We start from the raw sequence: 144,179 nt of genomic DNA, 5'->3' as shown, positions 1-144,179 counted from the left end.
AAAACTCTCTCAAGTTTTCTCTTGAGCAATATGAAATCTTATGGAAAATGATTTCTAATCTCACAGAAAACAGAGCACATTCAGCACAACTGGGAACACACTGACTTCACACAAATGAAAGAAATAATCCCACTCCTTATAATTGGAGAATATTTTCTGGGGCACTGATTTTGTCAGCTGTAAAAATGATTAATACCATAATTCAGCAGGATACTTAAGCACATGTTCAGTCAATTCCCATTCAGCAAAGCATTTAAGTACTTTACGCACATGCTCTGGAATTTCAGCATGTGCTCGTGGGCCAGCTATGGGTGCACTAAATGCACAGCCAGCAGGTCCAGGGAGGTTCTCCTCTCCCTCTTCTCTGTTCCAGTGGGACCACATCTGGAGTATTGAGTCCAGTTCTGTGTTCCCCAGGTCAAGAGAGACAGTAAAATTCTGGAGACAGTCAAGTTGAGGGCTACAAGGGTGATTAAGGGACTGGAGCATGCGTCTGATGAGAAACGGCTGAAAGACCTGGGGCTATTTAGTCAGGAGAAGAAAAGACTGAGAGAGGATCTTATAAATGTTTACAAATATCTGAAGGGTGGGTGTCAAAAAGAAGGGGTCAGTCTCCTTTCAGTGGCACCCCATGATAAGACAAAGGGCAACAGGAACAAACTGGAACACAGGGAGCCCCACCTCAACAGCAGGAAACACTTCCTTGCTTTGAGGGTGCTGGAGAACTAGAGCAGGCTGCTCTGAGAGGTTGTGGAGTCTCCTTCTCTAGAGACATTCAAAACCTGACTCGATGCATTCCCATGTGTCCTGCCCTAGGTGATCTTCCTTTGAAGGCGGGTGGGCGACTCAAAGATCTCTAGAGGTCCCTTCCAGCCCCTACCAACCAATGATTTTATGGACACATGTAGCATCAATGATACAGAATGGTACTAAGCAGGATTCCAATTGTTGTCCAGAAGTCATGGGATGTGATACACTTACCACAGCAAGACTTTGGCATCTCTCTCCATCTCACCATGGGATGATCTATGTGTACTATGAAATAAGATTTGACCATAAAATGGAGCCTAAGGCAGTATTTTTTTCAAACCCAGTGACCACAGAGATGGCCCAGTCTCTTTCCTGAGAGGTTATTGTCACATCAAGATGTGTTCTGCTTAAAAGCAGCATCAACATGGAGGCAGAGGCAAGTCTGCCACTGTGCACCTCTCAGCCTCCCTTCTTGTAGAATCATAGATAATTTTGGTTGGAAGAGACCTTTAAGATCATCAAGTCCAACCATTAACACAGTACTGCCAAGTCCACCACTAAACCATATCCCTCATCTGTATTTGTTTTAAATACCTCCAGGGATCGTGACTCCACCACTTCCCTGGCCAGCTTGTTCTAAGCCTTTGCAACCCTTCCTATGAAGAATTTTTAACTAACACCCAATCTAAACTTCTCCTGGAGCAACTTGAGGCCATTTTCTCTTGTCCTATTGCTTGTTACTTGGGAAAAGAGACCAACCCCCACCTCACTACAGCCTCCTTTCAGGTAGTTGTAAAGAGTGAGAAGGTTGCCTCTTGCCTCCCTCTTGCACAATTCCATTTCCTCTCCATGCCAGCTGCCAAGATGTAGGCAGCTTTAGATTCAGTCCTGCAGCCAGCATAGCTCCAGCAGGCAGGATGAAAGTGTCTGAGAGAGGCTGGGGCAGGAGAATGGATGACACATTGCAAGCACAGGCAGGAGGAAATGCATTGCTTTCTTGCTAGGGGCCATGTGCAGGCACAAGCCTATGGCTGCAATGACAACATGATGTAAAACAACAGGATTTACACATCCCCTATGGAAAGATGCTATTTGAGGAAAGCACAGTGAGCAGTGAGGAGCTGCTGTTGCTGAAAGAGGGGAAAATCCCTACTGATAGTGGTGAAAAGTAGGAGCAGAAAGCCAGAGCTGGAGAAGGATGGCCAAGCACATCATTAGGTGAACAAAAACTCTCGAAAGAGCTAGAGTAGGAGAAATCTACTATATGCCAAACTGATTGATGGTGGTTACCATCTTGTCCAGATGTCCAGATGATCATAAAGTTCCCACATCCAACCAGATGGATCCAAATGTTTCACTGTGGTTTTTTTCCCCCAGTTTCCTTAAACAGAACAGGGTCCCATAACAGGTGTCCTCAGTGCAAAAAAAAAAGACCATCTCCAACCCTCAGCTGAAAACCAGCCCATACAGAGGGGGCAGCAGCAAACTGCAGAGGAGACAAAGAAGTCTTTTCAGAAATATCAGTAATTTTTAGAAAAGCATGAAATAAAGATACATACATGTTATCACTGACCACCATAAAAACCTTTAGCCTGGGAAGTCTGGAAGCAGACTGATATTTTGCTACAGAGTGGGCTTTTTTTTTCCCCCTCAATTCTTCAGACATCTGTTGAAATCAGAGCTGGATAAATACCTTCTATTAAACAGCCTAAGCATTGCACCACATCTTTATGAATTTTTGAGGAACAATAATTCCAGACAGTGCTCAGTGTTCTCTTAAATGGTGCATATCCACATGGATATGATTGGAAGCCATCTAATTTCCTTGAACATGTGTGAAAACAGGTCACTGATGATGTCTCTAAACCTTACTGTGAGCAGAACTGTAGAAAGCTGTAAGCACAGGGGGAAAAAAAAGTGTCTGGTTATCAATCAATAACCTGCTACAAGCTCTGTGAGCACATTTCTTACAACTGAAGCCTGAAACCGCTCTTCTTGTCTGACATGATGGTCTTATTCCAGAGTGGCCAACAGGTCCTAAAAGCAGCTTTTGATTAGAAATACAATTCAGCTTTAGCTTTCTAATAAAAACAACCCAAAAGTAGCACCTATAAGTAATGCAGGGAAAATGCAGCATGAAATTTAGCTCAGGAGGCTTTTGGCTTGAAAAGCTGAGCTACGTATTCAGGATGGGAGGCCCAAATATGGAGGCACATAGAAATATTTGCTTTTGACATGCCTGATGGAACACCAGGAATGAATAACTTTCCAGTACCTGAGGAAAATAAATAAATAGATAGATAGATAGATAGATAGATAGATAGATAGATAGATAGATAGATAGATAGATAGATCGATCGATCGATCGATCAAGCTGTGATCTGCCTGGGTTTAAGGGAGCAGCTACAGATGAATGAAGATAAGTGTGTGATTCCAAGAGAAACTTTATGAAGTACCCAAACTCCATCTTAGAAATGATGTCTAATCTCAACCATGGAACAACTCCATTTGTCTCTTCCTTCACAGGGGACAAAAGGGGCAGACTCATGTTTTTCAGTAGTTCTGCTAAAACTTTGCAAGCAACTTCAAGAAATATTCTTTTTATTTTGATTTCTAAAGAAAACTTTTCAATATCTTCTTTAGATTTCCTGTGTTACCCAGCAGTGTATCTAAAGCTCCTTCAGGGTGATAATCATAAATCAAGCAGCATTGTAAATATATAAAATTCATCTTCTATAGGGCGATTTTCCATTCTTTGACCAAAAATTAAGCTATTTGCCACCACACCTCTAATTATTTATTAAAGTCAATCATTAAACAGCACGGGGGGGAAGGGGGGAGGGGGGAATGGGATACTTTTATTAAACAGAATGGGACTAAATGCAATGGGGAAAATACACCAAGGCGTCTGGAAAGGGATGGGAGGGAAGCCACACAGTACAAAGATCATTGGTACAAGAGGAGAAAGCAGGAAAGCAGGGTGCAGGAGATGAGAAAAGGGGTGGGAGGAAGGTCTGTGGGACAAAAGTGGAGGAGAGAGAGCATGATTTCCTAGAGGGAATTAAAACAAACCAAAAAAAAAAAAAAATTTAAAAAAAAAAAAAAAAGAGAGAGAGGAAGAAAAAAAATAGAAAGGAAAAAGCCACAACAGAACTTCTTTGTTTCAATTTGATTTTAAAACCACCATCAGGCCTGGGTCACAAGCGAGCACACCCTTACAACTCAAACTGGCTCTGCAAGTTTTTCACTCCTGTAGACTGTGTTACTGTGTTGCACTTTAAAACCAGTTTTTCCTGTGGTCAACACAAAGTCAATGGAAAAGAACAATACCGCTCCAGTTGCGTTTTTGGGTTGCAGTTGATAACGTAGCTGCTTGAACGCGTTTGCACCAGGATCATTTCTGGTCTACTTCATACGTGCATTCAAGTTAATGGTAAGAACCTGCATCATTGTGGATCTGCTAGGTAGAGCCCAGGCCTTCGTGATTACTGTTACTTTATTATTGTTCCTAATTTGAATTCAGAACTAATTTGGTTTCTTGCAGAAATCAAGTCAGGGCAATTTCAAGTATATCCAAACCCCAGTTAACTGGAGATGCCCGTTTGCAGTCACACAAATAAAAAGCTTGCCAAAAAGAGATTGCTACAGGAGAGCAACTTGTGTCAGAGATTCATTGTACTGAATCTGTTGTCACGATGCTAATTGCACTTGCAGTTAACTAGTTTCTTAAGAAGACCAATAAGTCTTTTTACCCACTTCTTTCCTGCAAGTTGACCCAGGTGAACCAGCTTGAGGAGTTTGCACAGACTGTTTGCAGAAGTGTTTGTATAATAGACTGATTAATATAGACAGGCACTTTCCAGAGCCCACAAAACCACAGAAGTCCGTGCAGTAAGTTCCATTAAAACTTAGGAAACTTTTCTTCTCCCCTTACACTGGTTATCCCTGTATGTCTACTGATAGTCACTTCTTTATTGCCCATTGCTGGGAATGCCTTCCACTCCCTCTCTCACTCTGCACCTCATGACTGTATGCCAAAGTCACAAGGGCTCATACAACACTTCTATTTTTAGCACTTCTTTGCTAGTTCTCGTTGCATTTTCTGAGCAAGATAAGGTCTTTCTCTGGAGTTTGGATATGGGCTTGTTATTATTTTCAAGCAGATGAATGTGGCTGGGATTGGTGGAATCACCTGCAAATAACACAGACTGTAATTTTTTGGCATTTGCTGTAACCCAGCAGTTATTTGTAGATATTTTTTTCCATTATGAGCTAGCTGTGAGTACACCTGCCACATGAGCAGATAGATGGTTTACTTGCTCAGCCAGTTACAGGAGGCAGCAGTTAAGCAGTGAAACGCAGCAGATTTAGCTTGTTGGTACCTATTTTCCCACTGATTCCCCACTGGTCCCAAGCAGTTTAGTAGCTCTCACCTACTTAATATTCTTACAATTATTTCCATTTCAATCAAGGGATCCTAACACAGTCACTGTCAAGGATCATTATCCCAGTTGTCCCTATCTATATATAAATAGAGTCACCATATCTATACGCAAACGGAGAATCAAATAGAAAGCTCAGGTTCTTTGCCTGAAATTCCAGCACAATTTAAGGTCCCTTTGAACTACCAGGCTGGTAGTGTCAGACTCTGTAGTTACCCCATGGGGTTAGGGGTGCAGGGAGTCCTCTGAGGGTTCCACCATGGCGGGGTGCCTCTACAATCAGCAGGTCCTGCACCTCAGTGGTGAAAGAGCTCTTCTACACACATGGAGATGTAGGGCGATTCTCAGTAAGACAACCATGAAAACACCTAGTTGTCTGATGCAGGAATCCAGTCCTGTTCCTGGAGTTAGGACCAGAACACTGAGCCCTGTAGGATTCTTCCCTCTAAGAGAACTGTTTTGCTCAAAACTATTAGAATTTATCCCTTTCCCACTCCAAAATCCTAAAAGAAAAACAAAAGAAGAAAAGCCATATTAGCCACTCCGGGAGCTATTCCTCCTAGAACCCCACTCTCCTTCCTGCCCTCTCAACTACCCTGTCCAAAACAATCCTCCAGGAGGAGGATAAATTCTTCAAGAATAATAGGCTTTAAAAAGGCCATGAAGATAAAACTTTGTAAAGAAGGAAGGAAAGCCAACAATGGGAAACTGCCCTATCTAGGTTAAATACATATTTTGGTATACGTACTATTTACGCAATAGAGCCCTAATGGCTTCTTCAAAAGCCATTAAGGTGTATTAAGTAAATACATAATTTGGTACGTGAGCTAATTTTGAAAGCACATTATTCTGTTTACAATGCATTCTTTCAGCTCTGAAATCTACTCTTCTGAAGTGCCTGAAGAGTGACTCACAAATGGATCCTTAATCCACAGCGAGGAAATCACCTCCCAAAAACCAGACCAGCTTCTTTAAGTTTACATAGATGGCTGGAAAGAAAAGAGAAAAGAATCCAAATGAAATATTAACCAGCTGAGTGCTCTGCAGTGTGCTGAGTCTATAGGATAAATCATACCACCAGTGATACTCCATCCACCTAACACTGAACATGCCAGCTGAAATACCACTGCATGTGAGAGCCACATGTGAGGGCATGCACTCAAACAGGGCAGGAGGAGCGTTAAAGGAACACTGCCTTCCACTGTGAAGGAAAATAAATGAAAGGAAAAGTGATGCTCCAGGAAAGATCTATTTTGTATTGGTTAGCATGTTAGGCAGCATAATAAATGACAACAGCAACTCCTTTTCAGGAATCCATCTGAAATAAGACTTCAGATCCTAATACTCAGGCGAAGTTTTGGATCTACAAGCCCTATGAGGAAAGACTGAGGGAGCTGGGGTTGCTCAGCCTGGAGAAGAGGAGACTCAGGGGTGACCTTATCACTCTCTACAACTACCTGAAGGGAGGTTGTAGACAGGCGGATGATGGTCTCTTCTCCCAGGCAGCCAGTACCAGAACAAGAGGACAGAGTCTCAGGCTGCGCCAGGGGAGGTTCAGGTTGGATGTTAGGAAGAAGTTCTATACAGAAAGAGTGATTGCGCTATGGAATGGGTTGCCCGGGGAGGTGGTGGAGTCGCCGTCACTGAAAGTGTTCAGGAGGAGACTTGATGGGGTGCTTGGTGCCATGGGTTAGCTGTTTGGGTGGGCTGGATTGGTTGATGGGTTGGACACGATGATCTTGAAGGTCTCTTCCAACCTGGTTTGGTTTATTCTAATTATTCTAATTCTATCTAGTTCTGAATTTCCCAGCTTATGTCATCTGTAGTAATAGCAAACGTGCTGCTTGTCTCTTACACTAGGATTTTGTACCAACACTGAGTTCCTCCATGAACCTCCTTGCTTGTTATTGAAGGTGAGACACAAATATCTTTTCTGCTTTTGGTGTGCACTTTGCATCAGGAATTCTCCTCCTATGATGAGTGTGCACATCCTTACAAACGTACAACTTGACCCAATCCCCAGCTGTGCCCAGTGGTTGAAATGTCAGATAGAAATCAGCACAATGCACGTGCATTTCTGGGCAAGGCTACGGAATTCCTTCCACTGATGGCAGCACACATTGCAGTGTATTGGGGACTAATTAATCTGCATTTTATGACAGAGGGGAGCAATATTTATTTTTTTAAGTCATGACTCAGGCTAAGAGATAAAATTTTAACCTCCTGAGCTGCCTGAGCTCCAGTTTGGGAAGCAGGAAGTTCTGTGCTCAAATCCAATTATCCAGAAATATTGACCTGTCCCTTTATACAGATGACTACAGCTATTTATCCTAAAGCTTATCACAGTAATGTCTGATGTACAGAAGTACTTTTTCCCTTTCTTTTCTTCTTTTTTTTTTCCCCCATCCTACAAATAGGAAACTGAAATGGAAAGAGATTAAAAAGCTTGCATCAAGTCACATAGGAAGTTGTTAGAGGATCTGGGGACCAGATTACCCCAGTTTTGCCTCCACGCCTTGATTCCAGGGCATTCCTCAGGAAGGCCATGCAGGTAACACAATAGTATATTAAACCACATGTGATTAAACTCCATATAAATAATACATACTAATAAAACATCTTTCTTTGTCCGAGAAAGGGGAGAAATTTAAGCCAAGGAATGGGGTGGGAGGCCTAGATCGAAGGAATAATATTCAACGTTAAGAAAATGAAGTCATAAAATCTTTGTCAAGCATTGCTCAACTCTTCAAACCATATGGAGCATGACTGCTGGGCTTCATATAATGCCCCAAATGTTTTTCATTTTCTATTCCACCGTTCACAGCAAAGGCATAGTGCAGTAATCCTCCCCTTCCGTTAACTACCAATTGTTTCTTTTGCCAACCTTTTTGCTTTAAAATATCATTTTTTATGAAGGATAATGTTATATAGTGGAAAACTGTAAAAATTTTATGGATAGCCTTGGTGCTGAGAAAATGCATTCTTTCAACAATTTTATTATATATTATTTTTTTTTTGTCCATTACACATTTACAGGGGTTCCTCTGTTGTATATACGTGTGTTTTATAGTTCATTCTAGACAAAAGGCATTATGTTAACAGTCCTATCATTTAGAACTTTAATTCACTATTATGTTTTTACTTTTTTGTGGAATTACATTATTTATTATTTTTTTTCCCCTTCTTGGTGGTGCTCACTGTCCTTAATAAGAATAATGGGTGATCCTGAAAAAAGGGTTAGCTGTGAATAACCACTCAGCGGTTCAAAAGTGTCTCTGCGCCACATGAACAAGCGTGGAGACAGCACCCAGCACATCAGATGGGATGATTTGACTCCAATATAAGGGGAGGCTTGTGTGCTGTGCGCTCTCAGTCAGATGTTAGCTAGTCTCCCAGCCTCTGTGCTTCCCCCATGTCATTTCTGCTAACCAGCTCCAGCTCTCGTGACGTCCCTTCACAGGTAAATCGAGAAGAAATGTGCTCATATCAAAGGAATGAAATGCGTTTACTTTAACTTTAAGAGATGTCTATAAACTCTCTTTTGACATTCCTTCCTACTAACCAGCCCAGTCCGCTCTTTTAAAGATTGACATTTCTTTGCTCTGCATCAGGCCTCAAGCTTTTAAATGTCAGTCTGGACTCCAAAGGTCTACTTATAATCTCTGCTGGTTCACAGCCACCCCACTGCAACGCTTGCCTTTCTTTGAAGCTGTACTCTAAGGCACAGCTGAGCCACTGCTGCCGCTGCTTTTTCCTGCCATGCTCTGTTGAACAGTCCAGTCCAATGCAACGTGAGCCTGTGAAAGATATCACAGTGCCAAGAGAGCAACCTAGCCCAGAGACAGTTAGGTTGCTACAGCTAGAGTGGAGCCAGAAGATGAGAAACTGAGACAACAGAGGGTCAAGAACACCAATCAAGAAGAGTGACCTCCTGAAAGCCTCCTGCTATCCCAGTTCTTCAGCCAAATGATTTTGAAACTTTTACAGTGATTAATGGGGTTCAATTTGAGACGAAAATTAAGAGCAAGTTTCTTTTTATGCTGTGGGATTTTGATATGATATGGTCCTTAAGTTTTCAAGAAGTTAATCACATTCACAAGTAATTAAATATAACAACTTGCCTTCTTTCTTTTCACCACAAATTGATATTTGCAGCAATAGAGAACAACTGCTATATTTATATGGTTGGGAGTTATTTTTAGATCTGTTTTATCATTGTCTTTCACACATGCTAGTTAATGGGCATTCCCTGAGCACTTTCTTTCCCCCTCAGGAGCGAAGGAGTCCATGCAAAGTAGTAGTGGCAGATAAATTCCTTTTCTTCTTCCTCTTTTTTTTTTTTTCCATTAACATCTCAGAGAAGCAAAGAACATTTTGTGCATTAAAAAAAAACATAGAATCAAAACATGATGGAAGCCAAACACTTCACTAACATAAGAAGCACACATTCATAGTAACTTGGATATACTTTATTTGAGACTAGTCAGCTTGAGTCATTTACAGAGTGCTCTGAAGAAAAAACAACTTCATCAGTGCATGAAATCATGCATGTACCCTTAAAAAGCACAGAAACCCGTGAAATCACTTTTTACTGTCTCACAGCTCAAAACATCTTGCTATTTACCAGCAGCAACTCTTCTGCTACCAGACATTGAGGCAGGAAGGAAAGGCTTGTCTGGCCTCATGGACAGTCTTAGTGACTAGTTGCTATATTACCTTTAATCACTTCAGCTATCTGTGTCCTCCAGTAGTTACTCCTGCTTGCTGTCTCTGCAGCTCTGCTCTTGTATGCTGAGTCAATCCAGCTTTCTGGAGTGTTTCTGTTATTTCAGGATGGATGAAGGATGTCCTGAATCCAGACAGGATCTTTATCACCAAAGTATCCTCTTCCATCTTTCTCTTTCACCTTAGTGCTGAAGGCTTTATTAGGATGAGTGCCTCAATAGTGACACACTGGGGCTCTTCACAAGAAGACAAATGTCTTCTCCACCTTTATAACTTAGCAGTTTGGAAAAGAAGGGTGAAAAGGTATTACAAAAGGCATGTAAACAAAACTCTGGGCATTCCACTCCAACCCTCTGGTTTTCCAAGAGAAAGTAGTGTTTCTGCACCTATGGGCCATGGAGCTATACCTTACAGTGATACATGAGGACCATAGTTCCTGATAAGAGTTTTAGAAAGCTTCTAGAATAAGTTAACTATACAAGACTCAAACACAGAGTGGGGGGTGTTAGTCAGATTTCCTACCTAGAGGTGGCTGAGTACTGAAGAAAAACTTCACATAGTCATTAAAGTAAATGTAGGAGGATAATGGCAAAGGAAAAACCTGTGTTTTCATTTGCAAAAGAAAAGCCTTGACCCGCTGGAGTCAGACTCTAGTTGTGTGTTCACATCACCGAAGCAACACGAGTTATAGTTTGTGAAAACTCACAGCAAACTCTTCTCACATAGCCCACAAGAGCAGAAATTATTTAACTAATAATTTGAAATGGAGAAAAAGGGGGAAAATAAAATCAGCAGAGTACTTTCAGACCATTCATAAACAGAAGAGATTCAATGTCAGATAAATGATTCATTATGGGTAATTCATTCAGCCTATGTGTGAACATGTGACTAGAGGAAACCAGTTGTAGCCATTCCCTATTTTTTATTGTTTTTTTCTTGCTTTAAATGGGTATGCTCAGCATAGACTATTGTTTTGCTGGGTTACAGAAGCATTTCATAAGGGCTTTCCCATTTATCACTCAAAAGCAAAAAAAATAGAATTGAAAAAAAAAAAAAAAAAGAAGTGAGGACAACGACCCTTCTGGAGTCTGAGTGCATATGTTCAAAGCAACTCTGCTGCATAAGCCAACAGAAAATTGGCCCCCAAAATGACTTATAAAGGGATTTTGTAAGACATGAACAGAACAGCATGGGCTCTGGCTAGGCAAAGAATTCAGAGTTGTAATAGAAAACATTTATTTGGCTACAGCTAAACATCCCAACACATGTTAGCATTTGCTGCCAATATGCTTCCTAATTAAGAACAACATAAAATCATAGGAAATCCTGTATCCCTGTCTTCATGCACTTTCCTTGTATCTTCAGTGTCCTGGCTCTGTTTCTCAAGTATAGGCTGCACATGAGAAAGGTTAATTCAAAAGTAATGTTTTGCCAGCCATTAACTGTGTTGTCATTAACAAGATTAATGTACATTCCACTATGCATCACCAAGTGCATTCCCCCTCCTGCCCCCACCCACCCTTTAAACAACTGCTCCTATTAAAACCTAATGAGCATAGCACAATTTAAAGAATAGCACCATTTCTGCTGGGCAAAGTGTCGTCTGTAAACCATATAAAGCTGCAGGATTATTAAGGATCTAATTGAAGGGCAGCTGAAAAAAAAAAAATATCTGTTTTCTCTTGGTCTGCGAAGTCTTGGCCATGTTTATAAATTTTATCACAATGAACAGATTTCAAGACGAAGGACAGACTAGTATCTGCTTTTCTTCTGAGTCCCCTCTTCCTTCAAGCTCGACTCTCTTTTCATCTGAAACCATTCAGAGACTCCTGCTATGCGCAGTCCCCCACCCAGATTACCTCCAACTCATCATCCAGTGATTACTGCACAGATAAACAGTTGACTGGACCCTTCTAAACAATCATGAGATACATTTTTTTATAAGCTGCTCTCAGAAGACCTTAATTCATCAGCATGGGTGGACCCTGGACTCTTCTGCCCAGCCAAAGCTGCTCTGTTTTTTCAAGAGGAAGCAGCAGACAAATTGCTGGGAGATTGTATGTGGTGTTCCTCCTTCATTTTCATGTTGAAGCAGCCACCCGTTTGGAGATCAAGCAATCAGCCGTAAGAAGGTTCCAGATCTTCATTAGGTTCTTCAGAAATGTCACTTTTTTTTTTTGGTTTGGGTTTTGGGGTTTTTCAATTATTTCTCAGACAAACCAATCCTCCCTGCCCTGCTCTTTTCCTGCTTCCTCACTTCACTTTTCTGTTCCCCCCCCTCCCCCCAGCTTGTTGGTTTGTTGGGTTTTTTTCTATTTATTACCTGTTTTTCTTGGCTCCTTCTCACTTTCCATTTTTCATTATTAGTTCTTTATGATCTTCTGTTTCCTTTTTTTTTTTTTGTTCTCTGTCATGGCTGCTCTCCCAGTTGTTCTCCTCTGGGGCCCTGAGTTTCCCTTAGCTAATGAAACAAGAGCTGCCTACCTCCCTTGCTTTTGCAATCCAGCTGTTTCCTTTTTAAAATATAAACTCATCTTTATTCAGTGAAGTTCCTGTGCGGGGTCTGATCCTTTAAGAGGAGATTGCATTTTTGTGACAGAGAGAGGGAGTGAAAAAAATAAACTTTGCTGGAGGAAAAGCCCTTTGGGTAGAAATTCAACCGGCTCGCTCTTTAGAGGCAAAGTGAACTGGGTCGTTATTTTACTTAGCACCTCTTGGCACCTTGACATTGCAGAAGTCTCCTTGACAGTCTCCCCTCCCTTTTCCTCCTTCAGCTCCTAAAACCTCCCACCTCGACAGCTTAACGTTTCCTGGCCTCTGTGAAAGTGTAGTCTAACTAACACCACAAACCTGGATTTTATATGATTAGTTAGTGAAAACTTGCCAACTTTAGGTGCAGCCTGCCAAGTCAAGTCAATTTGCTGTGATGCTTTGACTGTGCAAGTAGGTCTTAATCCCCCTTTAATCTCCAGTGTACCCTTGACATCATGGAAATTACTTACAAAGCTAATGTCATCAGATGATCCATGTTAGCTATTTCAGTGAATGTTCTTCTGCACAATAGAGCAAGTTTACCTTGTAAGACACAGGCCTCAAAATATTTTTGCTTAATGAGCCCAGCAGATATCATCTTACAAATGGGGAATGAAAACTCCTTCTTCTGCACTGTAACTCCCCAGGCCTCATGTGACTTGGAATTTACATGCTAGCCAAGCATCAGGTCAGCGTATTTTATTTCATGTCTGATTGATTGGATAAAGAGATTTACATAGTAGCCACAACAGCTACAAGTTATTGGGAAGGCAAGTTTCCCTTCAAAATTCTGCAAGGCCCTTCCTGTGCTGAAAATATTTGGCCAACAGAAAACTTTCTACCAGCATCATTTCTTATTGTGGGTGAAGTCATCAAGAACATAAAGGAAACAGAAGAACAACGCCATGTGGTAACCAAGGTGAAAACTAGCAGGTCTGAGAGCAAGGAGTTAACTGTCACTATTTATTAATTTCATAATAAGGACTTCCATTTACACAATGCCCTTCATCTCAAAAATACCCAATGTGCTTCTGAAACCTCCAAAAATGCTGTGCAACCTACACTAAAGTATTGTTTCACCCATTACAAGAGCATTGCCAGTGCTGAAAGAGGGGCAGGATGCACATCTGCTGGGAAGCCTGCACTGCTGCTGCTCTGGTCTTAGGGCTGAGTCCAGGGTTTAAGACGGGAAGTGTGAAAGGAATACTATAACCTCCTGCATCTATAGGATGAGTTCATGGTTTGAAGAGGAGCAAGGTCACTGGGGTCAGCAGTCTCCTGTAAAAGAAAGCAAGCATAGAGGACTTATTTTAAAGGTCTGCAGAGGTGAAGCTTGCTCTTGTGTCAGGAGGGTAGTGGTCTGCACAGTTTGTGGTTAAGAAGTGACTCATGAGTGTCTTAGAGGAAAGAGGAGCACTTATGAATGTTCCTTCCTGGATCACTTAAGAGGATTTTAGGAGCTGTCTCACCCTAGCATCATTCTACCTGTTCCTCACTTCAGTTTGACATTGACCTCTGGAAGCCAAGAAGATGTCTACATTCATTTGCATGGGTACAAGACCACAGATTTCATTTGTGAGCAAGGATGGAAAACTTAACACATGGCAGAACATATATGAGGAGCCAGACCCCAAGAAAAAAAACTGCACACATCTATCAAAATGAAGGTACAAAATATTGTACATGTACTGTATCTGTCTTCAAAGCTTCTGCCTCACTTGCAAGGTATAAGGTTGGAAGTTCAATACCAGTATTTGCATCCAGTATTTGCATTTGCTTTTTGACTGGTTTGAGAAAAAAATGCCAACTTTTCTTCACCATAAGTCTCCAGTCAACTCAAACTTTGCTCATTGATGAAAGGAGATCTGTTTTTTTCTCCAAATCCATTGCCCTTGGGACAGAGAGTGGTGGATCCGTGTTGAAGGACTTTAAGAAGAGAGCAAGATATGACCCCAGATTCAAAGTTTGCATGGTGAATAGGTGTCTCCATCCACAGTACTAATCCACTTCATCTTGTGAGAGAGAAAAGGGAAGTAAAATTATCAAGAGAAACAAAAGCTAGGAGGGAGTTCAACAAAGAAGCAGCCACCCTATCTGAGACCTAGCTAAAACACTGAGCTAGCAGCCTCCCAAGTTCTCACAGCAATTTTTAACTAACAGATGCAGTCAAGCTTTCAGTTTTATATTGCTGTCATAACTCATGATACACAATCTTGGGCTGTTTTCAGAAGGTCCATAGAACGAGGCCAGCTTGCGATTTCATACTGCAGGGCTGCACTGCTGCTCCACTGCCAGCACCTGTGCCCGACATCTGATCTTAGGGCTGGAGCACATCCTCTCCCCCCTCTTCCCTCTGCAAGACTGGCTACTCCAAGCCAGCGAAGAAGCATTCCAACAGATTATGAAGTGCAACTATCTTGGCCCTCGCAGCTCAGAAGAAACTGGACCTAACAGGAATTTCACACGCCATTCTCCTGGATCTAAAGCGAGCTATCTGGGTAGGACTGCAAGGCAGTTTCTGCCCATGTGCTCATCTGTGACCATGAGACACGCAGCTCCCTAAATGCTATGATTAGGTGAAGGATAATGACAGGAGCAACTGCTGCGGTGAAACATGGGATCAACAAAATGAACACATTCTTAGAAAAGGTGGCAAAGACGTAAATGGGAGTCACCAATGCTTCCAGAGAATGGCTTGGATTACTGAATTCATACAGGGAAGAGTATACCTCTTCCTGTGAGGGAGAGAGGCAATGTGAAAGCACATCATCTCCAGTACAGCCTTAGGAATATTAAGGCCTCCAAAACAAAGAGGGTTATCTCTGAGTCGAGCACTTGGGTAGGGCGAAGCATGAGACTAACTATAAAGCTTCCGCAACTCTAATCCTCCTGGGACAGTGACAGGAACGAAACAGTCTGCTCAGAAATCCCTCGACTCTGTGGCTCTTTTTATAGATCCCAAAGCAATGGAATGAAGAATGGAAAAGCACTTCGGTGTCACAAAGTGTACAGGAGGGGTCACAACAGATCAGATGACTAAAAATATTAAATTCATCTTCTCCTGAACTATAAAAAGGGGGGGTCAAGGCAGGAAGGGGAGCTCACTGCCCTCTCCCAACTGGAGGATCCAAAAAGGGTTCCCTTTAGACAGTATTTCTTCCTAGAACACTTCTTCTGCACAAAACTGCAGCAGCTTTTCAAAGGGAATCAGTGGGCATTGCCCGTTAGTTTTGGAGGTCAGTGCCGTGACTCCTGGCTCTTGGGCAGGTGTGTTAAAAGCAGTTAGGGCCAGTTCCATGAAAGCTATTCAGGCATCTCACTCCTGTTGAAGTGCCTAAATATCTTTGTGGATATGGCCTTTAATCTTTGCATGAGCTGTGATCCCAGCAGAGAAATCTGAGTCCTCCAGATGAGATCCTCACTTCTGCCTGATCCAGGGTAATTCCAAGGATTACCTCTCAGAATATGGTGAGAATGGGCTGTTGTGCTGTTTCCAGGAAGACAGAACTTTTAAAATACCCAGCTAACTCTGAACACACATCAGGCTCCAGTGCCAAGCTAAAGGACAGGAACTGCAGTGAAATCCTATTAACTGAGGGTATTACAGTCATTAAGTGAACCACCGAATGCAATTTTGTGTTGAAGAGCAAGGGGAAGGAGCTAAAAAAGGAAACTACATCTTATGAGGGAAGGGAATTCCCTGTCCTCTCAGAGGTAAACTTTGGGTTTCAGTGACGTCTAGCAGGGGTTTCAGAAGCTAGGTGTACAAGAAATGACACATGCTTCTTTTTTTAGTCCCTTTATCTTTTATTGGAAGACTTCATGCTTGGTCCTGTGCACAGCCCTGATACATTATGCTTCCTTGTACCCTTTAAAGCTAAAGGGTACTGATAGGCTTTATAGGAATGCAAACAGAGAGCATTCCACCTGCATCCACCAAAGCATTTAAAGATTCTATTAATCTGATGTCTTAATTGGTTTTGAGATTAGGAAACAGCAGAGCTTTTGTTCTCACAGGCTGGGTGCTCTTCTAGAGAAGTGGTGGAGGTTGTTTGGTTTTGTATGTTGAGGTCACTGATATGGCAGGGAAAGGAGCAGTGTAGGTGATTCATAAGGGTCAGCAACTAGAAGCAAAGTTCTTTGGAAACTCATGACATTTTACAGATCAGGAATAAAAGTGATCAGCTGTGTTGTACCCGCACAGTAGCTCTGTGGCCACAGAGCTCCTGTTCCACCTATTTTCCACTGCTGTCAACCAAAAGCAGAGATTATGTTTGCCCACAGTCCAGGGCTATTACAACTCAGGGCAGGGGAAAGCCCTTACAAGTTAACTAAGACATTCAGACTGGTTATGGCTCTTTCCTAATGTCAAGACAGGATTGGAGTGGGATGAGAAAAAGTTTACCAGAGGGAATAGGAACAGGGAGGGATCAAAAAGAAAGAAAGATTGTTGGAAGGAAATCAAAGTGGGAGGAAGTAGGCTACCAAATTTTCTCTACTGGGCTGCTCAGGCAGGAAGGGTAGAAATTAGTGGACAAGATAGTCCATAGCTACTGGGTAGGCAGTGGCCCTGTTATTTACCATAAGCGTACTAAAGCAAGAGTAACAAGAAAGGGACATGGTAAAAGCATCACCTAACTTGGGCAATGCCCTTCTTAAACCAGAAGAAAATGTGGTGGAGACAAGGAAGTCAAAGGGAAGCAATCATAAGATCTAAGCATCTGTAAGCTATTTCATGGAGAGGTATCTAGCAGCATCACTTGGATGAACCAGCAATTGTTTGGCCTTAGGTATGAGGTGACAGAGGTGAGTCCTGAGTCAGAGTGAAGAAGTAGACTTTCCAAAGATCAAACTGTCAAAGTAAGATCAGATCTGGCTGGTGTATGGACACCATCTGATTTTCAAACGTGCCTGTGTGCTCTAGGATGCTTCCTCCTTTTTCCATGCTTTGTTTTTCTACAAAATTCAAGGTTAATTATTTCATATACAAGGCAATCCAAGTTAACAACATTTTGAGTGTCACTTCCCACACATGCATGAGTGCCTCTGGGATTTGTTGCTAGTAAGGCCTCTCAACCATTATGCAGCCACAAGGAGTTTGACAGAGGAGCAGACACTTTATGGAGTGACATTGCTAAATCACCCTGTAGACTTCCTAGGAGCAATAGACTTTTCTTTCCTTCACTGGAGACTCCTATGAGCTTATTTACAGAGTCAATTAACAAAAGATAACCTCCCATTGTGCAATCATCAATAAATCGATTCTGCTAATACTATCTTGGAATGTCCTCCACTATTTACTTTCATATTGTTGACTTTCAGCACTTAAGGAAGCCAGCACCTTCAAGTTTCACTTGATTATGGGTAAATGGATTTTGCAGTAGCCATTAATAAATATAAATTGTTTTGGAAAATATTTAAGTTTGTCGAATTTAACCACCTGCTGAGCATTAAAAACTGCCCTTAATGAGCACGTCTGGCCAGCACCTCAGGAGAGGCTGCCCCACGCTATAAGACTGCACCACTGCACCTGTGTATTTTGCTGGCTTGCCATTCTTATAGCTCTTCCAACTGTGAAGTGTGATTATTGACATAAATGTGTAAGTTAAGTCTTAATTAAACCATCCAGCTCAGTGCTTTTCTATTATTTGATAGATTCCTATCCCAAACAGCTTACTTATCCATAGAGGACATGTTGCTGCATTGACTCACAAGGAGTAGCACTTTACTACATGAGCAGTCCCACTGATTCCAGCTCTGTGAGCATGTGTGATGCCACATCCATTAATGTTCATCAGCACAGAAGGGTCCGTTAGTCACACTGAATTGTGCCTGCTTCCACAGCAGAATGATTTATATCTACAGGGCTGCTAAGCATGAGCAAGGACAGCGGAATGTTTCCCTAAATAGACAATATATAGGCATAGGAATGGGGCAGGGTCATGTTAAGGAAATCCAATGCCCTCAGCTCATTCTGCAACTACCTTTACCCAAAACTTCAAGAGCACTCTGCTTGCAGGGCAAAATGTAACTGATGCCAAAGGAGCATTCAAGACTTTGTTGCAGGCTGTCTGCAATCTCGGGCAGCTAACATAACCTGGGGCTTTGGTAAGCAAGTATTTTAGGTTTTCCTTTGCACCCTTGATACAATGATTTTTTTTTTATGGGTTGTTGGGTTTTTTTCCCCTTTCTCATGGTATGGCTCCAAGACAGCCTAACTTAAGGACTTCTACTTTTTCAAGGACTAAAGTAGAATCAGGAAAATTGGGTTAAAAAAAAAGAAAAAGACAACTGAACCCAGCTAGTGTAATTCTGATGCCATATTACCTTTGAGGTAAGAAATCAATTATTTCACTGATTCTCCTACTGCTTCAGAAGTCAGTAGCCTTGGCAGTAAATTGAATATTATGCTGCCACAGACAGCATCCTCCTTGTCAAGCATCTAGCTCCATTCTTCTCTTGATGATGATTGGTGACTTTAAAACTCACATGACTTCTAGATAATAAATGAAAACTGTCATTGTTCTGGGGCTGCTGGGATTCATTTTTTCCCTCTTTCCTCTTCTTTGACCTCATTGTGATATATTGTGTACTTCAGGGTGTTTGGAAACTAAGGGAAATACTAGGCAAGGACTTTTAAAGAAAAAGCAGACCTCTAATTAGATCCCTCCAACAGACCCTGCAATGACCCTGTTTAGACAGACATTAATGGATGGGCCTAACTTCCATGATTGTAGTACTGTCCTGCCCAAAACTGAGCCTAGACGGAGGCCTTTTGCTGGTGCCCAGGCTCCTGCCATTCTTACCTTCCTCTTCAACCATGGGCTGCTTGTCCTGAAGTCCCTATTGCATCAGTGCTGGCAGTTGTTTGAATGCACACTCAGAAGGGTCAGCTCATTGAACAATCTGAAAACCAACCTTTTTTGGGGGTAGAAAAGACAGTAGGTCTCAGATTAATTTGGCCAGGTACCTGGTGCAAACATGATTTCAATTTGCAGGGATATGTAACTAAAGCCAGAATTGCCTTTTATCAGCAGCCCATGTCTACATTGGCCATGGACTCACCAACTAACTACTCCTGTAATGATCTGCACATCTCTGCAGGTCGAACATTTGACATTCATCCATTCTTGCTTCAATCAGGAAACATTTTTGGTTTAGTAGTTTTGTTCATAGAATGCCTTTGACTCAAAACCTCACATTAGACAGACCCTGAACTTCTGGGAATTTCAGCTCTTGTAACTCAGTATAACTTCAAAACCCAAACTATGTTTCGCTGTTCATATGCTTTTGGAGTTGCTCATCTGGGATATAAATCAGAATGAGCTTGCTGGGAGAAGGAAAATATTTTGTGTTTTTGGAGGCCTGTAGCGGAGCTGGAACTGAACCAGATGAGTATGGGGAGGCATGAGCAGAACATGACAGAGGACTGGGAACTTGCTGACAGGGCATTTTCTTTGAAGAGAGGGCCTGTGAAAGAAAGGAGTCACAGAGCTAGATGAAACCTACCACGTGAAAAACAAGAAATTCAGCACTTTAGCTGTCCTGCAGTTCAGCCATCATCACCTGTAGACAAAAAAAATGCAATCACACCATGCAACACTTTTGGTGAGCCTGTTAAATGAAGGAAGCCATGAACACTGGATATTGTCTTTACCTCTGCTTCCATGGCTGCATATTGGCAGTTGTAAGGACACACTAGCTAAGGGAGACACAAAGTCTAGAAAAATAAGCTAAGAGAAGTCAATAAGCTGACACATCATATCTTTCACCACACAGGTTAAAATGGGTTGGGTATGTGTTGCTCTTAGCTCCGTATTGGCTACATTTGACTCTCTGTATTAGTTCATTACGAAACAAAAATGTTGAAAGAAGTTAAAGGAAGAATAAGTCCTGTTCTAAAATAAGGAGATAGCATGCAGATGAAAGGTTTCTTTTAAATCTGGAAAAAAATAGTATGAATTAAGTGATATAAAAGGGCATGTACAATGTGTGTGAATTCCCATCATTTAGCAGCAGGGAACCCCAGGGCAGTGCTCACTGATGGCAGTGATATTTGTTCATTTTCTTTGGTGGGAAAGTCTCCAAATTTTTTGAAGGTCTAAGGTAGCATTGCCTTGGGGAAACCAGTGCAGCAGTAACATCTCCATTATACCACTGGGACATGCTCCTGAACATGTATCACCTCTGCTGCAACCCATATGGTATCAAGCACTCTACTGGCTTTCCATAAATAAATACAAAGGTAGCTCCTATCCCCACAGTATGGATTCATGCTCCTGCCTTCTGAGGTCACACAAAAATATGTGTCCCAAAGCAGGAAAGTAATAGTCATGGAAATTATTCTTGTGCTTTCCTAGATATATATACACACACACACACATGTATGTATATAATAAAATCATGCCCTAACCACTCACCTTGTCAGCGCACAGGCATTTAAAATATCTCCCACCTGCAATGCATAGGACACATGGCTGAATAACCCACTCTCCCACTGAGGTGGATGGAGAACTGAATGATACATCATAAATAAAAATAGTTATGGATGCTATCAGTTCTTAATCTCTTCCTATTAGATCTAGATCTTTAAACAGTGTTTCAGAAGATGAAGGGATGCGTGAGACAACCCCTGCCCCTTTTACTCACTCACCCAAGTGATCCCCATCCACTCGGGTACAAAATAAGTAATGCATGCAGAATCGGTATTTAAATAATTGTGGCATAATAGAGGGAGTAAAGGCTAAGAAAGAACTGTTCTGGTCCATTGGGTAAATATTATGATCTTTATAGTGGAAAATAAATGCCCAGCTATCTATGAAAGCAATAGAGCTGTTCCAGTCTATCAAATTAGAGTTTGTGTTTTTAAAAAACAATTTTAAATGGAGCTGCTCTGATCTATAGAGCACATTATAGAGCTTGGGAAGGCTCTGAATACATATTTATCTGGAAAATTTAAACAGCTCCCTATAAATAATAAGCATCTTGAGGTGGGGAATGAGCCCTGATTAAATGTGTCATTGGTTTGCACATAAAATCAGATGAACACAGAACACCACTTCCCACAGGAATATTACATTTGAGCCTTGTCCCTTGTCTCACAAGCTAAGATGTGTCAAGTTAGGTCAGTCCTAGATGAGAGACCTCCATAGAGGACCTAGTTATTGCAAGGAATGATGCTGACAATTCTAGTTTATGCACTGTCCTCTGAGTCAGCACTGAATTAATTTTCCAGCTTGATGCTGAGGTGTGCTGAGGAGTTGTCCTTCAATGATACCTAAAAGAAAGCCTACCCTCGACACCAGCAGCTCATTAAAGTTTCCACCACATGCTCTGCAAGGCCAGGGTGCCAACCAATGTTCTGAAGAAGTTCCAAAAGTAATTCAATTGTCTCTCAGGTCTCCCTGCAGTTTCAATCGGATGTGGCATGCTTCTTTGGTTTCTACCCTGGTGTGTAGTGTCACTAGATGCCATTAGGCAGCTGTTCTGCGTGAACCTTGGGATAGCTCCCTAACAGTGGTGGGTGATGTTAATTCAGTAAAACGCTTAGCCAACTCGCAAAGCTTTTGGTGGCTTAATTAAGGTGCTGGTTGAGAGACTCTGGAGAAAGTTTACCATGTTATTATTATTCCCTTTTAGTCAGATATCTACAGTTTTATCAAATAAACTGGGGGGTTGTCTCAATAAAAAGCAAGAAAACAACTTGGATTAATGGCCGCAGCACCACTTGTCCACATCTCTAGGCTAAGATGGATGTGACCAAGCCCTGCCCCTCAGTCTTTTAAGATAATAATGCACCTTTCAAAGAGTATTTTTCCTTGTTTCCACGGTGCTGTAACTTCAGGTCAAGATGTCAGAAAAGCTTGATCTTCTTGCCTTTTCCCAGGTTTTGTCATACTGCTATTTAAACATAGGTTTTTGGATTTAATTTGACAATCTTTATGTAGTTGCTGGCATGGTAATTGAGTCTACTTGTCTTTTTCAGGACACCAGAAGATCTAACTAAGTCAGAATGTCTCAGTTACAGTCCAGATTTCTATTTATTACCTACCTCACCAAGAAAGACAAGGTGAGTTATCATTCAGTACAGAAAACCTGAAAGGCATTTATATGCTTGAAGTACTGTATAACCATCCTGCACAGAAGCACCGTGCTTACAGCCCAGACAAATCCCTTTGAAACAATACTATTGAGCCCAAATTGGCTATGCAACCGAGGGGAGAAATCTAGAAAGCTTACCTCCCACCCAGCACCAAAACTAACCCTTTCAGGGATTATTGATAAATGGCTTATGACAGATTGCTCCTCAGCCTTGCAACTTACATTCTGTATGATAAATTCAACATGAAGTGACAGTCACAGCAAGTGTTCAAGTCTGTAACTAAAAAGAAAATAAAAAACACCACCAAAACTCATTTTTGCTGTAGTTAGAAGTCCAATGAACAAGAAAATGTGAGCATGTACCTACATATATATATATATATATATATCTCAAAGCTGCAATCCCTGTAAATGCCATCACCATTACTTATGACTGGGGTGATGTTAATATTCGAAAATATTTCAATAGGAAGCCAATTTCAGACCTGCAAATTGCAATCACAAAGACAATATTTCAGGGCTTTTCATAGGAAAGGATGTTAGCGGACCAAGGGAGAAGAAACCTGCCTGCTCCACTTATCTCCGTAGCAGATTGGACGAGGCCGTCCTACACATCAGTTTGAGTGGGAAGTGCCCTCAAATTCTTTTTTATCCTGGGCTACTGCTTGTCTTATTAAATTAGACACATTTAGCGAGCAAAAATATACATTGAGTTTGTAAGCAGGGGTAAAAATTAGCGTCATCAACTTTGGCATTAATCCAACTGTGTCCCCAGTGTAGCCTTTAGCTATTAGTAGAATATATGGATGAGATCTCTTACTTGTGCTCAGGTGAATACTGAAAACTTGAAGGGGGGGTGGGGGGGTAGGGAAATGAAGATTTACCTAAAACAATTCTTTTTCTGATAATCATTTTATTATGCCTGCATGATGGACCTGTATTTTTTTGGTGTCTTAATATATTTTAAAACAAAACCAGAAACAAAGAATCTCAGTGAATCTTCTTTTATTTTCTTTTCTTTTCCTTTCACTGCGCTGTTTGGCTGAAATAGCCTTGTACAAAGCTCTGGGAATTAGAAGTGGCATTTAATTTTTTGTTTTTCATGTCAAAAAAAAGCCAAAAAAAAAGTAAAATTTAGTTAGAGAATCTTAAGCTATGAAGAGTATTTTTAGGTTACTAAAAAATGTTGACATTTACTGGCCAGGAGCCTGGCATGTAGTTGCAAAGGTCATCAATGAGTAAACAGACATTAATGGTTAGCTGGATAACTGGTACATAAACAGGTCATATTAATAATTAACACAGAGGAAAAGTGGCAGTTTGCAGCAAGCTTAGTAAAATAGCTAATAGAAAAAAACTTTGGAAAGGGCAAGGACCAATATTTTTAAAGCACCTAAAGTTAAACCTAGGGGAGCTTAATTTTAAGGCACTCATTTCTCATTCTTTCTTCTCTCTCTCAACTTATGAACAATTACGGCTTTTTTAAACTTCATGGAGTGCAAAGGTATTTGAACCACTGGAATAAAAGTATTGCACAGTTGTTTATTCTGCAACTGATTCTCAGACTGATGTTGTCGTGTTGAGAATTCTGCAGGATGTAAAATATTTAAAGAACTGATTTCACCCATAACTGGCTTTAAAAAAGAATAAATAAACCCAAAAGCTCCTCCCTTTGTTCACGTTTGGAAAGCCATTAAAAATACCAGAATGCGGGAATATTTGGATTCAACATTTCATCAGTGCTCCCTGCAGCTGCCTATTGATTCTAAACCAAATGTACTTTGCATTGCAAATGGTAAAAGTTTTACCAACACCTTTCTTCCTAAAATATAAAAGCCTCAACATTTCTCTCCCACACCTAAAAAAAAGTCAGCTTTTTTTTTTCCTCAACTCCTTTTGGCTTCCCAACTCAAGGGCAGCTTTCCTGTGCAGATCTATCTGTTTATTCCAGCCCAACGCCAAAATTACCATGAATCCAGGCCTCTCTCTTAGGTCCACAATTAGTCCTAGCTGACTTGATTGTAAATAGGTCCCTGGTCATTCAGGATAGGAAGTAAAGGCAGCCAGATCTGAGACTAATTGCATCTCTCTCTTGGCACGTATTCACAATGCAAACGTCAACAGAAACAAATCAGTTGGCTTCTAGCAATTCAATAATAATTGTTATGGTGGTCACACTACTGGCAAATGTAGGAAAATATTTCTATGGATAAATATTGCTCTTTTCTTGTTAATAAAAAAAATGCTGCTTTTGAATATTAAGTAAAACAAAGCTATCAGAACATTGAGTAAAATTGTAGGAACATCTAAGATCACCTAGACGTTGCATTCAGAGAGCAGAGCAGTGGGAGAGAGGACATATTGAGCGAGCAAGAAAAGTGGGTGGAATATTTCGTAGTTCAACAGAAAGGGTTTCTGATGAAGCAGTTGGAGAACCAGGAGTCTTCTGTGACCCTGCAGATGTAACACAAAGTACATGCTACACTGGCAGCAGAAGTCTTCCTCCTAGACTTTCACCAAAAGTTATTAGTTTTCTTAATGATATGCAGAAGCCACCATCCTTGTGTGCCACATATGGATTTTTACAAAAGCAGAAATATTTCTGTGCACATAGGATTTATAGGCAGTCTCAGGCTTAAAATGCAACTCAGCCTTGTAACTTGACTCAAGCACCCAGAATTAACATTTCTATTGTCTCACCAGTACGTCACCATTTCATTTTGTGGTTCCTGTTCCCTGCATGTCAAATGAGATCCACTTCATGATACTGAAGTCTAGTTAATGATAGTGAGCTATTAATTAATACCAGCTTTATCCACCACTCCAAATATATTTCTTGTTACAGTAGAATAAAAGGAGACAAGATATAGAGATATATCTAGAGAGATATAGATAGCCTTGTCATTAATATTTTCAAGATGCAGACAACTGTATGCCAAGTATGTCTCATTGTTAGGCATCCTGTTTGGTATGACCTGAGATTCAATCCCACCTAGAGCACTTCAGTCCCTCCCTCCTCTCATCCCATGAACTCTGGTTCTGTCCAAAGACCAATACAGGCAAATCTGGTACTAAAGGCCTCTGTTTGATCTAGATTTGAAAATACATATTCACACAGTAGAAATCTCTGTGAAGGATGAAGAGCTCTCCATTTGGAGTGGGTGTTTGATTTGTTAACTGCTTGTTTCTGTGACTCAGAAGATTCGTAGTTGCAAAAGGTCAATAGTTATTGGTACAAAAGTCTGCTTAGCATTTTCAGAAATAGACCATCTTCTATGTGCCCAAATTCCTTATTCAGTAAAGAAGATTCTCAAGACATTTATGGCTACACTGTAATACACAACCTACTCTTATTCTTGGACAGCTGTATTTCTTCACTCTGCTCTTTCTTAACACATAACTTTTTCTCATAAATTTACCTTAAAAAAAAAATCTATCTTTAATTGACTATGCTATTCTTTAATCCTTTTAATGCCACTAAAATATATACTGAAGAACTTTACAGTCTAAGTCAAAAGGGCATGTTGGCAGAAGAATATTGCAGCTGTGTTGCCTGAAATATCTTAGAAAGTAGTGTCCAGAGGGAGTGGGAGAGCTTGGTAAAATACTGACAGATGTAAATAACAGTGTCACATTTTGGGATGAAAACCAGTTCATGGTTGTGCTCATTAAGAGCAATTTCTCTGTCTCTGCAAGGCTGCACGGAAATGGGGAGGTCTGCACCCCAGGCAGCAGATACCGCAGCCGCAGAGAAAGGAGCCTCGCTTTGCACTGCTAATCTAGTTAATCCTGGTTATTTCAGGGCTCCTTCTGCAGCAATGCAGAGAGTGATGTGGCTGGGAGGAAGGGATGAGCCTGAAAGAGGTAGTGGGCAAGGGCAGAGGAAGCAGAGCCTCCATGGTCCTCCTGTTTTTCCAGGGGAGAGCTGCTGAGCTGGGGCAACTCCAGCCATCAGGCCAGAAGAGCTAACACAAAGCGACACTTTTGTCCTCTGAAAATTTTACGCTCAGCAGAAATGATGAAGCTGTGCACGGTGGACACGACTTACCCCCTAGGCCCCTGTTTGGCCATCCTTCCTCTCATAAACCCACCAAGGAGCTCTCAAATAGCCAGTCTCTGGAGCATGGGACAAAGGTTTCAGCTCCACCACCCAAGCACCAGCCTGCTGCTTCTGTCAGGAGGGCAGGAAACTGCAGCATGGACTGGAAATGTCTGGAGTAAAAAATGTGTTCAGGATTTCAAGGAAGGCAAATTTGAAAAAAAAAAAAAAAAAAACACCAAAAAAAAACCAACAGAGGTAAGAAAATAACCCTAGGTATAAAAATGTGAAAGCCATTTAAAACACACTGTTTAAACTTAAAAATAAATGCAATGGCGCAGTCACATTCTTTAAAAGCTTTCCTCTGCTCAGAATGGCTTTGTTATTAGTGATTCTTAATGCATGAGATAGTGGTTTGGAATAAATCTTTAAGTAATTCAAAACAAGGACTCTTCAGTAAATAGTTGAAATTAAAGGGGGAGTTAGAGTCATCTGGTTTCCATTAGGATGATAAAATAGTTCACTTGAAACCTTTTACAAGACGCTTTGTTACTGGGAGGTGTCTGTGCATCTCACTCCATCACTAGCCATTTGACACAACATAAAAGGCTTCAAAAGCCATGCTAGGCCTCTTAATCAAAAACTAATTGTAATAGATATTGGGGAGTGTTAACACTGTGACCGCTAGGTTGTATCTTCAGTATAGAAGCAGGAGTGAACATTAAACACAACCCTGAGTTGATAGGGCTTATCAGAATTTCAGAGTTAAGTGCTAAGTACTGCGGCCCCGGTATCTACGTGCCGTTGCTTTGTACCACTTTTGGAGTTAATTGCACTGTAGGACTTCATCTTCCCCACAAAATTTATAGCTTCTTCAGAGAAACTGGAAGCCTACCGAAGAAACTGCTGAAGTTTACAGAGGTTTGGAGAAACCACAGGGAAAGAAAATATGGTTTCTGCTTCAGCCTCTTTGGTGAGGAAGAGGAGTTTTCCTTCAGCCTCTCCCCATTTTAACCCATAATAAAAATTGGCTGTTTCTCCCTCTGGAAAGTTTCCTTGCTGCTAATTCAAGTGGCAGAAGAAATGCAGCACCAAGTCCCTAACACAATGCCAACCCCAAAATTGCCACTAAATTGGCACACACGCTCGCTTTAGTTTCCCGTATGCCTCGTGATGATTGTTGACATGAATATTCAGAGTGCTCAGGGAAGCAGCTTTATTGATTCTACTGATACAGGGTGGGATCAGAGTTACTGATTTTAACTTAATTCATGCATTTTTCCAGATAACAGATGACCTTAATATTTGCACATTATTGCACCATAATAAACCCAGGCCAGTTCCTCTTCTGTTATATGAACTGCTGAAAATAAGAGTTCACATTTTTTAAGCAAGGAGCTCAGAACCAGGCTGTTGTACAGTGAGGAAATCAGAGATATGGCAATTTACTCCAGCTGAGAATGTAGCCCACAGTGTAAAATTCCTTGTTCAGTGCAGTAAAGTGCATTAAAAAGGCTGCTGCTGTTATTTCTCATGAGTTCATTATAACCTGTATGCTACTGAAATCTCTAGACAGCTGTGTTCCTTTTTACTCCAATTTCAAACAATATAATTAAAAAAGCATTTGATGAAATGTAGACACTTCTACCATTTACACTGGAATGCTGGCACCATCTAAAATCAGCTAGTCTGTAAATACCAGATTAGGATCTGTGTAGCCAAGGTTTTTATTCCAGGAAAGCGTATTCAAAAGAAAGTCTCAACCTTTCTTGGTGAAGAATAAGCTTCATTTGTAAAACCCATAATTATCTCAAATGTTCTGAGAAGCCAGGAGAGCTGCAAATGTTAAAACAAAATATAAGGAAACCATTTTGGACATTTAAGTGGAGGCAAATGAGGATGATGTGCTTTTCCCCTATTAGTTTACTATATAAATGAGAAGACATTACAGAGTGAAATTTAATTAAAGTAATTGACCAAATTGCATTTTGTAGTAGTTATTGTCGTTAGCAGCCCTGACTCCTCTGTCAAAAGGATTTGCTGAAGATTATTTCTAAGGAGTATTTATTATGAATATTAATCTCTCCAGTAAGTACCATCAACATATTAAAATTCATTTGAAGCACTTTATGGAAGACTGCAAACAGAAATGACTGGTGAAAAACAAGGTGTCTAATCATGTTAGCTTGGTTCACACATGGTTAAACCAGAAGTAGAACAGGGAGAGGAGATGTAATAAAAGGTGTATTGGTTATATTATGATGAAAATGTGCTTAAAGGGTACCTGATTTCCAAAGAAATTCAGCCTCTGACACCAGAAATGCTGATAGCTCTGCACTGTCTCACTCAAAAAGTCCGATTCTGCAGCCCACGTGTCAATTCCTGTTTGATCTTTTTGTTTGTAGGAAGCATATCATTAAGGAAGGCTTCAGTTCCTATGGAGAACTTGTTTCACAGGTGCTATCTGTGCTGTTATACTGACAACAGACAACTTGGGTTTAGTATTCAATACCCCAAATTGTATCTGTCAAACCCCTTTCTTTGTAGGGGGGAGAACACACTTTGTAACTGCAGTGCATGCGTGAAAGGCCATATAGAGTCATATTGCTGTCTCTGCTAGCAGCTTAGATGATGCAGTTTCATCTCTCCAATGCTGCTTAATCTTCTTGTTCAGAAAAAGAAGCAAGTGAAGGTGAGATGAGAAGGTAGGGACTGGCAATGAAAGAAAAGAAAAAGGGGATAAAACCTAGGAATTCTTGGCCCACTCTTCAGTTTTCCATGCTCTGGAGATGTGATCTGAAGACTGATGACTGTATACTGGAGGGAGAAAAGGCCTTTACAAAATAGCCAGGGTGGCAAGTTGCAGGTTGGGTCAGTTTTGGCCCTACTCAGTCTCACCTCCTTCCTCTCCTCCACTTCTTTGCTTTGAACCTTTTTTCCTTCCCTGTCAACAAAGCCATCTGCAACTTTCATACCACCTGTGTTTAAAACAAGCACCCAACAGCAAAGCAGCCCAAAGTATCGAGAAGTTGGGCATCCCAAGTTGCGTTGCAGCTCCAGACGCCAGCTTCTCTTGTCCTTTTAATAAAGCCTCAGATCCCTAGCGTCTCAGTGCTCTGCCTCCGCTTCGCCAGGAGGCATTCCTTCCCCTTCCTTACGAAAGAGGCTGAACATTTTCCCTGTGTAAACATTGTTCCACATCTGTTCAGGCTGAAGAACATCAGAGCGCCATTTCTCAGAAACCGTTCTGGCTGTGTGTAACCAAATGTACTGCAGAGGAACCAGCACGGGGTCAGGAATTTCCTCAGTCAGGGCTGGGAAGAGTCGCTTCACCCCATTGCTGTAGGTCCTACAATCACTTACCTTTTTTGATAGGGTTTATCCATCTATTAACACCAATGAATGTGGCTGTGGCTGCACAATTGCTCTGCACAGAGCAGGGCCATGGTGGCCACTGAACTACTGGCCAGGAAGTAAAAACCCCAAACTAACTCTATTCCTGAGTAGAGTGAAAAAGAAGAGAAACCATTTCTATTGCTGAATATTGCAAAAATCCTTAAGGGAGTCCACTGATTACACTACTGAGATTTGTATGAACTAACTAGGGTAAATAATTAGACTATATTTTAATTAATATATCAGTGCCTGCTAGCACAATATAGTTAAATTTGTGCCACTATTAGAGCTGAATGAAAGAAAATTGTCCTATTTGTGGTGAAATTATAATCATGACCTCTACAAGTAAAAGAGAAGGCAAGTAAAACTCTGCAACTCTTTTTTGAGCTGAAAGAAGTCAAGAGGTGCCTTTAGTTCACCAAGTGCCCATGTGCCTCTTCTCTAGGTAGCAAACCTGAATATGGCAAAAGCGTCTCTGGTGAACAGGGAAATGAGACACACACACACATATATATATGTGACACAGATCACAAAAATGAGGGCTAAAAATATAGCTCAATTATTCAAAGTATATAATCCTTTTTTTTTTTCCAAGCTTGACCTTGTTACTACATTGAGGCACCGGTGTCACCCGAAAGGGGCCTTCTAGCACAAACAGAAAAATACCTGCACATCACACAGGCTTTCCCCACAACCTTGATCCCTGGCTAACATTGCAGTTTTGGGGAACAGAAAAGTCCCTCCCCATAGAGCATTGGCAGTGATTCTGCAGAACCAAAAGAAAAACTCAAGCTCCACAGTGGGTTTCTCCCCTGCCTCCACTCTGAAGCTCTTTCTGCCCCTCTGCTGAGGAGGCAGCTCCTCATCCTCATTCCATCAGGAGCAAGGAATGGAGGAATAATTAATTCTCTGGACTTCTCTGTACTGAGGAGGGGGTCTCTCCAACAGCAAAAGTCTTAGCTGAAAGTGAAGGCTGTTGGAACTCCTTTATCTGGAGGTTGGCAGGAGCCGTGGGTAAGGGATGTGGAGGGAGGGCTTGCCAGCAGAAAGATAGGATGGGGAGCCTTTTGCATCTAATGCTCTGATGGCACCTAACAGCCTTGCTGGCCCACATCAGGGTTCCAAAGATACCACAGAGGTGCACCAATGGGTGAACCTGAGACAGGGAACTGCTTTCCAGCAGCAAAAAGCCCAACTCTGCAAAGGAAACCTTGGTGACCTGGCTTCGCAGGAGAAGGGGCTCTCTGAGCCTGCACTTCCTAAGGCAGCAGCTGATCTCCACGCTGTGGAAGCCAGCATGAAACACAAGGGCTTGATTTTCAGAAGGTGGGAGGCTTGGTACCTGCTGAAAATAAGACCCATTTAAGTTGCCACAACAGCAGCCACCTTGAAAGATTTAGGCCATGCTGTCTGGTTAGCTGGCCACTTCTCTAGCAGTGCTGCATTTATCTAGCCCCTGAAACAATTCCCTCCCCTTCAAAAAGATGGTTGGTTTTTTGTCTCCCCATAAATGTTAAGATGCTGTACTAGTTAATATTATTGCTCCTCCAAAATTCTCTCACTTTTGGCCCACACAAGGCAGAGCATAACCCCTTCCCTTCTGCCCCAGCATCACTCATCAAAACCACAGTGTGAAGGAGGCACCACACAATTCAGCTTTAACATTAATCTTTCCTTGGATTCTCATTACTTTGCCAATAAGATGATCTTTCTCACACCACATTTCGATATATTTGACATCTGTCATAAAACTCAGGTCACACGTATCTGTCTTCTGGTAAAATGAGTCATCCTACAGAGACCCATACTATACTTTTCTGGTCTTGCCAGAAATAATTATTGATATATTGTCAACACATCCAGCCTACTGTATTAATAGGAGCCATAAATTACCAGCCTTTTTTCTTCCCTCTACCTAGCAAGGAAATGAGGGGATATACAGCAGGGAAACAGGTTCCTGGCATTTAGGTGATGGATCCAAGCATGGCCATCCACTGCTTGCTGCAATCTTTGAGGTCTCTTCCAATCTTGGTGATAGTGTGTGACACTGTGATACAATATCTGCACAGTTTAATCATCTTTAAGAGCAACTTGTTTCATAAATCATAACTGGTAACGACTTTGCCTTTGTTTTGGCATCTTTTGGTACCGTGCAGGTTATGATCACTCATCAAAACAACTGGCTGCTAACTCCCTAAAATGTGTAACTGATAATGGTAGCTATTTAAGGGTGAGAGTTTAACCTATCCCTGGTACTTGCTAAGTAAGATAGATGCAGGTTTTCTGTTTCAGCATCTATATGCAGTGCTCCCCAGCTTAGGTATACTTCAGGTTATCTTCCTGCCTTTTTTCCTATTAAATATTCCATAACTAAGGGTGAAAGAACAGAGATGACAGACACAGCTAGAGGAGCTGAAAAGCCTTTCCCACAAGCAGTGTATTCCTGCAGTCAGTGGGTTTAAACATTGCCACATTTCCTTCCTGGGATTGCTAAAGTCGGTTCAGTTACCACCTACTTGTAGCTTAGGCTATCACTGGTTCTCCTTGCTCTACATTTTGGTATGAGAGGCATAAGGTCAAAGTGTTTAAAGCTTCTTCTTGCAGACCCAGAGCGAGGAGCACAAGATTTGCTTTAGAGCCATGAGCTTCAGCACTCTAAGTGGTACCTGGGAAGTCAGTGATAGACATCACATGATGTTCTGCTCCACTGGCTAAAGAAAAAGGCCATTAGGTTCGTGTAATTAAGGTATGCCAATATACAGCCAGGAAGGCTTTGACCTTGACCTTCAGCAGGTGAATACCATAGTTTGCAGCATTCTACCTTTGCTCTCTGGAATAGGAACTATGATTGCCACATTAGAGACCAGTGAGAAGAGTGACCACCTCAGGAAGGACTTTTGTTTTTTACCAACAAGCCTCAAAAGGCTACTGTAGTAGAGAACTAAGTATTGAAGACTTGGGCATAGAGTTTTGCTGGGGATAGGGCAGTGGAGGGAAAAATCCACTGAATGTCACCTGCACACAGTGGACATGTTGTAGAAAAATATTCCTTCTTGATAGAATCCTGCACAATCCTGATTCCCAGCCTCAGAGCAAACCCTCAAATCATTTTGTCCAACTTCCGTTTGTTTTTGTATGACCCCAACAGGGACAACACCAAGAATGAACTACCCAGGCAAAGGAGACCTGCACATCACAGTAATGTTCCACAGCAGCAGGAATGTCACCTCAGGACTGTACGTTTTTAGCCATCCCTATATACAGGAGCACTGAGAGCACCTCAAACTAATTAATAAGCTGCTCTGTATCTTTGTGCATTACCTTTCCTTTCCCCCTTTGATTCACATACAAGTTATTTTTAGAAAAGAAAAAAGAAAAGAAAAGAAAAAAAAGCTATGAGCTGAGGTCTGGCACTGCTCATCTCTGCTGTTCATTGCCTCAGCAGTCTGTCAGGTTTGAGGGAAAAACATGGAGGGTGCCTTCACTCCGGTCACATCCCTCACCCCAAAACCTCCCAGGTCTTCGACAAGCATCAAACTCCCTTTGCTCCCACCTGGTCTAAAAGCCCTGGGGGTTATAGTCAGAAAATCCTGGTACCTTTCTCTGATCTGTACTTTGTCTGCTTTACATCATTTTGTAAGGGACAGCTGTTGTTACAAGATAATTTGGTTTTATGAGGTATCTCTGGGTTAACCTGAGCCTCCCTGGTTAACTGACTTTGTGGCACTTCTAGCCTCATGCTGTAGGCACCATGTGATGGCACAGGCACATCAGATACTCGGTTCAGGTGTTGAGTTCTTGGGCAGTTCTGGGCCAAGAAAAGTGACCTGAAGAGATCGTTTTAAATCCTGCTAATTACAGAATCCCTGAATTTGCTCTAGTTTTGTTGGTTGGGCTTTTTTCAGGTTGAATTTAGCAAAGGTAAGAGTGCAGCAAGCCACTCATGCTTTTCTGCTTGGGCACAGAGCTCTGACGCACCAGAGGATGTTGTCTTTCGTTATTAACTTTGGCAGCATTTAAATTAAGTAATATCTTGACAGGGTAAAGGAAGAGAATGAAGGGCCCTGGGAATATTTTTTCTCCTGTCTAACTGTGCTGCATTTGATGTGTTCCAAAAACCACTAGAAGATCTGCTCTGCAGAGACCACACAAAAAATAAAAAAGCTTTCTAAACCCCCACTAGTTGAGGTAGTTTGGCAGCACATAGAAGGATAGAGAATTATCATCTGTCCAGGGAAATCCATCCCCCGCTCTTCCCAACCCTCTTTCAGCTGGTGCATGCAAGATGTTCTTGCTCACTTCATCCTCAAACATTTAAACACTTTGAGGACCACACACCTACAGCACGTCATTTACAGGGCTTTCTAAGCTGAAATCCAATGTGCATCTATCTGTGGGTGGGAAAGGCTGGATAATGTTACTGTGATAGCTGATGATAATATTTCTCCCAATTGTTAAGCTTCCTAAGTCTCCACTTTGTGGCTGCTTCAGCGTATCATTGGCTGAAAAGCTCAGCCTGCCTTCCTTGCCTAGAGAAAGGTACGAGTCAATAATGTGCTCATGCAAGATTGTCTAGGAGCCTCTGATTTGCTCTGGAGGGGAAAAAAAAGTCTGCCTTACACAAATGCACCTTTCCAAACACTTCAGGGGTCACATGGTTCACTGCAGGATTGTGTCAGTACAGCCATAAAATAAGGCAGCGGTTCAAGCTGTCTCGGACTAGCAGCGTAGCAGGTACTGCAGAAACACAGATGTGGTATAGTCTGTGCTGCTTAAAAGCAGCTGCTTGCTTGTGAGCACTCTGCTTTTAGTCCAAATAGACGTTGGGAAAATGTGTAAGGGACAAAGGAGTGTGTTTCTTCAGTGGGAAAAAAGTGTGGGAGGAGAGAGCATTCTGATGAGTAAGATTCTTAATTCCCTTCTGACCAGTAAAGTCAGGAGGAGCTGCCTCATTTTCATCTTGACATGCAAAGATGGGTGAACCAAGAACAAAGAAAGGTGGGGAAAAAAATAGGTGGGCTTTTCTGTAAGGTGGGTTTAAGAAGAATCCAAAGAAGCAGCAGTGTTCCTGAAGTAAGGACAAAAGCAAAAGCAAACTGTTTTCTGCATAACATGCTATTTCTATCAGAGTGCTTATTTAGGCCCTGGCTTCTGGCAATCCTCTGTCCATCTTTTTTCCATTTCCTCTGCCATGGTGACTCTTCTGGGCTATAGCATGCTTCAAATGGTGCACAATATCCTCTCAGACTGTTAAAAATACTGTTTAAGACCAACTTATGGTCCAGTTCTTCTGAACTCATCATGCCTTTATTCATATTTCCCATCAGTTTCTCCTCTTCATCCACTGCACCAAGGCACAAATGTCTGGGCTTAATCCAAAACAAGTTATATCTCTCCATAACCATTCCATTTCCAGTTGGGTTTTTTTTCTCTCAAATCCAAGCTTACTGTGCACTTCTCCCTCAAGCAGCAGCAGTCTCAAAACTCCTCAAATTCAATAAATGAACCATAGTTTTGCCCCTCAAAATGCTCCATCACACTCTCATCCTGCAGCACACAGAAAATATCCATCTTGGACTTCTTGCTTGTGACCTGCCCACTTACAAAACAGCACACACAATGGCATTTGCCTGATAGTTTTAGTCCTGATAGTTTTCCATACCATTCTTACACAATGCCTCCTGCCTCCCTATCCCTTAAGGTCCCTTCCAAAACCCAGTAAGTCACAAAGTAGTGGGAGGAAATACTGATTTCCAAGGCTTGCTAGATCAAGCTCTTATCCCACCAATTCTTTTGTCACTACTGTTCCAAATTCACCTCAAATTTAGTCTACAGCTTTCCTTAACTATACTTCTAATGCTCCGCAGCTTTACACTTCAAGCAATGCATGAATGCTACAGGTTTTCTGGGGCAGAGGACTTCCTTTAAGAGACCTGTGAGATGCAATTTTGAAATGCAAAGTTATTGTTAGGGTGCTTAAATTTGCTATAAAAGAGAAAGTTCTTACAGCTCCAGCAATTCAAAATGAGTTGACAAATCACAGGTGCAGATATTCATAGAGAAAAGGTTCTGACTTTCATAAAAGCATCTGGTTCTACTGTAAAATAAACAAGAAAATTATACTGTTCCACCATCATGTTAGGCTCCTATCCTCTTATTCTGAGAGCTCCCCTGACTTTGAAGGACCACTCCTTCTTCTGAAGAGCACTGAGGAAATAGCTCATACAAAAAATCAGCCTATGTACAAGAGTAAAAACAAAAACAACAATCCAGCACTATGAAGAAGCAAAGCAATCGTAATGTATCATGCATTTCACTTGGAAAACAGAGAGCTCTAGTTTTGTTTATCTTTTGTGTGAACAAGATCCCTGTTCTGGGTTCATGTTTTACTTGTTTTAAGGTCCCATCCCCCATCATGGCCAAACTCCTGCCCCAGCTGACAGCCTCATTGTCCCCATGGCTGTTGTGGGCAGTCATGATAGATGACTACGGCACGACCCTTTTAGGAGGTGCGTGTTCATATTATGCTCAGAGACCTCCTTTGATCAATAGTCAATTGAAACCTTCTCACTCGTGCATACACACAAATATATTTATGTTTATACTATAGGTCTGTATAAGCAAGTGGCTGGAGAATTGTTAAGATGAGCTAAGGACTGTGATAGGCTTCAGCATTTTGGAACCTAAGGCAGCAGTATCTCATGAGTAAATGTGGTCATTCGCAGCCTGTGCAGTGTTTTTGTAATCTTTTAGTCAAAGGAAGAGCAGCCAGAATATTTTCATTGTGGGGAACACAGAGACTTGAAATAACTAGGTTTTGATGCTAGCCATATTGCACTTCGCTTTTCCCCAGCACAGAATGCCAGCTTGTTTCTTCAAATTAAGACAATATGCTTATAGTGATGAACCTTATTGGCCATCTATCTTCCTTTTGTAATCTGGCTCTCATCAAGCTGAAATGAAGCCATTTCTTCTGACTGTGGCTGATTAAACACAGAGTAAACCTAGATCTCTGAGGAGGCTCTAATGATTCTCCACAGGCCTTGTGTCAGCCCGGCACCTGCAGCATTCAGCTTCCCCATTTCCATCATAAAATGAAGCATCTGTTACAGAGAAGTGTTATCTTTTTATCATCAATGGTATCTTTCTGTTTGAATTCACCTACCCCATTTGGTATAAATTACAGCCAGTTCATATGTAATGAATGGTCACACAGGATGCACTCTGGTTATTGGGGGTTAAAAGGGCACAAAATCCTTTTGTTAACTTTTAGTTAACTTGGTGAAAGTCAAGACTACATGGCTTGTGTAAAACCTTCCTTCTTGCAACAAACAGGAGGAAATATCACAGCTTAATGCTGAAGCATTTTGATATTGCTTATCTAAATACTGGCCTTTGAGTATTTTGGAAGCAATTTCTGGAGAAACATTATTAGTTGCAGGGGAAAGAAGCAGAGAACCATGTTCGTGGCCAAAGACATTTCTGTCTCAGTAACTTGATTAACTATAAGCCTGAAATGTAAAAGTAGACAAGATTTGTTTGCTAGAAAGGGTAGCTGCCAACTTAGAACCTGCTGCAAATCCCACAGAAGTCAATTGGCATCTTTTCAGTTATTTCAACATCATTTGTTTGGATCAGGCCAAAGATCAGCTAGCTGTTTACATTGTGTGGGCCACATAGTCCTCTATGTTTTGCATTCTTCAGTCTTCCATCAGAGCTGAAATAGGGCACAATTTGTTTTCAATCGGTAGGGATTTGGGACGTAACTTCCGTCAAGCATCCTGTTGTCTGTCACCTACAACGTGGATAATCTGGGCAGTTTCACATCTCAAAGAATGAAACAAAAACCTCCCAAGACACCAGCAGGAAAATAAAACTTGCTCACAGCTCCTTAAAATGGCATTACAACTGATGGGAATAAAATAGCTGCAAAACAGCTAAGTAATTCCACCTATTAGCATGTAGCTACAAGATATAGAAGTGGGGGCAACAACTGCACAGCAGCCTTCCCAGTCACATGAATCTGACCAACAGTGGTAGAACATAACCACTTCAGTAACATCTAGAGGTTGCAAAGAGGTGGCTTTCTGTATCTGATGTTGTAAACATAAAGACTACAGTGGACTAAAGAACAGCATAGAGATACTCTGAAGTAGCTTTCTCAGATATTGATGTGAGGATATTTGAAGGAGACAGAAGAACACCACCACCTATGTCTTGGCAGATTCTTGGGGTGTTGAATCATTGAGGTATTAGACTAAACTAGGATAGGAAAGGCAGTTATAGTCCAAAGCATTTAATTCCACTCATCATCCTGTATCATGCTCTGAACAGGACATGCCACCACTGAAGTCACTATGACCTACAGTGCAGCATAGTTCAGTAGTCTGCCCAGGCTGCCTAGTTCTCCCATATGATAGAAGTTAAGACGTTCTCCATCTCACCAGGATTGCCTCAAGTTCATTCCTCTTTTTTGTTAAGAGATATAGAAGATAAAATGGACAGAGTAGTATGTCAGTGTCCCATTGAATTGCAGGTGTTGAATTACCAGAAAAGATAAATATAATCACCAAAAAACAATACCCTTTGGTGCCTCTTTGGTGGATCATTAGCTTAGCTACGTTTCATAGAACATCACAGGTGAAACAATTCTACAGCATAGCTTAAAAGTGTGCATTTATTTTCAGGTTTAAACTTTCAAGTACCTGTTATCTATGGAGAGCCAGGGGCTGCTTAATGGACCCCCTGGGGAAGTGGGGGTGGGGGGGAAAGAAAACATCCTTGTGAAAATAAAGAAGAGTGAACAGTTTCGTACCAACATGCATCTTCATGATCATTTTACAAGCCTACATCATGTGGCCATTTTCTGCTGATTCATTTTGTAGCAAGCAAATTCACATTGTCCTACCACAAGAGCACACTTGTTATTCAAAATAATTAGGACATGAGTCATCTTAGTATCAAAGTTGGCGTTAGTGATATATGGGGCTGATGACTGATGAGTCCAATGAACGTTTGACTCATGTAGACTTAAAATATGCAGCTGAAAAGCTTGGTTAATTCAGAAGAGACACAGCACAGCAGCGATAGCATCTTGTAAAAGCAAGATCCAAGACAAGTAGAAATGCAGTAACACCAGCGATGAAAACAGCTGAGAGGCCTTTGGATTTCTCAGAGCAGCTGAAAAATGGAAGAACTTTTTTGTTTAAAAATTCAAAACTCAAGTGCTTTCCCTCTGACAAAGTTCAAAATGTAATAGTTTGTTGGTTTTTTTACTGTTTACATGATATTTTTGTTCCCTGTCCATTTCCTGTCATTTTTCCTGTTCAATAGTTTAGTTGAATAAGTGAGTGATATCCAAAATTTCAGTTTGAGTTGGAAAAGTTCTAACAGCAGAAAGAAAAATGAAACTAGCTCAACCACTTTAGAGAGTTTCCATTTTCCTTTGTTCCCTTCTGTAACTTCTCCAGAATTAAAGATTTGGGAGAGTTAGTTAAAAAGAGAAGAAGAAGAAGAAGAAATAGGGAGAGGGAGGATGAAGAGTGCAAAAGGAAAAAGGAAAGAAAAATTGGGGGAAAATACCAAACCACTACTAATTCTGGGGGGGGGTGGGGGGAAGGAGGAAATAGGTGTTTAATACTTACTTTAAAACAAAATAAATAGAAAAATTTGCAAAGAAGCCTTTGTTTTATTCTCTTCTCATGGATACCAACCATTTCCCTGTCAGCAACTGTCTAATTGACTAGTACAGACAACATGTGGCAACTATTTTCAACTGGTTTTAGCTAAGCCTGCTGCTGTGTTTCAGACATAAGGACAGCTTCCAATGCCCAAGAGCTGTCTGCCTTTTCCAGCATCACTATGGGATCTAACAAAAGCCATTGCACCTAACAGCCTTTGACTTGGTTTTAAAAGTATCAGTGTTTGCATCTAAATATGTTTCAGGACAATATCAAGGTATAAATCTGTGTCAGATAGAATTCATTTCGAATGCCAGCTTCTGTAAGCACTACCACTCTGTATCTCAGCCAAAAAGGTCCCCCCAAAATCACCTATCTTCAAAGCTGCTTCATAGAGTGGTAAAACTAATAAGAGTTTGTGTTTCAGCAGCTGGACACCCTGAGGGCAAACAGAAAGCAATCAGAGCCAGAAACTCCAGTTAGTGTTTTCTTCCTCCACGGGACTGCTTTGGATGATGCGAGGATGTTCCCCACCTTTGTGTCAGATCCAAATGTTGGCTGTCATTTGAGTTAACAGGCTATAAAGCAGTGGAGACCATCACAAGCTGCATATTAACTGGTGACTGTAAAATGTAAAGGCCCTTGTTTCTCTCTGACACATCAAATAGAAACCTAACTGGCATCAGCTCAAAAATAAGCATTAAAAATTTGGGAGAAGAGTATGTGATTACCTCCCAACAATTCCAAACCACAAAGCATCTAATCAGAAGTTTTTAACAAAGATTTGAAATCGCTGGAAGCAGACTGATGATTATAATTAGGCACACAGCAGGCAGAACTTCCAGGAAAAAATCTGACCATTTCATTCCCCTTATTCTTTTCTTCAAGAGCCTCTCTTTTTAGGTTTAGAATATAATAGTGACACAATCATATTTGTGATCAAGTATCTTCTTGCTGTGAGATTATTTTCTTCACTGATTCAAATGCTGTAATATAGGTAGCCCATATATAATGGTGTCTGGAGAGGCTCCATTAATGGACTGAGGCCATTCAATATTTTTTTTCTGAGCCGTCAAATCATTCTGTAGTTATTCTGGGGAAGGGAAAAAAAAAAGACCCAGCTAGAATGAAATACCAGAGGTGGGTACCAACTTACATGATTGTGAAGAACAATGTGTGAAAAAAATGTTATGATCACCACAGATGAAAAAACTTTGAGATGAAATTGGTCTTTCACAGTAATATCAGCTCGCTTCATCAACAACAATGTGTCTGGACAATGTGCCAGTGTCATTGACTTTCACCATTTTAAAGGCCTTTAATACTGATTACTGCACAGTGAACAAAAGCTTTTCTTGTGAGAAGTCTGAAAAGGTTGATTATATGTACATTGCAGCTGAAAATGGATCAGACAAGTAGTAAGTTATGAAAGTATGAACACAAGAGAATAAAACCATTCAGTGGGTTTGAATTACTTTAGTTTATCTTCTTAGGCTGAATCGTGCCGGTGGTCTTTTGCAACTCAAATAAAAAGCATAGATCAAGATGAGATAAAGATAACTGAGTATTGTCAGCATTAGGCAATAAAATCAGTGGCTGGAATGGAAGAAACTTTTGATAAAAGAAAAAAACTTAAAACTTATACAGGCAAAAGTCCTCTGTAGCTACTAGAGTCAAGTAAATTAAGCACTAAGACAATAGGAAGATACAAGCATCTGCTCTTAGATTTCTTTATAAAGATGTTTGGTACTGAAATTATTCTGGCCAGCTGAAGGGATTGTCCCTGGTGTTCCAGTTAAACACAGTTTAAAAGCTTCTGAGACATGAGAGTAGCAGCTCTCATAATAGGGCCCACACATGGGGGTAAACTGAATTTAATATTCAGAGTCCTGCTTTACACTATGGGGGAAAATCCTACTAAGAAAAGCAGTTTGCTTCTCCAAAGGGTTTTCCAAGGTGCTTTAGAATCATGGGTTTTTTTTCATATCTTGCAAAAGAAAATTAAGTTTTAATTGCTTTATGCTTGTTTTAGCATGAAAGAGGCAGCACAGCCATCACTGGAAGGATATGATATCAGAATTCATGTTGGTAGCAAAAGCTCACACCTCAGAAGAAAGAGAGGCTGGTCTGTAAAGATGAGTAGAGAGTGCAGGTTGAGCAGTTGGGGGGAGGGGGGGCAGAATCCAACTATCTTCTTTTAAAACTTCATTTTTTTGCTCTAAAAGTCCCAATAAAATCACATGGAAGCTCCGGGGTTATTCCTGGGAAACAAAGCTCACATGTTTTACAACAAAATACCCTAAGTTAAATTTCAGCCATTACATTAAAGGGTCATTTCCAAAAGATGAAAGTACATTCTGGGGCAGTGTGAAAGGATAATGGGGGGTGGGGGGGATTAAAAAAAATATAAAATACAGCACACTAGTATTACTGCAAAAAAAAAAGGAGTGTGAGTTGTGATATCCATGAAATGTTAAATTTTCCGCTATTCACAAGGCTCTGCATTCTTAATATCTGTAAAGAATGGTCATCTCAGTCGCTAAAATATACCCCAACTGCTCAAGCCACAGGGCTAAAATACTCTAAAGTAGCCACTACATCCAGCTGATTCTGCCATTTAGCACTTCTTCTGTAACAGCAGTGCTGTAACCTTAGTCCCCAAAAATTGGAGGGCGAGTTATGCCATTGACCTCAGGCTGATCCGGCCCCAGGACGAGCAAACGTGCAGTCCCTTGGGGCTACAAGCCATGGAGAAACTCCAGGGCTCTGGAAGATGGAAATAGCCCCAAACACCTTAGCCAGAGGAAAAAGTCAGAGCTGTAACATCTCGTTGGGGCTGCCAAGAGCCTGGAGCAGAGGGTTGGGTTTTCACCCAGTCTGTCTCATGAAAATGGAGGAATGCCAACAATCCATGTCCACCTGGTGGGCAACTGAGAGGTGCTAGGTGCAGCCTCGTGTACAGACAGCTCTGCTAGCCACTGGCTTTTTGGAGCTTATGTACGCTAAGAGCACCCTATGGTAGTGAGAAATTCATGCATGCATGCATGTGTTTAGACACATTGCTTAGACATCAGACAACCTTGTATTAAATATTATGGGATATGTGAGAGCCCTCATGCTTATTCACTAGATGTCACATGCTGCTGCGTGCCCATATATACATACACATGAGCATACACTTGCATGCAAAACTATCTCCTCAGCTACAGGCAAAAACTTGCTAATTGATGTTTGCTAAAATTAATATTTTTGCCAGTCAGAATTAGTCACACATGAAGCTTCCTGAGCTTCCAGTAGGCTGTCTTAATTAAAGTTTTATCTGTCACTTAATGGAAGAATTATTATCCATTTTGATCACTCTGTTTTTCTTTCAGATAACAGCAGTGTTGTACCAGCCTTTGTATCCCTGGGTATAGTGCAACATTTCTTTCTGATTTCTGATGCAGGCTGATTTATTTCACAGTGGTTTTACTGCATCCTAGGCTATCTCAGATACAATGCTCTCAGCTCACATAGCACAGAAGCCTCGCAAACAGGTGAATCCACAAAAGGAAAGGACTCTGCACATGCCAGATATTTTCATGAAATGTAATACCAGTTGCACAAGCTTTGCCTTCACCTGCTTCAGACATTTTCAACTGCAAAAGGCCATAACAGTACTGCTTCTAGGGACAAAAGAAGGCTCTCCTCTTTTATTTTTTTTTAAGTAAATAATAGTTCAGTAACACTGGTTTCTCTAAAGCATGAGCTATTGCCCTCATGTAAATCTGGAATGACAGCACTGACATGAATGGAATTAAATCTGGAGTCATTCAGGAGCAGCTGAAATCCCAATTCCCCCCCATCAGTGACATTTTGTTCCAGATTGCAAAACTTCTTGTGAGAACACAAGCACTCTCTTTACGAGAAGAGCTTAAATGAGTTGTTAGTGACGTCTTCACAGAGAGGGATGAAGAATGTATTTGTACTTTGCAAAGAACCTCTTCCTCTTTTAAAAGCAGCAGTTGTTTTAATTTAAACTAACATTAAACGTTTCTTGCCCTGTGTCTGATGTCAGCTCCACAACTGTACACCATCTCTTTATCAATGTAGGAGTGAAATGGCATCAAGACCACGCACTCAAGTGAGACGTATCCTCATATTGCTTCCCTCACACTGCTAGAGTTAATCCAGGTTTACACATCACTCGCATCTAACAGAGAGTTACTGCCCAATTCTTTCCTTTTAAACATGGAGTTGAACCAAATTGCAGGGAAGGCAAGCAGCTCTGTCTATTTCAATTGAGAAGAATGGATTGGTAAATCAAAATGTCTTGGATTCCAAACAGATTCAGAAAGCTGAATCAAGTGACAATGCGTCCCAGAAACTGCATCGTCACCAATACAGCAGCATAAATCAGGAATGCTTTGGTTTGCTCTTCTAAGCAGCTCTTTTTCTCTTAAAACAAAACACAGGCAGCAGCCAAACTTCTTGTGCCATGCTGACATCAGTAAACAGAAACCTACAGAATTCTCTTTAAAGAGTTTTGGCTGCGTGAAGTGGAGCTTTAATAGGATCAGTCCCCTCCTGACAGGTCACAGTATGCTGACTAAGTTTAGTTACACTTTATGATTTCAAAGGCTTCTTCCTCCGAGATACTCCCCTCTCCCTCTTTTTTTTTTCTTTTTTAAGGACTGCAGTGATCAAAGTGCTTTTAAAAATGCTATTCATGACTTCTTTGAGTTTAAAAAATGAACCCTAAAGAGATTCCAAGGAGCATTTCTTTTTAATGTAAGTGATGCATACATTTTGCATGACTATTCAGCTTCCACCCTTCAACCACTACTGTAGTAAACACTTGGTTAAAATATTTGCCATTACCTATCAAACTGCTCCTTAATGTGTGAATAGTGGTGACACATGCATGCCAAAAGCTGAAGTGCTCAAAACAACTTTAAACCAATCGAAGGGTTAAGCCAGCAAGATCAAGTGAAAGTAGTCTTCTCTGGTTTAATTGCTATCATTTTATTCAAGCCTTGAGTTGTATGGAGCATGTTTAAAAAAACAAACAACAACAACAACAAAACAAACACCTAATGAGTTTAATTGTTGCAAATGAAAGAGATAGAGAGGAATATTTCTGCCACTTTCACAGAGTATCTCAAGCGTGTAACACTAAATGGAGCCACGTGTGCGACTTCAGCGCAGATGACAAGCACTTTAGTCCCCACATCAAGTTTATATTTTTATGGTGTTATCTAAAATACCCACTCAATGCAAGCTGCATATTTACCTTGGAAAGAAAAGCCAACCCCTTTGTGCCAGGATTTAAACATACTGTTCCTAGGGAGGGGATGTTCTCCATGCTTTATGCACAAACTACCAAACTTCCTGCACCAGCACTCATTAAATGGTCCAGTGAGAGTTAAGAGCAACAAATTTCCTCCTCCTCCTCCTAAAAAGAAGAAAGCAACCCAAATTTTCATTCCTTTCACCACTTTTGCTGGAATACAGGGCTTCTCCAAGGGACCAGCTTCAGTTTTTAAGTAGACATATATAATGATGTGATATTCTGGGCATAGGGAGCACAAAGGTACACTCATCACATATGAAAGGTTGTTGTCAGAAAACATTGTCATCCCTTTGCTATCCTTGGAAAAATAAAGGGGACAGCCACATTTACTGTTAATGCAGAGAGGGAAGAGCCCCTCACACTTGTGCCATTGACTGCCTCCAGTTCAGAGGCTGAGAAGTTAATGTATTCAACTCCTCTTTAATGCCAGCCTTCCTTCACATTATTCATACAACTTAACTCCAGCTGCCTCCTCCTCATCCCTCCTGCTTTGCCTCATGCTTCTCAAAAGGCATTTCTCTGCACGGCACATCAGAAACGAAAAATCTAAGTTGCTATCTTACTTCCAAACCAAGCTGTTGTCAGCATTAAATCTACACAATGCATTACAATATAATCCATTTACAGGGTGTCTTATCATGCAAATAACTCAAGGTGCCTCACAATAAAATAAAAAGGACAAGAGGAATAAACCTCAGCCATTGGAACACACAAAAAGGAAACCTTGAAATTTACTTTTAAACACACTAATGGCTCTTTTCTCCCAGTGAGGCATGAAGAGGGACAGGGCAGAGGATTTGACCAAGGAATTCCTATTAGCATTTGATGGGACTTAAATGTGCAAATCCACCTCAAGATCACTGGGGGACTAGACTCTTCAAAAGGAGAAGCTTCCTTGATATCTTGGAGAAGATCCATAAAGGCACAAATGTTAGAGAGAGGTTTGGTCACCAGAACATCATCTTGTTGGCTTAGACCTAAAGAAGTGCAAGGTGCTAATTTGGTCTTAGGGGCAGGAGCCATAAAAGCTCCTTGAAACACAGAAGCAGAAATGCTGTTTAAAAGTGAGAATGGCTTTGGCTGCAGTATACTTCTGATTCATTTCCAACACAGGCCCTGGTTTAAATTAATGTCCCGTTACCAAATGTAGAAACAGCAAATAAAAGACTCTTTTCCCTTTCTTATTTAATTTCTTTTCATTTTCCATAGTTCTCACTTATATCATTATAAATTGCTCTTTGGAAGAGATGGATGTGTAGATTCTCCCTCTCCTTCGCTGCTTTGTGTTGGAACATGAAGCAGCTGGAGGCACTGAGCAGATCAGCCATCTCGGGATCAGAGTAAGGGAGGAATGAGAACCAAACCATGCTTTGGATTGTTGGTCTTCCTCTCTCCTTGAAGGCAGTGCCAGCTCATGTCATGACCCATCTTATTCCCTAGTGAAGCCAAACAACTTTACTAAAATGACAACCAGAGGATGAGGCAACAACTTGAGTCACTCTTTTCCTGTTCCATAGAGTCCAAAATTTAATGTAGAAAAAAAACAAAAGTCAAATACTAGAGACAAAACCCAGCACTAGGAATAAACATGTGGAGGTATCAGATCTTCTAGCAAGTTCTCTAATGCAACTGTTGCCCACATCAAATTCCACGATTTAACCTACTGGCTACCACCCAGCTGGAGACTGCAGATGAAATCTGAGGAGTGAAAAGATTTGTTGCACCAAATTCAAGCTGTTGAAGAATTTTTCTAACTTACAATAATAGAGCACAGGCTTAAAATGATCAGAGGTAGAGCTTTATTAGTCAAATATTAGCCAAACACTTCAGCAGGACTCAGCACTGGCCTGCTGTTCTTTGATCTAAATACTCTCATTCAAGATATTTCCTTTATTTTCTCATCACCATTGAGCAGATGTCAGGTTTAAATTCAAAATATTTGAATAGTCAGTGCTCAGCTTTGCAGCACTTTATTCAGCCTTGCAGAATAGAGAGGACTGGAGCACCTCAAGTATCAGTAGATAACCACTACCATGAAATAGGAAGCCTGTGGATACCCTGGCAGAGCTGAACACTTCTTCCTGCTCCCAAAACCTCCAATACACAAAATTTGCTGTCCTATTTTTAATGAGTGGGCATTAACAGAGCATCAGGACCATAATACAGGTAGGATCCATCACATTCTAATTTTACTGAAGAATGTATAACTATCTCCAAATCTATGCCAGCTGCCGTTGTAGAATATTGTTAGTGTACTACAACTACTTCTCGAGGTCATTGTAGCCAGCCTTGCCTACAAGCTGGATTAAGCCTGCAGTCAAATAAGCAGAAATCTCAATTGTAATTTTACATCTTTAAGACCACTTCCTTTCTTTCAGGGTCACATTAGCAAGGGTTTCTGTGTTGCTCTGAGCACTGGCTACTCAGATCTAATTGATCTTTTTCTTCAGGCTATCCACTGGAACATTCGTTCCCACTGATTTAAATCCAGAGTAATACTTAAATAGTGAATCATAATCCACATTTCTAAATGCTATCAGAGTGTTGCCTGTGGCCCAGGCTAAGTAGTAATGAACTCTTAAAGTTACTTTAAGACATAAAAGACTAAATTGCAATTTAAATTGGAAAGTGCTGTGTTGTTTGACTCCTCTTGCTTCAAAGTAAAAAGACCAATTTATTTGCCATTTGAAGAGGATGAAAGCCTTTCTAAGACACTATTCCCCCTTCATCTATCATATTGCTGGACATGTATGGCACCCATGGTTAGTGAGAGCCCTTCCTTGGGGATCACAGCTAATTTCAGAAGAGACAGAGGGGTATGTATCATCTGCCTTTCCAAGATCAGAATCAGGTCTGCCTTGGTAAGCTAAGCTTTAGCTTGGAGAGAGTTTTTATGGCAGAGTTATAAAAACCTTGGAAACAGGGGAGTTTATGATAGAACCACTGACAGACCCTTAACTATAGCAGTATTCATGGTTACCACTACAAGACAGCCATTATGGTGGAGGGCAGTAAAGTTAAACCTGCCCATAGGGCATTCTGAAATGTTAACTGCCAGTGCATATAGTAAGATTTTTAGCACAGGTGTACACTCCAAATAAACTTAGCTTCCAGAAACCTCCTCCTTTCAGGAAAAAAAGAAAGAAGGAAGGAGGGGGTGAAAAAGGAGGGGTGAAAAAGGAGGGGTGAAAAAGGAGGGGTGAAAAAGGGGTTTATCTGTGGCACTGGAAACATTTCTATAGTTGTGAACAACTACATTTGATTAAAATCTGTCAGATTTATCTTCTTAGCAGGAGGGAAGAAATATGTGTTTTCCTCCAAAAGGAAATCAATGTGTCTTTATGATAGATGCAGAGTGAAAACAGGGCTGGTGTCACTTTAAATGGTGAGGGAGGAAGGACGAGCAACTCACTGGTTGCTGCCCTAATTGTTGGCCCTGTTCACATCTTACATTCTGCATTTTCAGGACTGTGTTATGGTCACTAACCCAACAGTTATTACTCAGACTCTTAAGACACAACATCTTCCAAGCTGAGTTTTTGTCCTCTCCACATTTCTTAATTCTGACTTCTTGGTAAAATCTCAGGAACAAGGATGATCTTGATGGTCTCTTCCAATCTGCTCTATTCTATTCTGTTCTATTCTATTCTATTCTATTCTATTCTATTCTATTCTATTCTATTCTATTCTATTCTATTCTATTCTATTCCTTGGGGTTTTTTTGCTGCCATTATTAGTGTTGGAGTCCAACTAGCTTCTCTAAAACAGCAGACCAGCAGCAAAATCATTTTGCTTGAAATAAGACAGAATTCAAAATCTGCTTATGGCATGCTGGTTGATTTAGTAGCCAAACCAAATATTCCCACTGAGGTCATGTATCACCAAAATACTATATATATAGATATATATATTAATTGAAAGAATTAAATAAAGCTCTGATTAAAAACAGTAACCTAGTGACCTTATCAAATTATTTGACCTTAACAAATGCATTATCAGCTTGGATTATAACATTATCCAGAGTTACCAAGCAAAATGGTTTAAAGAAAGGTGCATATAAATACACTGCCTCCATCCTGGAAAGCTTAGAAGCTAAACAGAAGCAAGAAATGAGTAATAATTGCACCTCTGAGCAACTGCACCGTAGAAAGATGAAACAACTTGCTCAGTAAGACAGATTTTTGGCAGAGGAGTACAGGCTGTATGTCCTGAGTGCCAGACCACGGTCCCACACAGAAAACCACACCCTCCTTTAGAAATTATCTTAAATTCAGTAAGTAAAACCTGCAGAGTTTCATGCCAAGCTATATTCAGTGCCATTCCTTGGTCTGCACAAACCCCTTTCAATAAAGTGCTGTCGAAGGACTCAACAAATGCAGGTGCACCTCCAGAATGAGTGCACAGATATTTAGCAAAGATTTTGAGGTTCCATGGCAAAGGCCCTTAAAGTGAGCTATTAGAAGAGGATGTAGTTACAAGAATAAATACACACTTTTCAGGCTGAGGAGAGCTTATGAGCAGGTTCCCTCCATGAGTCTGTGTTACCAGCTACGTTGATCATGTACAGACAAATGACAGAGAATGAGCTAAGACTACCCAGACTCAAAACCTCACTGCACAAATTGCCAGAGTGTTAGAAAAACAGGAGAAATTCAGTGTCACTGGGTGGGCAGCAACACAGACACGATACAGACACACAGGCTTTAGACACACCTGTGCCAGAAAGATCTCAGTGATTGTGAACTGTAAAGCATCAGTTCAGTGCTCAAAAATAAATAAATAAATAAAACAATACAAGAATATGGCCAAAGAATGAAAACCCAGAAAATATCCTCACACCATGCATAAATCCATGATAGTTCTGCTCCAAATAGGCACAGAAAGTAACACCAGGCTGCCTATATGTAAAGGATACCTGAAATAAAGGAAAGGAAGGACATCATATCTGGCCTGTAAAATCTGGAACAGAGAAGGCAAGTAGAGAATTCACTGTTTTTCATAACACAGTATAGGGCACCTGTTACAAGAAAGTATTTTTCTTCTCAGCACAAATGAAATGATGGAAGTCACTCTCATAGATGTTGCAGTGGACAAAAGTATGTATGGATATTTAAAAAAAAATGAAACTTCACTGAGTAATATCAAGTATCAACTTTGGATGTCTTTGAACTGCTGATTATGAAACAGGAGGGTACAGAGTCCTCTTTCTCAGAAGTTTTCCCTCAGCATCTGTCACAGATTATGCTTGGGTCAGATTTTGCTTCGGTTTGACCCAACTTAGTTTCATAGTTTCATAGTTTCATTCAGGGTTGGAAGGGACCACAAGGATCATCTAGTTCCAACCCCCCTGCCATGGGCAGGGACACCCCACACTAGATCAGGCTGGACAGAGCCTCATCCAGCCTGGTCTTAAACACCTCCAGGGATGGGGCCTCGACTACCTCCCTGGACAACCCATTCCAGGGTTTCACCACTCTCATGGTGAAGAACCTCCTCCTCACATCTAGCCTGCAGTTCACAAAACAGTGAACTTCATTATGCAACTTCCATGTAGCACATTGCATTGTGCTATGTGTGCATAGCAAAAATCTGTAGATAACAGCAAGAATTATGTTAGTGAACAATGGGAGAGAATAAGTTTCTGATTCAGAGCAGTCTATTATACTGTATTTACTGTAGTGTAGCTAAATACAGCAAAGGTCAGGGAGCAAAGACACTTATATAGAATGGGAAAGTGTCTCAAAACAGTTGAACCTGGAGGATTAATCTACACCTCTACTCAGTACCACAGCTTAAAGGGGGGGGGGGGGGTGAAACCAGCATAGTTCTGTTCTAGGTCTTAGGAGAAATTCTTCAGTCTGTAGATACAGCAGTACACCTCAAGGTAAGCATAGGTGCAGGGTGTTTATCCATTTTAATTGAGAGGATATGAAGATGAAGAATGCTCATGCAAGTAACAGAAGTGCATTGCCACACTCAGTATCCATAGACCAAAGTCTTCCTCTTATACTGCCTTGTGAATCTGGAGACTTGTCATCTTTTATTGCTCTTGTGCTTCAACACAAAGAAAATATTTATGCTATAGAGTCCTGGGCATTAAGCAAATACTTGTAATATCCAGAATAATTCTCACACCTTGATGATATTTCAGCTTCTTATCTTGCTTTTAGTCTACTATTTCTTTCCCTTGGCTACACCCAAGATTTTGCAATGCTAGGGATGAGATGCTTAAGAGCTGGCTAAAATTTGAGAATTGGGCAGTGGAGAGATCTCAGAGGTGGTCTCAGATGGTGTCTGTTCTTTTCATGCTCAGGATCACACTGTTTCAGATCTGAGATGGAAACTAACCCTAGATCAGATTACCAGGGACAGTGAGGGAATTCTTACTGTGGGGGATTACCTGGATATGTTTCAGCCAGTTTCTCTAGGTGCTAGTGCTACCTTGCTATTGCTTACATTTCATACTTGAGCAGCAAGAAAAGGTAGAGCAGAGGGGAGGGGGGGAAAGGTGTACAGTGTTTTAAATAGGTTGCAATCTCTGGTCTTATCATAGGTAATTTGTAGCATTTAATAGCCCTGATATACCGGAGGTCACACGAAATCATTTAGAAGTCCTGTCTGGATTCAATTTCTAAGAATGTATTAATCTCTGCCTGGCACAGGAAAGATAATGGCATTTCCTTTAGTAGAAGCCACAGTCTGTGCCAAGAGCAGGAGTCTGACTGTCATCAGATCAGGCAGTGAAAACAGGAGGGGTATTTGGTTGTTTATTTATTGAGTCATTCCAGCTCGGTATTGGCTTTATGCCAATGCATATAAGTTCAGAGATAAAGAGTTATTCCCAACAATAGCAGGACAATCCATTTCTCCCCCTTGCAGCCCAGAAATCTAGTGCTAAATTAAATCCAATCCAAGATATGCAGGTAACCTGAACCTTGACTTTCACAAGGGAGAAAAGGTTCAGGAGACAAGCTGGGACAAATCCAGGTGCAACGAGCCAGATCCCTGCATAAAACTTTTGCTGTCTTTCAACAGCCCAGCGCAGATTTGAACTTGGAAAGGTCCAAAGGAAACTATTTAAACCCAGGTCCCAGAATGCAAAGTGAGCCAGTGGGATTGCTCAGGAGCCTGAAGTGGCATTTTTTTGGTAGAGCAAACAATGTAAAGTAAATAAGGCAGAATGACAACTCTCTGTGTACTCTAAAAGAAAACTAAAAGTCCCACTGGTGTGCTGTGCCTGTCAGAGAACACAGGAGCAAAATGCAAGTGTGTTAAAAGGCTCTAGCCTGGAAGAACTCTTTTTTTCCCTTCTTTTTTAAAGCAATGAAATGGTTCAACAACCTTCTGAGAAGGTGAAAAATCTTGCCTGTCTACATTTGTAAGAGAAGCCTGAATTACCTGCCTTTCCCTTTAAGCATTTTCAGATACAAATCAAACACAGATGGCCCATTATGTTTATGACCTCACTGTCAATTGCTCTAGATAGTGCATGCATTAATTATTGAAATATTTTCATAGTATACAACTTTTTAGTGTTCACATTGTCACAGATAATTTCACCTTTCTGATTAGGAGATATAAACAGTGTTATTTACGAGAATTAATCTCGGAGATGCCATAAAAGACACAAATACACTGGCCTTTTTTTTTTCCTTTTAAATAATGAAACCAGTCTAAAAGGGGAGGGGGGAAAAAAAGCCCCAACAACCAAAAAAAAACCTGACCTCACTCCTGAAAGTCAACATTATGTTAACATTCCCTGCAATACATAAACGATGACAAAACCTATTACAACTGCAGTAAATTTTGATTACCAGAGTTGTTTGTTATTTATGTCTGGAAGACAAAGATAATATTGGGAATATCCCTCTTTTCTGTGTATAAATTACACCCATAAAATATTGTGGGGGTTTCAAGAGTTTAGGAAAAAAAGAGAGAGAAAACTAAAAGACAGCTTGATTGAGGTTTTCATCTTGTTGTGTCCGTTCCACTCCAGGAACATCACCTTTGGATAGTGAGAGCCGGCAGTGGCAACTCTTTAATTCTTGTTTACTTTCATTTGTAAAAATTGAGCAACTCCAGACCAAGTCAGAAAGTCCAAAGAGTAGCAAAGGGCTCCTAGGAGCAGTAAGGGAATCATTTTCAGAACAGGGTCAGCAAAAGAAAAAGCAGTTTCCCCAGAAACAGCCAACTGGCTGAGCGTTAAGGCGTTCTCCTAGAGGTAAGATTGAAGTTTACACACTTGTGAGCAAAGAAGAGGAATAAATCCAAACCTACACTAGCCTGGGGATATGGAGGATAAAAGGTGGAGGGCAGCCTTTCTGCCAGCTGAGTGTTGGGGAGTACCTGGAGAGCATGAGTCAACCGCAGGATCTTGACATCAAACTGGGACGCTCCGCGTGTGAACACCAGCCCTAGGCATAAAATCCATGCTGCCAGCTCTTTGCTGGATTCACAGGCTGATTCCCTGGGGGGGGGGGAATAAACCAAAACAAAATAAAACAGAATAAAACAGGAAAATAAAATAAAATAAAATAAAATAAAATAAAATTAAATTAAATTAAATTAAATAAACCAAAAGAAGATAACATAACATTAAATTAAATTAAAATTTAGTCTTAACTTCCTACAATATTTTTCCCTCCCCAAAAATGATAGACACATATTGTGAGAAACTTTTCCAGGTAGGGTCTGTCTGCAGAAGAGCATGGACCTTTTTATTCCAGTTTTTATCCTTAAAACAAACAACAAATCAGCTGGTGATCAAATTTGTTAGTGGTATATCTCTATCTAAGACAAATAAGCCAACAAACAAAAAAGGCCTACCTTCTTATATTTCAATTTCTTTAACATTTCTGCTGGAGAAAGCTAGAAGGGGACCCCCAAATGTATGGAGTGCAGAATGAAAAGAGTAAATCCCCCCTAGAACATTCCAGATGAGCAAACAGAAAGCATGCATTTTTGTTATTATTTTCAGCAAACTGCTCCCAACAAGCTGATGCCATCCAACAGCAAAGGTAGTAAGAGAGGGGGTAAGGAAGAGAAAGAAACATCTCATGGAAGTAGCCCAAGGGAGAAATAAGTTCACAAGTAGCACATTTACACCTTCCTTGATTTATTTAAGGTACAAGAATAGTGTAATATGAGCTGTTTGCTTCCCTAACAAGCATTTATATTTGCAGCAGATCAAGTCCAGACCCACTTCTTGTGGAACAGGCACTTCCCACAGCTCTACAGAAGACCAAAAGCGCAGCCCTAAACCCTCTACAGCTTCCCATAAAGACAGAAAGGAAAGAAAATCACCTAAAGTAAGGGGGGGAAATGAAAAAAATATATATCCAAGAGAAGAGAAGAGAATTAACCAGAGTGGGAAAGACCTTTGAGATCACCGAGTCCAACCTATCATCCAACACCATCTGACCAACTAAACCATGGCACTAAGCACCCTCGTTCTATATAGAAAGCAGAGCCCAGGTTAAGTTTCTGCTCTCCTCAGAAATGCCCTGATTAATTCCAGCACACCTTTACTGCTTACTTTTTGCCATTTACTGTGAAGACAGAGCAATGTTGAGGGAAGGACATATCCTACTGAAAGATGTTTGGGGCTGGTGGAGATGGACTGACTGCAAACAGATCTTTAGGGATTTATGATGATCAGTTTTTCACGCATTAGCAAGGCCTGAGCACAGACTACTTTCTTCCAGCTCTAACTTTAGAGGGCAGGGGACAACTCTGGCACTTTTGTAGCTTTGTCTAAAGTTAATACAGTTGAGCAGCTGATGATTATCAGGGTAATTGCCTTTTTTGCTCCTTCAGGAATTTTTCACTCAGGAAAAAAGTCTCTGTGTAGTACTTTGCTTAGGGTATTCTACAAGCTGTTGTAGTACATGTGGGAAAAAAGTGTGGTCTGAATTAGTCTTTTGAGCCCTACCTCTTACTGCAGGTGTGGAGTTCAGATACAGAAGAAATGAATGAGGTTGGTTTGGACAATACATTCTTTTGCTTTCTGTAGAAAGAGTAGCAAATTTTGATGGCATTTGTCAGTAGAGCAGTCCTATTCCATCTCCTTATGAGTACAGGTGCTGTTAGATAAAGAGGACAGATAAGGCTCTTCACTTGACCAATCTCCTTGTGGAAGAGGTGAGGAGTGTTGCTCCCATGGTTTGCTCAATGACAAGGGTCAGATTGTCCAGATTGAAGATCAGAAGAGGAGCTCTTCTAATACTTCAGTCTCTTACAAGGTAAAGCCCCCAGATAGTTGCTTCAGGTATGATCATGGATAAATGTGACTTTTAATTCTTCCATGAGCTTCAAGACAGCCTACACCTCTGTGTCTTGTTTATCTTACTATGGCCATAGTGAGCAGTATCATCTCTCGCAGCATCTCTCTGTATTTGTCAAATGACATCTATATTTTATGGAAACAGGGACTTGTGATGAAGGGAGGGGTTTTGTAAGGATAAGTGATTAAAGACAACAATCACAAACAGTTTAGTATGAGAAGCAAATTTAATCTACATAACTCTACCCAGTGTCAAAGACTCATTCTAGACAAAGGGTGTTCAATCAAAAGCTCTGTAAAAAGAGGCCTTGTGACTTCCTATAAATATTAGACTTTCTGCCTGCCTTCTGAAGTGTATTAACATCTTCAAGAGTGATTATTGATGCTGGCAAGTAAGTTCAAGCAGCCCTCAGAAGTCCCTGACACCGTGCGCAGCGCTAGATTTTCGCATGTGGTTCACCCACACACACTGAAGTGTTTTGAGGTTGGGGTGACTGCAGGTCTCTGAGAAAGCAACATTGATAAAGCAAAGCAATCGGAGTTATTTCCTATGCATGAAATTGATTAAATGCTTCACTAAATGGCTTATAAATTTGGCTCTCATATTTCTGTCACCCACTGCAAAGATTACAGAAACTCCGTCTATAACCATGTTGTATACAATACCAAATTACAAAAGGTTGTAAAAACTAATGTTTTGTTTAAAGTTTTGAGCAGGACCATATGCCTTTGGTGACCTTGAGTAAGCTATTTTAATTCAAAACATTTTAAAGAGTAGAAGAGAAAGGGAAGGGGAAGGGGGGGGGAGAATCCATCTACATAACAGAACTGAACTAACACAATTCAATACTTAGTATGCTGCAGAGCATTTTTCACTTGCCAGAAAAAAATGTATCTCCTTCTACCAGAGCATTCTGATTTTATAGCTCCTAAGTGTATGTGACGTGAAACCTGGAAGCCCAGGTTTCCCCAGGCTGAATTTGCCTTTCTTATTTTATGAACTCTGTTATCAAATCTACCTGGGAACTTCCATGGACTCCTTCACTGTAGAACCCACATGCATCAGCCACCAGCGTTTGGATTTGACCTCATCAGAGCCCGCTAAGCAAAGCTTTGTTTTCTACCTTAGCATAGAGCTTCATTACCTCCCAAAACAGGAGGAGAAACTGAGGCACCAAGAGAGTGAGGATCTCAAGATGTCCAAAGCAGGTGTTTGTACAATTTAAGCCCAGATCTGCTAGCTTCCCTTTCACATGAGACAGGCAAAGGACTTCCTGTGGTTTGGACACTGGGTTATATAATTGTATACATGGATAATGCAGTCAGCTGCTGGTACAATATTAATTTTCTGACTACACTTAGCCTCATGCAGTGTCCTGCACACCTTTAATTACAGCTGCTGGTTGCACTTGGCCATGCTCTCGGTCCACAGCAGAAGAAACTTTTGGGCAAGTGAATCTTCTGTTATTTTAAAATCTTGTGTTGGCTTATTCCTTGGCTGTCCTGTGCAAACACCTGACCCGGAAACCTGAGCTCACCCAAAGCTATCTACTTGTAGGAAAGGACATCAATTATAAAATCAGAGATATGTAGTTGGCCACACTAAAATAGGTGGGTTGCTTCATAAGTCCAGTAAACACTCTTCATCTGTCAGTCATAAATACAATTTCACAGGAATTTTTTTCTCATGTAGTTCCATTTTACAGATATGAAAGCTAAGGTTCAGCAAGAAAAAAAAAAAGGCTTTTCCTGGTGTCAGAAACTAAGTTCTGTAGTAAAGCTTGAGGCTGAGGTCTGGGTTTCCTACTACCAAGTGCTTTAAGGACTCAGCCATACTCTCCTTAGCTACACAAATAAAGTTCTTAAGCGATTAAGTGTAAGTACTGAAGTGAAGCTCACAGCAAGCAGGAGTGAATTGGCATGAAATGCAAACGTAAGCACGAGAAAATAATCCCTGTGTTTTAACCATAAATGCCTGTTTTCTACAGGAAAAGCTATGTTCTCCTATAACATTTACAAGCCATCTTGTCCCCAGCAAGGATTAACATTTGGCATCGAAGTACTGATCTGGCAAAGAGCTGCCAGTAATGTAATCTTTTTTACAACCAACGACATGCTTAAAGTCTTGACAGACTTGACCTCTGCCCATTGCTAATCCCTAACTTTCTTGCCCATTCAGATGTACATCTTTAAAGAGATGGCACCAAATGTATAGCAAACAGCTAAACTTTAACTGAAGGTGAAACAAGAGCTGCCCAGAGAAAAGCACTGGGCGGAGGGAAATCTGAGTGCTCCTTACCCAGGCCTTGTGCTGGGATTTTGACCCCACCACGGGGGAAGAGGTGCCTGCTCAGTTATACATGTGCAGAGACTTAGTTTCTGCCCAGCTGGGAGAGCACACCTTTTGGCAAGAGAGGATGTAATGTATTTGCTCAGATTACAGGAGCGTAGAAGAGCCCTAACTATAATCAGACTCTTTGTGCTCAGATTGTCTGAACAATCCTTGATCCCAAAGGATAAAGCTAAATAAAGTAGATGAAGCTCACACAGAGAAAAATGAGGTATAAAGAGACTTTATATTTTACTGAATCAGTTTCTCAACTCCCAGTTCAGGCGTTCAGTTGAAAACCCAAAGTGATAGATTTACATTATGTCCAGAGAAAATAACAGTCAATCCAAAAAGATTCCAGCTGTCTTTTCTTTCATGTGTGTGACAACCAGTCCTGGGATGCATGCCAGCTCCTCAGATATTGCTGCTCCGTAGTCTAGTTATTCTAACTTCTGGCAACTCGTTGCTTGACCTTTTGGTGGCTTGTCATTTCAATATTGCTTTCTCTGTGTGGATAACCTAGTGGGAATCTCTTCTTTACAATGCAACATGGTAACTGGCCAGAACATTAAAATACTGTGCAGTTCAGTCCAGTCTTGAGCTACGACTGAGGAGCATGAATTGTGGGTGGGAAGCACAAGAATATAGCTTAGTCTCTTGTTCATGAATTAGTGGTCCCCAGGCACTGGGAGAAAAGTCTAATCTTTTCTATGCCATGTGTTATACACCGGTTTTGGATCACTCTCTAAAGCCATGTGATAGCAATCTCCTCCTCCCAGATGAGCACAGGCCTAGTTCCAGAGGACATACAAAGAGATCAGCTGAGCAGCACCAGCCCTCATGGCTTTTGCTGGCTTGTGGATGATGAGTTACAACAGTTTTGAGTGAGAAACCAGCCAGGTGCAAAAACTTATTTGTATTCCTCTGTCCCATTACCAGTGACTACAAAACAGCATAAAAGCCAGCAGTGCTCTGCATCCCATAGCGATCCTGCATTGAGTGGTCAGTGCTCTTGGGTGAGGGTTGCTTTTCATTACTTTCCAAAGCACCCTAAAAGCACCTCAGAAGAGCCTGATGTCCCTAGAGAGTCTAATCTTCTGCTGCTGTACTTGGTGACTAAGCATGTTAGCAATCCAAACAAAAGAGGCAGCCACACAGCTTTAATTTGAGGCAATATTCTTTGGTCCACCTTGAGCCGTCAGAAGAGAGCTATAGATTTTTTTTCTCCAGTAGTCTGGGAATGGGATCTTAGAAAATGGTGTACTCAGTGTGATGTGGATTTAAATACATTTCAAAATAATCCATTATGCATCAAGTGTTTAATCGACATAATTAATATTTTTAAGGGGAGCCGTTTGCATTGTGAGCCCTGCACACATTATTTACAATTTCAACACTAACAGTTAATGCTCTGTGACAAACTATATTGTTTCCAGCTTGTTATCCATTCATAACAAGGTCAATCTATTACCATTATTTTTGTGAGTGTAGCTGTTACCTTGAGGCAAAAAGTTAATTGTAAATTACAGAGGAGGGATTACTGAGTTGTTGGGCTGGGGTTTTTTTTTTAACTGTGTTCACTGTAATGTATGGTAATAGTGCTGCTTTGTGAAATATTTGCATTTAAAAGCAGTTTGTAATTCATATCAGATGTACTGGATGAATTTGCTTCCAAACTTTTCAAGAACTTATTCAGGGGGAAGAGAAGAGCCATTTGAAAGGATCCAGCTGAACATTTCATAACCATTGCAGTTAAAAGCATCTGCAGTTTCATCTATTTTTTCCCTTCATCTGGGTCTGGACTCTGCCATTACTGTCCAGTGCACCTTGGAGAAGTGCTTAATGCTCTGAGAAACAGGAACTGATTTGATTGTAAGTTAGAGGAACACTTTGGCCCTTACAACACAAATGTGATCTGTAAGAAATGTGTTTTAAAACTTTATTCAGCCTCTGATGCACAGTAAGCAGACAGTGCCAGCCTGATGTCTGAACTCTTCTACCTGCCTTCTTTTGTACAATTTCTATTGCATTGCCTGATGCTCTGGCAGACAAAGTTAACTTTGTTTTTGTCCTGCCTTGTTTGCTCCCACCTGAGCAGAAGTCAAGACGTGGCATTGCTCCTTTCCCCAATCACAGTAAAAGCTGCCACTCATAGCCTACACAGAAAAGGATGGAGAGCCCCCATAAAATGTCTTTTCCCACATCAGGAGGGGAGGTCAGGAGGAAGTTTTACACAGAGAGAGTGATTGCCCATTGGAATGGGCTGCCTGGGGAGGTGGTGGAGTCGCCACCGCTGGAGGTGTTCAGGAGGAGACTTGACAGGGTGCTTGGTTGCATGGTTTAGTTGATTAGGTGGTGTTGGATGATAGGTTGGACAGGATGATCTCAAAGGTCTCTTCCAACCTGGTCTGGTCTATTCTATTCTATTCTATTCTATTCTATTCTATTCTATCATTTTAACGATGCATCCCAGGGCAAAACCCATGAGCTTTCCATTAGATGATGGCCTTGTCCATCTTAATGGACAATGCTTGTGCTACATCCACAGATACAGCAGGTATGCCTGCCACAGTGATCTCCTCCTCAATTGTCTTTTATATTTAAACCTTGAATTAGGTGACTTATTTAACCACATTTTATTGTGGTTTCAGTTAGAATACTGGCATTGAATTTTGACAATCACCTCTGGAATAACAGAAGACAAACTCATAAACACTGAATCATAGAACCATAGAATTGTCAGGGTTGGAAGGGACCTCAAGGATCATCTAGTTCCAACCCCCCTGCCATGGGCAGGGACACCTCACACTTGATCAGGCTGCCTAGAGCCACATCCAGCATGGCCTTAAAAATCTCCAGGGATGAGGATTTCCAGCACCTCCCTGGGCAACCTGTGCCAGTGTCTCACCACCCTCATGGTGAAAAACTTCTTCCTAACATCCAATCTGAGTCTACCCAGTTTTAGTTTTGCTCCATTCCCCCCAGTCCTATAATATTTTGAACTGACTAAAGGAAGTAAGAGCATAATTGCTGATCAGATGCAGAAATGCATTTGTAGTAGCACAGGAATTGGAGAGATACGTTCAGAGTTTTATCTTCCTTTTTATGCTGCAGAATAGGTAGGTGAGAGCTGTTGAGGTATTTGCCTAACCATCCTATAAAATATATGTTCTAACTTCTTGGTGATTAAATCTGTGTAGTGTGCTAGGGGTGTTTGGTTGAATAGAAATTGATTTCCTCTGAAATTTTATGGAGAACAATTTAAATTTGTTAGTATCTGTTGTTCCAACACCAGACTGCTCACTTGAAGCAAAATCTATTCCTTTCTTCTTCGAGTCCCCTAATGGAAAAGAAATTTGTCAGGCTTATGTCTTCTCTTTGAAAAGCTGAATATGTTAAATCAGAGCAGTGTTTCTCTTGCCACACACTCTCAGAAACTTCAGGACATGGACAGGTATTAGCATATCAGCATATCTAGCTTGCAAAGGGTTAAGCTCCATTATTTCTGCGGTCTCCGTTGCTGGTAGTACGTTCAAAGTGCACAAAGCTCAAGACATGTGCATTCTTCGTCCAATAACTTGTCCAGTAATTGGTATATTGATTGCTAATGTCATCATGTTTTAGTATATATAAACCCTCTCACTCTATCATACAGCCGCCAACAATCCAAGAAGTCATTGTTTATTCATTGTAACTCCCAAACTGGCCGTGTCAGATTCTGCTTGAGGCCTTGCTGATAAAAATCAGCAGATGATTGGGCACACACATTCTTGACATGGCTGACCCATGACATCTTAGGGCCAGCGGGGAGCCTGTCATTATGTGTACAATACTCTCCTTTCTTTCCCCTTATCTATTCCCAGATGACTTTGAGATTTTTATTAACTCATTAATGACTGAAGATGTCATTAAAGAAAGTGGGGAGGAGGGGGAAGGAGGACATTTTGTTTGTTTATTTAAAAGTGGGGAGCAGCAAACCATTGGGTCTGCACGGAGACTGGTGAGGGAAGCTTAAAGACAAAGCTGAAGTCCACCCAGAGGAAAAGGTGTTTAGTTTATTAGAATGGCTAAAGCTAACCTTTGAAGGGAGGAGAAAAAAAGTTAAGCTATATTTGAAACACAGATGAGGAAGGAGGAAACAAAAGGAAACTGCAAAACAAGACTGGTTGGGTTTGCACAGTACAACCAGTAGTCCTTACGAGCAAAGGATATCTTCCTGGTGCTACCTGTCTGTTCAGATACCAAAGTACTCACTCAGAATGATTTTTGTTTCCAGGGTTAGCATTTTTTTATGTCTTTTAAAGTGTATTGTCTTATACAGAGAGGTGCTATCTGGTTTTCTGGGGTTTCTTTTTCCTAGTTTTTCTTTTAAATATGTCAGCTGAACAGATATTGAACAGCATTAGAGAGCAATCACACCTTCAGTCCCTTTCCAGTTGTTTGGGGTTTGGAGGTTTGTTTTTAGAGCTTAGGTTTGTGCATTGTGTCTGTAAATGAAGCAAACTACTGAATGTAACTTTGCAGATTTTTACTATATGGTCCAAATTTGAATGCATTACAATATATACCTGGAGCAGAATTCTTCTGTGAGCTCACTCGCAGCCTGATTCTGATCCTACATCAGTCAGTCAGGAAACTTTGGCTGAATTTAGGCTGAGCAAGCATCTCACCTTCCAGGCTTTTCTCCCATTTTAAAATCTTGTATACACCTCTTAATTTATCTTTGAAACAATCCCACAGTTGAGATTTTTATTGGAGACTGGATTAATGTAACAATGAAAGTTGTCTTCTTTTTTTTCCTCCTGAAATGTGAGTGCTTCCTATCATTAGAGGCCTGTTGGTTTAGAAGCAGGGACTTAATATTTCAAGGACTGAAATTATTTTATTTTAATGATTGCCATTTGTGGAATGACTGAGGAACAGTGAACACTTTCCTGTCTTAGGCAGCTGCCCTCCATATGGCTGTTGATCTCAACTTAGCAATGTCTGACATGATTGTAGAGGTACTGGACATTAAAGTGACACAGAGCTAGGTGTCATCTGCATTGGCTGGCCTTTTAAAATCTTTGTTTCATTGTCTATCTTTTTGATGAGGTGAGTGGAAGAAAGGTGAGTCTGTTTCCCTGAGGGACCTGCAAGTATTGGTATAAAATAATAGAATAAGCTCCCTGGATGGGAACTGTGAATTACTAAAACCAACTCAAACAGGAATCTGCTTATTCCATCACAAACTGCAGACAATGGCTTGGCAATCAGGCATATCAATCTGACCTTGTAGATTGACTGTAGCAGGTTTTGGAGCTTCTAATAAGGTGTAAAGAGAACAATTTCCTTATGCCATATTGTTTCTGACAACTCTTCATTCTCTCCACTCAACAGATGATGCAGATCACCAATGTCATAAGGTAAACATCTTTTTCTTAGGAATAATACTATTTGCAGTGTCCTGAGGCCTTGCAAAGACAGTGGACATTTCCTGCAATATTAGAAGTCATTTCTAGTTTACTTCTTTAGAAGATATTTCTTTCCCTCATTTGTTTCCTGATAATTAGCAGAACATTGCTTGCATTGGAGTAGGAGCCTGAGCTGCCCATGGAAGGTCAGGGATTTGTACAAGCAGCTGTTCCGGGGGGTTGAAAAATAAAATCAAATCAAATGGCAAGAGCACATCAGTGTGTGCTGGCCCAAACACCTTCATGAGAGGAAGCTTTCCTTTCTCCCTGCTTTCTGAGACCCAGACTCTCTCCCATCGTGTACTGAAGTAGGACCTGGTGATGAATCTTTGGGTAATGGACTGTTGCTTTGACAAACTGCTCCTCCAGTGAAACACGTGCCTGTCTTGGTGACAATAACAGCAAAGTGTGGATTCTGTGGAAGAAATAGAGGGTTTGAGGGCTACAGCACCAGACTGTGAGTCTATAAATTGCCAGACTGGGATGTTAGATGCCTTTTAATATTTTCAAACATCCAGTAGAGTAATGAAAGAACTGCAGGACTACCCTCATGTAAGACCTCGGGAGAGTTGTTTTCAGAGATCATGGGAGCTCACAGCTTGTTTAAGAACATGAAGTCCAATCCAAGTAATAGCTGGAAATAAGTTGCTTGATTTTTCTATCCCTAAAGACAAATTCTTGTAATAGCAAAAGTGTAAAAATCCAACAAAGAGAGGCTTGATACTTTCAGATACTCCAGCCACTTCGTGGTGGAGAAAAGGCATCCTGACAGTGAAACTATTTGGGGTAAATAATGAGGACAGACTTCTCAGAAATAAACTGGCATGGATTTGGCCATGAGATGTCAGATTCATAACTTGAGAAATGAAAGCATCTATATACTAGAGAGCAGGCCCTAGCCCAGCAGTGGCAATTCAGCCTTCTGAGCCACAGGGATTTCTTTATAAGCAGTGGTATATTAAATGTGGAATCGGGTAGGCCAAAGGGACAGCAGTAAAAGAGAGACAACGTGCAGTGACCAAAAATGAGCTAAAGCCAGACATTAATTACTTTGAAGTAATTTTGTTTTCCTTTAGAGTTGACTAATATCTCTTGCTCCTGGAAGGTAAATGCTTTTCCTATCACTTAGGTTTTACATTTGGTTTGTTGGGGTTTTTTAGGTTTTTTTAGTTTAACTGATGCTGAGAGGAAAGCAGGTTTTGTCTACTTATTCAATTTAGTGCCTTTATCAATGTAAAGATGAGGGGTGGCTTTTTATACTGTGCACATAGCTGGAGTGGGCTGAGGAAGAGCACTTTTAGACAGGCCTAGGTCAACAAAACAGATTCATCCATCACATCTGCCAGAATGGAAAGATAGTTGTCTCGATGCTAGGTCAATCTGAGACCTTTCTACTGAGTCAGCTGACAGGATTGCAGATACTTGTGACAATGAGGACACTTATCCATGAGTAAGTGGACTCAAGACCACCTACACTCTTGGTGGTGGGTCTTCTGCTTGGGAAACTCTAAACTCTTGAACACCAGCATATCGCTGTCTGCAGTCCTCTTCTCTTATCGGTTGAGAATTGCTACCCAAAACTAAGATGGAGTAAGGTAAAACAACAAAAGGAAGGGGATGTGAGGTGGTAATGGTGGAAGGTGTGAGAGCCAGTGGAAAGTACAGTAAAGAACCCCATGACAAGTCATGATAAATGGGTCGTTATAAAATTCATGTTTAGGCTGCACCAGTCTGGGGATAATGCCATTCGTCATGGCAACACTGGGGCACTAATGAGCCCTCATTGCATATTCATGGCTTTGGTGCCTCTTCTCTTGCTGCCTCCCTCCTACCCTGAACCAATGCCTGGTAAATATCTCCACCTCAAGCTGAAACTCGACTTAGGCTGCTTTTTTTTTTTGCTTTTTTTTTTTTTTTGTTATGTTGCAGCAATTACACTGTAAAAGTGCTGCACAAGATTGATTGCTCTGATCTGTAGTTCAATTGTAAATTAGAATACACATCCCCCTGGGGACACACGGCCCCTATTTGTGATTAAGAAAAAAGCCCCATAATAGACTAATAGCTAAAGTTCTCTCTCTTTTACTTTCAGGCAATTAGCTTGATGAAATGGCCTCTTTTTGTGTACCCTGGAAGTGTAAACCGATATCATAATGAAGTATATGATGTTTATTCTATTATTTTCACCTTGCCATGTATGCAAGAATGCATAAATAATAGCTGCTTTGTCTTGTACATTTACTGATTCAGAAGTAAACTATGCCTTAAAGGTGCAGTGTATGATCCTGCAGCCTTGTGTTACGTTGGGCATTGTGACTAGTCCCTATCAAAACTGATGTTCTGTGCAAAGAAGTTGGAGGCCATTTCTAGTCAGGTGATTAAATACTGTTTGCAAGAGACTTGCATTTATAAAGAATCTCAGTTGGAAAATCCTCCTAATAACCTTGAATGAAAAATAAAGTGTCTCCATTTCATAGAAAGGAAAACTGATGGGGAGGGAGATGCTGAACATGTTCAACAAGCCCACACAGAACCTCAGTAACTGCTTAAGAACTTCTAGCTCCTTGTGCTATTTTTGCAAGCAATCAGAAGCTCCCTTTCCTCCCTTTTAAAGTGTTGTTAATGCTGTCCTGGATGGTTCATGGAGTGGCTCTGACCTTAGCCTTGTCTCAAAGACCTAAAGCACTGTGGTGTCATGCCCTCATTCCCATGTGACATACACAGTTAAAGCTCTTTCACCTGAATCCAAGGTGGATATGGTCATGCCCATATTCAATATCATGTGTTGGATGTTGGCTTCCCCAAGGCTTGATCTGAGCTGTCAGTCTGAGCAAATGAGTCATGTTAAGCAACAGCTTTATAACACTGTGATGGTGTTCGTGCAGTTGAGCTCACGATAAACATCTGGGCAGAAAACTGCCATAGGATGATAGCTCTGGGCATACCTGCTTTGTGACAAAAGGTGCCTCTACATTAGCATTTCACTTTGGCCCAGGAGTGCACTTTTGAAGTGAATCCTCCCAGTGACCCTGCTTACCCTGTCCCACAATGAGAGGCAGCCTCGGAGCACGCAAGCCAAATTCTTCTGTGTGAAGTCAAACCAGATGATGTGGTTTGGGAGCTCCAGCAGCTAACGGGAATTCAGTCCACAGGAGCATGCTAGAGCTAGTCTGAGTAAACCTCTGACATGCAGTGACCTGGGGCCAGTCCCTGCTCTTTGGTGCACAGTGTACACATAGCTTTGTTTGCTTATTTGCTAAGCAAAGCAGGGTTCCTCTCCAAGGAGTTATGAGAAGCTCAGATAGTATGGCAGGGAGGACACATGAAATGGCCTGAAAAACCTGTGTGAGAAAACGCACTGGTTTATGTATAACCTCATCAGTTTATCTGCAACAAAAGTATTTTCATTTAGCTGCAATTCTGCGAGAGAGAGGTTCTGGAAGGGAATACAACAGTTTGGCAACACTCTGCTAAGGAGCAAACCTTTAAAGTGTAACACTCTGTACATGGCTACAATACCATATTCTGTTTAAACTTGTTCATCATTGTCTTCTCGCATGACAGCCCTGGCATTTAAAATATGTTAGGGGTGACACAATACTTTCACCTGGTGCAGACATATATCATGGAAGGATGTTCTCATAAACAAAGTGCTGCAGGCTATGATCTTATCATTCTCCTCTTCCTTCTTCTCAGTTCAATGACAAACACGTATTTCTCTTCTTTGCTCCAGTTTCTGGACTAGAGAAGCCTGGTGTTGGAGCAACAGGTGATGTTGCAAATCAGGAATGACAAGCAGTAGTGGTGGCCTGGTGAGGGGGGAAAGCAAGGGAGGGGGCACCAAACTTGCAATGAATTTCACCATGCTTTGGCTGGCACCGATTCTACACAGAGCTGCAATTTTAGAGCATGAGCAAAAGTTTACCCACGTGCATGCCTGCACATGCACAGGGCTTTGAGAAAGACATAAAGCAAATTAGAGCGTTCACATGTAATTAGCTGACTATTAGTGTGGTTCAGCCAAGGCAATAGGCAGACAGTAAACTTAGAGATAGCTCATGGATAAAAGGGCTGAAATTGTTCTGGAGAGAGTTGGAGATAGTAGTTCAGAAGAGAAATTCCTGACAAACTGAGCAGGCATCTGAGGATGTTCTTGCACTGCACCATTAGTATGGTACCATGTAGCTATAGAGGCCTTCCCTCTCCTCCCTACAAAGTTGAATCCTTCCTGGCATTCAGGACTCTTTCTCCTTGGGTAGCCCACTTTTAAAGGATTGCAGAATTAATCACCATTTTGTGTTGAAACACATGAGTTTGGAGTAAAACTGTGAAATTCACTGCTTGTGCTCCCTGTAGGACTGTACAGTCTCCTACAGAGAGTGTAGCCCTTGTAGAGGCTGGCAAATCTCCAGTTATTTATCTAAGAGTGTAGATGACCAGGTCTAAGTAAAAACATTATCACTTACCATAAGTAAATATCACACTTGGAAAGAAACCCAAAATGTGTCTGAGCTGCAGTCTTTGCACCCATACCCACTTCTGTGAAAATGTGGGTGTTTTTACTAAATCTTTGTGCTAAATGAAAATGTCATTATATTTTTCTCTCATTTTATAGCTGTCAGGGAAGAGCTTTTTTCCTGTCCCTCGGGATTTTTCAAGATTTCTTTCTTCTTCTTCTTCTTCTTCTTCTTCTTCTCTTCCTTTTTTTCTTTTTGTTTTTCTGTTTCCCCCAAATAATTTTCTGGCTAAACAATAAGCTGCTAAAAAGGAAAAAAAACCAACTCAGACTGAGCCATTTGCTTCAATAATTTCAGACCCTTTCTGATTTTGACTTCACTAATAAATTAAAAATGAACACCAAAATATTTCCAAGGAAATGCTCATTTAGAAAAATATTTATTGGGGCACTTGGAAAGGTTCTGAGATGTCTTTAACATCCTTTGGGGTTTTATTATTTTCTTTTTTTTTTTTTTTCAGTTGAGAAGCCTCATGAAAAAACACACAAGATTCCCTCCAAACCATCTTGCCTGCCTGGCTTTTTCTGACAGAAAGTTTTCATGGAAAACCCTGGCTATAATCCACTTGTGCCGTCAATTCAGTATCTCGGTGTTCTTATTTGAAATAGCTTCTGAGGAGGAATAACTGAGAGCTTCGTGCTCTGAGTTGATCCAGCAAGGAAAATTTCAAATATTGCTGACATCCTCCATGCTTCTGAGTATCTGCTTGTGCTAAAGCTCCCATTTCTCAGGGTCTGTTGCTCCTTCCATGAGTCTAACAGGAGCTGAGCTAAAGTGTTGCTGTGGAAGCAAAAATCTGGCAGAGGTTTTGCACGACTTGTACACTGTTTCTTTGCCAGTGTGCAAACCCTGCAGCATGTCTCTCAGGACTCCATCCTGCAAGAAAAATTAACACCTGATATATCAGAGGAACTTTTCCTCTGTTCTGCCATGCCAGACATAGACCTCACCTGCAGTGCTGGAGTGTGTAAAGCCATGCTCACTGAGGAACAAGCTATGTTTTTGCAGGCAAGGAATCACTTCTCAGTGTAGCGTTAGCAACATTTGGGAAACAATTATTCTTTAATGGCCAAGGAAAACTGCCACTTCTAGTGTCATTCTTCATTTGTTTAAGGCTTGTGTAGGTATTTGTCATGAACAGAACTTGGAGTAAATTCTCTGCAGAAGAAATGTTGGCTCACGAGTGCAAGATTGTGTTGATGTTTCGGTTCATCTTGAAGGAGGGAACCTTCTGCTGTAGATCTCAAGTGATGCTCAAGGGGAAGAATAGCACGTACAAGGAGGAGAGCCAGCATGCCAGTGGTTAAGAGCCTACCACTAGAGATAAAGCCTGGGGAACCATGTCAAGGTGAGGGCCCTCACAAGGCACTCAGCAAATGCTTGCTTTGCAGCTCTTGCTGCCTTGCTTACCTTGCTTACCTTCTTCCCATTCTGTTTGTTTCCCTCATCCCACTCTGCAGAACAAGAGGAAAAACTGAGGGCTTTTTCAGAGGTTTCTGAAGAGAGCAACAAGCTTTCAAACTACAGTTTTTCATAAAATCATAGAATGCTTTAGGTTGGATGGAACCCCTAAAGGCCATCTAGTCCAACCCCCTTGCTGTGAGCGGGGACATCTTCAACTGAAATCAGGTTACTCAGAGTCCTATGCAACCTTTACCTGTAATGTTTCCAGGGATGGAAGAGAGTAGATTTAGACTGGATATTAAGAAGGAATTCTTTACAGGGAGACCGTGGTGGGGAGACACAGCACAGGTGATACACAGTGGTGAGACACAGCAACAGGTTGCCCAGGGACATTATGGATGCCCCCTCCCCAGACATGTTCATGGCAAGGTTGGACCAGACCTTGAGCAACATGGTCTAGTGGAAAGTGTCCCTGCCTGTGGCAGTAGAGTTGGAACTAGATGATCTTGAAGGTCTCTTCCAACCCAAAACAGTCTATGATTCTATGGTGCAACCATCCCTCTCTGGGCAACCTATCCTGCTTAGAAGTAGCTGTGCTGGCTTAGACCAAAGATCTAGCTAGCCTCTCACCATGTCTGTGGCAGAAACCCTTAGCAGATACACAGAAAAGTATTAGAAGTCATGCACAAACTGATTCTTTCCCTGAGGTATTTCCCTTGTTCCAGTCATTCAGTGCACTGCAGAGACTGACAACAGAAGCTGCACAAAGCAAAAAGAGGAGTTAACTTCCATGAGTTTCTAGTCCTTTTCTAATCTGATAACATTTTTGGTATTCTGTGGCAGAAAGTCACACAATTTAATCGTGCTGCTTGACAAACATAACATTTTGTTCACTTAGAAAAAGCTTTTTCTCCTTCTACTGACATAGTGAATAAATATTCCCCACTTCAGAACATTCTCCATAACATTTTTCCTCGGATAAACCTCAGCCATCTCCTTCCAAAGGCTTCGAAATTTATCTAGTTTTGCCTCACATGGAAGCAGGTACAGACAATTACCCACAGGACAATCATTGTCAAACCCAATTGTTGTTACTGAAACTGAAACTCTTCCCCCTTTGTCCCCCTCCCCCCCCCCCCCCCAAAAAAAAAAACATAATTATTTATTTATTTAAAACAATCCAGAGAGTGCAAATACCCAAAGATCAGGCAGATCTATGAAACCTGCCTGCAGCAAAATCATGCAATTAGAATCACACTCGTAAGTGTTGGGAGTCTTAAAACATTAATAGATCATTTTAATGGAAGGAGTTATTAAAATTGTATTTGATTTGCATTATTATAACACTGAATGCACGGTGGCAAACGGAGTTCATGAGAGAAGTACAGCACAAAACAGACTCCTGTTATCTGAACTGGAACCTTTAAATAGACTGTGCTTCAGCTCTGCCTGAATAGTCTTCAGTTTTATTTCTCTTCTAAATTGATAAGAACTCCTGTTTTCCTATTAGACATAGAACATGAGGAGGTGGAGGATAGCAAAATAGCTGGAGATTGAAACAAAGCTTTGGGAAAGTAGTTTGAGGAGCAACAAATCCTTCCCAAAATATAAGCAATTCTGATCATAGAGGAGATGTGTTGTTCTGATCATAGCCACTATCAGAAGTCCCGCGAATTGCAGGGTTTCTGTAGATGATTTAGGCAGAAGTTGCTCCCAACGTGGAAGCAATTATAAAGAGAATCATGACTCATTAGTAAGCATTCCTTGTTTTATTTCTGTTACAAGTAAGCTGTAATTTCTGAATCTCTATCTGACATCTTTTTTATTGGGCACTTACCCTCCCTGGTGTGTTTATAAAATTCCCCATTTCATCAGTGGGAAATCTGACATACAAATGTCCTCCTTAATCCAGTAGGAAACAGTTTGCTGGAGTCAATGGAATCTTTTCCATCCGTTCCAGCAGACTTAGGAATAAACCTGCAAGGGTTAAAAAAAAAAATTTATATAATCATAATCACAAAGTGGAGAGAGGAATAGAGTGAATTTGCTCTGCAAAGGAGGTATTTTTAGGTTTTTATTCTTTAGAATCCCTGCAAAGGTACGTCCCTCATGCACAGCTGTCGAAAATAGCGCTTAGGCAGTTAGACTCCGGTTGATTTAAACCGGTACAGAAGTGCACTCCACATTTTTCAGGGCAGCAAAACTGTGCAAAAATGATGTCTTCGTGTCCAAAAAATTCTGCATCATTTCAGAGAACTATGCTAATAAATTAACCAGAGGAAAGCATTCCTATGAAAAATAGAAACAGCGTCCCATGGAAGAAATAGTCTCTGTCTCCCAAACTTAAAATAGGGCTTAAAATTCAATGATCAGATCCTTAGCAGGTGTAAATCATCACAGAAACGATGCTGTAACACTTGATGTGGTATTACCAAATTGTCTTGCTGGTAATTAAGAATATCCTCTGTGGAATAAGGACCGATGATAGGAGAAAGTATCAGTTGGTATTGTCTCAGCATGCATAAGCGGCAGACAGAAATATTCAAGTGCATAATCTTACACCTTGCCTACATGATACCCAATGGGCTAAAGTAATAGCATACAGAATTATCTTGGAGAAGGCAATTCTCAATAGAAACCAAAAATTCTATCAGTTGTCTGTGTATTTCTCATCATTATAAATGACAAAACTGAAAATAGAACTAACAGGCACGCACTTGGAAAATGTTTCTTTTTAAATGTCTCTTTTTTACCTTCTTTTAGAATCCAGAGCATGTTACACTCATAGGTTTTAATCCAAGTGTTGCTGTATTTCATCCCAAGAAAATCAGTGTCTCTTCCCCCATTTCTTTCCATGGCTTTATTGTGCTCGCATTCTACAAGCCCAGAGAAACAAATGTAATTCCTATTACTCAGGAAGGTAATGAAGTCATGCTGATGAAACATGACAAGCTATTGCTCTAAATTTGTGGGATAAACTTCATGGGGAAAGGACACCTCATAACTCAATAACCACTTCCATGAAGAGCCATACAAGCCACGCTGCCTGCCACAGCACAGCTCCTATAACATACCAACAGAACGAGTCTTTTCCAGAACCAAATTTTACCTTTAAAAAGCAAGTGATTCTCTTCCTCGGTACCAAAAGTGCATCTGCAAATCATTTTGAACAGCTTTCTTAAAGAAAAGTCCATTTTGAGCTGCAGAGTCTCAGGATCTAGGAAAGATAGCAGGAATCTCAGATGTTCATGGAACATGCTCTGGACTGTGTGTTTGGCTTATGGCTCTCCCCAGTGTGCTATGGGTGTTTAAAATCACTTAATTCGAGTCCCTATAGGGATGATAGGTCTAAATTCCATGTAACTAAAGACACAACCAACAACAACCAAGTCCTTGTTTTCTCATTTTGGAAATGAATATCAATTTTGGTTTCATTATCCTAAAAAAAATGAATTGTATAGTCAGCTGAGGGGGACAAAAGTGCAGTGCATGGTGATGAATGGTGCTTGCATCCATGCTCTGTAAGTCCAGAATAACAACCACAATCTTGAAGCCATAACCAGATGACATCAAAAGTCTAAATGTTTACTATACCTGAGGACAAAAATAATTAGTCTGTATTGGGAATTCCTGTTGCAGATATTGAAGGATATTCTGGATTAGCAGAAATTGAGAAAAAACTAGGCATTTGTGTGTATGTGAGTCTAGTCTTTGATCTCATGTAAAAAGTAGAAAGCAAAATACAGTGCATTAGAGGGCTCTAAGCAAGAACCATTATCCAGGTCTCAAGTGCAAACACACAACAGGAAGACTTTCTGAGGTATGAAAAAAATCCACTAACAGCAGGCAGTAGAAATATTTGAACTCATCTCTTGAACCTCAAAACCAAATCTGAATGCTTCTGCATCAGGCAGGCTCCAGCAGCATCTTTATAGAGTCATAGAATACCAGGTTGGAAGGATCCTCTAGTCCAACCTTTCAGGGTAAGAATATAGTTTAAGTGATCTTCCCTCCAGGAGCTTGGAACAGGCAGACTCCTGATCTCAGCCTCTTCACAGCGTAAGCAGGGACACAGTGACCTATCTGAAGTTGCTTAATGCATTTGGCTCTTTTTCAAGCTGTTGGTATTGTGACTTCCTTCATATCACACAACATGGAGAAGTGTAACCTTGGTCCTCATTAATACAGAGCATACAGGTGTACATGCCATATATAAAGACTAGCAAAATGCTGCCTGTTATAAAAGGGCAAACATTTTGTCTTCTGTGATCTGCCTACTAAATGAGAAGCACAGATTCTTCTGCATGGCCCCCAGTGAACTCATCCCATCTTGTGCATACTGGAGCTCTGCAAATCCTCCAGAGTTCTGTGTTTAGCAAAGCAGATGTGCAAACGGAGATCCTGGTGACCTCGCCTCTAAGAATCAGGCCTTTGACATGTGTTACTCTCCTGCTGACAGCAAAAGAAATGTGGATCGGTTGGCATTTCACACCTGCAACTAATGTAGAAGTTGTAAGGATATAAGTGAGCATTAGGCATAGAAGTGATGCTTTGGACATGAACCAGCTATATTTAACAGGAAAGGTGCAAATCCACATTACGACTCAGGATATGTATTAGCTGCAGCCCTTCTTTAACCTGGGAAAAAGAATTATATCCAAGGGATCTCACCTCAAAGAGTTTCTTTTTTTCTGGCAGAAGTGATGATTAGGCTAAAATTTGCCATTAGTTTTGTCTGTAGTTGGGGAATATACAATTCAGTTCATACAGCTTCAGCTGGTGAGCTAGTATTGGTTCAAGATCCTGATCTCCTGTAAATACCTCTTCACAATCAATAAAGAAATTAATCTGGAGCAGAGCTGAGGACCTTGCCCAGCCCCTTTGGCCTGGACTGAAATGACCTGGTAAATGTAGGGGGGGGATGAGATCTTGCTGAGCATCCCAACTTCTCCAATTCCCTTCTGCCTTGTCAAGTCTGTGCCTCCAAACGGGCTCCTGGGCCAGGGATTATAACAGCTTTTCCCCTGCTATTTTCTTGTTGATGTTAGTTGTTCTGCACTGCTCCTTGGGCCTTTTGGACTTCTACTAATGCTGCAGCATGTAGTATCCTACAATACTCATTGCTGCTGAGAGCTTTCTTCACTAGAGTAGGTCTATCAACTGCAGAGTATGTGGGGTTGGATATGTTTCTTTCCCCAGCCAGGAGCAACAAATCTCTTTGGGTGGTAGAAAGGTAACATCACCCTTTATATCAGCTTGCTTCAGCCCTGGGAAATCCATCTCCACCTGTTGGTTTTTGAAGGTTTCTTTGCCAGTCTAACAGGTGGCTGATCTGATCCCTCCCAGCCTACAGTCTGATGCCCCATGGCTTTCTTCCTGGCAGAGAAATGTCATAGATGGAAATAAGCAGTTATGACTGCTCCTGCCAAGTGTAGAGAGTGGGAGCAGGTCACACCAGCACATCTCTCCTTGAAAGGTCAGGGGACACTACCACCACCAAAACAAGCTGCTGGTCAGTTACGTGACACTCAGCTTGAGAAAGGAAACCGGTTTGTCACCTCGTTGCTTAACGGGGCAATCTCAAGCCAGAGCTGAGGTATACCTATGGGCACAAGAGATAAGATAAGATTATTAACACTATACTCATCATGTTCTGAAGATACTCTAGTTTCCAACCTCCAAATGTGATCCAATATTGAAATGTGATGTGATTCTCAGTTATCTGAACGCTAATTTACAGGTTCTCCTACCAAACGAAAGCAAGTGTTGCTTCCTACTCTCTCTCTCATTTCTGTAGGAAGATACAACAGCTCCAAAGTAGGTGAGAGCTGTCAGAATCCTTGACCCCTTGGCCTAAGAACTGTATATGCATGTAGGAAAGGTGTTCTTACCCATAATAAGCAGTAGATGAAGTATGTGTGAACACTTCTGTGTAACATGATTGTATGTATAGACTCTGCAAAGTGTGCTTCAGATGTAATTGAGAATAGTAGTGTAGATGATTCAAAGTAGTCAGGTGTGTGAAAACATGTAGGAAGGGCACAAAAGAGAGAAGGAAAGGTGTAGATAAATGCAGGGGAAAAGGAGAGTCAGCTAAAAGGATGGCAGGTGAGACAGGAAGGATCAGGTAGGACAAATCCAAATAGTTTATAAGAGGTGGGAAGATGTCTCCCTGACTTTGACCCTTTAGTGTTTCTCCACAATGATGTTACAGTGCTTTTACTACACTTGATGCAAAAGAGGCACTGAAGTTCTCCTGATTTCTTCCCCTGGTGTAAAGTGTCCTTTATGCCATGATGAGATCACTGCTGTATTAGTTCATTTTAATCTTTTCAGAAAGAATCCAGGAACTGTGGTGAGGTCATGACTGCAGTAATGTCTAAAAGGATGGTTTTATGGAGGAAAGGAGAAATCTTCCTCTTGTTTAGCAAAACTGCAATAGAATTTGTGGTCCTCAAGTGTGGTGGGGAATTTAAGGTTTGTCTATTTTTCTGTGCCATGTTTTTGCAGAAGACAGCCTGCTTCATACTTTTTCTTGCAGGGTTGTTTTTTTTTTCCCTGAGTATTGTATAAATCCAGCAAAGCCTATGGAGAAAGCCTCCTGCTACAGCAGTGCTCCATTTGAAACAGTCATTTGGAAGCATCTTTACCCAGGCATACAGTCAAGAGGAGGGTAAAAAAAACAAGACTCCTGTGATGACCTGAATGTCCTCACATTAGACCTCCTCTATCATTCAGAAGGCAGATGCCTCACTGAGAACACCCTAGGTTCCACCTCTTTCAAGCAGAAAACTCCTTGAGGCATCCCCCAAAGCCATGGTGTCACTGCTTAATATGACATATTTTTGCCTCAATGATCAGTGGAGTGATATCAGGCATGAATTTGGACCAGGCAATGATGGTGACTCCAAAGCGCCAAACTTTCACTGTTATTCTGATTTTAACTCCAATCTTTCCTCCTGTGTTTTTGCTAAGGCTTCACAATATCATTCTGAAAGGCCTCTGGATGCATTTAGTGCTGGAAAGAAATATGTAGACAGCTGGAATCATATGCCTTGCTTTACCATGGCCAATGTATTGTATTTTAATGTGTTCTAATGAACTTTAAAATTACTCCCCAGTGTGCTTGCTGCCAGGGTTAGAGGGGTTATTGTGAGTTTGCCATCTTCCTGGATTCTTAAGATAATTCCCTCTGGATTTGTTGGGTCAACAACAAAGTGGTGATAACAAATACACTGCTGCTTTAATCCAGTGCTGGGCTTTCCCCCTCTTTGCAGCATTACACTGCTCCTAGTTTAGCAACTTTGGGGCATCAGTGACATGCAGCCCAAAACCAATTTCCCTTTCATATCAAGAGACCAAACATCCTAGACATCACACAGATGTGTGACACAGTGGTTTCCACAGGTGTAGCTTTACTGAAAGGAGAGGAGAGGCAAAGAACCCTGGGGCTTTCTAGTCTGGAGAAGAGAAGACAGAGAGGATTTAATAAATGTTTATAAATATCTGAGGGCTGGGTGTCAGGAGGCAGGGGACAGGCTCTGCTCAGTTGCACCCTGGGATAGGGCAAGGGGCAATGGATATAAACAGCACAGGAGGTTCCACTCAACTTGAGGAAGAGCTTCTTGACTGTGAGGGTCACAGCACTGGAACAAGCTCCCCAGGGAGGTTGTGGAGTCTCCTTCTCTGGAGAATTTCAAGACCCATCTGGATGTGTTCCTGTGTGACCTGCGTTAGAGTCTATGATCCTGCTCCGGCAGGGGGGTTGGACTCAAAGATTTTCAGAAGTCCCTTCCAACCCCTAACATCCTGTGACCCTGTGAAAGAGTTTAAGGACTTCAGTTACCCAGAGAGGAGTGGGAGGTTAATAGTCTTCATGGGTAGTGATAGGGAGCCCTCTGCAAACAAGGAAGAGCCCCTCTCTTCATACTGCTAATATACACAACTAGAGAAAGCCTTCCTATTTAAAAAGACTAATTAATAATGCTTAGTGGTCTGGATTTCTAAGTATGAATTGTCAGGGGTTTTGGCAGGCTTGGAGAGGTAGGGAGATGGGTTGGCATTGCATTGTTTAAAATTACAGAGGTTTAAACTGATTCAAATGATAAGCAGGAAGGGTTTCCACACCAGATTTGAGACATTTGTTCTCTCATTTGCACTAAAATTTCGACTTGAGCTCACATTGTCATTCTACCCAGGCTGCTTCCCAGACAAGCTAATTTGTCTACCTGTGTTCCATTTTAGGCCTTGGTTTTAATTTGAGGATGATTCCTGCTAATACCAAAGACTGGATAGGACATCCATTAAAAGTCTACACAGCAATTGAAATGGAAAATTCCAAAAGAAACCCTATTAGAGTTTTTCTCCATCAAATCAACATTACAGACTTCTTATGCATTTCTTAATTAGACATTGATATTAACTGGACTGTTGCATGATTTAAATCTAGCTCTTAATCTCAGCTATTCTATGCTGCTGTAGTTTTTATGACATCCAACTAGCGACTGCTTTGTGCATTAATCTATCTGGAAAACCACCTTCACATTTTTTTTGTCTTTTTTTAGAAGAATAAAGGCCCCAAGAAGGAAATGAAAGCTTTTGGGTTCAGCCATTAGTAATTTTCTGCTTAGTATTTGAAAAATTGCTTATTTTAATTGCTTCATAGAAGAAAAAGATATCAAAGCTAACGTTCTTTCTCTCCAAACTTTGTAATTATTTCTCTCAGACTCTTATTTGAAATGCCTTGAAAGGATTTTCATTGAAATGTAGATTTCTTCTCTTTCAAAAGTACTTTTATTCCCCCATGCTTCTTTCCCTTTTTTTTTTTTTTGTCTTTTTTTTGTCTTTTGTTTTTTTTTTTCTTCCTCCTAGTGACTTCCTCTCTAGATTTAGAGCAAAATACACAGACCCCAATCCCTGGACACTGTAGCATGTGTCACACAGATGTCCCTTAAGTGCAATCTTCCTTACAACTAACCTTCTCATGGCCTGGAGACTCTACTGACAATTGGCCATAGTCTTGGACAGCCTTGGGCGTCCTAGGCCTTCCTCCACAGACACTGAAGAAGAGTCATAGGTGTTACAGGGGTTTGCTGTGTCAGAGCTGTGCTCACTCTGAGAACTGCTGTGTGATTTGCTCATTGCTATCACCACCAAAATCAGGGAACCTAGTGGAAAAGTTTCATAGTGAGCACAGCGGTGAACAGAAGTTTGGGGCTTGTGATAAAGTCTAGGGACAGGTAGGCATTGTATGGTGTTGGATACTGTTTCCAGCAGTATAAATCCTGAATATCCTAATCCAGGAAGGAATTTGCTAACCAACTCCTGTGGTTAGCTCTGCGTTGTATTTAAACAGCAGCAGCACAAAGCTGAAGGATCATGTTGGCCTCATCAGTAATCCTTGATACCAATGCAGCAACAGTAGCAAGGAGTTCTTTATTTCACCTACACATTTTCAGGGAACGTTATTTACTAATAGATTATGATCTGGTCAAAATGATCTATACATTCATTACATCTAGAGTGGGCTTTCATAACTCACAGTATCTAAGAATGAGGCAAAACTCACATTTGTTTATAGTGCAGCAATTCTGCTGAGCAAAAAAAGGTGCAGAGAAAATACTGTCCTAAGCACCTTGTGATCTGCTCTGAGTCCCAGGTGATTCCTCATGCCAGCTCAAAAACATCCTTAAGAGCCTCAGAAGTGCTGGGACCTAGCTGCCTGAGAGACTCCTCAAAAAACAGCTGTTTCCCCTGCAAATAAGGGGCCCCACAAGCCCAGCGTGGTCATGGCTTAGGTTATCTCATTGCTGGGACCTTCACAGTGGAACAAAACACTTTGAGAAGATTGAAATGAAGCTAAAGCATTCTCAATATCAGATTTTACATGTGGTTTTTGCAAGAGCACAAAAGGGAGAAAGAGAACAAGAAAATGAGTTAGAGGAAGATGGAGAGAGATGGTCTATTAAGCAAAGCTACTTTTTTTTCCTCTCTGAATTTACAGTCCTGATAGACATCTTTATTCAAAATTACTCATTTTTTTTATATCCAGATACTGCAGTTTTCAATACTAGGCCCCAGATTTGTCTGGACAGATTACCCTCTTATTCCCACAATGAAACTTAATTATCCTTTTTATGTCTTCAGATACTTCCAGTCATTTCCTGAACTGCTTCTGGGGACAGAGAGCAGCTGATGGGTCAGTCAGTCAAGCAAGCATTGTTCAGCCACACATTTTTGAAGGTAGAAGTCCTTTGGCACCAGGTTTTCTCAGACAGATTTTGAGCACTAGTATGTACAATTTCCTCAGATCTACTTCTGCTGAGGTTTTCCTTTTTTCATTTAGTCTCTTAACTAGGCAGAGACTCACCATTTTCTCAGCACCTTTCTGTGTGTTACTTGGAAGCGTCTCAATGTGTGTAACTCACCTGGAATCTGTAGAAGGATATTGGAATGATTCATCTCTGAGACAAGAATAACCCCTCATGAAATCCAAGATGGAAATGACTGCATGGTTTAAAGCACACATTCCTGTACTACTGCTGTTGCAGCAGGAAGGAATGTGTTTGAGTAGTTAAAGCCCACATGACTAAATAAATTGGTTTAAAGCAGCAGTAGTAGCACAGAGGGTTGTGTGAGTTCTGGTCTCGAGTAGCTAATAGACTTCAGGACACTTCATTGGTTTCACCTGTAAAGAAACCTGTAACACACATTGTCCATTGTCACTACCTTCTTTGAGCAAAACTGTCAGTAGTCAACATGGTCATGTTGCATAAGATAACCCAAAACTTGGAAGTACCAGACAGAAAATTGTGATGGTTATCCATTCAGTCTTTGAGAGCTATTTTTCAGCTCTCATTACTTTCATAAAACTCCCAATTGTTCCAATGAAATAAAGAAGTGTTGCAATAAAAGAAAATTTAGATAAGCTTTAAAAAAATCACTTTAAAAGTTCATTAGAGAGAGAGGACAGCTGAGGTTTCTATTGTAGAATCCATTGTGAATGAAATGCTGAAGCCCAAAGGGCTGACCTACTAAAACAATTCTAATAGATCAATGCAGCAAATGCTGCTGTGGGCCACAGGTATGTTTTATTGGGTTGAACAAGCAGTGGTCAAATGCAGTTTCCCAATTAGACTGGGATCAACAACACATTTTGGATGGGTTTTATGCACTGTATAAACCCCAAATTAAACCAAAAAAAAACCTCTTACCCTAGAACAGCATTCATGTTCCAGCCACAGCTCTGCACCAGAGTTTCTTCTTCCAGATCCAGTGTGTGACCCTGGCCTGAAAGCAGGAAACAGGATGGTGCAGTATTGTTGAGACCACACCAAAACCAGGAATTAAGGTGGCACTGTGGAATAAAACCCAAGTTTCTCTGTCACACCCAACCTACATTTTTCCCTGATGAGTTTATCACTCTCAATAATTTCCACTAGCCTGAAAGAAGAGATAATCTGTTTTCTATAAATACAATAAGTAGTGCTTCAAAGGACATGGCATTTGTTCGATTCAGCATCTCAGTGATTCAGAAGAAACCCAGGAATAAAAGATGTCTAAAGGAACAAGAAGCAGGATCCTGGGATAGAGGTCCTCAGCCCGAGTCCCCATTTCTGCTGCTGATGGGTTCTGCCATCTAACACCTGTGACTTCAACCTTCAGCCTGGGTGCATTTGTCTGCCTCCATAAAGCAGATAGTGAGCAACTTTTATAGGGCTCTTACAGTACTGTGTGCTGTACAGTCTGTGCAGGTCATGGCAATAAACTAGGTCCTGATCTCATCTGTGCCCTCACTCCATGTGACTGGAAAATGAGCGATACAAAAATAATAATAAGATCTGAAAAATTATGTATTGTCTTTATAGTGAAGCAGGCCCTGAGCATCGTGAGCTCTCCCCTGGGAGAAGTCCCATTTAAAAAATCTCCCTGGCATGAAAATGAATCAGATCCTGTCGCATGAATAGCCTGCATTTACTATTCTTTTCACTTACCTTCGTTCTCTGAGCTGGCTTCTGCGTGTTCCCTGGATGCCAGCAGGAACTGGGTAAGAAGAACTTGCTGGAAATAGAGTATTAAACAAATAAACCCACAAACCTAGGCAGAAATAACTGCTGACTCTGCAGATGCACTCTTACCCCCCTGATGTAAAACTATCAAACAAAGGCAGCTTCTGAACTTCTTCTCATAAGACACATCACAAACAGCAAGGGAGAAAAGTGAAAGAGGATTTTGACCAGTGCTAATGAATTTGGAACAATACTGGATTTTGAGCTCATAAGAAATTGATAATGGGTCCAGCTTCAGTTCTTGACCTGAGCAGCAGATGCTCTCCTTCCTAGAACTACAGCAGCATTAAGCACTGCCTCCATCAGCTGTAAAAAGGTAGCACTTGGACTACAATGACAGCAAGGACCATTCTATTATAACCAAGAAAATCAGTGACCTCAGCTCCAGGATACTGAAAATATTTGGGAAGTTGAGGAGAACACTTTCTTCTCCCAAGCTCCTGACAGTATGATACCAAAGGTGCTTGTTTTATCTGAGTGACAGGGAAGGCACAAGCTGCTTAGACACTGAAGCTCTTAGGAGAGGTAACAGTTCATACCTGCTGCACTGGCCTTGCCCCAAGTATGGGGCATCTCCTTTAGGGAGACAGAGCAAAAGAGAATATGGCAGGGGCAGAAACACTAGGAGTCACCTAATGGATGTTTTGGTAGGAAGAAAGGAAGATCAATTATGGGGAAAATCTGCTGGCCATTAAACATCCTGAAGCAACACTGAAGCAGTGAGCTTCCATGTGACTTTAAGACATCTGCCCTAAGGAAGCATTTTCAATTGGAACTGCTTCCTCTTTTTCTTAACTCTCCAATTCCCATGGGCCAGCAGTTGCCTTGCTAAATGAAATGCTTCTTTAGGGACAGCGGCTGGCCCCAGGGACTGGTAATGCAATATAGTGCCTTTCATCTCTCACCCATGAACCCAAGTCAAACAGAGTTTGGTAAATGGCCAATAACCCTTACCATCCCAGGGGCTGTTTGGTGACCTGTGCGAAATCATGAGGGTCATCTCTGTGTCTGTTTACTAGAAGGCAAGTGTCAACTTCACCATAAAAAGGGACACAGTTACCTCTCATTATCACCCAATTTAACATTCTTAAGCCAAGAGAATGAGCCTGGAAAACTCAGCCAACCTTTTACCCAGTGGTGGTGGTCCCAGTATGTCAGGGCTTGAAGTACATTAATGAGGACAGTTGCATTGTATCAAACCAGGCTGCGCCTCTCCTGCGGACAAGAAATCCAATTCTGAGCCAGCAGTGTGTGATTGCAGCTCTCCCCAGACCTGCATGGAAATGCCCAGGAAAAAGAGTTCAGCTTTTATAGAATCATAGAATTATAGAATTGTTAGGGTTGGAAGGGACTTCAAGGATCATCCAGTTCCAAACCCCCTGCCATGGGCAGGGACACCACACACTTGATCAGGTTGCCCAGAGCCACATCCAGCCTGGCCTTAAAAACCTCCAGGAGTGGGACTTCTACCACCTCTCTGGGCAGCTTTTAGGTACAGCAGGCACTGAAGCACGGCCATGAAGTTGCAGAAAGCTGCAGACTTCAGCAAATATGCGTGTAGGGCCTTAGATAAACACAGACAATCTGCACAGACAGGGACACAGCATCCAGCGTTGATAGAGTTAATGTGTTGAGAGACCCTTCACTGGAAGGCTCTGTTCCCTCACCCATCATGAATATACTCTTCTGGTTACCAAAATAGCTGTATTTGGAAGGGTTGAAGGCCAGAAGCTCACTGCACTTGTCATTCTTGCCCTATGCACTGCTCATTTTAAGGTCAGACCTTTAGCATCAGGAACCCGTTAGAAGAAAGAGGAATCACTTTAAAAGTTGTTGCCACTCTGGGGCTTACCCTAGAAGGACCAAGAGGGGAAAGGGAAGGGCAGGGGCATATAAACACTTGGCCATATGAAAAATCAGCATAAACCTCTGAAATCCACCCAAAACCCCAGCCAGCCTGTTCTTACCCACAGTGCTTCTAGTCATCATTTTCTAGCCCTTCTGTGCCGTAAGCAATGCTAACACCGCTGTTGTCAACTCCGAGTTACTGTTTAATCCCCACTATCTTGATTAATTGCATTAAACTGCTATACCTGTGTTAATTAAACAGAAGATGACAGAGGCAGCTTTTACTTATTCTTTTGTGTAGATCATTTCCCAGGGCTTCACAGGTTGTGGAAAAATAACAATACAGACACACCACACGTCATATTTCCGCTCAGCTGATGGAGTTATTTTACTCACACAGTGGCCCGTGGTGGTTGGGTTTTTTTCACATGTCAGAGTATAGGCTTAATTACCATGCTGCTGCTGCTGCTGCATGGCAGCTCTCCTCGTTTGTTGGTTGGGTTGGGGGTTGGGGGGTTTTATTATTGTTATTATTTTGTATTATTTGCAAGTCATAATCATGTTTTCCTGTCACCCCCGAGCAATGTGTGTGCGTGCATACAGGCAAATGCCAAGCCCGGAGAGGAAATCTGATGCGTGTCCATGAATTGGAGTTTTCAAACTTTGGCTGAAGATTAGTACATGTAAACATAGCTATGCCCCCTTCATCTTGGATAATTGGTCACAAATGCTACTTGACACTTCTCAAATCAGACACTTTACATACTTCTGAGCATAGCTGAACTTTTTTGGCAGGAATTAATTTGCTTTGCAACTCAGCCGCTCATTCCTGGCCCGATCCCTACTCCAGTGATTTCAGTGCAATGCTCTGTCAGTGCAAGAAGCACAGAGGCAGGACCAGATCTGTTTGCTAGCACTGGCGAGCCTGGCTTTGTTGACTCCTCCAGAAATACAGCTCCTGCAGCTCTTGTTCTGCCCTTTGCCAGCTTTGATTAACAGTAGGGTTTTTACTTTTGGGTCCCTTTCTCTGTTCCAATTCCTGCATAAGTTGCATTGCATCAAGGGATATCTCAGAAAAGTGAAGGTGGCAATGGAGCATCACCAGAAAAATGCAGCTTCTGGCATGCCAGGGCCCTTCCCCAGCAGCATCAGTGTTATGGGAGATGGCTACAGACACCATCTGCCCCCAGAGAGATTGTCTCAGTTTTCTCCTACCACTCCTGCAAATGGTGCATGCTCCAACAGAGAAGGGGAATCCGTTCCTGAAGTACTGATGAAGTTTGAAATAGCCAGAGAATTTCATGCTATTAAACAGCCTCCTGTTTGCTCTGTCATTGCTGTGTGTTTACTCACCGTGCAGCAGTACTGCACGAGCTGAGCAGACCATATGCTCACTTAGAAGGGCTGCCAGGTCTCACAGAGCATTACTGTGCTATTCCAGGAGGGGTTTAGGGCAAGAACATGTTCCATAAAGGTTTAATATTAGGAATATTGTATTTTATCTGGTGATTTACTTCTCGGGACTAACTGGCAGTTTGTCAGCATGTCCATGTACATCTGTGAATAACCCATGGAAAATATCATTCACCCTTTATTCATTGGGATGTTGATAAGATGCATCATATTAAAAATATTTGTCAGTTTGTTCTTTTCAGCTATCAAGTCGGATGTGTGCCGGCATGCCCTCCTCATGCTGGCTGCTTCATCCAGAAAATAGAAAGAAAATGATGAAACAACGTCAGTTCTAGAAGAGGGCGAAGGTTCAGAGGAGTTATTTTAGCATTATTGTCTTGCCCATCACTAAGAGTAAATCTGTAAATTAAATTGAGCTCCTACCTGCCGAAGCAAAATATGGAACTGTGAGCTGTGCCTCAGGTACAGACCACGAGAGGAGCAAATACCTGGTCATAGATTCACGTTGCCTTGATTCTTCAGTCTTCCTGCAGCTCAAAGCACTGAGGAGGAGAAGCCAGGACAGGAACAGACCCCACAGTATTTCTCTGATCTTTGGTAGCTTGTGCTGTGACTGAGAGCTGAACCACCAGCCAGTGACAGTCAGGGAACCAGCTTCATCAGACACGTCTCTGTGTGCTTGGTCCCCATGCTTTCCAATCAAGGTCTTGTGGTTGGTCATCCTTAGAAAAGAAGGAGATCTGGTGTCAAAGGAGATACAGTAGATTCACTCTGGAAAAGCAAATGTCCTCATTCCTCCTGAACAGAATACTCCAAGAGAAGACATTACATGATAGCAGTCTTGGATTTTCATACATTCTTACTTTAAATTAAACAGATGGAGAACTATCTTGCTTCCTCTTGTTTAACTGATATTGGAACGGTTGTCAGAGTGGTAGATATGATATTTATAGGTGAACAAGGCACCAACTGGCAAAGAGATACAACATTGCTCTAAAGCCTGAGCTAAGGAGGAGGCTTAGTTTCCATTGTTATTATATATCACTATATAAATCTAGCCTTCAGGTCCTAGACATTTTAAAGTAACACATCTAGTGTCAGAACAGAAGAGTATCAGGAAAAGCGAATTACATGTTACAGGCTTCTAGTATTCGCGGTAAAAGAACTATTATCATAATTACGCCTATGGAGTACTCATTTAGGTTGTTATTAGGTGAAAAGGATGGTAGAATTAGGATGTACAGCAAGAAAATCTTGCAGAAGGTGAGACAGATCATTTGGCTGGGACAGAGAACTCCAATGGCTACTCAACGTGCTTCTGTTTTCAGCACATGAGCTCACCTCATGTGTACGGACCTGCAATGTGGTTTAGGAAAAAACACGATAGGTCACTGATGTCTGGTACAAATGGGAACAAACAGAAAGGTCTAAGCTCACACTCAAACCCTCAGAAGGGAGCTGGATGCCTTTTTGTATTGCTGAACATCCCCATAATCTTTGTGAGGTGAGAATAAAAAGCGCCCAAATGATTCTGTGAGCTCAGGCAAAAAATCCTCCTCTGCTGCCAGAAAGATGAAACCCAGACTCCTGAATGTTTGAAATGAGGCTAAAATAAGAAAAATCTCCTTTTGTCAGGAGAAAGGTGAACCTCCATCTTGACTCATTATTTTGTGGTTGGGGCTAAACAGCCGTTATTACTACACAGATACGCGTTGTTGTAAATCCACATCATTGCCTCCCAGATGTCATTGCTGAGAATAAGTGAACTGCTGCTTCAGTGGCTAAAGATTTACTTGCTTAATGCCTGGTGTCATCAACAAATTCGGGCTGGCAATGACATCCTACTTGTCTAAAGCTAATATACAGCCTCACACTCTCCTTGGTTTTCTTCCCATTCAAACTTCTGACGTAGTGTTCATGTCTACCAGTGAGCAGCACTCCAGCTGCAGTGAATGGAGTGATGAATGGACACACAGTCTGCATGTAGATAATTAGAAGTCCGGCTGAGTAGATCACATTATTTAATGCACCATCATTATGCTTGTATTTAAAAAGCATCTAAACTATATCATTTCTTCTCTAACTCTCTTCAGGGCTGTGACACCAGGGATGAATTGTGCTATGCATTTTGGTAGAGATTCATTTTCTAAACAACAAAAACAACAACAACAAAAAAATAATGGAAGCGCTTGGAGCTTATATCGTTGCTGTAATAAGTTAGTAAGCTGTCCTTACCTGAGAAAACTCTTGTGTCAGGAGTAAAACTCCTTGCCTGGCTGTGCTGGGAAAATAAATAAATAAATCCCAGGATGATATTTAATTGTGACAATTCAAGCTCATCTGGTTTCTGGAAGTGCAGAGTATATTGATTTCCAGTGCTAACACAGAAAAGGTGGAATTAAAAAAGCTGGTTTATTCAGGAACTTCCTTATTCCTAAAAATGCCTGTTCAGCTCATTCTGAAATTTGATTTCTTACCCCAGGTGAATTACACTGCATTTCTGAGTCTGAAGGTGCCTGGTAACAGCTGATCGAAGTACCGGCATAGGTCAGTCATTTCGATTACAAGATTTGTGGTTGTTGATTTATTGGACAACAGCATTTGCAAAAGAGGGATTAAGAGCAGCACACGCAGAATTGCAGACCACGGTGAGTGCATGAGACTTAATATTAGCACAAGGCCACAGTCTGTAAGACTGGTGGCAAATGAAACCAGTTGAAGGCAAAACCAATGTCTTGCTCTGAAGAAAACAGTGAGGCAAATGCATGCCAGTGTTCCAGCATGACAAATGTACTTAGGCAAGATGAAGATAATCATGATTATTTAATATTCCACAGCTTTACAACTCGATACTCTGTGGACAAAAGATCAGAAGGCTGCTTAGTCCAAAGTTTTGAATCTTTGGGTCAATATGCTTCTCATGTCTTCAGCATTTAGTTTAATTTAGGAGGAAACAGTTCTGAGCTAAGATAAGATCTCAAACAAAATTGACGTGGGCTCATGACATGGCCTAACATAACAATTTAATCTGTCCTGTGCTTCCCCTGAAAGGAGGCTTTTTAACTGTGCTATGATTTCACCTGCTGCTTCTAACATTTGCTCATTCTTTTTTCCTGAGCAAATTTGGATTATCAGATGGCGAGCAGCTTTGTCAGTGATAGACAAACTTGAATTCATTTAGGATTAATAACAATGGATTGAATCCTGGATCCAATGGCAATCTTAATGAATAGAGTTCTTTGGAAGACAAATATTTGTTTGTGTTAAAGAGAAAGAATTAATTCTCCATTTTCCTGTGTATGAGGTGATTACAACATGTAATCACAAAATGTTTTTCCTGTATGTCCACCCTTGGCATGCAAAGTGCAAGAACATTCCCCCAGCCCTGGCATTGCAGATACAGGCCCTTTTGACCTTATAATTGCAAAATCTGAAGTTCCATAATGAATTATTTGGTGTGAGGAAAAACAATTCTGTTACTCACAGTGTTATCTTAGGCCCTTCTGGTGATTTGATGCTGTGGAGTAAGGAGAGAGAGGAAAGGTCCACATTGCTGCAGCCCAACAGCAGTTGTAGGTCCAGACAGAACTACTCAGATGGAGGAATCCAAGCTGAAGCAGAATTTTGTCCCAGTCCTCACCATTGTCTCAGACCTGGGTATCTTCCAGATTCCTGTGAGAAATCCCATGTTCTTTACTACATTCCCTGTCTCTTTGGAAGCATCCAGAGCACACACCACCACCACCGTGCTCAGTCAGGGAAGAACTGGGTGACCTGCCAGGCTGAGCTGCACTACCCCAATTTAAGTACCCACTGACCTCACTAAAAATTAGCAGACTTCAGTAAATTTACCCTGCAGGCAATTTCATCCTGGAAAAACATCACCCACATTGCTAGAGTTTAGGACAATAAATTAGAGCTTTTCATAAACACTGGAAGGTTTGGGGGGTTGGGGTTTTTTTCCCTTTTTTCTCTCTCCCCCCCCCCCCCCCCCCTTAACCCCCCTCCATCCAATAACATCCAATTGCTTAACTCCATTTGAAATCACCCTGGGTAAGCGCCTAAATACCTAAATAATCTTGTCCTTCATGCCTGTCAACATCTTGATGCACCTAACCACCTTTAGAGATGTGGTGTGAAAGCTGGTGAAAGATGCAATCCAGGAGGGAAACAAAAGACAAGTGTCCCTATTTGCTGCCCAAGAATCCACAAAGAATGCTGCTTCAGCTCTGCTCTGATTTCTAATTAGATTATGAGTGATGTAGGACTCTGAAGCCAAGCTGGAGTTTGTGCTAGCACTTTGCATGTATGAATGACAAAGGGACACCACTTTCATATTGATTTAAGCAAGGCAGTGGAAGAATGTTTAAACATCAAGTGCTTGATGCCCCAGTTTGCCAGAGCACCTGGAAATATCAAATGAATTCCAGGTGTTCTGCCGTTAAGACAGGCTCGCTGCTTTTACAGCCCCACACACAAAATGTGGCTCCCAGTTCCACAAATAAAACCAGAGTGGTTTCTGCTCCTAGTGCCTCGATACCTCTGACATATTGCAAGTTCTGGAAAGAATTTTAATCCACATAGGGTTAAAATTAAATATATATATATATATATATATATATATATTAAAAAAAAAAATGGGGGGGGGGGAGGGGAGTGAGGGGGGAGGGATTTTAAATATGCTGCATACAATTTGTGATGGTCATCTCTAAAATGCAGCTCCATTATCCTTTTCCATTTGGAATGAATGAGGCTAATTAATTTCAGACCATACTTGATGAGGTCAGCACCATACGAAGGGTGCGTGCTAGACATTGCTAATCTCTTTCAGCTGAGAGTGATGAATTAAAGATGAAGCATTCCTTTGCAGGCCTAATTTAGAATGTATATCAAAAACCTACAGCAAATAATACTATACCCTACAACAAAGGAAAACTTGTTCTCTCAGGCTCCCATGTAGGGTTGATTTTAAAGGCATTTTCATTTCACTTTGGAATTCCAGCTGTGGATGGGTGAAACAGTTCAGAAAATTCAAGCTTTCTCTCTTTCTATTGCTTTTGTGGACAAAAGTAGGCAAGGGGGGGGCTAAGGGGTGAGAGAAACTAGTCAGTGTTTGATCCTGTATATACTGTGATTCTGACTGTACACTCCACATTAAGGAAGGCTGCCAGGGTCTTGTGCTTCCCAAGTACCTGTGACATGACACCTTCCCGCGTGGTGCTCATGGAAATTTTACTGTTGTGTTTTTCATAAGCCTGAGAGGAAAGCTATCAAGTGTCCCTTTTTGTTCAGCATCATCTCAAGGATGTTTTGTTGGATGTTGCAGGCTTTTCCCTGGGAAGCAGGACGGGTCTGGCAGTTCTGCTGGGTCACCTGATGAGGACACAAGAGCTTCCAAGCCAATGTGGAGCTGTACTTTTCCCTAGGGAAAAACACCTCCCTGTGCAAAAAGATCCCATCGCATTTAGGAGCACAGGTAGCAAATTTTAACAGAGAAAGTCACCATGAAAACAACCACACCAGGTCTGGAAGTGGTACAAATTGCTACAGGGCTCTCAAATTTGCTGATCTTGGGGCTCGGCCAAGCTTTACCACCTTCCCCACAGGCAAAATCCCCATAAAGTCCAGGGGGGTTTCCTTCGAGTGAGGGATTGCAGGATCTGGTGCCACAGGCAGCAAGAAACTAACCTTAAAATGTTTTACCAAACCTTTACTGTTTGGTTAAAAAAAGAAAAGAGAGAGACTATGAAATCCTAATCCAGCCTCAGGAGGAGGCTGAAAACAATAGCCCTCCAGCTTCCCCACCACTTTGCTGGCTGATACCTGCCAGCTTCTTGAAAGCCTTGACAGGTTGCTGCAGCAAGTCAAAGTTCCCAACTGGTGGCCATAAGTGGCTGCCGTCTTTGTATCCCAGTAGTCCTCATTAGAACAAAGCTGCTTCGAATTAAATCCAATCTACATGCCGAATCAATCTTTCAACCCTTTGATTGCTTCTGAAAATATTTATATTTCTTAATAATGCACATTTTGTCCCACAGCCTGTGATTAAACCCAGACAAGGTCCAGAGAAGCCTGAAGTGTATGTGGAAGGGGTTATTTTGGACAGGAAAAGAAAGATAAAGAACACAGGTTTTTCCTATTGTGAAACCATTAGAGTGTATAAATCTAGCAATTGCAGTTGTATAAGCATCAGAGCGGGGTTGTAATAAATACAGATTGGAGTATTATAGTAACCAAATGGAGTTTATGGATTATGTTCACTAGTTCATATTTCTCAGCTACTACAATTTAACCAGCATCGTCCTGCACTCAGCTTTATTAATATTCCCTATTAATATTCTTTTTATATGTTTGAGAGGGGGGAAGAAACAAAGAAAAAATAAGAGAAAAAAATAAAACACAAAACAACCAACCCACACTTTAGGAATCAGCTGGTGCTCTGTGTAAAACAAATATGTTTAAAGAAACATGCCCTCCAAAGGAAAAAAAATAAACAAGGGGATGCTGTACTGTGACTGTGTTAGAAGGGCACAGGCTGGAGCTGGCTGAAATCAGCTCCATACTCCTTAAAGTTAATAACTTCCATCTGAGTGAGAATCAGGCCCCAGTGCAGGGCATTTGCTGCCTGAAAATTAGGGTGTAAAAAAATGAAGACAATAACTGCTGCTATCCCTCACCCAGGCAAATTTTTGAAGGTGGTAAATAATAATAAGCTTTGGCTGGAGATGAGAAACACACAAAGGCTTTGAAGCTGTGCTTTGTGGTGAATGGCATATTATTCCCTCCTCAAAAAGTAGCCTACATCACAAGGTAAGATATGTGGAGATGAAGGGAAGGATACATTCCTTGGCTGAGAAGTAGCCCAGATAGGGCCTGATCCTCTGGAGTGAGAATCTGCTGTCTATTAGGAAGGTGGCTGTGGCTAGGGACACAGATCAGATAAAGGCACTGTACCTGTCTCCCTCCCTAAACATAAATGACCGCCCTTGTCTATAATAAAAGGGAATAACTGACTTTAGAAAACATGCCAGGACGAATCTCCTTGGATAGAGTAGTGCAGTGCCTGGGTGAGAAGGAAAAAAATATCCAACGCCTCTTTAGTATCATTGTCACCATCAGCAGCACACAGTAAATAAAAACAGCTAATTTACCTTAGCAGTGGGCTGGTGAATGCTTGCGATGATTTTGCTTGAGACAGCTTCTCCTTTTATAAACGAGAGAAGGAAATATTCTGAGTTAAAATATTATTTGTTGATTCTTTCATCACATATTGCATTATATTAAGCTGCAATTTCCTAACTATGTTGGGGGGTAGGGGGGGGTGTTATTATTATCCATGTATCCTGAGTCTTGACAGTTATTTTGCATCAGGATATGGTTCGGATGCTCAGTTTCTGAGGTAGAGAGAAGGAGGTAGTTATCATCACTAAAAATAAGGGGAGGGGAGCGATGAATAAAACACCTCACCAATGTGATGGATCCAAAAATCTAATGACATGCGTGAAAATCCATTTTGTATCAGGTTCCCCCAGCAGAACACTATCTTGTATAACCAGTATTTTCTGCATATCTTCTATTGTTTGACAACCCTGATTTCACACTAAACTTGAGTTCGTTTCCCCACAGAAGCTTTTTGTAGCGAAACTTTAAATCATATCCCTTCGTGAACACACACATACCATAGAGGATATTGTCTTATTAAAGCCTTTAAGCCTAAAGGTGTATGCCTATTTTTAAAAGAAATTTTCTGATTGTAGATAACTGCTCAATTTGATTTAGTGTCCAATGATAGTGATGGGGTTGATAACTGAGCATTCATCGGTAATTCATCTTGTGCTAGTAGAAATTTACAGCAAAGCAGTGCTTTCCCAACACTGACAAGTCCTATTAATCTTCTTCAGACACATTTCAATAGGTGTCTCCATCTGTGCCCAACATCTAAACACTCGGGCATCACTGGGGACTTGGAGACACCTTCATTTCAGGTTACACTAGTGAAAATGTGATACTAGATTGTACTCTATTTTTAACCTAATTCTCTCTTTTCATTCAATTAGCCTTTTTTGCCTGCATTTTTCTATTCATGTGAAACATCCTTTCCCTGGGAAGAGCTTAAAAATAAGATTTAGTTACTTAAAGAGACAGAATCTGCGAGGGCAGGAGCAACCCAGACCTTAACACATAAAAGCAGAATACTAAAGCTTGCACACACAGTGTGGGGAACAAATCACCAGCCGCAGAACGCGCCCTGTGCTGCATGCCCGCAACATTCCCCTCCTGATGCACCTCTTGCAGGCATTGTTTGGTTTGGGTAGGTCTGAAACTAAACACCCCGGCTCCAGCTTCCCAAATTTTAAACCAGTTGCGAAGTGTTTGGGATTTGAAATCCAGTGTGTACCAAAATACCTCTGTTTGTTCAGGCTGTGCGGGGATCACCACCATACATCCCCACTTCGCTTTACATATACGGCTAATGCATGAACAAACACAGCACAATCAAATTACAGCAATAACATTTATGGGTGGATTATGTTCCAACTTCCTCACTTATTATTAAAAGCAAGTAAATTGCAAAGCACATGGAAGAGGTAGGGTGCAAATGCAGACAAATTTCCACCCTGAATGAAATGTTGTTTTTTCACTCTCTCTTTGCTTAGCAGCATGGCTCTAAAGCTTCCCCATTTGAAAACAGGCATTTGGGTTCTTTTTTTCCCCCTCCTTACTCCATTTATGTTTGCCTTTCAAAGAAGAGTGGGTGCACATCATTTGGGTTTGGGTGGCTCCCACTTGCTCCGAACTTTCTTGAGCCCTGTGTCTACTCCACAAGTCAGAACTTCCAAACTTTATTTCTGGCTTCATGAAGTTCTCATGCAAGTCATATTATAGATCTAAATGACCTTATTGTAGGTGGCAAGTTTAAATGTGCCATATTAATAACTTGTTATCCAAGACAAATTAAGTCCTTATGTGTCAAAAGCACTCTGCTCTGGATTACCTACAAGACAAGTATTTATTGAATAAACGTTGGATCCAATTTCATTTTAATGTGACTGACTGTATGCTTCAGCCCCTCAGAATGAGATAAAAACACTCAAACTTATAGCTGTGTTGCAACATTACACCTAACTTGTCTGTTTCTATTATTGTCTTTTTAATGTGGGATATCAAAAGTGTTTGGGGGCTTTTAAGGATTTGTTATTGTTGTTATTATTTATTATTATTCTGAAGAGCAAGGAGAGAGATAGGAGGGGAAAAAAAAAGAAGAAGAAAAAAAAAAAGACTGGCATTCAGCCTAAAGAGAAATCATTGAAACAAATTAATCCTATGCCGTTTAAATTGACATGGTAATCCATCATCAGCAAAGGGAAACTCTGAAAGCAATCTAGAATCTGCAGTGTTCTTTCACTGGCCCTCAGGCACAAAGACAGATAGTAAAAGAGCAAGAGGGGGGAAAAAATATCATAAAAGTTAGCAGCACCTTTGCAAAGGGAAGGGCTGGAGAGAGCAGCTTTCACTTTTTCCTGCTTTCAACCACCCAGCTCAGAAGGCAGCGCTGATTAACCTTCAGCCGTTGCCTACTAACGTTTACTCCTGTATGTCAAATCATCTTTGGCTGCTGAGATATGAGTCATTTCAAACAGTGCAGAGCCCCCCATCCTATATAAACTCTGCTATTGAAAACTCTGCCAAACATCAACTTAGGCATTTCTGCTTATAGAGGACTTTTTATTAGCCTAAACTTGATCGTTCCAAATGGACAATAAATTCTATCTTCCCAGCCCTGGAGAAGAGAGTTGTGCTATCCTTGGGAGTTTAATAGAGAGGATTTTCATACAGCTAGCTTGGGGGGGGAAAGAAAAAAAGGATTGGGGGTGTATTTGGGTCTAGGGTTTGGGGTTTTTTTTCTATCCCCTCTTCTCTCAGCAAAGCTGTCCACTATAATGTATGCTTCCCAAGGGTTTGTTCAGTGTAGTTTTAAATATCTAAAGTGCTGAGGCTTTGTGCACCTTTAAAATTTTATTGTACTTATGGTCAGAAGAAAACATAAACCTCTTGGGCCTTGAAAGCCCACTGCAATATGGCCATTATCCCTGTAATGTCAACAGAGCTACAAAATTCTCTAGAAATAAACCTTTTAAGAACAGCTTTCCCTGCTTCATGTTTTCTTTTAAGGTCAGTGGTGCATCACTTTTTGGAAAACATTTCCCCTCTCTGGCCAGGTTTAGCAGCCTGAAGTAGAATGTATATTGCTAAATGAATAGGTTTAATTTCAGACACTGAAAAAATAAATAGGAGAAGAGAGCTAGGGCAGGAATAATACCTTTCAGTTAGAAACAGACATAGTAGAAAGAAAAAGTCAGAACTTTAGTGCCAGGGGCAAAGGGGTGAAAGGTTGGCTAATACAAACCATATCCAACATCTGCCCTATTTTAATTTAGCAGGGATAAAGTTTCTTCTTTTTTATTATTAAGAAAACTTTATGTGGCAGAGAAACCCATGAGCTATGTTATCAAAACTGTTTTATTGTCACACTGAAACTTAGAGCTATTAAGAATAGGTGGGGCAAAGAGATACAAACTCCCCTTCTCTCTCCTTTTATGCTCTGTGACAAGCCTGGGCTAGGGTCCTTCTGTCTGGGATGTCCTTCTGTCTGGGATGTCCTTTTCATGTCTTTATGAAGCACTGCACTTGGGGCTGTGATATAAAGGGGAGGTTAATTGTCCAGGATGGGTACAAATGATTCTTCAGGTGGGGGGGAAATGAATAAATAACAATTGTCTGAAAATTAAAACAAAAATATATATTGCTGCCAAGACATTTGTGGTAGTCAGGCTCAGAGATGAGTGATGGTGGTGGTGTACAACAAGTGTAAAGAAGGGCTGGACTGGGGAGCTGTGTGAGAAACAGCCCAAATTGCCAGGCTGGAACACAATTTAGCTTCATCTAAAAGTTTTCCACCTCAGTAGTGCAAATTCTACCATAGAATAACAAAGTGTGCTAAAACACATGTGAGTAGCTGGAGGAGTAAAAGAGCAAATTGGTTTCTGACAAAAGAAGGATGAATACCTTTGGATAATCTAAAGCTAGAATTTGATTGAAAGCATAACATTCCTTTAAGCATCAATATGCTTAGGATCCAAAATATGGTTATTTTATTACCAGTTAATACTTAGATCAAAGCAAAACACTGTAGCTGGAAGGGACATACTCTCTGGAAATAAAGTTCCATGTAATTATTTCCTATTAAAAACTAAAACTGGTCTTAGATTCAAAAATGTGTGCTGCCTAACATGTGATATAAGGCAAGCTTGTCAAGAAAGAGCAGACGTGCCATTTTTCACTGCTTTCTGGTATCCACTTGCTTTAAAGTTTTCAGTTTAGCTTTAACCCTTTGGACGTTAAAAGTTCTCATCCCATTTACCTCAGACAAACACAGGTGGTCATTTTGGATAACATTGACTCAATCCTTACAAAGAGAAATTAGGGTTTGGTATAAACTAGCCTCATTTTAACTAAGGTCTCCAAACTGAAGGAGGGAAAACAGCAAAGAGAATGATATGGCAATTGACAGGCAGTTGGAACCTAAACATTAAATTGTAAACAAGTGCCTTAGTCTTGGGTAAAACAGCTCATCTTAATTCAGTTTGGGACATGGAGTTTAAAATATGCACTCACAATATTTCCAAGAAAACTGCACCCTTTCAGAGGGGAGAGATAAGAATGTATTTTAATTCTGAGGTTATAAATATGCGATCTATTCATCTTTTTCTACCATCCCCTCGCGTGGTAGGTTACGTTGTTCAGACACACTCACGTAGCTATATCTGCCTGTCTCTATTCCTGTCCAGGGTTTGGTTTAAGTTTATGTTTTGTTGTATTCATTTTTTCTTTCTTGATAATTCAATCTCTGTTTATGTCATCTCTGAGGCAGGCCCTGAGTGGGGAGGGGGACAGAAAAGGGATCTATCTTTTTGTATGTATAATCTATTGCAGAATAAATAGAGACTGGGTCCTTTTTACAACTGGTGGACTAATATTATAAGTAGCAATATGAAATATTTAGACACATTTTTTCAAGCTTTCCAGCTGCTTCTGGTTCTGCTAATTATTTTTGATCTGTCACTTGGAAATTTAAAACAAACCCAAAAAAAAACCACCAAGAAAGAAAGAAACACAACACTTTAAAGAGTTCATTAGGACTGTGAAAAGGAAGAAGAGTCAGATATAAGGCAGCAATTATAATTTGATTTTAACTTTTTTGTTGTTGTTGTTTCCTTTTTGCTGACTCTTCAGTTATATTGTTTGGTAGAAGGACAGCTACAATATAATTCTATATTAAGAGCTTGTTAAATTGTGAAGGAGCTGAGACATTCAGCTGGTATATTGTTTGCTTGCTCAATTAGTATCTAAAGAATTTGAAAGTACAATAAATGTATCTGAAGATCATATCTAAACATACTTACCAAAAAGTACCCACCTCTCTCAGCAGTTCACATATTTCTGCCTTCAGACTGGGAAGAAAGAAGGAAGGAGGGGGCTGGGGGGGGGGGAAACAGTTTGGATGTATAGGTTAAGATTGGCGTATGGCAAGGTTTGTGTGAAATACAAAGAAACCTGTATTTCACTCAACACTTTCATTGCTTAAACATATAGTTTAGCAGCATCTTTTCCTTAAACATGTGGTTCAATAGCATTTTCTTCAAAGGAACAATTCAATGTGTTAAAAGATTTAAGAACAAAGAATGTGCTGCAAAATGCAAATTCTTACTGTGTTATTCTGTGTATGCAATTATGTATGTAGGCAGATAGATATAATTTGAGAGTTATTAACTTTCAACATCAATGATGTGCCCTGAATCAATACAATGGAACTACCTATTAAAATATAAACCAGGTGTGTTACCAGGCAAATGCAGTCTGAGAAGCTTGTATGGATTTTTTTTTCTTTAAAGATTACAGCTCTACTGTGGACAAGAAGCTCAAGAGATTGCTGCTGGTCCTGATGATGGAGATTGCTTTGCTTTCTGCAATATCTGACGTTTCTAGAATGTTTCATATCCTGCACTTTTCTAAAGGAAAAAAAATATATATATAATATATAGGGGGGGGGGGAAATCTGAAATGCTATGAAGGGAATTAATTGTCTCACAAAACTCCATAGATTTATGCACTTCCTGCTGCATGGGAAAGCAAAAATAAAAAAAGCTCCCTTTCCATTTCTCCTTTGACTCAAGGGGACTGAAGGGAGCAGAAATCATTTTAAACCTTCCCCCCTCCCCGTCGGATCAGCCCCTCTTGTAAATCCCTTTCTTTTGCCCTTCCTCCCCCAAACCCACAGCCCAGAGCAGTTAACCTTGGAGCAGCGCTGGGGAGGGAAGGGTTAATGAAACCAAGCTCCTTCCGACCTCCAGGGTCAGACTCTTCCTATCTGCAATCTAAGGAATTAGGTAAGGAGGTTATAAGATTATAGTGAAAGGAGTTATAGGCCCTCGTAGCCTCACACCTGAACATATTGGGCTAATCCTCTGGGATTCTTAAAAATCGCTTCAACTATGGAAAACTGTTAATTAGGCTGAGTCTATCCCGAGGTTTCCTGTTGCATTAGTCCAGCCGAGCTGCCTCCGCTCTATAGGCTCACATGAAATACACTTAATATGCCTATATTACTTCCCCCCCTCCTTCTCCACAACTAAAAGCAGCATCAGCCACTGCTTTCGGGAGAAAGCAAAATTTGGGTGAAATTCAGCTCGAGAGATGAACAAAAGTTGTTCTATTCCCCCTGGTCCCTGAGCCCTGGGTGCCCGGCAGTCTATTTGCAGCTGTTTCTAACTTCAGTGTTTGTTTACAGTAGCAAAATTAGCACTTGGAAGAGAAGTGAAAAGCTGTTTTCACATCAGTTTTACTCCTCGGTTCCTAGCTTAAGATGCCTTTCCTCCCTCCCAGCAATCAGCATCATTTAAAGTGCCGCTCAAACTTTCTCCCGCTCCTCTGACTCTAGTTCTCTGCAGTCGCATCCTATTTTCTGCTAAAGCAACATACACAGAGAGAAGGTAACGCTTGAACGCGGCCCAAACATCAGAGATTCGAGGGGTGGGGGGGTAGGGGGAAATCCCTAGCATCCCTGAAAGAAATGTATTTTAACGTCGCTTGGCAGAGCTCTGCCCTTCTCCCAGCTTTCTGCCCTTCGGGACTTAGACATTTGCTCATCTCCAGCAAAGTTTTCTTTAAACTCCCGGGACACCCCAGGGCAGTACCTGAGCCACGGCTCAATTGCTCCCTGGGACCGACAAAACCCTGCAGCAGCAGCTCCCCAGCTTCAATATTTAAAGCCCGGGCTGGTTTTAGCCATTTTGTCATTTGCAGAAATACTGATTTTTTTATTATTATTTTTTTTCCCGTGGTCACCCTCGCACGGCAGTAATCTGTAGATTACATATTACGAGCCTTGTCATTACAGGGATAAAATGAGGTGGTTAAACGCTAAAATCCATTTTACTCACCACATTTGCTTGGGGGAGAAGTGGGAAGGAAAGGGAAGAACAAACTTGTAGGAGAAGGATTTAAACACTTCATCTGAGCTAGATGTGCCCTCTCTTCTGCTGCCAGATCCCTCCCTGCCTGGTGGGCACCCGGGGCTGGAGACCCCTCAACTTCACTTGCAAGTCAGGCGCCCATTTACTCGCCTTCCCTTCGCTCTTGGGTCTTTTGTCCCCATTTTCCTGGTGTCTCGGCATTGCTCCACAGAGGCGACTTTTCTCTGCCTCTCTTGGATTTGGTCTGTAGAATTTCTAGGCTCCTACTCGCCTCCTCTCCCCCCGTTTGCCTCTTTTCATGTCTGTCCCTGATCCCTCTCCAGCTGATGTGATTCTTTAGAAATGTGGGTCTCACCCTGTCCCTACCTTTGTCGGCTCTGATTAGATATTATTTTTCCATTGGCTCTGCTGCAATGGGTTCCTCCCTTTAACCTCTCGGTATATTTTCCCCCTTCCCGGTATAACCAAATCCATGAAATTCACAGCCTCTCTCTTTGACACGACTGGCTCGTCTAATCACTCCATATCGATTTCCCTAACTCTTTTCATCCAGCTGAAGACACATCTTAAAACACTCCAAGCCAGAGTGTGCTCTTTGCTTTATACACACTAATAAAATGATTTACCCTTCTCTCTCTGCTCTCCTCACAGGAGAAAATCGTTCAAGTCCCGGCTATTTGTGTGTGATCAGTAAATATTTAGTGTGGCGACATCTTCAGCTCCTCTCCTGATCAATACGCAACCCAACAGGAGGTGGACTATTGTCCGGGCAGTGACTTGCTGAGATCTCCTTTAGATGAATTCTTTGCTCCCCATCCAGTCTGTTATGATTTATCCTCGAAGGTAACCAGTAAAGAGAAATTGAGGCTTTAAAAATGTCTGTTTCTAACCTGTTTACCGTGACATTAAAGCACCCAAGCAAGGAATGGATTATTCTTCCCCATCTCCCATCTGCCTTTGATGGGCTAACACAGCTAAAGCGCTGCCAGAAAATGAATATCAAACCGGGCAGCCGGAGCATCCCTGTACCCTGTCCTCTCCTCTCCGGCCCCTCCAGCAAAAACCCCGTCCTGTCTCTGCGGTGCAATGTCACGATAAAGGGGTGATTCCTCGGTCCCTTCTGCAGCAGCTTCGGGCACTGGCCTCTCCCCGACAGCTCTGCCCCGGCGCCTGGGTACCGAAGTGCCCAGAAATGGAAGGTGCCCCTGCAACTTCCAGCCCACCTCCTTTCTCCTCTTCCTCGCATCCCGCCGCTCTGCCTGCCCCAGGATCAGGCTGAGGCAGGGGTGGGGATTGATTGCTTTGTCTGTTTGCTTGCTTGTTTGTCTGTTTAGGAGTTTGGGTTGGGAGGGTTGTTTGTTTGTTTGTTTGTTTTTAGCGACGTGGAAAACCTGCAGTGAAGAGAAAAAGTCATAATAATAATGGAAATGGAGAAGAGCTTAAAGCCCGGTTCCTGTGGTTAACCATACACCAGAGCTTTCCCAGGGTGATAACATGGGCAGAAAGAGAAGTTCCTGTGTGGATGTGGTTTTTTCCTGATCTGTTATTTCACTCCTGGGAAAGACTATCCCTCGGACAGGAAATCTTTCCACGCGTGGTTCCCTCGGGCTGGCTGGATGCTGCATGCCCGAGGATCTGCGGCTGCTGTCTGTGCAGGGCAGCCTCCTGTGCGTCTGCCTGCCTCTGATGCAGGGCTGGGCGCCTATACACAATAGATACCCGGTTATATCTCTGATGTGTGTGTGTCTGTGACCCCTCACATCGTGTCCTGCAGCCTGAAGAAGTGCCCAGGTTTTTATTTTATTCCCGGGGGTGTGCATTTGCATGTAAGCTCTAGGTGGAAGGCATTTCCCCCTGTTCGTGTATGTTGTATGCATACGTGCCGCATAAATGCAGAGCTGTGTGTTACAGATGTGCGGCTGTTATTCAAATCCAAAACCAGCTACATCCACCTGTTAACTTTGTTTATAAACCACTTTCACTAATGGCTTTTCGGTAACTTACTCAATCCGTTACTCGAGTATAGGAAGCAATGGAGGGGAAAAATCCATATGAAACCTTGCTTACAGCCTCTCTTGGAGAGGACACTTTACACACCTTGCCTAGACAGGGCTCCTATAGAGCGCTTATCTCTCGAATATATCTTTATACTAATGCATACTTAATTGGTCTGTCTTGACTGTCCATATAAAACAATTTAATTAGGGTGCTTTCTGCTTTGCAAAGAAAGGGGAAAAAATCTGCCCAGCATTTATTGTATTTAGCACCAATACAGGCAGAAAATGTTGCACAAGTTTTTGGTTGAAAGAGCACCTATGTGTCCATTGAAGGGCGTTGATCCGAAAAGACAGAGAGGACAAGTAAAATCGATTTGAAGCGACCCTCTCTGTCCCTTTCACACCATTCAGACACTCCATTCCTTCTAAGACAAAGACCCAGCGCCTTGGGAATGCTGGCAAAGGGGGGGGGGGGGGGGGGGGGGGAGGAAGGGAGGGGGGGGGTTAAAAAAGGGAAAAAAGCTTCAATCCCCCCAAGCAAAAGGGAGAGCTCTGAAATTCCTTCATATTGCTGTTATTTACCCCCCCAAGATACGTTCTGCTCCAGGATTTTCTTCAATTCGGCGTCTAACAGTGCTGCAGTAAGGAATGTCCCTGGAAGGGGAGGAGGTAATTATGGCTATTAGTGCTGTGAGCCCAGCTTCAACCTTGGTCACTCGCAGGCTTTTAGGGTTAAAATAGCCCTCACCTCTGACCCCTGCAGAGCAAAGTTGTAGCTTTCGCCACAAGTTGGGCCAAAGTTTTCAAATCCAGGGCTGGGCAGCACCGGAGGGGGGAAATTTCTCCCTGGAATCATTTTTGGCTGGGATTTAAATCATCTTTAGTCTGTTTAATTGCCTTTCCCTCCTCCTTTTGCCAAACAATCCCTTTCGGAGAGGTGGGGGGGAATCTCAAAATGCCCTGCTCCCACCACTTTCCCACTGCTCTTTCCATTTAGGTTTAATTTGGCGGTTTGTTTTCAAGCATGAAAATGGTTATCATCAAACTGAATTACTGGGTCATCCTTTCATCTACGGATCTCAAGAATGGGGGTATGCAGGGGCTCCCCCTTTTAGGCTTTTCCCACTACGACCCTTTCAGCTTTATAGAAAAGGAGAGCTTGGAAAGGGGGAGCAAGGACGAAAATCTCGAATTTGTCTCCTGTGCTTTCTGCACAGCTTCACGATCCTCCTCGTCAAGAGAAGATTTTGGAGCTGTGAGGAGGGGGGTGGCACAAAGTGAGGAGGGGGGTGGCACAAAGTGAGGAGGGGAAAGAGCCCACAGATGCACGTACCCCTCTGGCAATAATAAAAATTCATTCAAGTGGGCTATGTCTCCATCTTCCATGTACTGATTAGACTTAACAAGAGTGGAAACTTGTGTAGACCATATTTATGGTATTAATGAGCAGTTAAAAGATTTATCCTTCTTCTGATCAATATTGTTAGTGCCCGGCCCACACCCCCCTCACCTCCCCCCACCCCCGCCTCGGCCCTCCCCGAAGGCTGCACTGACAATCGCCTTCATACTTTTTCATCACCGATCGAGGTGGCGAAACCCTTTTGTAATTTTCATTAGCCCAGTAAACATGCAATTAACATGCAGCACTGTGGTTAACTTAATTCCTGTTTTAAGGCAAGGACAAGCAAGAAATGGAAGAGCGTTTGTTCCATTTGTCAAGTATGACACACTCCTTACCCTAACAGTTCCTTAAAATAAAAGCTCGGCTTCCCACCACCACGACCACCACCCCTCTTTCCAGAAACCCCCCACACTGATACACACACACACAAAAAGGAGCAGGAATCCATTAGTTGGAGAGTATTCTCCTGCCAAAGGCAGCCTAATGTATTCCAAATTTTCCCAAGCCCTCACTGTACTGGGGTCCCGTTCTCCCCACCACCTCCCAGGGAAGGGGGCTGACGAGCTGATATTTCTCGCGGGTGAAAGATTCAGCCTCCTCCCTGTGGTATTTTTATATCTATCTATCTATATATAAAATAAAAACTAAACGTTCTTCTCATGTCTAAAAGTTGCCATGTTTGTGAAGGGGGTGGGGAAAAATGTCTCCAAGGGTTTCAATTAGCAACAAATGATTATTGCAACGCAGTTTTGGTAATGAAAAAATGTGGAGTACCTCTTTGGAGCTGGGATCTCAGGGGCAGTGAAAGAGAGAGAGGGGGAGAGGGAGAGAAGGAGAGAGAGAGAAAGAGATTGGTGATTAGCTCGGATTCTTTCCCAACTTGCTTTAGCGTGTGCTTGCGTTCCCTGCCGACCCTACACAGGACACTATATATTTTTTCCCCTTCGGTGCATGTGTTGATAGTTCAGCCTGTAGTTGTTTGCGGTTGGCTTTTTTTTTTTTCCCTCTTTGCTTTATTTTTTTTTTTCCTGTCAGGGAGGGGGGAAGGGAAAGTGGAGGGGGGAGGGGAGGGGGGGCTGAAATCGGTCGCATCCATCCTACCCCCACAGTCATTAAGTTAGGAGATTTCCCTCTTTCTTTCTATTTTTTTTTTCCCTTTCCCCTTCCCTCCCCAATTGGAAGGTTGGGTTGTGAATATTTTTTTTCCTTTTATTTTTTTTTTTTCTTTTCTTTCTTTCTTTCTTTCTTTTTTTTTTTTTTCTTTTTCTAATGTCTCGCCTTTCCAGCTCCAAACAAGGTGTAGCGAGACGCTCTTCCTTCTAAGGAATGAAATGAGAGACAAGGATCACTCAAAGACATCTCCTACCTTGGGCTTGGGGATTTTTTCTTAAAGGCGAGGCGCACATTCCTAAGCAGCTATGTACAAAGCCCCCACTGAAATCTTGTCTGTGTAAAGTTAGAGTGTGTTCAGGATTTTTTTTTTTTTTCCTCTCTCCCAAGGCTGATCGCTAATAATACATCGAAAGCACTTCCCTTTAGGTTGTGGGAAATCTATTCCCTTCACCTTGCCTCTTTTTTTTTTTCCCCCGAAGGCTGTAACTTTACTTTTTTTTTTTTTTTTTTTCTCTCTCTCTCTCTTTTTTTTTTTTTTATCAGTTTGCACAATCGCTTAGATAAACACCAAGAAGGAGACTTCTCTTTAATTACCCAACGCACATCTTTCTGGGGGGCAAACAGCGGTCTGATTATATTTTTTTTGTTTGTTTGTTTCACCTGCCAAACTAAAGGAGAGGTAGAAAAAGGAAGATGCAAGCGATTTGGGACCTTGAACAAGGCAAATATGGTTTTGGTATGTTTACTTATAGTTTTTTTTCTTCTTCTTTGACACTTTTTTCGGGCAATGTGTTGTGATTCTTGTGTTTCTCTTTTAAGGAAAACAAAAAATCCAAAAAAGCAAATGTTAGCTAACGTACGTCTTAAACGATCGTTTCTAAGGTTACGTGGGTTGCTCTAAGGAAGGGAAGAGGGGAGGGGGGGAGACCCAAGCCTGTGTAATTGCAGCACCATCAGTTAGCACGTCCTTTAGCTAAATAAAGCAAGCAGCAAACAAACAAACAAGCGACCAAACCCAACGACCGGAATCGCTTTCCAGGTCCGAGGAGGCGAAGGCAAAACGCCTCAAAGTCATTTCCAAAGCAGCGTCCAGGGAGCCCGGACGCAGGCTCCCCTGCCTGGACTGCCGGCTGCTCGGGGGGGAGCGGCGGACTGACCTGCTCGAGAGGATGGGGAGGGCAGGACAAGTCTCTAAACTTAAGTGATAGGTATTAAACTGCCCGGAATTGTGTCGCCGTTTGCAGCTGGCAGCATTTATTTAAGGGGAAGGGGGGGGGGGGGGGGGGGGGGGGAGAAAAAAAATATAAAAAAGAAAAAACCAGAGGTCGGTAGTGAAGGTATAGCGCCGAGATCCCCTTTTCCCTCCGGTCCCTTCCCTGGCTATGCAAGTACAATGGAAAGAAGCTGGAATATACTCACCCTCCGAAGGTGTGGTTGGCAGCTCGGCTGAGGCTTTAAGGCAATTATTTATCCTTTTTTTTTTTTTTTTTTAAGTATTATTGCAAAAGACGTAGATCTGACTTTAAGCAGCGAAAGTGTTTTGCTCTGACAACAGCATGCGAGGCACGGTTTCTCGTTTGGAAAAAAAAAAATTCACAAACCAGGATTCTCCCCACCACCACCCCACCCCATATCCCTTTACCACTATCCCTTAAAAATATCTATCCGATACAGCCCCGGTAGAAACCCTGATGCAGAAGTCTTATAGTCCGGTCTAGGAGTGCCCAAGCCAATTAACTTTAAATCCTTAGGAATTAATCAGATTAAAATGTACAGAAGTTTCATTCTCGTATGCATACGTGAGCCAAAAGTCGTTTCCCTTTAAGAGATCCTTTTCTTTTAAAGTTGGATTTTAGGCAGATAAGAGACTTACACTAGGGGGCAGCCGGATACTGTACTTGCTCCAATCTTCAGCAATTTTTTTTCCCCTCTCACAGCATATGCTCTGATTTAGCACTGTAAATTTTTCAGAGGACCCAACTCTGACAGCCCCTGGTGATTTTCAAAGTACCACAAGCCAGTGGTTAAAAATTGCATTGACTTGGAAGTTCAGAGGCACACAATAGGAGCCACTTTCCCTATTCATGGAACTTCAGTGTGGTGGAAGAGAAAAACACACACATACTACATTGAGGGAGAAGAGGAATTCATTGAATTCTGTTAGACGTAACTGCTTTCCACTGAGTTCAGAGCGAAACTCGGTATTTGTTCGATGCTGTATTCATATTGCGATTTAATCTAGAAAGAATTAGAGGACTGTTAGGCAGCTTTCTGCCAGGAATGCAGCTTTCCCCCCCCACACCCCCCTTCCCTTTTTTTACTTTTTTTTTAGGTTTGGGGTTTTGTGGGTGTGGTTTGGTATTTGGTTTTTTGGGGGGGGGGTTGTTGTTGTTGTTGTTGTTGGGGTTTGTGTTTTTTTTAACGTAAAGGTTTACACCGGTTCTATCCCCAACTCTATTTCTCTATTTTAGCAAAATAAATCCTTTCGCTTCCCTCTCACTAAAATAAATTTCCATCTGCAATAAAATGGCAAGAGGGATGCATTTGTTTATTTGGAAAACCAGTACGGTCTTCTTCTTAAAAGAGAGCATTTCTATTGTCATTTAGGCTCGGAGAAGGACAGTTGGGAATCTTCCCCCTCTTCGCGAGGCGCTCAGATTTCGAGTATTATTTAGCGAAATCAGCTGTAGTTCATTTTTACATTCATCTGTTCTGTCTCAACCCACTCGCAGGGGTGTTTTCAGATAAATAGCAAAGCATCTAATGGTGCTAATAGATAGTTACATTGCTGCATCCCTCGAAGAGCAAACAGTTAATCTGGGGCATTCTTCATTAATGCTTGAGCAATCAGCGTATACGGCGGCTTTTAAGCGTATATCAATGGCTTTTCATTTTTACGATCATGCATTTGAACTATTAATATTGTGCGTGCTGCTAAAACCGCTTTCTCTTCTATTTCTTGCATTTGCTAAGACGGCGTTAATGTTTTTTCATATGGTGAATTAATCCTGTTTACTTTGTCAGATTCGAGACAGGAAAGGTTGGTGTTGGGTTGTGGTGGTAGGTTTTTTCCCCCTCAGGAAATTCAACATCAGCAACAATCTGTGACTATTCTGCGTTTTGAACCTCCTCCTTCTCCCACCCTCCCCGATAGGTGACCTCCTTGACTCTGGGATATTCGGAAATCAGAAGACAGTTCCCCACATTTTACCGGGGAAAGGTTTCTTTCTCCCCTTCTGCCCCTCCTGGTCCCTCGTTCGGGGAAAGGTTATTTGTGCTCCGTCAGGATCAATGGGAATGCTGCAGCCTTGCCTTTGAAATTGAGCAGCAGTCCATCTTCCTTCGTAGGGTCTTAACACGCCAGGTTTCTGAGCAGGACATTGTCAAGTCTAGGTGCTTTTTACAACTTTCCAATCATCTCAGCACCTGCGGCTTTAGCCACATACATTATTTCTGCTGCAGAAGGGGGTGTGCATGTGGCAACATGAAAAAGTGTGTGAGGAGGTGAGGGGCAATGAATTTCGTGCAGAGTTGTGCACAAGTCTGGGTCCCAACGTCCGTGCTTGGTGATCAGCTCAACTGTGAGCGTGCACACGCGTGTATCTTTGTAGAGGTGGAATTGCCCGGCCGTGCATTTAGCTGTCTCTTTTTACATGTTGTCTTTCTTTTTTCTTTTTTTTTAATTTTCAATCTCTCCGTCTATTCGCCTGTTCGAGTGTCTTTTGGAGATTTTTCACTAGGAGAGCAACTCAAAGTCCCCGTTCCGCTGCCCGTTAGCGATATTCAGCGGGAAATAACCAACTGTCCCCTCGTAGTTAGATCGGTTACTCATTTCGTGGTGCTTCCACTATACACTATAGCCCGGTTCTTGTGTTATCGTGCTTGGGTACGTGCGGGTCGTAAAAGGAGGAAAAAAATCCAAAATAAAGTTCAAGGGTTTTAGAAGGGCTGCGGTACAGCGGTGCCGTGGCGGTGGCGAGGGAACAGACACGGCTGTCACACTGTGTGGAGTGGCGTGCCGGGTTTGTTTCCCAGTCGTGCTGGGGGGAAGGGGTAGACGAGGTCGTGCCGTCCTCTCTGCCGGTCTGCCGGCCGCCCAGTGCGGCACGGGAAGAGGCGCCCGTTCGGGGAAGGCGGCTCGGGAGGAGCGGCGACACCAGGTTATCGCGCCAGTGCCGGAGCGCCTGAACGAAGGGACGCTCAGCACCCCGCGGCTCGGCGGGTGGCCGGGGCACGGCGCGGCCAGCGCAAGCGCAAGGTGCCGCGGGTCCCGTCTCCCGCTGGTCAGCCCAGAGCGAGGCCGCGGCGGCTGAGGGCAATGCAGCACCCGGCGGGACCCCCGGTAGCGGGAGCCCCCGTATCTGCGCAGCTCTGCCGGTGATGGGGAGACGGCCACCGCTCTCCTCCCCCAGGCAGCGGTAGGGCTCGGTTTGTCTTTATTCAGTGGAGTTTTACCTCAATTTAGCGTCTATTTTCTGACTTTCACCCATTGCCCCCACGATCCCCCGCGGTCGTGCCCCGGCGGGCGGCCCCAGGTGAGGCGGTCGAGCTCCGCTCCCTTCACCGGACTCGCCTTAATGCCTCACCCCGTCAACAGCGGCGAGACAGGGGCACGGCACTGTGAAACGGGGTGAGAAGTGAAAGCCAGGGGTCCGCAGAAGCGGCTTGGAGCGCAGGGACGCCCCAGCCCCGGTAGCGGCGGCAATAGCAGCGGGGCGACGCCTGCCTCTAGGACCGCGCGGGCGGCGGCGGCGGCCATAGCAGGCCGCGCAAGGGCGTCGCGGTCCAATGAGGGGCGAGGGGCGGGGCGCGAGCTTTTGACCAGTCAAACGCCGGTCGGGTTGCCTTATAAGGCGCGCGGTCGCCATGGCAACGTGCGCTAAGTTGCAGCAGTCGTGTCAAAGTTCACTCTCCCGCCAGCGGGGCGAGCGGCCGGCGGGGAGCGCGCGCTCGCCCGCCACTCCGGCCCACACGCCGCCCGCCCGCCCGCGCCGCCGTGCCCCGCCCCGCCCCTCCCCTCGCCGCCGCCTTTTGGAAGTGGGGGGGAGCCGCCGCTTTTTATTTTTGGGGGGGGGAAGGGCTGGTGCTCTCCCCCCCCCCCCCGCGTTCTCCCCGTGGTGGTGATTTTCACCCACACACCCCCCTTCCAGGGCTGAGGAGCGATGCTGCGCGCTGGGTTATGATCCTTCCCTCTCTCCCTCCCTCCTCCTCCTCCTCCTCCTCTTTTCCTCCTCCTCCTCCTCCTCCTCCCGCTCCCCTCTTTTATCATCCTGGCTGGCTGGGCGCTGCGCTGGCGAGTTGACTCCTTCCCTCCCCCCCGCCCCGCGGCCCCCCCTCCCCCCGCCCGCGCCGTGAGCACCGGCGGCGCGGAGGCGAGAGCCCACTTGCGAGGCGGCAGAAGCAGCATAAGGCAGCGCGGCGGCGGCGGCGGCAGCGGCGGCGGCGGCGGCAGCGGCAGCAGCAGCACCCGAGCGGCGGCGGCGAGCGGGAGCGGCGGGGACACGGCGCGGAGGGAGCGGCGGAGCAGAGCGGAGCGCAGCGCGGAACGGAGAGGAGGAACAAATAAACAATCATAACAATAATTAATAATAATAGCAACAATAAGAATAATAATAAAAAGCGAGGAGAGGAGGAGGAGGAAAAAAAACCAAGAGCCAGCCCCCCCACCCCCGAGCCCGAGAGAGGGAGAGAGAGAGAAAAGAGAGCAGCGCCCGGGCGGATCGGCGGAGAGGAAGAATTAAAGCGAGCGAAGGAGGGAGGAGAGACAGAGCAGAGAGAGAGAGAGGAGGAAAGAGGAGGAGAAAAAAAAATCCAAACCCAAAACAAAACCAAAAAAGCCCACAAAAACAAAGCGATCGCAGTTGATGTTGCTGCTGCAAGCTGGACTTCCAAAAACTACGGCGAGACCGTCCGCTCTCCGCGCCGAGAAAAGTCTCCTCATCTGTGCGTGTTTTTTTCCGCTGTGTGTGTAATCTTTAACCTTTTATTCATTCTTATTTTGATGGCTTTCCTGAATGGCTGACTGCGAGCTTCCCTGGACCTGGCCCCCAGACACCCGCCTCTCCTCCTTCAACTACTCTGCTGCAGATCAGCTCTAAGAGAGAGAGAGGGAGATCTTTGAAGAGATTTTTTTTTTTTTTTTCCTCCTCTCTCTCTCTCTCCCTCTCTCCCCCACCCCCACCACCCCTTTACTTTGCTCTCCTGGAGCCCAGACAATCGACACGCAACTCGCCCCCCCCGTACACACACCTCCATCGCCCCGTGCTTCTGCACCTTCGCCGGTACCGGGAGATCCCCCCCAGCCCGACCCTCCTAAAAAAAAAAAAAAAAAAAAAAAAAAAAAAAAAAAAAAAAAAAGGGCAAAACAACAAAAGAGAGAGAGGGGGAAAGAGAGAGAGGGGAGGAGGAAAAAAAAAAAAAAAAAAAGACTGCTGCAAAGCTGATCTGAAAAGCAAAGCAAACAAACTTTGAAAATAAAGGGGGAACAGGAAGTTTGGCAACGGTGTCCAATAGATATGGCAATGGTAGTCGGTGCGTGGCGAGACCCCCAGGACGATGTGCCCGGAGCTCAGGGAACTCAGCCTTCGCAAGCACCGCCGGTGCAGGGACCTCCGGCCGGGACCCCGCATACCCCACAGACCCCGGGGCCCGGGGGGCCTCCCAGTACGCCAGCCCAGACCAACCCGCCAAGCCAGCAAAACCAAGGAGACAAACAGCAGCAGCAGCAGCACATTGAATGTGTGGTTTGTGGGGACAAGTCTAGTGGCAAACATTATGGCCAGTTTACCTGCGAGGGTTGCAAGAGTTTCTTCAAGCGGAGTGTAAGGAGGAATCTCAGCTACACTTGTCGTGCCAACAGGAACTGTCCCATTGACCAGCACCACCGCAATCAGTGTCAGTACTGCCGCCTCAAAAAATGCCTCAAAGTTGGCATGAGACGGGAAGGTATTGGGATTTCATTTGTTTTGCAATTTTTTTTCCACTCGCTGCGATTTGGGTTTTGGTTTGTTTTGGGTTTTTGTGTTAGGGTATTTTTTTGTTGGTTTTTTTTTTTTTCAATTATTTTTAATCTCCCCCAAACCAACCAGAACCTTCCCCCCCCCTCCTCCCACTCCCCGAATAAACAGTCAGAAACTTTCTCGTAATGAAAGAAAGAGAGGTTGGAGAGGGTGGGCAGGGGAGGCAGGGGCTCTTGCATGCTTTCTCCTGCACTCGTAATTGATTTGTGTTTGTTTTGATTTTGCTGATGGAGGTTTATTGGAAGTGGATTTTTAGTTTCACGCTGCTTAGGAGCGAGATGATTATTCTGACGGGTGGTTACTTTTCTTTCATGTTTCCTCCTGCATGTTCAGCATCCCCTTCCCTGTCCCCCCAAGCAGGTCCTGGTGTGTGTCTCTGTGTGTCTCTGCCTGTGTGTACACACACGCACGGAGCCTCATGAGATGCACACACACATCTATACGTCCTCCAGCACCCTGCCTTAGATTGCAATTTTACACAGGCGGTTCAAATTACTACTACAATGGGACTCACCCCACTGAGGCTCTGCAGCACTCCACTTTGGATTCCCAGACGGATTTTGCTTCCTTTAAAAATACATATACACACATATATCCGTGTGTGTGTATGTGTAGCTGTCTGCCTGCCTTCCATGACTGTTACTATCTCACTTTTCTTCCTCTTATTTTCATGTTTCTCCGGGAGAGACAGGAAGGGGGGTGGAAGGGACAGGCTGGAGGGGTGGGGGGAAGGAGCAGCCCAGAAGTAAGTGTGGGGTGCTCGGGTCTCTGCAAGTCGAGTCTTTGTGATATAAAATTAGACGAGAAATGTGAGCCTGCAGTTTTCCAGTGCATGCTCTGTGTCTGGACGCTGCTATGTAGGTTAAGGGTTAGGGGGCTTGGGTCTCGCTGGGCTCCTCTCTTTGTGTTTCTGCAAGAGTAACTAACCTTGTAATATGTGCGCTAACAAATATAAATCCAGCATAATTTTAGGCGTTCTCCCTTCTTGCCGTCTCTCTGTCTCTGAGCCTTTTTTCTCTCTCCTTTTTCTCTCGCTGTCACTGTGTAAATTTATTAACAAAATGCAAGGCCCACTTTCCATGGGCAGCTGAGGAAGGTGCCTTTGGATAATGCTCCCAGCCTCACCAGGGGACCTGCCGGGGATGTTGTTGGGGTGATCTCTCCTCCTTTGATATTTTTTTATGAGGGGGGTGTGTGTATATAATAGCAGCAGCAACGATACATTCAGTGGGCGAGAAACGCATGCGGGACCAGCGCCGGGGATTTTGAACTGAAGTGTTTCTTTCCTTTCCCCTCCTCCCTCCCCATCCCTCTCCCCCAGCCTCAAATCAATAAGCTGTTTTAGGTGTAATGAAGAAAAATACCCGGGCACACAAAGATGTATCCTGCATCTCTTGAAGGAGGGGTGGCGGTGAAGGGATGGGGGGTGGGAAAATAACTGAATTGTAGTGTGTTTTAGGAAGTGAGGCTCTCTGGCTCCTTCAGGCAGTCCTGGCCGAGTGGACAGCATTGCTCAGCTTTTATTGTTGCCTTTTCACTTGACCTGGGAACTGTGGAGACTTGAACAGGGGTATGGGCTGGACTCTGGGTGGAAAAATGCATGCTCCCCCCCGAAGCTGCCTGGGTATGGGGTCAGACACGCACGCAGAAGCACACAAAGCAGGCTGTATGTGAAACGATGGTCGCAATTCAGATATTAATAGCTGTAGTTTCTTCTTTATTTACTGCAGCGGTCCAGAGGGGCAGAATGCCACCCACACAGCCAACTCATGGTCAGTTCGCCTTGACAAACGGGGACCCTCTCAACTGCCATTCCTACCTATCCGGATATATCTCCCTTCTTCTGAGAGCAGAGCCCTACCCCACCTCCCGCTTTGGCAGTCAGTGCATGCAACCCAACAACATCATGGGCATCGAGAACATTTGTGAACTGGCAGCTAGGATGCTCTTCAGCGCGGTGGAGTGGGCCAGGAATATCCCCTTCTTCCCAGACCTCCAGATCACAGACCAGGTGGCCCTCCTGAGGCTGACCTGGAGCGAGTTATTTGTCCTCAACGCTGCCCAGTGCTCCATGCCCCTCCACGTAGCTCCGCTCCTGGCAGCTGCTGGCCTCCACGCTTCGCCAATGTCTGCTGACCGAGTGGTCGCCTTTATGGACCACATACGAATCTTCCAAGAGCAAGTAGAAAAACTGAAAGCATTGCATGTCGACTCTGCAGAATATAGCTGTTTAAAGGCCATAGTCCTCTTCACCTCAGGTAGGCAGCATTTCTTTGCTCTTCTTTTTTCCTTCCCTGGGCCCCCCTTGAAAACTGTTTGCTCTTGCAAAGTGTTCTTGTCTGCACCCCATTACCACTCCCTGCCCCCCCCTAAGAACCAGTGCGGTCTTATTCCTTGTAGGAAATGGTGCCCTGTGGGCTCCCCTTCAGGGCCTCAGGTCTGAGCATCCAGGGAGTGCATGATAAAAAAAAATAAAAATAATTACAAATAGGGAGATACAATAAAATAAACATACACAGACACACACACAAAATGAGACAACCCAAGCACACCCCAGCCCAAGCTGAATGGTGCTGGGGCCGGGGGAAGAAGGGGCTTGGGGAGAGGCACCCATCTGCCACTACAGACTGCGCTCTTCCCATTGAAAATAATATTTTATTTAACAGTATAGCTCTGGGTTGTTGCATTTAATGACACGCATCCAAACAGCAGCAAAATCTGTTTGATGTTGTTAAATACAAGTCGACCTATCAGTGAAACCACTTTCCAAAGCAGATCATTTTATGGGCAGCCAGGAAGGAGGGGGGTGGGGGGGGGGGTGGAAAAGCCCTGCAGGATTAAAAAACTGAATTAAAGAAGAATGAAAAAGGGGAAAAGAAAAAAAAAAAAAAAAGGTGAAATGCATAAAGCTGAGTTTAAAATATGTTCCCTGCCATCCCATAACATGAAATAAATCAACTTTCCAAAGAGCTGTCTCGGATTTAAACAGAATGTGGCAGTGAGCAGTTCTGTGTCATTTAAGCTAAGGGGAAAAGTTTGCATTTGTACCCATCAGGAACTGCAGAGTGCAGGGCGAGTAGCGGGTGGGAAGAGATCATTACCATAAGTAGAGAAGGATAGTATGGAAAAGTAAGAGGAGAGGGAAGCTGCTGCTCTGCAGTGTAATTCCGGGGTGGCACAACCGTGCCTCTCCTGAGGAAAAGACCTCGAGGTGTTTCTTAGATAATCAAAGAGAGCGGTGGGGAGAGGGGGGGGGGGGGGGGGAGGGAGGAAATATGTGTCAACTTTTGCTGCCTAGAAATAGTGCATGAGTTATAAAGCAATAATTGAGTGCGTTGTGAAATCTAATTAGCTTGCACTAGAGTTTAACCTGGGTGAGTAATAATCCTGATATTAACTCTGGAGGCTAGAGATTTTTTTTTTTCTTTTTGAGGGGGGGAAAAGAAAAAAAAGTCTGCTGGCTAATTTGTGCACTGTGTTATCTCAGATTGCTGACTTTGAAGCTGCCTCAGCAACCCGGTGTGCTGGAGCCCTAAAAGTTTTGGGGTTAAGTTTAAAAATACAGATATTTCTTCTGTCACTAATTTGGAAGCTTGGGAAAGTGGCCACGCGATAAACATATGAATGGAAGCAGGACCTGTAAAATAATTACTCATCGGAGTTTTTTAAAGCCTGATATCAGGAAACAGGAAAAAAATGTAGTTTATGTGGGAAAAGAAGGGCTCACAATCCGCTCCTTGTTGTGTTAAAGGGGGTCTGGGGAACGAAGTCATTTTCTGGACTTTGTCCAGGTTCTGGGTCGTGACCTAAACTTCCTTTTATATATTATTGCTTTACACATAAAAAACTTCTCTTCTTTTTTTTTTTTCTTTTTTTTTTTCTCCTCCTCCCCCCCCCCCCCCCCCCCCCCAAATTACTCATGCTAAAGTCCAAAGTGATCAATGAGCAAGATGCATCCCTGCACAGGGAGACAGGGATCCCGAGTGGGGAGGGCTCTACGTGGGGTGCTCATTTTATTGATTATTTTTTCCCCCCTATCATTCTCTAGGATGCATTTTCTTCTCCCTCGCTCAAACGCTCAGCGAGGATCCCACACACACTCACATCCCTCCCCAACCCCTGGCCAGCTCACACCCACCCTGAGGAGTTTATTCCCAATCCTACCTTTTTTTTTTTTTCCCCAAAACCACTTTTTTTTCTTTTCTTTTTTTTTTTCTCCTTTTTTTTTCTCCTTTTTTTTTTCTTTTTGAGCCTTCTGAGAAAACAATCGTCTGATCCTGTCGTAACTCTTTAATTTATTGCTATTTTCCAAATGTGAGGCCTGGCGTGTAAATTGCCTCCCAACTAGATAAACGTTTCTTGTTATCTGATTCTGGGGGAGATAGCCGCATGAAATAAAGCAAAATAATAATAGTAGGGTGATGCACGCAGCTCCTGCAGCACCCCAATACCGCTCCCTGATGTAAAGCAGACCTGCATAGATGCATACAGTGTTTGCTGCAGCCTCTTTTAAGAGAAAAAAAAAAAAAAATCAGGGTTCTAATGACTCTCAGAATATGCATGTGTTAGCCCTGTGCCTAGGAAAGCCACAGGGAGGTCAGGTCACAACCTGTGCTCTTTCAGCACAGACGTCTCTGATTTAAAGGGAACTTATTGTATTTTAGCGTATCAGGAAAAAAAAAAAGGGAAAAAAAAAATGTCCAGACCCTATCAGGGAGTTTTCTTCTTGTAAGGGCCTTTAGGTTTAAAAAGAAGAAGAAGAGGGAAAAAAAAAAAAAAAAAAAAAAGAGGGGGGAGTGAAGGGGGGGAAGAAAGAAAGAGAAAAGAAAAGAGGGGGGAAAAGAAACAGCTCAAATGAACAGAGAGATCACAGTTTGCATGGCTGCCTCTGAATAGGCTAAACTGACAAGATCAGTTTTAAAGGGCCACTTAAATCAGTTTCAAAGACTGAAGAAAAACGCGTTGTCTTCTTTGGGGGAGAATCTGTTGCTGGATCCGGGGCGCCATTATCTTTGGCTGGGCCAGTTTTTTTATTATTACTAGGATTTCTATCACTGCTATTAGTGTTCCTTCTCATCACATGGTTTATGCTCTCCCCAATTATTTTCCAAGGGAAGGGGAGGGAGAAATAGTGGCTCCCTTTCCCCCCTTTCTACTCAAGCCTTCCCCACCCCCCCCATCCTCTCACCCTAAAAACATAGATATACGAAATACCGCTGGGCCAGCACCTCCTTGTCAACCTCTCAGGTCCACCAGGCCGGTGGAAATCTCTGCTCCTGGAGATTCTCAATCCTAAAGGGGGACCCTCCAGAAGAGAGAGAAATACAAACACACACACACACACACACACGTACACAGAAGGAGAGAGATTGTCCCTTTTGGTAAAACCCACTTAAACTCTGGGGGGCAAGGTGATGGCGCACAACCTATGCTTCGTTCTCACCAGTTAAAGAAAAATAGAATTTAAAAGGAAAAAAAAAATGAACCAAGAGAACCCAAACCACCCCTTTTTTAATCTGATGATTGTTTTCTTTTTTCTTTTTTTTTTTCTTTTTTTTTTTTCTTTTTTTTTTTTTTTAATACACTTTCTTCTAGATGCCTGTGGTCTCTCTGATGTAGCCCATGTTGAAAGTTTACAGGAGAAGTCACAGTGTGCTTTGGAAGAGTATGTTAGGAGCCAGTATCCCAACCAGCCAACACGATTCGGGAAGCTATTACTACGTCTCCCCTCCCTTCGCACTGTCTCCTCTTCTGTCATAGAGCAATTGTTTTTCGTCCGTTTGGTAGGTAAAACCCCCATAGAAACCCTAATCAGGGATATGTTACTGTCTGGCAGCAGTTTTAACTGGCCTTATATGTCCATTCAATAAAATATTCGAGAGGTTAAAAGAAAAAAAAAAAAGGAAAAAAAAAAAACCAACAACAAATTGAGAAGGGAGATGAAAGAGAGTGAAAGGAAAGCAAATGACATTTGGGTTCTGGTTGTTTCTTAAATTTCCTTCTGCTAAAAAAAGGATGTAAAAGGATGTTACAAGTTTGCTAAGAGAAGACAGGAAAAAAAAAAACCAAACAAACCACCACAATTACTGGACTGTGAATTAAAAAAAGAGAAAGAGACTGTCAAATGAACTTTTACAGAATGCATTAAAACTCCCGTGTCCTCCAGCAAAACAAAACAAAACCCAAGCAACACACTTGCTACTTCTCTTTTTTTTTGGTAAAAAAAAAAAAAAAATCAAAATCCAAACAAGAGAAAGAAAAGAAAAGAGAGAAAGAAAAGAGAGAAAGAAAGAGAGAAAGAAAGAAAGAGAGAAAAAAGAAAGAAAGAAAGAAAAAAGAGAAAGAAGAAGAAAAGAAAGGATGGTGGGCTTTTTCTTTTTTTCTTTTTTCTTCTTCTTTTTTTTTTTTTCCCTTCTTTTTTGGGGTAAGCTCTTTTTTTTAAACAAAAAAAAAAAAACCACAAATCTCAGTGAAAGTGCATTTAGAGGAAATTTGGAGAAAATTAGCAGAACGGAAGAAAGTAAGTCTTTTTTTTTTTTTTCCAAATTATTAATTGTCCTATGTGTCTATGTACCTATAGCTGTTCTTTTTTGTATTTTCCTGGTTTCAAACCAGTTTATTCTGTGGTTCTATAATAATTTTTGATATAACCTTGGCTTCTTTAAATAAAAAAAAAAGAAAAAAACACCAAAAAAAAAAAAAGACAAAAAAAAAAAGAAAAACACCAAACCTGTGTATCCTTAAAATATATGTTCTGAAAGAATTAAAACTGAGTCCACGAAAGTATCATAGGAAGAAAGGAAAAGAGGAAAAAAAAACAACAAACAAACCACAAAACAAAACCCAAAACAAACCCCCACCCCCCCCCCCCGCCCCTCATCAACACCACAATGATGGAAGCGCACTTAAAGGTGGTGACCCAAAATCTAGCTTGAAGCTGAGAGAGCTATAATTATATAGACCCAAATGAACCACACGTGTCATAGAACTTCCCCCCCCTACACACACACACACACATCTAGGGTTTTGGATATTTCGGTCAGAAAATGAACGGTGGGGATTTATTCTAGGTAGAAGGAATTGGTGTCCAAGACACATTACGGTTTTGAGTTTAAAAAGGATTTAAAAAAATAAATACAAAAAAAAAAAAAAAAAAAAGAGAGAAAAAAGAGGAAAAAAAAAAAAAGGAGAAAAAAAAAAGGAAAAAGGAAAAAAAAAAGGAGAAAAAAAAAATAACAAACCACAAACAAACAAGCAAAGTGAACTTTTGTAATTTGAATTGGGTTCCACATAGTTCCTCATGAATTGTTATTAAACTCCTCTATCTGTTTGTATATTTGCAAGCCCTTTGTATTATAATAATTGTTGATATTTTCCCTTTTTAAAAAAAAATACCATTGAAATCAGCATGACAAAATAACACTGTTGGCACTTATAGATAACGTGATTGATTCAGTATCTTAGAGTTTACAGTTTTGTGTTTTTAAAAAAAAAAAAAAGAAAAAAACTGAAGGGTTTTTTTTTTGTTTGGTTGGGTTTTTTTTGTTTTGTTTGTTTGGTTTTTTGTTTTTTGTTTTTGTTTTTGTTTTTTTAAGTGCAACATTTCTGTATACTGTAAAAGTTATAATAACTGAACTGTTTGGTCGAGTCTTTGTGTGTTATATTCCAAGGAAAATTGAAAGTATTCAGAAATTAAAATATTATTTGATATCTGAAACCTGTTTGGCTGTCATAAATGTCTTTCAGAAACCACCTTACTTCTCTATAGTTTGCAGTCCTTTCAGTCCATAGGCGATTGATTTGTTTACTTGTCACAGTAAGTTTGTAGCAGCTGTATTGTAGCGTATTTACCTGTTTAATTCCGGGATGGGGGGCGGAGGACTTGAGTTTGCGTGGTTTATCTCTGGTTTTTAGGAAGCACGATGCTGAAGTGGTAAACCATCAACCCCCCATTCATCTAATCCTCCTGTTAATTAAAAATGGATTTTTCTGGAGAAAAAAAAAAAAAAAAAAAGAAAAGAAAAAAAAAAGGCAAAAAAAAAATTAATAAAAAAGGCCCTTATTTTTGTCACACTTAAGTGCCTGCGTAGGAAAGGTATTGTGAAAAAGTATTAGGAATCTGGAGATCAGTATCTATTTTGTGATCAGAATGGGGCGAAAAATCTTTTGTAAATGTCTGACATACGCGCACAAGATCGTTCAAGCAAGGTAATAGCAGTGTTGTAAATATAGGTCAGTTGTTTGCAATGAGTTTTCTTTAAGTATGTGTGGTTTTTTTTACAATGCTCCGTAGTTGCCATCTATCGTTGTCATTGAGAGGTCTTCAAATGGAGTGGCTTTTAGCTTCTAGCACTGAGGAGTTGGGTTTTAATGTATATATACTCTCAAGTGGATTTTTTTTTTATTGTTTTTTTTTTTTTACCTTAGACTGTGAAAGCATGACCACAGGTCATCTCTCTCTTTTACATATGGGATGTATGTCTGTATGTATACTTGCATACATACATGCGTAGGCGTCCATGCATCTTCCCTGCGTAGCTCCAGGGCCCTCTCTTGCATCCCTGCGCAGGCACAGCTCCCACTGATGTAGTGGGGACCTGCCAGGGCTGGTGGCAGCGGACCGGACACACCAGTTGTGAATGTAGTGCTATCCCGAGAAGGCAAAAGCCCCCAATTCTGAAGGAAGGCAAGATGCTGTGGTTTTGCAAGGGGTTGATATTTTGTTTTGTGTGTGTGTGTGTGTGTGTCTTTTTTTTTTTTCCCCTTTTTTTTTTTTTCTCTCCTCCCCCCTCCCCTTGGTCTATAGCAGATGCTTTGTATGTGAAAGCTTGCAATTTTGTTCTTGTCTGAGGCTTCCCCCTCTCCCTTTTTACCACACGTAACTACACCATGTTGTGGTTTGACAAAAAGAGGGAGAGGGAGGGAGAGAGATCATTCTGTAAAGTCGATTAAACCCTGATCTTTAGTGTGTTCCAGTTAGACACATCTGTACTGGGGGCTGAGGGGCGTGTGACTGTGAATTTGAGCAGTTTTACATCTGAATCATGGCTCCTTTTCTATAAATATATAAATATATATAAATATATAAATATACTATTATTGCAGGGGATTGCTGACCTCTAGATTTAGCTTTTTCTATTGCAAGTGCTATCCATGTGAGTGTGTGTGTGTGTGAAGTTTTTATGCTTACTAAGAACACAGGATCTTGACTTGTTTGTTTTGTGTTAGTTTATTGTAAACAACCATTTGTTGTAAATTGTTATTGGCATTAAATTATAATTTATGATTTTCAAATCCAAAACATTCTCTGCTTTTTATGTTTCAAAGCCTGTAAGCTATCTCCCTGTATTTATAAGTTTCTTGCAGCGAGCTTTGGTTCACAGAGAATAATAGTAAACAGAAAATGCACCAGGGTTAAATAAAAACACACACACACGCACACACACACACACACACACACACACCAGCCCCATGTATATATGTTTGGAATGCTCAGAGGAGGATTTGTTTAGGGACTTCAGTTAGTTTTAAGTTTATAGCATTTAAAGAAAGTTTTTCTTTTCATGCTGAGTTAGAACAAAAGATCTATCCAAAGATTGAATTGGACAAAAGAGGAGGGTTGGGATCGAGAAGCTTGTTCTATGTGGAATTGAGGAGATCTTTTTTTTTTTTTTCTTTTTTCCCCTTTAAGAAGAAAAAAAAAAAAAAAAAAGGCTGCTAAACATGGCGACTCTTTCCCTAGAAGTCTCTAATTTTCTTTTTGGTTTTTTTTTTCCTTGCGGTTTCTCCCCTTTCCCACCCCTCCCTTGTATTTTTTTCATTAATCTGCTCTTAGTTCGCCTTATTCTTTCCCCACCGCCCCTGCCACCGGCGCGGGGTCTGGCGGGGAAAGACCCAAAGGCGACCCGGAACGACAGCGAAAGCTGCAGAGCCGCCCGCGGTGTAAACCACATCTCGGGAAAGGTCTTCTTCAACCTTCCCCTTCCCTTTCCCTTCCTCCTCCTCTTCCCACCCCGCCGCCGCTCTCCCAAACCTTCCCCGACCCCGCCGGGAGAGCGATGGCGGAGGCGGGGGAGAGTCCGCCCGTGCGCGGGGCGCGGAGGGGGCGCGGAGAGGAGGCGTCTCTCCCAAGTTCAGACAAAAGCGGAGGGTTGGGGCAAGAGGAGGCGCTTGGCGGGCGGTGCCAGCCCGCGTGTGGGGCTGGCGGGGCCGGGCAGCGCCCGCAGCCCGCGGGGTTCGCCCGCCCGTGGGGCCGCGCCGCCGGCGGCCGGGGAAGGGGCGGGGGTGGGAGGGTGGGTGGGAGGGGAAGGAGAAGGGAAAGGGAGGGAGGGAGGGGGGGACCACGGAGCGCTGCGCGGCCGCGGAGGCGATGCGTGGGAAAGTCCGCCGCGGGGGTCCGATGAGCTCAGCCAATATGGCGGCCCCGGCCCTGCTCGCTCCGCGCCCTGCGGAGCCGGGGCACGGGGGAAAGCAGGGAATCGGGGGGGTGTCCGGCGTTCCCCCCGGAACTCCGCGCAAGGTCCTCCGCGGTGGGGAACAGTCGGGGGGTTGCCGGGCCGGGCCGGGCCGGCGGGAAGAGTTGCGGGTCCGTGGTGTGTCTTCCCCCGGCGCTGGTATCCCATCTGCATGTCAATGACCTGTGGAAGCATCTCCCCCGTGCGAGCGCGGCTCAATGGCCATTGAAGCGGAGTCAGACCTACCCCGGGGTGTTAGATTTAGGGTTTGCGCCTGCAGAGACAGCGGGATCCTGGGGAAGGTGCCTTAAAAAGAAAAGGGGGGGGGGGGGGGGGGGAGGAGGGGGGCTATTGGAAGGGAAAGAGAGAAAGGGAGGAAAAGGAAAGGAGAAAAGGGGGATGTTTCGAGGAGCTCCGTAGCCGCCGCCGCTGCTGATAAGGAGCGGGATGTGGAAATGGAGATGGGCTTTATTTTTATTTCTTTCGCTCTCTCTTATTTTTTTTTTAATTAAAACTTTAGTGGGTCCTGGGGATCGCGCTCGCTTCGCTTTGCTTTGTAGGATGGAAAGAGATACACGGAGAAATGCAGGCCTTGTCAGGATTTATTGAAGTTGGGTTTAAAAAACGTGCTTCAGATGATTTTTCCCATTTTCTCAGATTTCAAAGGCTCCCCGCAGTGCGGCTGCCTAATTAATGGTGAAATTCAACTAAATCTAATTATGCAGTAATTTGTAAGGGTGTAAGAGACGGAGCTGTGGGGCTGGGATTTTTCCTCTCCCTCCCCTCCCCCCCCCCCCTTTTTTTTTTTTTTTTTCCTTTTTGTAAAGCAAAGAACTGCAAAATATAACCCCCAAACCCCCAGCGAAAGGCAATGAGAGGGGCTGTGTTATCCACCGTATGTGATACGGGTATTGAGTGAGAAGCACCAGCGAAAGTGTAAATAACACAGTAGTTAATAGGGACCATAAAGGTATTCCTGGCCTGTGGATTTCCAAGTGCCAAGCTGTTTTAGAGAGGATCTTGAATCCTGCGGCAATAAAGGGGCAACGGAGACACACAGCGTCTCTTCTTGGGAAATAGAAACCAGATTTCTGCTATTGAACATCTATTGTCATTAAGAGGAGAGGCTTGTGCTCACGAAGTTATAAATCTTATCACCCTTTTGATAACACAGTTGTAATCAGTTAGCATCGCATTCAAACCCAATTGTAAAACTGCCTAATTTAATATGTCATACATGTCATTAAAACTTTATTTTTTCCCCCTTCTCTCTTTCTCTTTTTTTTTTCCACTCGTCTCCTCTCTTACCCACCCCCTCCCCTTCCTCCCACCCAGCCCCCCTCCCCCCCCCCCCAAGTAAAATGTCAACAGATCTGGCGTGAGCAGGGAGAGCTCGGGGTGGCTGTGCAGCTCGGGGGCCAGCCCGGTGTTGCGCTGAAGAGGCTTTGCCTTCTTCCCATCTAGGTAATCGGAAGCGTTTATATCATATTAGAAGAAGTTTAGGGGGGGAAAAATAAAAATAGAAGAGGGTGGGCAACAAGGGAGAAGAAGATGAAATCCTCCTTCCTTCGCAATTGCAATCTCTCAATGAAATTCTTTGAAAGAAACTTGTCTTACGATTAGCTAAGCAAACACATCTGCTTTCCTAGTTTGGGCTTAGCTAATTATCAAAACAAAAGGGCCGTTTCTTCTTCCACCTTGCTGGAAAGAAGATGTTATTTCAGGAGTCCTGTCCCTCCTCCCCTCATCCCCACACACTCAGCCCCTCTTCCCAGCCCTTCACAGCGAAGCACCACGCTCGTTTTATTGGGATTACCGATGGGGAAATGAGCTTGCGCACTTCTCTTCCTAATGTTAAGCTTTATCATTACCTTCCTTGGAACAATATTTTTCCAACCAAATGTCCCTGCGGCAGGGTGGAGGTGGGGTGGGAAGGGAAGAGGGAGAAGGTGGTTTTGAATTGCGGACCAACTTCGCAGCTATTTGAATCAAGGCTGCACTCGGTTGATTTTAGTTGACAGAGCGTGTGTTGAAGCTGAACTCTATAATTTGCACTTCTGTTCTTTTATTAGAGTTGGACAACGAACTAATGAGCTTTCCCCCAGCACAGTGTCACTTGTATTTATTTTCTTTTGGAAACTTTGAGATAGAAGAAGTGCTCTTGGAGAAGGGCAGAGCTGGGGGGGGAGAGATTTCCCCTTGGTTGGTTTTTTTTTTGTTTGGTGGGGTGTTTTGTTTGTTGGTTGTTGTTGTTGTTGTTGTTGTTTTCCTGGAGGTGCGAGGATCAGTCCTGTGTTTGTGTGGATATGTGTGCGTCCCTGTGCCCCGCGAAAGGCGACCCACGGGGTATTAGAGAAGGATAAGCTGCGAGCGAGATGTGAAATCCGGGCGATGCTGTCCTTGGCATGACTCGGATGGTGAGAAGATAAGGCAGAGGCGAGCCTCGCAAGACACCTGAAAAGAAAAGATAATATAAATAAATCATTGGTGCTCAGGCGGAGGTCCCGCGGAGCGGGCGCGCTGCGGTGCGGAGCGATGTGAACCCGAATTTGAGCAGACCTTTGCAGGAGCGGGTTCACTTCATGAAAGCAAGAGGTGGCATTAGGCACGTACCTGAGAGACAGTGGAAGAAGGGATTTTAAAAGAAAAGAGAACAGAAGGGTTTAAAGAATAAAAAAGAGAGGGGGAGGAATAAAAGCCCAAAGGAAGGATTTCCACACACAGAAGAAGCAGGGTGAAATGTTTGTCACTACGTGCCCACCAACGCATGAAGCTGCAGACATTGCTCAGAGCCTGCTCCATCCCTGCAAGTCGTGAGATATTTTGAATCTTGCTTCCAGTGTGTTTTCTTTGAACTAGGCCCTTCGGTTTATTAAGGCAGGAAGGGGAACTCAGCAATCCTCTTTGAAACACGCTTGGTTTAACTATTTTACACAAGTTTGCCCAGGTCCCTGGAGATTCTCCAGTTGAAGAAGATTGAAATTAGAGTTAAAAGCTGGCGGGGGGAGGAAGAGGGTAAGGGGGTGGAGGGTGAGTGCGAAAGAGGGTGATGAATCTATTGTAAATGCTCTCCTGTATTCTGATGTGTGGGTGAACGGAACAGAAATGTGCGTCGCCTTGTTTGATCCATGCGCACGCATCTGCCTGAGTGCGGGTGTGTGTCATCTACTCTCTGGATCTATACTCACACACACATATATAGGCCACGGTTAATATTCCGAGAAATGCAGGAGCAAAAGCTGCTGTGGCAGCCATACGGAAAGGCGAACGCTGACTGCTTTCCAGCAGCTTTACTTCCAAACTTTGCCTTTTCTTTTGTTTTCTTTTCTTTATTCTTCCTCTTTTTTTTTTTTTCCTTCGCTCCCCCCAGCCCCCACCCCCTCTCTTGTAAATTGCTGTTAACGTGTGTCTTTATGTTCTGTCTATAACTAGGATGTAATCAGGCGCCCCATGTCTCTCTCTAAAAGCATTTAATAAATGTCTATTAAAGCGCTACAAATGTAAGATAAATTTAGTGGCGCTGCTGTCTCCCTGTATCCAAACGGTAATGATGGATTTATCAACAGGGATTCGCCTTCAGCTCAGTGAGAGAGATTTACTCAACAAATAAGTCGGAAAAGCACCCACCCAAATACAATCATTTATACGGAAACTGATTTCTTTACAGCACCACAGATTCGAAGGAACATTACACTTATTGCCTTTCTTTTATCTTCTTTCCCACACACACTTCATGCCCCTTCCTTTTATTTACCCCCTTTTTAACATAATCAGTGGAGCTAGGAGCGTATGTCTGTCTCTGTTTGGGGAATGTTTGCCTGCTTATTGCTAGTGGAGGCTCCCAGACTTGATCAAACCCGGATCAATGCCTGATTTCTCAGCATCACCCTCTCTCTTCTCCCCCCCCCCCCCCTTTTACTTATTTTTTTTTTCCTTCAGCGCCAAAATTTCGACGATCTGTGTATTCGGTATCAAAAGGGGTCGAGTTTCGGAGTCCAAGATGGATGGTGAAAGGGGGGGAAATTGTTCCTGAAATATCTGTGAGTCGCTTCCTAAATGCTTGCGAGCGGCTCTCTGGAGGCACACCGCCCCGGAGAGATGCTGCCTACCTCTGCTGAAATGTCTTTCTCCTTTTCCTTACCCCTTGCTCTGAACCCCACCCATTAGCCCGTGTGCGAATAAAAGGAATGAACTCCGAAAGAATCACCATTCATTGTTGAATTGAAGCACTGGAGGAAAATTACTGAAATGCAGCCACATAGAGCCCTTAAGATGATTTCCCTTTCCTAGAAAGTAGCTCCTAACCTCAGATTTGCACACGCACACACATACACCTCCCTTCCCTGGTCTTATTTTTCCTTTTGACCACACCTTTCTCCTGTTCGCCTTGAGAAGAAAAAAGAAGAAAAGAGAAGGGGGGGGGGGGAAAAAAAGGGGGGGGGGGGGGGGAAGAAAGCATGTGCTGATTTGATGGAGTCCTTTAAACAACGGGCATGCGAGGGCTGGATTCATTCTGAAACACTAACCCTATTTTCTGAATTTCCTTTCAAATAGCTGCTCGTACTTCACTATCCTGGATCCCCGATTTAAACATCCGCAGTTTTAGGAGCTTGTTAGACACGTCTATATTTTAATTTAATTTAATTTCTGCATTATACTTAAAATAACAATAAATAAACCCAGGAACTTGCATTTTCCTCCTCAGAGTTTTTTATTCTTCTTCTCTAGAAATTTCATTGAGATGTCTCTGTACTTTGTTTGTCAGTTATCTTTGTTCCTTTTAAATAAAGGGCTTTTAAATGGACTTATTGCTCCCAGCGTGGGTTCTTCTCTCTAAATGTTAGAAAATTGTGCCATCTACCCGCTATTCTAAGTACTGTCACACTCAGAGACCTCCAAGGACCTTCCAGCCCCAACTTCAATACAACTGTGTCAAAGGGTGCCTAGTAGCGAGAAGAGAAAGGTTTGCGTGGATTTTACAGATTTCCAGCCTGAATCGCTCTCTGAAGCGCCAAAATGATCTGCAAAGATGCAGTTGGCTCCCTTTGATGGCTGGTTCCCCGGCCCCAGCTCCAGCTCCAGCCTTTGCAGGGACTAATAAAGCCTCCCTGTCTCAGCTACGTTGCACTTTCTCTCCAGTGCATAGTTTTTCCTGCTAATTTTAGACACGAAAAGTGTGGGTGTGCAGGGAAAGGGGAGGCGGGGGGGGGGGGACACACGACTGCGGGGGGAGGCAGTGACTCCTCTGTCTTTTTTTTTTATTTTTTTAATAGAAATAATCGGATATTTATAGCCACAGCCTCTAATGATGAAAATACATTGCTGTGAATTGGAAAAGGAAAAAAGTTCGGGTTTTGAGGGTGGTTCTGGATGATTCGCCAGGGATGCTGCTGGCTGGCTTTCCAAGGCAGGGATGAGAAAAACAGAAATGTATCAAAACTTTACAGGCCTTTTTATCTCCATGCAAATACTTTGCCCAGAATCCCAGGCTCTGCCTCCTTAGCTGGACTGGAACACTAGTGTCCGGGATTAAAATTACATTTCAAAATCTCTCTTCCTGATGGGTAAGTAGAAAGAGTAGGGAGGGTGTCCTGATTTATACACACGGGTTTTAATTCTCTTCCCCCCACACCCCCCAACAAAAAATAAAATACAATCAGGACTGCCTTCTAAATCAGTTACAATGGATTAACAGCTCCCCAGTTTATGGTGTAGTTACACGGCTTCGAAATTATTTTTGTACCCCTTAGGAATATTAGGAGAGAACTGCGAGTGTCGACTGAGTATTTATGGGTGGGGGGGAAAAAAAACAGTGACACGCTTTACGACTTTTATTACTTGTTTCACACTGTTTGAGAAATGGAGTTTTAAACAACATACAATTAAAACTATATTGCCTTTTGGATAAAATCCAAGAAACTCCAGAATAAATTAATTTAGATCCTTGGATACTTGTTGCTAAATAAAAGAAAATAAATATGCTATCAAAGTGTAGAAGCGGCCAGCCGAGGATAGCTCTGTTCCAGATGCAGTTTTTAAGCCCCTGATATATAGAGCGGACAGACTGCCCAGACTCGCTTCTCCTATCTCGCATTTTGCTTTTATTCCCCTCAGAATATCCAGGCATCACAAAATCATTTTTCTCTCCTTTGTTTTTTTTTTACCTCGTGCGTTCTCCTGTTTGTTCTCTTTCGCGATAGGACCACCCCCCACCATCACCCTTTCCCCTTTGATTCTTCCCAGTGCCTTTTTAAGCATTACGCTGATTATTTCTATTTGTCAGGTACCGGAGTTAAAACTTTATTATCCTTCGCTACCCACAAATCGCTGCCCCGCAGGAGAAGTCAGACTCAGACACTCTTAATTCCCAGGTTTAAAGATAACCCTAATTTTGAAAACGGCTTCACCAGCCACTCTCTTGATCACAAACTGTTTAGTCATTTTAAGTGCAATCTTCCCCTTTCCCCCCCTCATCCCCCCAGTTTTGTTTTTTTTCCTTGTCCCAGTGCCTTTTCCAATCCACATTTCTGGGAGCTGCGCTTTGCCGCTCCCCGTTTGCTGCAGTCGCCGGGCTGGGGCTCAGCTCCGGGCATCCCAAATCATCCCACCGCCCTTCATGTCTTCCTTGGTGATCATTGTCTGTCCCTATTCTTTGCAACGTTTATTTTTTCTGGACAAGAAAGTCATCCCCGGTTGCAGATGTAATGGAGTTCACTCTCAGGTTTTCCTTCCCACATAATCTACTCTCGGCCAACAAGTTTTTCCCTTAACTTCTGCAACATTATTTATTAACCACCCCTGAAATTAACTGTAGAGAGACCTAAAATTTCATCCTCTCGGATGACAGTATCACATAGCCTGAAAAAATAAACTTTGTTTGTTTGTTTGTTTCCCTTTTCCCCCTTTTTAGAAAAAAAGATGGGAAGCATAAGAGAAACTCCTTTCTGAAAGAACCTTAGAACAGGCATTAGACGTCGAGACTAGTTTTATATCGACTTTGAACAAGGCTCAAAAGAGGAGGGAGAGGAAGGGCTACCATCCAGCGAAGCTGGATGGACTTTATTCATATAAACTCGATCTTTCCCTCGCTAAAGCCAGCGACGAACTCGTACAATAGGAGGCAGGTCAGAGCACATCACACTGCCCATATTGTCTCCTGAAGGATGAGGGGAACCCTGCCACTTTCCTCAGCTGCCTTTTAAAACAATTATTTTTATTATGCTTCATGCCTGATAGACACCCCCTCCCCGCTCCTGTTTTGTGTTTCCCAGTCCCTTTATAGGAGGATGATTCATTTTGCACTGTCACTGTTTCCAGTTTTGTGGGTTTACTGATGTCTTACTTGAAAAAAAAAAAAAAATCATCTCGTACACTATTCCTACCCCAAAGGTCTCATTAGCCTCCTCTGGCTGCTTTTAAGACAGCAGCTCGCTCTGTCTCCTCCAGCTGAATTTGTCCAACCCCTTCATCTTCTCATGTTTTATTTTGAGGTTTCACTTAAAAAAAACACAACCCCGTGTTAAATCCCAGGAAGGTCAGTTTCTCCCTGCTCTGATATCTCCGCTATCCGCTCGCAGCCTTGAGGTGCCGTCCCTTCTCCCTTGATGAGCAGGGCTGCTGGATGCTGGGGCTTCCCGGGGGCTGCTCCCCCCGCGCATCCCCCGCCTGCCCGGCGCCCCGGCCCCGCACCGGCCCCCGGGGCATCCCCAGCCAGAGCCCGCGCACCCCGCCAGCGCCTGTGAAACACCTTCCTCTCTCTATCTCCTAGCAGGCTCTGGCCAGAAGATTATTATTATTGTTATTGTTGTTGTTATTATTGCCATTATTATTATTAAAGGCGGTATTCAACTGGGTCCCTGTTTGTCTCTCGCCACCAGTGTGTTTCAGAGCGATTATCTCATATCTTTCCTACAGAAGTAAGCTATCCCTCAGCCCTGGGTCAGGCATTGATCTCTCTGCAATGTAACAAACGGCCGGGTTAATTTTCCCTCATTACCATTTCCATAGCTCAGGCTCCACACACAGGACGGAGCCCTCCAGCCCCGAGCCACGGCTGCCGTCGTGTGCGGCTCCCGGCCGGGCACAGGGACACCGGGACACACACGGACACATGTGGCATGACAGCACCCCCAAACCCTCACACCCCACTTCAAGCGGCCCCAAGCAGCATGGGGCGGGTTCGCTGTTTTTCTCTCTCCTGTGTCACCTCGCCTGACCCGCCCCCCCCCCCCCCCCCCCGCCCCTTTGTACGGATTTGGGGTTTTCTTTGGGGTTGTGGGTTTTTTAAAACGTTGTTCTGCTCTCTATAAATTAGAAGGATTCTTTTTTTTTCTTCCCCCTCACCCCGTTTACTTCTTAATCTTTTTTTTTTTTCTTTTTCTTTTTTTTCTTTTTTTTTTTTTTTCTTTTTGAGTCTTTTCATTCACTGGTTGCAAAAGAAAAGGGGGTTGGTCAACACCAAAATGGCAAAGTTCAGCTTGGAAGAGAAGAAAAAAAAAAAAACAAAAAACCCACCCTCCAGCTACCTACAAAGGGGCTCAGGGCTTTGTAATGGCAGAAAGAAACAAAAATGAAAAGAAAATTGCAGTTGAGGCTAAAGTGTGAGAGTGTGTTTGTGTGTATGTATATCTGTGTGTATTTTTAAAGGTTTCTTTGAACTGCCTTTGTGCTGACTAGGCAAAGCTCCTTGCCAATGCTAGTCACGGTTTAAGGAACTTTGAGTTAACCTCTTATATCGAATGAATCTTTTCATTTGGAAACCAATAAATCTCAATCTCTAGCCACCTTTTGTAGAACAGGCTGGGGCTTACCAAGGCAAGGCTGAAGCTTATAATAAAGAAGAGATAAAGTTTGCCAAAGTTTGGGGTCTGGGTTTGTTTTTTTGTTTTGTTTTGGTTGTTTGCTTTTTTGTTTTTGTTTTGGTGGTTTGTTTTTTTTTTCCGCCTTCTTCCTCTTCTTCTCTTGTAAATAAAAGTTTTGGAGATGGCAGCATTTGGAAGCAATCCGGAGAAGGACTTGGATCTATGCATTGTTTCACAGTAAGCCTCTTTACTTAAATAGAGTCTTTAAGGATTCAAACACGAAAATGATTTATAGTTTTCCAACAAGTCATCATTTTGGTCAGTTGTTGAGGGTGGGGTAGTGGAAAAGGAGGGGGGTCCATACAATCTAATAATCAATGTGTGTCTATGGAAAGTGAAAAGGGAGGGGTGGAGAGGGGAGGGTTCTGCAGATAAGTAGGGTTAACACTATAAACATTGCAGACAATTGAGTTTTGCCATCTGAGCGGGAGTTGGGGAGAAAAGGGACTTCACATTTATCAGGCACTCGAGAGGGGATGAGAGAGAGGGGGAAAAAAATACATTTCTCAAACCAGTTTGGAGTCACTCCCTCGGTTTCTGACTCGCACTTTTGCATGTTCGGTATCATTTCTTTGAAGTACTTTGAAATCCAGCGTAGCGTCTAATCTTTGGAGGGGAGATGTGACCACCAGAATCAATGTTTTGATTTATTTTTCAGCACTTATCTCCTGTCTAGTCTCCTCTGCTCGCTCACCCTCTCGCTGATTATGCCATACTTGTATTTGTGTATGTATTATACACACATTATATATGTAATGTCCCTGTAGACGTCTTTCCAAAAAATCATTTGCCATTTCTCTTCCACGGAAGCGCACCTCACTCCCCAGTCTCCCTTTATACTGGTTTGTTTCAAGACGCCGTCTCCTTTCCCTCTCCAAATTGTTCCCATCCAGGAGTTATTAATTACTCTTACAAGACGGGAGATTCTTAACTAATAACAAAGTTGTAAATTACCACCTTCCCTCAAATATTTCTCATTTGTCAACCCTGATTGATTTGATTAATATTGCACCGGCTGAGATCATTTCAAGTTGCACTATATAATCAGCAGCACAAAGCTGCTCAGCAGAGCTTCTGTTTTCGGAGAAGATTCCTCTCCAGCCCTTAAGCTCAAGTGTATTTTGCATTTGCTCCAGAGGAGGTAAACGCGGATCTATCGCTTAAAGGACTTTGAGGCGCAGAAGCTGAGTATGGTGTTGGGAAACAAAATGATCCTAAGGGTGACTGTTGGGTTAAAGAAAAAAAAAATCAGGAAAGAAAAAGAAACGTATGACAAGCCTGGAAGAAAACAGGAGTTTCAGCCCTGCTTGCCAGGCTGGTTCAGCCCTCGCCTAAACTCTCCCACAGTCCCTTCTCGCCTTGCATCCAGACTGTCACATCGCCCGGAATAAACACCCAGCTCCTCGATTTATGCTTTGCTTGTGGCCTCAGAGACACAGAAATAATAATAATAATAGCGTGTAAATTATTCTCCCACCCCCCCCCTTCCCGCCCCCCGCCTTGAAATGATAGACAATAAACTTGGCTTCAGCCCCTCTCGCTCCACCGCGAGTGGGTTCCTGGTTCAAAACCATCATATTGCCTTAATTATGTGCCTGTAAATAACGGCGTGGCGATCATCTTTCCCTGCTTTTAAGGAAAGGGGAAAAAAATAAAAGAGAGAGAGAGAGAGAGAAAGAAAGGGAAAAAAAAGAGTCATCTGGGTGAACTTTCTACTCGGTGCCAGAGCCGGACCTCCACGCAGCACTGCGCATACACGCAGCCTGTAGCTCTCGGCTTGTATATCCAACATAACGTAAAAATCGCTCTGTAAAAGTGACCATGAGGAAGTAACACTGTCTGAGCTTGGGCATCAAACCCGGCTGCTGTCCTGGCACATCATCGATAGCCGCTCTCTCCGCCACCACTTGAGTTTTAATCTTAATTATATTAAGTGAAGTAGAGGGGCTGGCCATGGGATTGAACGTGGTGTGCTGCGGCTGCCTGTGAACCGATCGATCGTGAATATCGCCTTTCTCCTCTCTATCGATATTCACAATACGCCTTATCTGCCACCAGGGAGGTAGCGCCGGGGTTGCAATTGGGTTTGTTGTTTTTTTGGTGTGGGTTTTTTTTTCTTTTTGTGGAAATGTAAAAATGAGAGAGCAGAGTGAAATAACATTCCTCCCAGTCACCTGCAATTCAATATGCGCACAAGAGACGCCGATGTATATGAGACGATTTTAATTATGATTAGAAGACACACTCTGAGCAAGAGAATAGATTTGGAGGGAGGGGGGAAAGGGGGTGTGCAGAGGAGCATTAATGAAATCTTTCCCCGCGATACTAAAAGAAACAAGTGGTTGATACACCGGAGGTGATTTGTCACCCAACTCCAAAGGGGGGTGGACGATCGGATCTGAGCATCAGTCCTTTTTCCGCTACACCCCCACTCCCCCTCCGCCATCTCTTTGAAGCAAATGATATGCCATGATGCCTGCCTAACAGGCAATGCCTCAGACCACGCCTTTTGCCGGGCTCTTCCACCCCGGCGCTGCCGGAGAGGCTCCCACCACCCTCCCGCCTGCCGCACCCCCTTCTCCCCCGCGCCTCCCACCGCCTCTTTTCCCGGCTGCTGGGCATGGAGCAGCGGCCAGCCCTGCCACCGACCTGCCCACATCGGCTCCGAGCAGCGCCGTGCTTAGGCCCTGTATTTGTGCACATGAAACCTTTTGTCTGGGCCCGCGAATTGCCGGCCTTTTCAAACATAGCTGAGAAACAGTTCAGGGTCACTGGCAATTTCCAGCCCCGGTGGCAGGAGCGGCGGGTGACCCTGGCCAGTCCCCTCCCGGGCAGTTGTCGCCTTTGGAGCTGGAGGAGGTGCGTGGAGGCGAGGGAAACTGAGGACAGGATTTACCCCAACACCACCCTTGCTGTGCCCTCCGATGCCTCTTCTCCGCACCTCCCGGGCCGAGGGGAGGTCCACGCGGCCGCCCCCCTCGGGGCCCTGCCGCTCCTGGCAGCCCCCGCCCGCCGCCCTCCTCCCGCCCCGCTCCCGTCCTCTGCAGTCGCCGGCTATTTTTCTCAGGATGTGACTTCCAAGTGGCATAATCTGTAGGAGTGTGAATCTGTTCTCGTTATGTTTGTCCCCTTCGGTATTTCTACAAGCTCTTTTTTTTTTTTTAATATATTTTTTTTTCTTTTCCTTTCTTTCTTTCTTCCCCGCCCCCTCCCCCTTCCCTCTCCCCCCCTCCTTTTTTTCTTTTTTCCCTTTTTTTTTTTTTTTTTTTTCTCCCTCTCCTGGTATAAATTAACTCCGACTGAAACCACCAGATTGTTCCGAGGAGACTACCTCCCTAATGACTTCATCTCCAAAAGTTGACTGACACTCTAGCGAACTGCCAACACCTGTTTCCCAGCACCCAGACTCCAGAACCCACCAGACCTCGTAAATTTAGCTTCTCCTTTCTCCTTCCCCCCAGCACCCCCCCGCCCCTTTCCCTTAATAGATGACGTGAATATCTAAAGGGAAGGGGGAGGGGGAGATGGAACTAGGTCACATTTGAAAGTTTTTATTTTTCATCTCTTCTGAGAGAAATCTGGAGATGAAAGGGCCGAACACCTCCTGCCGCCGTCCGCCCATCTCTGCGGGGTGCCCGGCGCTGGTGGCAGCCCTGGGGTCGAGGTCGGGCTCGGGCTTGGTCCGCAGGTCTGGGGGCTGCCCTCGGGTCCTGCTTAGGCGGGATTTAGGTGCAAAGCTCAGCCCTGCCAGGCAGGTCTCCGGGGCTGCAACCACGACCCGAGCCTTTTCCTCCCCCAGTGCCTCACTCCTGCCTTTTCCCGAGGATACTCTTGGTCTCAGACCCTGTGGTCCCACCTTGGCCTTGCACGGGGGCTGTTCCCGGGCCAAGTGGACAGGGATGAGAGAGGGGAGGAGTCGGGAGGGTTGCCCTGCGAGCAGAGGAGGATGAAGACGGCGGTGAGCATTGCATCCAGAGCCTGCGGGAGGGATGTGCCCGGCTGCAGCACAGGGGTGCTGAGGGCAGAGGAATGGGTGGCAATGCCCGGTCCTTCCGACCGATTTCCTGGGCCGCATGGGTTCCGCTCGACCCCCTGCGACCCTCGTCGTTCGCCGTACGGGTTTCAGAGTTTTTCGCTCGGGAATGAAAAAATAAAAAAAAATAAAAAAAAAAAAAAAGAAAGAAAAGAAAGAAAGAAAGAAAGAAAAAAAGACGAAGAAGGAAAATGTCTTGTCAAAGAGGGAAAATCGTCTCTAGCTGCAGCTGCAGCCTTGCAGAGAAAACGGGCCGGGAGGCCGTCAGCCGGCGGGGAACAGACACCCAGAGACCGTCTGCCTTGCAGCATCAGCTCCGAGGCCGAGCCGAAACCCCATCTCCTCTTGCTCGCTGTGCAGGAGGGCTCTGCCTCCCACTTCGGTCACATCCCTCCTCCCAAACCTCCCAGCCTGCCCAAGAGAGTCTGTGTGACCGGGCCTAGAGCCCAGCACAGGAGGAGGGCGAGGAAAGCCCCGCAGTGCCCTGTGGCATCTCTGCAGGATGCTCCTTAATCCCAGCAACATCTCCACCTCCCACCTCCCTCCTCATCGCTCCTGCACAACCCGAGAGAAGCCAGCCTGCTGCCTGAACACTCCAGGCACAGGGTTTACATGTCTTCGGGAGAGAGAAGAGATTTTTAGAGATTTATTTTTTTATTTTTTTTAAGGGATGTGTGTAAGAGGCTGAAACGCGGTAGCTGCATCCGTCTCTATCCCGAGTGGATAACTCTGGCTCCTGAAGGATCCTACCCCCACCCCCACCCCCTACATATAAAGCTGGAAGTTGTCTTCTCTAGGAAAGAGCTTCCTGAAATTAATAGGCTGCAAACATAATTAATAGGTGGAATATGCAAAACATTTGCTGTGTTTAAAAGGCTCATGGCATATCCGCGTGTCTGTGCGAGGTACTGAGATGTTGCAAGTGCTGGATATTAATGGGTAGGCTTTACGTAGCTTTAAAAGGGGGAAAAAAAAAAAGAAAGAAAGAAAAAAAAAAAAAAAAGAAACCAGGTTTTCTTTTTCTCACTTCTCGCTCTCCCTCTCTCTAATCCAGGAATCATTAGCAACCCCCTCTGGCTACATGTTTTGCATCAGTGAAACATTATGACATAGTTGTAATACAAACTCCGCTGACTTGCTCTGCATCTTGTGGTAGGAAGTGCAATAGCAATAAAAGCATTTAAAAAAAAAAATACTCCGGGCACTAAGTTGTCTACCTGATTTTTTTTTTTTTTCCTAATAAAACAAAGCAAGGCAAAACAAAAGCACACCAAACCAAACCAAAACCCCCAACCAACCAAACAAAAAACCCACAACCCCAAAACCAAGCCAAAACCCCCAAACCAAAACCCCCCCAAACCACACAAGAAACAAAAATACCCCAAAGAACACACCCACACAAACCCAACCAAAAACAAAACCCAAAAAAACCCCAAAGGTATATGACGGGCAGGGGGAAAGCCACAACTTCTCAGCCTGTCCGATCTGCTGCCCGCACTGAGCAAGGGGAATTTCTTCGCGATTTCTTCGCCCTCTTGTTTGTCCCCCCTCCCCTTTTTGCCTATAATTCGGAATGGGTTTTATGATTTCTGGTTGTTGCTGCATCCCCCCACACTGCCCCTTCGTACCCCCGACTCTTAGCAAACCCGGACCCAGGGACATTATCTCCCAGCGATACTAATTGTCAAAAGCAGCCTTTGCTCAATTATCTCTCTTCCACCTGTCGCAGCTGTTAGGTTATATTGTTCCAGGTAGAAATTTTTGCTGGAATTAAAAAATAGAGCGATCTTTCCTCGTCTGCTTTCTTTGAAAAAATCCAATTGTGCTCCCGCCGGCCGGGGCCCGGCCGCTCCGCACCTATCTTCTCCGTTACTCATTAACTAATATTCGCTACTTTCTGGTAAAGTCAAATGGCTCTTAATAGCTCTTTATATTCTCGGAATAACATGTGGATGCTCTTAATCAATACTTAATAGCACGTTTCATGCTAAACAACTGCCATGCGTGCTGGTGGGCAGGAATACTCTGTAAACAGAAGGACGAAGAGGAACTGGGGAATGTTTGCCCTCCGTTGTCACCCAAAGCCAGCACTGGGAGATGGAGACTTGTCTTTCCATCACCTTTTTCTCCCCTGCCTGTGTCACTGTTCTCTGCTCAGTGGGACCGAAAGAGACCCCCCAAACCTCACGTCCCCACGCACCACCTGCCCCTGCGAGCCAGCCAGTGCAGGGATCCGCAGAGCGCTTTGAATGGGCATGTGACACTGTCCCTATTGTGAACCTGGAGGGGGTCTGTCTGTCTTTCTTTTTGTTCTTCCTTTTTTTTCTTGTTCTTTTTTTTTTTTTTCTTTCTTTTTTTTTTTTTTTTAATAATAACTCCCCCAAAGAATCCTCCAAGTGCTGAAACTATTTCGAGATTTTACGTTTTTCATCTTCCGTTTTACATTCACTTATTCACTGATTATTATTCCCTTAGCGGCATGAGAATCCCGGACTATATCAGCTAGGGCTGGCGAGGGTTTTTCTCCATTTACCTTTCTTCTTCTTTTTTTCCCCCTTTTTCTTTCCTGGAAAATGAAAATTAAATAAAATTATTAAAGGATCCGGAAAGTTACAGTAGGTGTACGACCTCCATACAGTTAAAGAAGTGACTCTGCCTTCTAAGTGCCATTTTGACCATTCAGAATAAAGTAGTTAAATGACCTTTCTTATTATTTTCTCGTGCAGAAATGACGGCCGGTGCTGCCGGCGCGCCCGCGGAAACAGAACCTTCGATTTTGCTCATTTTAACTGAATGTCCAAGCCTGCCGCAGCTGTTTGTGTTACAGGACACTGCGGAGTTCAAGCTCCCTGCAAGGCTGGGCACCACCGTCACGAAAAAGAACAAAAAAAAGATAGAAATAACCCCTCAAGATTTTATAGGGAAACTGGGGAAAACTATCTGTTACTTTTTACAGCTTCTTTGAAATCTTGAGGTTTGTCTTGCCCTTGGGGATGTCCTCCCCGCCTTCCCCGCCGGTAAGTGGGCGCGGAATCGGTTGCGCAGCCTCCCGCGAAGGCCCTCGGGTGCAAGGCCGGCTTCGCCCCCATCCCGCCCTGAGCTCCGCCGGTGCGCGGGTGCGAAACCGGTTGCGCAGCCCCCTGGGAGGCCCACGGATACATGGCTGATTAGAAGGGCCCCCGCGAAGCCCCGCCGCTGCGCGGGTAAGGTCCAGTTGCGCGGCTTCCCGCGCCTTGCAGTGACGCCCGGCGCAGCAAGGTGGCGATCAGGAGCGAGGCCCTGCACGGCGGCGGAGCAGGAAGGGCTGCGCAACGGGCTCCGCACCCGCGGAGTGGGGAGACACCCCAGCCAAAAATCACCCTCTTAATAAATAATGCATATTTGTACCAAAACAAAGCCCGGCCGAGCAGCAGCTTTCCGCGTTCGGAAACCCCCCTTCCGCTCCTGTGATCATTAACCTGAGAATATTCACCTTCCGCACTTGCGGACACCCCGCGGTCTCTTACCCATCTCATCCCTGCCCACTCTGGCCCTTGTGCCTCCCGCCCTCCTCCCCCTTACTAAGTCAAAGCTCCGGGAGAAGGGGGGCTGCCTCCCTGCCGTGGCCAAGCCGGGCACCTCGGCTCCTTTTTTTCCGGGGGCAACTATGTTTTTAGCAAGAGAACGATCACGCCCACGGCATTGAGTAAGAGCGAGCGGAGGGGAACAACCTGGGGAGTTTGTTTAAAATCATCCCCTCCTCTCCCACAGCTTTGCCCCCTGGAAACGAGCTGCTGCCGCTGCTCTTGAGCTGCATGCAGGTTTGTCAATAAGCGCCTGATACTGGCAGGAGCAGTTTTGTCGAGTGAAACACAGCGCAGGGGCAGAAACTCCCACGGAGGTGAACTCCTAGCATGGCGAGAAAAAGCAGGGCAGCCAGTTCGGATGTGGCCGGGGAAGATCCTGAGGAGCACTGTCATTTCGGGCTGCTTTTCTATGATTTAGGTTTCTGGTTACTGTTTTAATGTTTCTAAAAGAAGGTTAAAAGAAAAAAAAAAGGAAGGGGGTGGGGGAGTAAAGGCAAAAGAGCAAGGGGTATGTCCCTTCCCTGCAACACTCACAACCTTCTCCGAAGTGACAGGTTGTAGACTTATTAAAAAAATAATAATAATTAAAAAAAAAAAAATAAAAGAAAAAGGCCTTAAGGGTGTGGGGGAAATGGTGAGATAAATGGATCCGAGACATCTTCTCCTTTTATTTTATTCCCCACACACACCCCCGCGTATTTTAACCAGTTGTGAGAGGAGTGCGGGAAAGAAACAGAGAGAAGAGAACGATTTGCTGCTAACCCCGAGCTAATTTCCACCTTTCTGGGCGTGGGCAGCACATGTATGATCACGCATGATGCTTCGTCAGTGCCTCTGTCGCGGTTCTGTCCCAGCCTTTCTCAGACCCCTATCACTGCCTCACCTTTTCAGTAACTTTTGAAGACCAGCGTGTTGATTTTCTTATTCTTATTGTTTTTAATCTCCACGACAGGCGCACAGGTTTCCCGCGCAGGTCAGGTCATTAGGAATGTTAACGTCGAGACAAAGAATTATAAACACGATCTCCAAGTCTCTCTCAATTCATTTCTTCAACCGTTTTATTCGGTTTAAGTGATGAAAAGTGACAGTTCTGAAATAGACAGCTTTTAAAAGTAATGAAGTCAGATGACGCTTTAACCTGTCGATTGCTATAAATCAACTTTGAAAAAGATGAATGAACAATATTATTTGCCGCCTTAACTAGGAGTTAATACAGTGTCGCGTTAGGAGCTGCGGGGAGCAGAGCCGGCGCTGGGTGCTGCGCCCTCCCCGAACCTCTTCCCATCACCAGCGATAACGACCTGAAAGCAGCGAATATTCCACCTTGTGCAGAAAACAGTGTCATTGTCACTGCTTTTATCATGGACCCTCGAAGGGGGGAAAATGGGTAGTTAAAAGATCCCAAATATCCATCTGGGAAAGGAAGGCATCTGCTTTTTTTTTTTTTTCCTGCTTTTTTCTTTTTTCTTTTTTTTAATTTTCACTTTTAGAGGCCGTCTGAGCCCAAGTTTTACCCAGTCTTAGGTTTTAGGGTCAAACTGAGCAGAGCAGCGGACCATCCTCTGCCAATGCAGGCAGGAGCGTTTTCAGAAGAAGTATGAACCATCCCTCTCCTTCACCTGATTCATTTATTACTTTCGAGATAATAGGAGCAGTGGAGAATTTTTCTTTTTAATTAAATAAATAAAAGGAAACAAAACCCAAACCCATGAAGGAATATCAGAGAAGGAAAAGGTTCACTCTTTTAGGGGGGGAAGACAATTTTCGCTGGCGAAGCCTCTCTCCTTGCAAGTGCAAGTGCAGGCAGGACACCGCTGATCCCTCCCGCTCCTTCCTAGGCTCGCCTGCAACCCGCAAAATATCGCAAAGGAAGTAATTAACGCTCCTTTCTAATGAATTATTATGGATGGATTAATGACTGTGATTACATGTGCGGAGAGCTCGCTCCCCCAGGCTCCCCTTGCGCCATCCCCAAACCCTGCTCGGATCCGGAGGCGGCACCGGGCTCCTGCCCTGCCCCAGAACTGGACCCAGGAGGAGGCGTAGGGAGGTGTTACTTTTGACCTTGGGAAACAGAAATACTTTCCGGATTTTTCTAATTTTGTCTTTCTTCAGATTGTAAAATGTTTTTTAAAAGGAGTTATAAACAGAAAAACAAACGGAGGGAAAGCCACCTGTGACACAGGGCCAGGATAGATTTTTTACTGCCTTTTTTATCTCTTCCATTTTCCCTTTCCTGAAGATAGTGTAAGTCAAAGCACTTGTCTTCGTTTCACACCACTGTTAACTTTCCTTGATTTCCCTAGTTTGAACTTTTTTATTCCCCAGGGTGGCGAGGGCAGAGGTGCGCGCCCTGTCCCGGCGCTCCCCGGCCGTGTCAGCGTGTGCGTGGGGACCAGCGAACAGTGCCGCGGGCCACGGGCTGGGGAAAGCGGGGGCAGAAGAGATGTTACTCGGACTGCTTCTAGAAATTGTTATCGATTTTAGGCAGGTCTCAAAGCCCTCAGCCCCCCCGAGAAATATAAGAGCAGAGAACTTGAGGGAGAAGTTTCTCTGCTACTTTTAAGGTGACCTTTGGGAAAGTTTCCTCACTTTCTCTTTTACCACTCAAGGACTTTATTAGAAGTTTCTCACCTGACTATACACTCTCCAAAGCTGAACCTGTCTCTTCCATTGCTCTTCTCAAGTCTCTGCATCCTTTGAAAAGATTGAGACACAAATATAATTTTCTTCCCTTCTTTTTAAGGAAACAAATAAAATTGACCCCTCTGCATGAAGCTGTTTCTTTATCGAAAGTGTTAATAACCTTTCTCTTTAGAAGAGCTTACGAGGAAGGTAAAATGCTTCTATCCCTATTTCAAGTATCTGAGCGCAGACACTCCCCTTTCACCCCCTTATTTCCCCGTCCCCCCAGTTTCAAACATCAGCTAATGGCTGCGGACTAAGCCTGGGTCCGACATGAGTCGCCGAACGGCGCGGCCGGAGAAATTCGCCGATTTTCAGCAGGGTGTGAGTGGGTGCCGGCCCCCGGTGGGATTTGGGTTCTGCCTGCTCCGGCAGCAGGGCCCCTTGGAGGGGGAACCGCTTCCCTCGCCCTTCATCCCCAGTCTATTTTCCAGGCGCTTCAGGGAAGATTTCCCCGAGGTTTATTTGCTCGGAAGATGCGGGGGCAGCGGATGGGAGATTTATTTTTGTGGTAGGGTTTTGTGGGGGCGAGCTCCGACCCACTTCTTTTGAGTCCCCACCTTCTCGTAGGCCATCAACCCAGAGACGCCCTCGCCTCGGGCAGGGGTTGGAGCGAGTCCCCTGCCCCAGGCCAACCCCAGAGTGCCCCGGCCCCGGGGAAAAGGCCACGGAAAGAAACTTTCCCCTCTATGATTGTGTTACCTTTAGCTGAACGTGTAATGAAAATCCTCGGAAAATGTTACATAACACGAGGATACCCTTTTGGAGCAAAGTTTCCAGAAAAGCCTGTCCGCTTCCTTGGGGGCGAGGGGTGATGCTGGGGGTGACGTTATCTCCCGGGAAGTATAAGTGCATTCTCCGCGGTTCCGCCGCGGTTTCCCCGCTTCCCGGGCCAGCCGCCACGGAAACGTGAGACCGAAAATAATATAACCCGTCTGTGGCCACAGACATATCTCTCGCCCTTACAGTGTTACAAAAAAAGCATTTAAATTAATCAGGGAGCTCCCCACGGCTGCTAATTAGGGAGGGAAGGAAGGGCTGGCTGGGGCCGGCGAGCAGCGCGGCCGCGCATTTCGCGCTGCTTGTGCAGCACCGGGAGGAGCCCACGGGTTATGCCCCCCACCCCTCCTCCCTGGGGATGAGGGCTGGGGAGGGGCCGAGGGTCGATGCTTTGCCCCCAGAGGGATGCAAGAGCAGAGGGATGCAGGGCGGGGGTCGCCTCCACCGACCTGTCCCAGGGACCATGGGACTAGGGAGGATGTCGCAGCCGGGGAGCTGCGTTCCCCCTAAATCCAACTCCACCAAGAGATGAAGGGTGGGTTTATTTTCTTTCATTTCATTTTATTTTAATTACCCAGATCTCGCGATAAGGCAAACCTGACGAGAGCTGGCTCTCCCCTCCCCCGCCCCCCAGCCTCTCGCCACCAAAGTTGCAATGAAAAAAGAAGAATAAATAAGTCTCCCCCACCCCATCACTCCCCGGTACCGTGGAGGCATCTTGCCCGGAGCGGGACGGGGGGGAGCAGGGCCAGGTAGGGGGATCATCCCTATGGCTGCACTGAACATCTCCAGGCCGAGTGGCATCTCCGGGTTGAGGAGGGGTTGTGTGTATGGGGGGTGCTGAAGAGAGTCGAGCAGCCCTCAGGAGACCCCTTCGCCCTAAATCCCGAAGTGGATATTGCCATATTTGCAATCCCTCCCTCCTTTTCCCCAGCAACCGGCTGTCCTGTTCCAAGCCAATCGGGCACCACGCCCCGCTCAAACCCAACCAGAGTGTACCCATTTTTTGCTGCTATTATTATTATTATTATTATTATTATTATTATTATTATTATTATTATTATTATTATTATTATTATTATTATTATTATTATTATTATTATTATTATTAATCCTGCACGCCGCCGCGGCTCTACGGGTGCCAGGGGGCACAGGCGAAAGGTTGTGGATTTAAGCTTTTTTTTTCGGTTGTTGCTCCTGCTCCCCTGCCCTCTCTAGTTTTTGGCCATGCCAAAAGGAGGGGCTTCAGGGAGAGGCCTTGGGGGGTGATCAGGTGAAGCAAGGAGCCGGGGCCCCGCTCCGCCCGCAGCTGCCGCCCGCTCCCCCGCACCGCAGAGCCGGTGGCTCTGCGCTGCGCCGAGTGGGTGGGAAGCGGTGCGGGGGGTGGGGGAGAAAGGGCTTGGAAAACCGTCCAATTTTCCTGTGAAAGAAAAGAAAATAATCAGGGGGGAGAGGGACTGTGGTGAATTGGTGTGAAGGAAGTGGGATTATTGCCTTAATTTTGGACAATGATAAGCGAATGAGGTAAAAACAAAACTCGCTTCATTATATAAAACAAAATGTAATTTATACCCAGCGATGCCTGTCCACTGAGATTTACATCATTTGCTGATAGCGATCACACTTATTACTTTTCTTCAAAGACTTTTTTTTCCCCTAAAAAAAAAAAAAAGAGGGCATTTGTGCTAAATTGCCCAATGCTAGTGTGATAACTGTCAAAAGTTTGACATCAAAGGGAACTAATATTATTCAGTTACCAGAGGAGCTGTCTGTCCAAATAAGAATATCTTAATTACTGAATCACAACGGTAGAAAAGGGAACAGATCTGAAAAGGAGAGGGGCTGTCGAGGCGGGGGGGGGTGGGGGGGTGGGTTGGGGGGGGGGTGTGAGCTTTCAGTCTGTTCCTTTTTTTATGAACCATCTATATTAGGCCACTGTGCGATTCTTAATCATGTTTAGTGGTTTATACCCTTTCTCTCTCCCCACCGGTCCTCTGAACTTTATAACTATATGTAAACACGTTGTCAGTTTGAAAATAATCTTCTCTGGGTTCTTGTTAGAAGAAATTTCAATCTTCTTCAGTTCTAGATTAGGCAGTCTAGTTTTCTCTATCAGTGAATGGACTGGGGTTTCTTGGACAATAATGTGCCAATTGTTGATGGTTTGTGACCCATAAAATGTGAGGGTGACTATTCTGGCTTTGGTATGTAATTATGCAAAACACTTTCTATAAAGGCTTGCCATCTGATCTAATGACAGTCCCTGCGGTCTATTTCAAAAAGGGAGGGTCTCTATATACAGCTCCTGAGAGAAAGAAAAGTAACATTTTGTTTTAATACAAGTTTTATGGGAAAAAATGGACAAATACGGAAACATCTGAACACATAGGTGAACGGTTTAGGGGCAAATTAAACTAACGACGAGTTATTTTAATAAGCTAATCATAGTAGCACCGCGGGTCTATAACGTAGGAATAGGGACAAGTGATGTGAAATTCCTATTAAAAAAAAAAAATTATCTTCAACTCCTCAACACCTTGGTGGAGATGGGAGGTCGCGGCGGAGGGGTGGGCGCCTAGGGTCCCTCCTGTTCCTGCTTCCACCTCTGTGGGCTTTTGCCGTCCCACCAGAGTCATTTATTTACGTCTTTTTTAAGCTGCAGAACAAGCCGGGCTCCTACCTTAGCAAGTCTGTGTAAATGAGATGGGCACTTGGAGTGACACCTCTCATGCCATTGAATGGACAGATATTTCACCTGAGAAATGAGCGTGAATAAACCCAAACACGATAACCAGGCTCGGCATAACCAGCTTCATCTCTTTCCAGAGAGTCTGGAGCAGGAAAGAGTTTCTTATGAACAGGTGGACAGGAGGCGGGAAAGAGACATGTACATTCCCTTAAAGAGAAGGGAGAAAGTTAGGGAAGTTAGAGCCTTTTAAAATTGATTTATATTTTCCCCTTTCTGCTTCCTTGAAAGGAGAGATAGTGAAGGGCTTCGGCTGCTTTGGTTGCTACCAAATGACATTGCTGCTACGTCACGGGACAAAACATAAACACTGCTGCCAATTTAAATTGATGTATAAAGATTAATGGGAGATGAAGCATACTAACAACCTGAATTATAATGGCAGGAATCGTTATTATTTCTCCCGAGCACATACATGTGTACAGAGAGCCATGGGGAGCACACACTCGTAGGCTAGAGTTTTATCTTTCCACATAGGCATGATGCGTGTCCACCATGACATGTTTAATTCCCCCATGGGCTAAACTAATACGATTTAAAAAACCCAACAAAAAACCCCAACAAAAACAAAACAGAAAGCAAGCAAGAAAGGCCGATTAAAAGGGAGCATCAACAAAATATCAACATGCCGCAGAGAGGAAGGAGGAATAGATAATTAGAAGCAAAAGAGGAGCAGGT

At 43.0% G+C, this 144,179-nt stretch overlaps 1 protein-coding gene and 1 long non-coding RNA gene across 15 annotated transcripts; one reads left to right on the top strand and one right to left on the bottom strand.

Moving 5' to 3' along the window:
* Nucleotides 1-48,707: 48,707 nt before the first annotated feature.
* LOC137443592 (uncharacterized) lies at nt 48,708-108,104 on the bottom strand. Of its 13 annotated transcripts, none has more exons than XR_010987953.1 (12): nt 104,777-108,102; nt 96,776-96,849; nt 91,463-91,515; nt 87,796-87,983; nt 84,800-85,033; nt 82,175-82,323; nt 80,976-81,042; nt 80,196-80,271; nt 72,092-72,199; nt 70,820-71,858; nt 53,344-53,464; nt 48,708-48,756 (listed from the first exon to the last, which is right to left on the bottom strand). It is a non-coding gene; the product is annotated as an uncharacterized lncRNA (long non-coding RNA). The 13 variants fall into 13 exon arrangements; XR_010987948.1 differs by lacking the exons at nt 48,708-48,756; nt 53,344-53,464 and adding exons at nt 63,081-67,821; nt 68,989-69,032; XR_010987951.1 differs by lacking the exons at nt 48,708-48,756; nt 53,344-53,464 and adding exons at nt 63,081-67,821; nt 68,998-69,032.
* On the top strand, nt 103,939-117,820 carry NR2F2 (nuclear receptor subfamily 2 group F member 2). 2 transcript variants are annotated; one of them, XM_068143356.1, is made up of 3 exons: nt 103,939-104,093; nt 112,107-112,634; nt 115,972-117,820. In XM_068143356.1, exons 1-3 carry the CDS (start codon nt 104,051-104,053, stop codon nt 116,244-116,246), a joined length of 846 nt encoding a protein of 281 aa, XP_067999457.1. In that variant the 5' UTR covers nt 103,939-104,050; the 3' UTR covers nt 116,247-117,820. The 2 variants fall into 2 exon arrangements, with proteins under 2 accessions (XP_067999457.1, XP_067999456.1); XM_068143355.1 differs by lacking the exon at nt 103,939-104,093 and adding an exon at nt 108,688-110,302.
* Nucleotides 117,821-144,179: the final 26,359 nt, after the last annotated feature.

The sequence above is a fragment of the Melanerpes formicivorus genome, unplaced genomic scaffold (assembly GCF_026170545.1).
Source record: "Melanerpes formicivorus ecotype bairdi unplaced genomic scaffold, bMelFor1.0.p_v2 SCAF_10, whole genome shotgun sequence".
Taxonomy (NCBI): Eukaryota; Metazoa; Chordata; class Aves; order Piciformes; family Picidae; genus Melanerpes; species Melanerpes formicivorus.
Note: the sequence above shows the minus strand (reverse complement) of the source record. Positions and strands in the feature narration are given on the sequence as shown.

What these genes read in the sequence shown, in the direction of transcription:
- NR2F2 (XM_068143355.1), top strand. Translation starts at nt 109,873, where the DNA reads ATGGCAATGGTAGTCGGTGCGTGGCGAGACCCCCAGGACGATGTGCCC. An exon ending in AGTTGGCATGAGACGGGAAG is followed by an intron (nt 110,303 to 112,106) that starts GTATTGGGATTT and finishes TATTTACTGCAG; the next exon opens with CGGTCCAGAGGGGCAGAATG. An exon ending in CATAGTCCTCTTCACCTCAG is followed by an intron (nt 112,635 to 115,971) that starts GTAGGCAGCATT and finishes ACTTTCTTCTAG; the next exon opens with ATGCCTGTGGTCTCTCTGAT.